The sequence below is a fragment of the Thamnophis sirtalis genome, unplaced genomic scaffold (assembly GCF_051295495.1).
Source record: "Thamnophis sirtalis isolate CommonGarterSnake01/CBP01778 unplaced genomic scaffold, rThaSir2_p1.2 scaffold_15, whole genome shotgun sequence".
Classification (NCBI taxonomy): Eukaryota; Metazoa; Chordata; class Lepidosauria; order Squamata; family Natricidae; genus Thamnophis; species Thamnophis sirtalis.
In genome coordinates, this window is record NW_028261395.1 from 5,635,457 (window position 1) to 5,779,635 (window position 144,179).

General features: G+C 42.1%; 2 protein-coding genes and 1 non-coding gene across 4 annotated transcripts in view; 2 read left to right on the top strand and 1 right to left on the bottom strand.

The window, feature by feature from the left end:
* SGMS1 (sphingomyelin synthase 1) overlaps nt 1–8,654 on the top strand; it is a 62,721-nt gene extending 54,067 nt beyond the window's left edge. The window contains exons 4-6 of the mRNA XM_087702545.1: nt 2,973–3,126; nt 5,230–5,396; nt 7,983–8,654. Of these exons, the coding sequence (XP_087558671.1) occupies nt 2,973–3,126; nt 5,230–5,396; nt 7,983–8,162 (501 nt within the window). The 3' untranslated portion in view covers nt 8,163–8,654. The remainder of the gene's footprint in view (nt 1–2,972; nt 3,127–5,229; nt 5,397–7,982) is intronic.
* A 31,030-nt stretch (nt 8,655–39,684) lies between these two features.
* Nucleotides 39,685–94,002, bottom strand: A1CF (APOBEC1 complementation factor). Of its 2 annotated transcripts, none has more exons than XM_087702631.1 (12): nt 93,889–94,002; nt 77,334–77,477; nt 74,892–75,026; nt 70,527–70,657; nt 67,492–67,730; nt 65,354–65,518; nt 60,397–60,494; nt 57,591–57,861; nt 53,301–53,485; nt 49,044–49,180; nt 46,306–46,439; nt 39,685–39,989 (listed from the first exon to the last, which is right to left on the bottom strand). In XM_087702631.1, the coding sequence occupies exons 2-12, from the start codon at nt 77,430–77,432 to the stop codon at nt 39,841–39,843; spliced, it is 1,743 nt and encodes a 580-aa protein (XP_087558757.1). In that variant the 5' UTR covers nt 77,433–77,477; nt 93,889–94,002; the 3' UTR covers nt 39,685–39,840. The 2 variants fall into 2 exon arrangements, with proteins under 2 accessions (XP_087558757.1, XP_087558756.1); XM_087702630.1 differs by having other exon boundaries at nt 53,301–53,509.
* LOC148042450 (U6 spliceosomal RNA) lies at nt 61,226–61,332 on the top strand. The gene has a single exon (XR_015695186.1). It is a non-coding gene; the product is annotated as a U6 spliceosomal RNA (small nuclear RNA).
* Nucleotides 94,003–144,179: the final 50,177 nt, after the last annotated feature.

Here is a 144,179-nt window from a genome sequence, read left to right on the forward strand (position 1 = left end):
GCCTGAGTACGGCATGTGAATTTCGAACGAATTTATAAACACTCCAATTACCATATTGGCACGTAGTGTGATAGAAATAACTAATCAATTAAGGGTAACAGCCTTAATATCGTTCCACAATTTATCATCCAGAAAAATTGCTTGATAGTTAGGAGAAGCACAAGACAGGTAGATACGTCCTTTGGACACATTGATGTAGAGCTAGACAGAGACATTTAATAATGGAGATATTTTACTAGGTATTATCCCAGAGAAATTCGAGGAAGAGGATACTTATTTGATTATACATGTAACTATAGCAGCAAGAATTGTATTTGCCCAAAATTGGAAATTAAATAAGCTTCCAACAGATGAAGAGATAATAAAAAAGATGTTAGATTGTGCCGAGATGAATAGGTTGACAATGAAAATAAAGGATAAAGAGGAATCTGAGTACTTCAAGACATGGGGAAGATTCTATGATTGGCTAGAGAAAGGAAACTAGAAAAGAAAGTAAGGAGAAGATATAGAACCCAGATGATGCACTGTTAAATGGAAAAGATGGGGAAGAAGGGGAAAACAGAAAAGAAAATATTAAATATATAAGTATATATCCAAGAGCGAGGCATAGAGGGGGAGGAAATATAGCTAGGATAGATTAGCGAAGGTAAGGAAATAAGAAATGATATGAAATTATACTTGGGTTTGCAAAAAAACCATCCCAAGAAAACATAAACTGAGATCTGACCTACAAGAATAGAAAAGAAAAGGAGAGAGGAAGGGAGAATGAAAGGAAGATGGGGGAAAGAAGAAAGAGGAGAGGAGAGGAGGATGGAATGGAGAGGAAGAGAAGGAGAGAGGGTAGGAAGGGGAAGAGGAAGAGTAGCAGTAGGAGAAAGGGAAGGGAAGAAGGAAGAGGAAGGATAGGAAGAAGGAAGAAAAGTAGAGAAGGGAGGGAGGGAGAAAAGAAAGGGAAAATAAGGTGGTGTTACAACAGGAGGAAGGGATGGTAAATAAACAACCCAAACTGTATATTATAACCTATTAAATGAAATAATAAATGTATAAGAATGATAACTGTAAAGAATAACAATTATGTGAATGTATACATAAAATGGTAGGTAAGAGAATAAAAAATAATTTTTTTTCCTTATAAATAATAATTTTGTTTGATAACAGTTATGTTAACAGTTTTATAAACACAAAGAATGCCATATTTATCCTGTTTCTCCTCCTTAATCCATATTTATAACCAGCAGGTTTAAGTTGCCATTTATGAGTTTGGGGAAATAAAGTTTATTTTCTTGTCAGCTCTCTTAAAAACATGGCAATTGGGTTCTTACAATGTATTGCACTTTTCTTGCGAACTTCCTAGAAAATATTGCAATATATTAGGAACTCTGTTGTTTTATAGCTGTTGTAAACATACGTGAGCAACTTCATTCAAGTTTTTCTTTCAGATGTCAGCTAAATGGCATTGTTGTTTAGAATTTTCAAAGAAACAAGATAAGTGAGTTAGTGGCAATATATATATAGCAATAGCAGTAGATTTATATACCGCTTCATAGGCCTTTCAGGCCTCTCTAAGCGGTTTACAGAGAGTCAGCATATTGCCCCCAACAATCTGGGTCCTCATTTTACCCACCTCGGAAGGATGGAAGGCTGAGTCAACCCTGAGCCGGTGAGATTTGAACCGCTGAACTGCTGATCTAGCAGTAGCCTGCAGTGCTGCATTTAACCACTGCGCCACCTCAATATTTAGATACCTGTATAGGACTTGTTTGGGTTTAAACCAATATTTTCTTGCATGGTCATTATAGTCTCTATTTTTCTTAATACCCTTCAGTGCCAATATATAGAAAAAGTACACATACAGATGAGGAATGAATCTATTAAACTTGGTCCTAGCTTTGTGAGATTGGATTCTGGATCTGTTTATTTCTATCCAAAAAGAGTAATATTCATTTCAACCATTTCTTGTTAATCCTTCTGCAAAGAAGATAGGTCAGTTCTCCCCAGCTAAACAATGATTCTGACTTCTTGTGTCATTTGACTGATTAGGTTCCACCACAAAAGCGCGTAGGACAAAATCGCGCTCGACAAAAGCGCGCTGTGACGTCATCACAGCGCGACGAAAAAGTTCGAAAAATGTAAAAATAAAGCGAAAACCTTACCCTAAGCCCCCCAAACCTAACCCTAAACCTAACCCTAAACCTAACTCTTAACCTAACCCTAAACCTAACCCTAAACCTAACCGTTAAAGTAACGAAAAACCTAACGCTAACCCTTAACCTAACCCTAACGCTAACGCTAACGCTCTAAAGCTAACCCTAACCCTTAACCTAACCCTAACCCTAAACCTAACCCTTACCTTTATGTGAATCGGCTTGCTTTAATTTAATTTTTATTAATTTTTATTTGAATTTTTCAATCTTTTTTGTCGCGCTGTGATGACGTCAAAGGCGCGATTTTGTCGATCGCGCTTTTGTCGTCCGCGCTTTTGACGGGTCACGGACTGATTATAGTAGAGAAAGAAAGAAAATGGTTTTGCTGAGCAAGTCGCTTCTCTGATATTTTAATCCATTTATGCTGAACAATGAAAGTGATATTAGGTTCCTATTTTGTGTTTTGAGGAAACAATCATGACTAGGGGGGGGGGGAACTGGAAAGTATGTGGTTATGCAAAAAGAAAAGTTTTCGTAAGGGGTATATGTCTTACAATTTTGAAACCTGTGAAGAAATTTGCGGTTCTGGGAAAAAGATTAGCAAACACATTCTTGTAAAAAGCTTTTTGTACAGTGAACGTACTTCAAGCTTATGCTATAATCCATGAGCCTTTGTGTTGGAACAAAAATTCTTTATTGCTATTTATCCCCTCTGCTTCTTTGATTCATTCAATGGCCTGGAAATTTAATTCCTTGCAGTACAATGTGTTGCAGTTAGGCACATTTGAACCTAACATGTTTGGTTTTATCCCTTCTTCCTTTCTGAAGCTTTTTGGCGACTGGGAATCACACATGAGAAGGATCATGAAGCTGCTTGCCGGGGGCGGGCTGTCAATCACAGGAGCCCATGACATGTGCGGTGACTACCTATACAGCGGCCATACGGTGATGTTAACTCTGACATACTTATTTATCAAAGAGTGTAAGTGCCGCCATTATACGATAGAACAATATATGTTATTCGATTAATTGGGATCACCCAGATTCACAAATTATTATATGTTTTTTTAAAGAAGTATCTTTTAGGGTATAACTCCCCCCAAAATAAAGCAACTTTATTAGTAGAAATTAGATTAATGTAACCACAAAGATCAAGCTGTGCTATAGATTAAACATTTATATTTAAATTACATTTAAATTACATAAATTAGCAATCCAATTATTGCTGCATCTATCTGACTTCCTAAAATGTCAGTCACGATAGCACTCTCTACAGCGTGAGCCGTGCTTGCATTTAAAATGAAATGCTTATAAGTTAAATATCTATTTTTAGGTGTAATTACATATTCATAATAAATGAACCATTAATGCTGAAAATATTCATTTCATCCTTACGATTTTTTTAATATCAAAAATTATATCAATTGGTAATAGCATTCCAGTAAGAGGGAATTTTAATATTTCTCGGGGGTAATAGGAATGAGGGATTAATCCTTTCTTTTACCCTTAGAAAGTCCATTTCATCCACCCAGTTTGATCCTGATACTGTTCCGAACTTTGCAAACTTCAATTTGAAATGCTATGGAGATTCAACTCTTGGAAAAGTTTTTTTTAGACAAAAATTATACTCTATTCTTTTCAACCTTTGTCAGTAACACAGCATGGCAGGGCCTTAGAAGCTATAGCCCTTGTTATGAAAACATCAATTGGCAGATTGTTGAATTTAAGTACAATGACAGTAAAGATTATACTTATGTGGTTATCAGTTGGCCAACTAGACTGAAACCTGTTCACTTTAAAAAAATGACTTTCTCCCCACTCTAGGATAAAATGCAAAATGGTGCTGATTTACAAATTAGTTGTATGTTAAAGTTATTCATATATCAGCCATCTCAACTAGGTTGGGGAAATATCTGGGTTATAATCTGAGCCGAGGTGGCGCAGTGCTTAGGGTGCAGTACTGCAGGCCACTTCAGCTGACTGTTATCTGCAGTTCAGCGGTTCAAATCTCACCGGCTCAAGGTTGACTCAGCCTTCCATCCTTCCGAGGTGGGTAAAATGAGGACCCAGACTGTGGGGGGCGATATGCTGACTCTGTAAACTGCTTAGAGAGGGCTGAAAGCCCTATGAAGCGGTATATAAGTCTAACTGCCATTGCTATTGGAAATAGAGAATTTGTAATCTAATGCTTGGATTATGAAAAAGCAAGATAACACCGCAATGGCATTAAAAAATACATATCTTCAGTTGAGATCTCATTTGAATGGTGACAGTTTTCTCCAAAACACTGCATGTTTCTCAAAGTGGATTTAGGATCATTTCAGGTTGTGGAAATCATAGAATCATGTGATTGGAAGATGTCCTTTTAGTCCAATCCTAGGCATATGGCAGGAATGTCATACTAGCTCCAATCAATGGCTCTCCAATTTTTGCTTAAAATACCTCCCACAGTGGAGCACTTATGGCTCCAGATGGCAAGTATTTTATTGCTTAATAAAGAGGTGGGGAACTTGTGGACTTCAACTCCCAGAATTCCTGAGCCAGAATGAGCCATAGTTCCCCACTCCTGGCTTAATAACTCCCACATTCAGCGAATTCTTCCTTCATTTGATTTTGAATTTCCCTCTACAAAGCAGCTAACCCATCGGAGCTACAAAGAATTAGTGCCGACCATCTCCCTTACGATAGCCCCCTCAAGTATATGAAGACTGCTGTTATGTCCCTTGCTTTTCTGCACATGACTTGCAATAAGCACTAAGACTTACATACCACTTCATAGTGCTTTACAGCCCTTTACAGAATCAGCATATTTCCCCCAACAATCTGGGTCCTCATTTTATCGACCTCGAAAGGATGGAAGGCTGAGTCAACCTTGAGCCAGTCAGGATCGAACTCCTGGCAGTGGAATGCAGCGTCAGCCTGCAATATTACATCTCTAACCACTGCGCCACCACGGCTCACCCAGTTCTACTTGGGAATGATCTTGTTTTTCAGAATAGCAGGCACTTTAATTTCTGGGCGTGAAGATATTTTGTGTTTGAAGAATTCACGAATTAAGGCCCCCTGTGTTTTTCCTTATTTTCAGATTCACCTCGGCGATTGTGGTGGTATCATTGGATTTGCTGGGCTCTCAGCATAGTCGGGATGTTCTGTATTCTTTTAGCTCATGATCACTACACTGTGGATGTGGTAGTGGCTTACTACATCACTACAAGACTTTTCTGGTGGTATCATACCATGGCCAATCAACAAGTGAGTTTCTTTTCTTTCCCCTGTAAAAATGCATTATCAGGGTCTAGTTCATTCATTTCATTTCATTTATTGAATTTCTATGCCGCCCAATCCTGAGGGAGTCCGGGCGGCTTACAGAAATGAAAAAAAATTAAAAAGAATTTTTAAAAACAATGGGACACAACAAAGTTAAAAAAGGAACTCAACAAACACCCAGTCGAAAGGGGGCTGGACCTCAATCAAGGGGTCAAGAGCCCCCAGGCCTGCTGGAAAAGCCAGGTTTTAATGGCTTTGCGAAAGGCTATGAGAGTGGGCGGGGCCCGGATCTCTGGGGGCAGCTCATTCCATAGGGCCAGAGCGGCAACAGAGAAGGCCCTACTCCTAGGTGTCGCCAGCCGGCATTGTCCCGCTGAAGGCACCCGGAGAAGGTCCATCCTGTGCGATCTTATTGGTCTAAGGGAGGTATGTGGCAGAAGACGGTCGCGCAGGTATCCGGGTCCAGTCCAGTATAATGATCATTTGAGCACAAGCTTATTTTATGGCTGGATCCCTCCTTCTTATAGTACCCCAGGTATAGTTTAATCTCTTACTTGAAGGATTAGGGTTTTTTTTAGGTTAATATTAAAATGCAGGTAGTCTTTGACTTACAACACTGTATTTAGTGAGTCCAAAATTACAATGGCATGGAAAGAGTGACTTATGACCCCTTTTCACACTTTATGACCGTTGCAGCATCCTCATAGTCATGTTCTCAAAATTCAGATGCTTTGCAATTGACTTATATTTAGGACTGTTGCAATGTCCGGCAAGTCCTGTGATTCGCTTTTGCAATTTTCTGACCACCAAAGTCAACGGAGAAGCGAGATTCACTTAACAACCATTTTACTAAATTAACAATTGTAGTGATTCACTTAACAGCAGGGGTGAAATTCAGCAGGTTCTGGAAAACTGGTAGTGGAAATTTTGAGTAGTTTGGAGAAACAGCAAATACCACCTCTGGCTGGCCCCAGAATGGGGTGGGAATGGAGATTTTGCAATATCCTTCCCCCAGAAGTGGAACTGGAGCCCTCTCTTCCCAAATTATTTGGGGGATTAATCCGCTGGATATTGGGTAACAGACCACTGTTTTCTCATTCTAAGGAAGCTGGTAGAAGAATAAACTGAAAGACACATTTGAGGAAGTTGGGAAGCCACAAGTTTTAACCCATCACACAGTTGATGACTGAAGGCCTGAGTCACCCAAAAACCCATTTCTGTAAGAATTGTGCAAAAAAGGGGGAAAGATTGTTCCTAAAGTAGAAAAGTGCTATGCTGTTAAATAAACCACACAAACCACACAAACAGTGAACCCATCTATTTTGTAACTTTGAGTTTTATAATTAGACTCGTTTTTTTTCATAGGAAAAAAACAATCTTAAGTAAGTGTTATATGTGTCATAAGACTAAGTACATTATTATTTCCTTGATAATAGTCTCTGAAGCAACAGATAATTTGGCAAGTCAGCTTTTGAGGCCAGTATCAACGTCTCGAATTTAGTCATAAGGCTAAATCCCATAATAACACGACGCAAGTGATAAAATAGGTCCTGAAGACTGTGCTTACTGAATAACTATTGATCTGCTCTCTGTTATAAATAGAGCCGAGGTGGCGCAGTGGTTAAATGTAGCACTGCAGGCTGACTGCAGTTCAGCAGTTCGGCTGTTCAAATCTCACCGGCTCAGGGTTGACTCAGCCTTCCATCCTTCCGAGGTGGGTAAAATGAGGACCCGGATTGTTGTTGGGGCAATATGCTGACTCTGTAAACTGCTTAGAGAGGGCTGAAAGCCCTATGAAGCGGTATATAAGTCTAACTGCTATTGCTATTGCTATTGTTACTTATGAAGTTATATACTTCAGTGTAATTTTAAAGGTAATCGAACTTCCTCAAGCTAAATTTCGAGATTCTTTCTATGTAACAGAAAAACTGGGAGGCAAAAGCTGAGATGATCTTCGACAAGACAGTTGAAGATCATCTTTCAGGGATTCTGATGTGTTGTCTGCAAGAAGGACCTCTTTTTGGAAGTAAACATGTTAGGTCATAGCGAATGCTGGCTGGGGAATTCTGGGAGTTGAAGTCCACACACCTTCAAGTTGACAAGGTTGAGAAACACTGTGTTAGGTAGACATAATATAGGAGCCCAGGAATGGTGTTTTTAGACTTATACACACTTCGCAATGCTTTCCAGCCCTCTAAGCGGTTTACAGAGTCAGCCTATTGCCCCCAACAATCTTGGGTCCTCATTTTATCGGCCTCGGAAGAATGGAAGGCCGATTCAACCTTGAGCTGGTCAGGATTGAACTGCTGGCAGTTGGCAGAGTTAGCCTGACGTACTGCATTCTAACCACCACGGCTCTTAAGGTTTGCAGTTACTCGTGTCTTAAGTAGCTCTTACAATATATGATCACAGGGCCTACTCCAAAATCAGTCTGAACCACGATTATGACGCTTTCACGCTTTCGTCGATCGCGCTTTTGTGGACCGCGGTTTTGACGGGTCACGGAATAAATTCACTATTCTGAGTGCTGTTAACTAAATAGCTTATTTATAATGTTTTTCCCCCTCCTAGGTGCTAAAAGAAGCTTCTCAGACTAATCTCCTTGCACGGGTGTGGTGGTACAGACCCTTCCAGTACTTTGAAAAGAATGTCCAAGGCATTGTACCACGTTCCTATCATTGGCCTTTTTCCTGGCAAGCTTTACACCTCGGACGGTCAGCAAAATACAGCAAACTGGTGAATGATACATAACAGATAAGAATAAGGAGCTGGCGAGAGAACTGTCTGAAAAGTGCTCGGAACTCCCCTAGATGTGACGCCATAGCAATTGAACTGGTCCCTTAATTCTACCTTTTAACCCTTACCTTGACTTTAATCTCTTACCTGGCAAGCACTGTGATAACTTTTTTTTTCTCCAAAGGATCTGCAATGGACAACAATAAAGTTATGGTAACTTATCATGCACTGTATACATTTCTTGTTAATAGATTATGGATTTGCATTGCTCATCACCCTGTTTCTTTGTATATGATGCAGCAGCATAACAACAGACAAAAAAAGCTTTTATATCATTAAGTTCTGGTCTTTCCAGTCAGATCTGGGAATGAAGCATATTATTTTCTTGGGAAAACATAATTTTCATATCTCTTGCCCCAAAGATTGGGCTGTAAGCCATTTTCTAGCAAATGTCTATATGAAGGTTTCTAAATACCTGACTTGGATAAATAAATAAATATACAGGAATCTTTCTTATCTGTTTCACTGAAGCTACAAAATGATAGACGCGGAAAGGTTTGGTAATCATTGATTTTGTAAATCTGCAGTGACAGTGTCAAAACGGTGCAAAAAAAAAAATACTATTCTGTTGTAAAGTGATTTTCTAAGTATTTCCTAACTTTATTTTTCAAAAGAATAATGCATTCAAATGAATTCTAAAAACGGTTTTTACACGACAGAGAAAAGAGTTTAAAACTTTAAAAAATAATGCTCCTTGGGAGAAAGATTTGTGTGTTCTTAGTGCCTTTCTTGTCTTGATAGTATGGTCAGTAGGCATTCTTTACAAACTTTTGTTTAAAATAAAAGTATTCCACAAAACCAAGGTTATACGTATTGTACACATTATCAAATTTTATATCTAAATTAAACTGGAAATCTGTTTGCAATATTCAGATGACTGAATTGGGCGGGCGGGGGCTGGGGGGAATCTAATATGATAATCATGTCTTCACACTTTGTGAGCAGGTTAGAACGAAATATACTATTTAAATTATTTTATTGTCTACTCCATACATGAATTTTTAACTATAGCAAGAAAACAGCCATGACTTCCTTATTATGAGTTTATTTTTCAAAGTATAAATAAAGTATAAACAAATAAAAATAAATTCAAATTATAAACAATGTCTGATCCCTGAATGAAAATATTGTTGGAAAACAATTGATTTATTTAAAAACAGGGTTTGTGCAGAAACTGCATGTAATTCTAAAATTTTAAATTCTGCCATACATACTTTGTTTGGGGGAAGTATTCTATCCTAAACTTGCCAATGTGCAGAGCAAAAATAGTTTTTTAAGAATGAAGAAGCATATGATATATATATATATATATATATATATATATATATATATATATATATATATATATATATATATATATATATATATATATATATATATATATATATATATATATATATATATATTCATTCATTCTGTATTTTACATGAAGCAGAATTATCTTCTGTAGGATTTTTGTGTGTTCAAAAAGGTGAAATTTGTATTGTACAACAATAACGGTGAAGGAAAATAAAAGGCTTTTAAAGAAGCAGTGTCCTTAGTTTGTCAAATGCAACAAGCAAAGAATTAAAGCAAAGTTCAGAAAAGCATATTAAAAAGAGCTATATATATTTTATAATATATATTATTATCGTCTACTTAACAATGGAAAAAATGGAGAAGGAACCATAGAAGGTATGTATCTATATGTGTATGCACCTATGCACTGTTAACTCTGACAACTATATGGACAAGACTCTGCAGTTTTCTTGGAAAGATTTCGGAAGTGAGTTGTCCTTGCCTCCTTCCTGTGGCTAAAAGAGAGAGCAGTGGTCACCCAGTTGGTGTTATGTCCAAGATGGAACTAGAACTCCCAGTTTTTAACCCTTTGCCTTAACCAGTTGCGTCCCTACCTGAACCGGGAGGCCCTCACAACAGTCACTCGTGCCCTTGTGACCTCTAGACTGGACTACTGCAACGTGCTCTACATGGGGCAGCCCTTGAAGAGCATTTGGAGACTTCAGCTTGTCCAGAATGCAGCCGCGCGAGCGATTGTGGGTGCACCTCGGTTCACCCACGTAACACCTATCCTCCGCGAGCTGCACTGGCTGCCTATTGGTCTCCGGATACGCTTCAAGGCGCTAGTCGTCACTTATAAAGCCCTTCATGGTATTGGACCTGGGTACTTGAGAGACCGCCTGCTGCCAATTACCTCCAATAGACCGATCAGATCCCACAGATTAGGCCTCCTCTGAATTCCATCCGCCGGCCAATGCCGGCTGGCGACTACCCAGAGGAGAGCCTTCTCTGTGGTTGCTCCGACCGTCTGGAACGAGCTCCCCATGGAGATTCGAACCCTCACCACCCTCCAGGCCTTCCGCAAAGCCCTTAAAACCTGGCTGTTCCGACAGGCCTGGGGCTAAAGAGTTTTTGCCCCCCTTCTTGAATGGTATGGTGGTTGTGTGTTTTTAAATTTTGTATTGTTATGTCTCGTCTTTTTATCCCCCTGTCTGTACCCCCTTCCCTGATTGAATTGTGAGCCGCCCTGAGTCCCCTTCGGGGAAAAGGGCGGCATATAAATGTAATAAATCCAATCCAACCACTACGGCCACCATAACCACTCAAAGAGCCACAAAGATCCTAACCAGAAGCTCCTCCCATTCAATTCTGGAGCCGACCAGAAGTTTCCCACCATAGAGTCTCAATGTCCTTTTTCCTCTACCTGTCCTAACCAAAGCCCTATCAATTAAGGAGCTGACCAGAAAACCTGCCCCTTGCCATAGAGTCTCTTCCGGGTGCGCCCTGCTCCCCCGCCCCCCAAACCGGAAACTCATCTCAAAATTGTAGTGCCAACCTGTGACGGAGCTGCAGCAGAGGGATGAAAGAGCCACATGTGGCTCCAGAGCCATGGGTTGCTGACCCCTGCACTACACCAAAGTGGCTCTCCTAGATGTTGCTACACATTGTTAACTTTCGGTGGCAATATTTTAAGCGATAAAAAGCTTGCCCAACTATAGAGAGGATGGCCAGTGCTCCCCCCCCCATTTTTGGCATGCTTTTTTCGCCCTCCCCAGGCTCCAGAGGCTCCGGCCCTTTGGAACGAGCTCCCCGCAGAGATTCGGACCCTCACCTCTCTCCAGGCCTTCTGAAAAGCCGTTAAAACTTGGCTGTGTCGGCAGGCCTGGGGTCGATGAATTCCCTCCCCCTCTCGATTTGTGTGGCTGTTGGTCGTTTTTTTAAAATGCCTGTATTTGTCGTTTTGTTGTGTTTCTCTTTCCCCTTTGGGTTTGTGCGCCGCCCTGAGTCCCACCGGGAATAGGGCGGCATATAAATAAAACGAAACCTAAACCTAAAAGAGCCTGGGGAGGGTGAAAACAGCCCCCCACCCCACCCCCGGAAGCCCTCTGGAGGTTTCAAGAGCTTCCCTTAAGCTTCCGGAATGCAAAAAACCAGCCGTACAGGCAAACCAGAAGTTCGGGAGTGGACTTCAGGTTTGCTCATAGGGCTGGTATTAGCCCTTTGGAGCCTTCAGGGGCCTTCAGGAGGGCGAAAAATGACCTCAAAACAGCACGTCCATGCGCGCTGGCCAGCTGACCGGACAATGCCTTGTGTGCCCTGACAAATGGCTCCACATGCCACCTGTGGCACACGTGCCAGAGGTCCGCCATCACGGGTATAGACTCTTAAGGAACATATAGTAGATTTCATCCATGACAATCTGTCCCTAACCCTGGTCCTTCAAGTCTCTCAACAGTGCACCCATTATTACCATTATAACTGAATCCATTCACCTTGCTACTTGTCTTACTCTTCTCCTTGCTTTCTTCACTTTTCCCAGCATTAAAGTCTTGTTTGTAATAGATATAGCTGAATAATAATTGATATTGATAGTAATGTATATAATGTGGAGTTGATATGATAAATAATAATTGGATATGAGAAGGGAAGGTTGGAAATATTTTTGGACCATATACAAAGGTTATTAATCACAATAATTGTTACTATTAAAAAATAAAATAAAATATATACAGTTAAATGTTAACTAATATGGGGGAAAATGTTACGATATACGATATAATTACATAAAGAAGGGAGAATGATAATAAACCACATCGCATGGAAGATGGAATTTTTGGTATTAAATATTATGGATGTTCAGCTAAAACAGGATATGAGGATTTGATGTTAATAGAGGATTTTACAAACAAGTAAATGAGATGTCAGCATGTGGTTATGGACTAAACCTTTGGCATAGTTAAGGATGAAGGATGTTTAAATAACTGTAGTCAACTAAAAGTGGAGGTATAATGATGTCAATATGGTAAACATATGAGTTAAGACATTTGAATTAATATGAATTATGATATGAATTAATTATAACATGAATTAATGGAAGAGATGCACCAAAACATGTTGTAACCAGCTGATATACTTTTTTTTTTTGAAAAGCAGGATAATTTGAGTCTGATCTCAGTGATGTGAGGAAGAGCTGGGTTCTCGGGAATTGAACCAAAAGTAATTTAAATAGCTTTACAATGCAGGCAAATAAGTAAGTAGGTGGTTCCCTCTAGCTACCAAACATCAAATTACGCCCTCATCAGAGCCTTCCCCAGGCTCCAGGACTGGCCCATGTTCCTCCCCAACCTCCTCATTGTCTGCATCTGCCACCAGCTTTGCTTGCCACCGGCAGGCCGCAACACTGCTCTTAGCAATAGCAATAGCAGTTAGACTTATATACCGCTTCATAGGGCTTTCAGCCCTCTCTAAGCGGTTTACAGAGTCAGCAAATCGCCCCCACAGTCTGGGTCCTCATTTCACCCACCTCGGAAGGAAGGAAGGCTGAGTCAACCCTGAGCCGGTGAGATTTGAACCGCCGAACTGCAGATAGCAGTCAGCTGAAGTGGCCTGCAGTACTGCACTCTAACCACTGGGCCACCGCTCTTAAGCTCATGTAGGTGCAAGAGACCCAGGGACTCAGTATGACTTTCTGGCTTTGGAACTGAAAAAAACCATCATTGTTAATGCAGAGTGAGCTTTCCCATCACAGTGGTCAATGTAAACTAATTTTAAAAACCCAAACAATACAACACTACATCAGAACAGTTTAAAAGTAGTTTTAAACACGATCGCAAAGTAAAAAGCAACAAGGAAGAAAACTCCAGTTTTGCCTTTTCTGGAAAGGACATTTTGTTGAAGGTTGTTGCCCACTGAAAGAGGTCTCTTGATAGACACTTCTTCCCTTCTGAAGACAGTTCTCAGACTTTGGCAAGATTGCTGGATTCAGAAGCTATGTAGATGCGAGACCAAAGGTGCATCACCATTCAGCCTACACACAAACAGGGAACTAACTAATGAGATTGTTTCTAGAAATTTGAGATTTCCATCGCATGATCCTGAACCATATTTCATCTGCTGCTTTCTGAATGCTGTAGTAAAATAGTGATAGCTTCTGTCTAGTAGTGGGTTTCAAAAATTGTTCGAACCTACTCTGTGGGTGTGGCCTCCTTTGTGGGAGTGGCTTGCCGCCCATGTGACCGGATGGGAGTGGCTTGCCGCCCATGTGACCGGATGGGAGTGGCTTGCCGCCCATGTGATCGAATGGGAGTGGCTTGCCACCCATGTGACCGGATATGAAGATGCCGACGACACTTGTCAGAACCACCTTAAATGACCTCCCACACAGCACTGGCATGCATAAGAATAGGATGTAAACTTGTTTTTTAAAAGGCATCTTTGGTTTGCGTTAAAACAACTTCAACACACGCAATGTTCTGATTGCACCACAAACGCAGGAGTCATCCTTACCTTTCACAGAGGCTCTGAGTTTTATAAATATGAGCATGATAGTGTAGAATAATCATATCCAAGGACCAGTGGTGGGTTTCCAAAAATTTTGGAGCCTCTTCTGTAGGTGTGGCCTGCTTTCCGGGTCCACTGGTGGAACCTCTTCTAACCGGTTCGGTAGATTTGACGAACCGGTTCTACCGAATAGGTGAGAGCTGGTAGGAACCCACCTCTGCTTCTGTTGTTTAATTTCTGTCTGGTTGTGTTTGTGTTTGAATTCCAAGCCTTGAAGTACCCAGGGCGAACAATTCCTTCTCGGTTTCCCCCCTGGGATATTAAGGCAACCTGACTGTGCAATCTTAAAAAAGAAAAACACTTATTTCTACAATTTATAGGCCGCCCAATCCCGGAGGATTCTGGGCGGCTTACAACGAAGAAAAAAAAAGTAATAAAAAATGAAAATAAAAACATGTTAAAACAGCACACATACATTTGTTATGATCGGGGCCGGACCTCAACAATGAGGTCAACAGCCCCAGGCCTGCCGGAACAGCCAGGTTTTCACAGCTTTTCTGAAGGCCATGAGAGTGGGTAAGGTCCGGATTTCTGGGGGTAGCTCATTCCAAAGGGTCGGAGCAGCCACAGAGAAGGCTCTCCTCCGGGGGCCTGCCAGCCGACACTGTCCGGCTGACGGCATCTGAAGGAGGCCCACCCTGTGGGATCTTACCGGCCGCTGGGAGGAATGTGGCAGTAGGCGGTCTCGCAGGTACGCTGGCCCTAAGCCATGTAGGGCTTTAAAGGTAATAACCAACACCTTGAATTGCGTCCGGAGACCAATAGGTAGTCAGTGCAGCTCACGGAGGATAGGTGTAACGTGGGTGTACCTAGGTACACCCAATATCGCTCGTGCGGCTGCATTCTGGACTAGTTGCAGTCTCCGAACACTTTTCAAGGGTAGCCCCATGTAGAGCACAGCTGGCCGGCGGCACTCCAGCTTGTTTGCACATGTACCCACACGTGCATTCTGGTTGGGGCACTCGGTGCTGAAAAGGTTTGCCATCACTGTCATAGGGTCTCCTGCTTGAGCAGGGGGTTGGACTAGAAGACCTCCAAGGCTCCTTCCAACTCTGTTATTCTCTTTTTAAAAGTCAACAATTTTGGGTCCCCGGAAAGAAAATTCCTACTGATGCTGGCAGTACAAAGACGTGGAAAAATTCTAGGAAAGTTCCAAATACCATCCTGATTTCGAAAGGGCAGGTATTTCAAGATTCAAAGCGACATTGAACCTGAATGGCCAGCAGATGTCGCTGGTCTTCTATGGAATGTCAAATCTCACCCAGCTGTAGACCAAGATTCCAGTTAATCAGCTTTTCAGTCTCCAAACCATTTGAACCCATTTTAAAATGTGTTCACATTTACTGAGGTTATGATGACTGTTTATTATATGTCTGTTCTTTCCATCCTACTCCCTCCCTCCTGCCCATTTTTCTTATGTCTGTACAAGCTCAGAAGAAGCAACAGGAGGCAAAATTTCCCAGCATTAACTAACTAGAGTTGAAAACTGTCTTTTTTTAGTCTTGTTTATTGATGATCATTTCAGAGAAATCTAACTATTTTGTCCATAGAACAGTGGTGGGTTTCAAAAAATTTTCGAACCTACTCTGTGGGTGTGGCCTCCTTTGTGGGAGTGGCTTGCCAGCCATGTGACCTGCTGGGAGTGGCTTGCCGGCCATGTGTTTTCTCTCCCCCCCCTCTTTCCTTTCTTTTTCCTTTTTTTCTTTCATCTCTCTCTCACTTTTTCTTTCTTTCTTTCTTTTTTTATTTCTTCCTTTCTTCCTTTCTTTCTCTTTCTCTGTGTGAGTCTGTGTGTGTGTGTGTGTGTGTGTGTCAGTGGAGGGTTTGAAAAATTTTTGGAACCTCTTCTGTAGGTGTGGCCTGCTTTCCGGGTCCACTGGTGGAACCTCTTCTAACCGGTTCGGTAGATTTGACAAACCAGTTTTACCGAATAGGTGCAAACGGGTAGGAACCCACCTCTGCCATAGAAGCAATAGAGCTATCCCAAGAGCTGGGACTTTTGACTGTCCGACAGCAGCCAATAGAATACATGTTCTTGCACAGGAACAGGAAGCTCAAATATAAAACCCACCCACTCTCTGACTCCATTTTGTCAGCTTCCGAGAATCACAGGTGGTTCTGCTTCATCAATAAAGTGTTCTTTCCAATTAGCCTCCATGTTTTTGCAAAAAACAGGCCGTTTTTTGCTCTCTCCCTCGAAGCACTCTGCAAGCCCCCCCCAAGGCTATTCATGCCTTTTATCTGAAAAAAATGGGCCCATTTTCGCAAAAAATGGACCATTTTGGGCACGTTTGCAGAGTGAAAAAAACTTTTCCCCCTCTTTCAGAAAGCTTTTTAGTTAGAGTGATTGATGAGCATTACATTGATCAAGTGTTGTGCCAGCAGAAACAAGTCTTAGGTTGTCAGTGATTTCCTTCTCCAGCACATGGATAAATACACCTAGAAACATCTACCTATCTACCTACCTACTCTCTCTCCCTCCCTACCTACCTACTGTATTTCTCTCTCTCTCTCTCTCTGTCCCTCTACCTAGCTACCTACCTACTCTCTACCTACCTACTGTATTTCTCTCTCTCTCTCCCTTCCTACCTACCTACTCTCTCTCTCTCACTATCTACCTACTGTATTTCTCTCCCTCTATTTATCTACCTACCTACCTACCTACCTACCTACTCTCTCTCTCACTACCTACCTACTGTATTTCTCTCCCTCTCTCCCTCTATTTACCTACCTACCTACCTACTCTCTCTCTCCCTCCCTCCCTCCCTACTGTATTTCTCTCTCTCTCTTCACCTTCCTACCTACCTACCTACCTACCTACCTACCTACCTACCTACCTACCTACCTACCTAATATCTCTCTTCCTAACTACCTACTGTATTTCTCTCTCTCTCCCTCTCTCTCCCTCTATCTACCTACCTACTTTTTTAAAAATGTGACTCTTCAAAACCTTGGTGCATCTTATACTATGGTGCGTCTTATACTCCAAAAAATATGGCATATATAGGCAGAATATAAGAAATTACAAAACAAATTATTCGCAAAGCAAAGTCACATATCCTGAGCTTTCCCATTAATTTTCTCAACCCTGAATGCATTTACTTAGACAATAATGTTAAAATACTGTAGATGGCCTTCTGGAAAAGCTTTTAGTGCAAGACTTATTACACTAAACAGAGACTATGCAAGACTATGGCTCCAGTTTAGTGTTGCTTTTAGACTGTCCCCCTGTAGTCTATATGCTAAAAGGGAAGAATGAAAATGTCTTTCCTTTCCTTTCTCCTCCTCTCCTCTCCCCCTCCCCTCTCCTCCTCTTTCCTTTCTTTTCTTTCAAAATATGGTAAACTGGCTGGTCATTCTGCTGAGTGGTATCTTAAGATTTCCTCCAATTGGATTGCCAAGTTTCAGTTTGGCAGAGCTCCACTGCCATCTTGACAAAGTTGGAAGGAACCTTGGAAATCTTGTAGTCCAGTGGTTCCCAAACTTGGCAACTTTAAGACTTGTGGACTTCAACTCCTAGAATTCATTCTGGGAGTTGAAGTCCACAAGTCTTAAAGTTGCCAAGTTTGGGAACCACTGTTCTAGTCCAACCCCCTGCTCAAGCAGAAAACCCTATATTAGTGATGGCAAATTTTTGGCCATCGCGTGCTAAAAATGGGGGGAGCACAGGGGGGTTGTGCGCAAGCGTGCCCATAGGTCTATGCATGTGATCCCCCCAGTGCATCGAGCGTGACCCCCCTACTGAAGCCTTCGTAGGGCGAAAAACGGTCCTATGGGCAACCCAGAAGTCTGTTCCTGAACTTCAGGTTTGCGTGTGGGGCCGTTTTTCACCCTCTGGAGGCTTCAGGAAGCTTTTCTGAAGCCTCCAGAGGGAGAAAAATGGTCCAACACACAAACCAGAAGTCCATTCCTAAACTTCCGGTTTGCATGTTGGGTTGTTGTTGTCATATAACTCCTTGTGTAGGTGTGGCGGTCACCCATGGCCCAGTGCATAACAAGGCATGGACAGCCACGCTGAACCACACAGGAAAAAACAAACTCCTAAAAAACATAACATCCTGATAGTTCACTCTAGATGTGCCTTACCCAACGATGCCCAGGATTTGACCATATGTAGACAGAAGTTCCCTGAGCAGTAGATTAGCAATTGTAGTTTGACAGGCTGTCTTAAATCACATGCTGATTGCTCCTCCTGCCTTCGTCCTATCTCAATAAAAGGGGCTCCCAGGTCCAATCTGGGTCGCCTCATCCCGAGAAAGCTCGTGTCCGTGTCTTTTCTCAACATTGGCCTCATGGGCGAACCACGGGTACTTCACAGGTTGTGGGCCCTTATATCCTTCCAGAGAAGTCGCTGTCCTCTTTCTTCTTAAACGCCTCCAGAGATGGAGCACCCACTACTTCTGAAGTAGTAGTTAATTGTTAATTGTCCTCACTGTCCCTCCTTAGTTCTAAATAGGTTCTTTCCATCATTAGTTTCCATCCATGGCTTCCATTCATTCTTCTCCCTTCGGGTTTGGAGAACAGGACGACCCCTTGTTCTTTGTGGCAGCCCCTCAAATACTGGAAGACTGCTGTGATGTCACCCCTACGCCTTTTCACAAACCACACAATCCAATTCCAACAACCATTCTTCATATGTTTTCAGCCTCCAGCCCTCTAATCATTTTTGTTGCTCTTTTCTGCACTATTTCCAGAGTTTCAACACCTTTTTAGCAATAGCAATAGCAGTTAGACTTATATACCGCTTCATAGGGCTTTCAGCCCTCTCTAAGCGGTTTACAGAGTCAGCATATCGCCCCCACAGTCTGGGTCCTCATTTCACCCACCTGGGAAGGATGGAAGGCTGAGTCAACCTTGAGCCGGTGAGATTAGAACCGCTGAACTGCAGATAGCAGTCAGCTGAAGTGGCCTGCAGTACTGCACCCTAACCACTGCGCCACCTCGGCTCTTCCCCGAGGAGCAAAACTGGATACAGTATTTGAAGAGTGGTCTAACTAAGGCTTTATGAAATGGTACTAGTACTTCACTGTGTGCCTATAGGTACATTTTAAATAAATAGACACATTTCAGACTGCCCATTGGAAAGAGTTGATCCTCGCTTGTTTTTCTCCCCAATTTTTCTGCCTTTCTAAAAATCCCCCAGTCAGAGAATTGGTAGACGTGACTGGAGTCTCCCTATTTGACAGAGAACAATATATCTACTATAAATAAAGAATACCTCATTAAGGAGGCAGTCCAAACCTACATTTTCGTGATCTATGTTTCTCCCTCTGGAGAGATAAAAGTGTAACGTGGGTCTCTGTAGGATTCGGAATTAAGGCAAGATGGGGAATTATAAATATTCAGGTAGCTTAGAATAATCTTTGTCCTATTTTCCTCAATTAGGGAGTAGCAGTGAAATTGCTGCATTAGGACACCTGCATGTTCAAAAGGGGCGCAAATTGGATTGTATTGATCACACCACGGGTGCTCTGTGCTTTATAAAAGGACAGAGAGAGCAGTAGAATTGGAAGTTGTTTTGTTGATTTCCCCAATGTGCATCTAAAATTACTCCCTGGGCCTTTTGTCCTCAATGGGAACAAAATGCACTAGAGTTCTGTTTTTTTCTGCAGAGTTCCTATCTGCATATTGTCCCATCAACTAAGTTCAGTTCAGTTCAGTTTCACTTCATTTGTATGCCGCCCTTTTCCCTGGGGGGACTCAGGGCGGCTCACAGTTCAAAGGAGGGGGAAGGACAAACAATTTACAACATACAGACACTACATCATTTAAGAACTCAACAGTCATACAATTCGAGTAGGGGTTAGAGTCTTTAACCCCAGGCCCACCGGGACAGCCAGGTTTTAAGGGCTTTGCGGAAGGCCTGGAGGGTGGTGAGGGTCCGGATCCCCACGGGGAGTTCGTTCCAGAGGGTCGGAGCAGCCACCGAGAAGGCTCTCCTCCGGGTAGTTGCCAGTCTACACTGGCTGGCTGATGGAATTTGGAGGAGGCCTAATCTATGCGATCTTATCGGTCTAGTGGAGGTGATTGGCAGTAGGCGGTCTCTCAAGTACCCAGATCCAATACCATGGAGGGCTTTGTAGGTGACAAGTAGCACCTTGAAGCGCACCCGAAGATCAACAGGCAGCCAGTGCAGCTCGCGGAGGATAGGTGTTACGTGGGTGAATCGAGGTACCCTAAATGGGCTTTCTTTACTAGCAATTTATCATGCTGAATGTCTTCCACATAACTTTTCTTGCTCTCCTGGGCATTCCCTTGCAAATCCTGTGCACAGCCGAGTTCTGTAATGAATAACATTATTTAGGATGAGGTTTAGAACCCCCATCAATTTGCTCCTTCAGCTTAGGGAGGAAAAGAGAAGGAGAGAGGGAAGGTGTGGAAAGAAGGGAGAGGAGATGGAGAGAGCAAGGGGAAGCAGAGAAGAGAGAGATGGCAGAGGGAGAAAAGAAGGAGAGAGGGAGAGGAGAAAGGTTGAAGATGAAACAGACTATAATATGGTGTATGGAAATAGCAGTAGCAATAGCAATAGCAATAGCAGTAGACTTATATACTGCTTCATAGGGCTTTCAGCCCTCTCTAAGCGGTTTACAGAGAGTCAGCATATTGCCCCCAACAATCTGGATCCTCATTTTACCCACCTCGGAAGGATGGAAGGCTGAGTCAACCCTGAGCCGGTGAGATTTGAACCGCTGACCTGCTGATCTAGCAGTAGCCTGCAGTGCTGCATTTAACCACTGCGCCACCTTGGAAAGCAGAAGAGCAAATGAAAGCTGATGTGGCTTGCTGGTAAGAGGAATTAATATAATATTGAATGTTAGATTTTAATGTAATATGATTGCACATGTATACTGTCTTCTTTTATTTATTTTTTAAACGAAGATATGTTAAGTATATTGATATGGAAGCATAAATACCATCAACATAGAATGGAGTTTGCTCAGAAGCGGAAATACACCAATGAGAGGAAGAGTGGGAAACAGAGGAGAGCAGAAAGATGGGAAGAGAGGGATAGGAGAGAGGGTAAAGGGGGGGAAGATGAGGAGGATAAGGTGGAGTGGAATGAAGAGAGAGGAGAAGGAGAAAGGAAGGGGAAGTAGAGTAGGAAAGGATGATGGAGGGAAGAAAGGATGTAGAAGAGTGGGAAACAGAGTAGAGAAGAAAGATAGGAAGAGAGGGATAGGAGAGAGGGTAAAGGGGGGGAAGATGAGGAGGATAAGGAGGAGTGGAATGTAGAGAGAGGAGAAGGAGAAAGGAAGGGGAAGTAGAGTAGGAAAGGATGATGGAGGGAAGAAAGGAGGTAGGAGAGAGGTAGAAGAAAGAGGTATATGGAGAGCAGAAGAGCCAATGATGGGTTTTTATCTTTCTGGGCATCCCCCCCTTACCCTCTCCTATCCCTCTCTTCCTATCTTTCTTCTCCCTTCTGTTTCCCACTCTTCCTCTCATTGGTGTATTTCCGCTTCTGAGCAAACTCCAATTGCTCTTGCAATTCTGAGTTTATGCTCTTCTTTGTTGCGATCATTGCAACGAATCTCTAAGAAGATTTCCCCAGTGCCTATCTATCACAACATGTTTTTGAAATGGACAGGGTATCTCTTCAATTATGAGTTGTTTCAGGATTTTCATGTAATTTTATCCTTTTTATTCACTATGCTAGCCCTATTTCTTCTTTTTTTTCTTTTTTAGGATGGTTTTGGTCCATAAATCAGTGTTTTTTCAACCACTGTGCCGTGGCACACTAGTGTGCCGTGACATAGTGTAAGGTGTGCCGTGGGAAAAACACTTTATATATAGTCAATATAGGCACAGAGTTAATTTTTTTTAACATTTTCTAATGGTGGTGTGCCTCGTGATTTTTTTCATGAAAAAAGTGTGCCTTTGCACAAAAAAGGTTGAAAAACACTGCCATAAATAAACAAATGCCGCTTAAATGAGTCCAGGATGACCACAAAAGTATTGAAGGGTCATTTGTCCGAATGCCAAGCTCTTTCACTTGCCAAGCTTCAAAACCAAATAAATTAGCTGGCGAAACACCCTATTTTTACATTTCAGCTATGCTAATTAAACCAAAAACTGGCTTTACTTTTTACCTCCATCCCTAAAATGGTGCCCATTAGCAGTTATCCCTGTTTTCCAAAGGCAATAAGGTGGATTCTGCTAATTACTACCTCCTAAAGCTCTTGGGTACAATAAGTGAATGATGTTTAGCATCTGTTTTAGAAACTTTGGGATGGGCTGGAGCAGAAGAGCTTTCTGGCTGAGAAACAAGAGGCCTTCAGAGTTGGACATTCTACCTTGGCCTGCTTTATAACATATGGTTGAAAATTGTAGAAATCCCTAATGAGTGTTATAGATAGCACTTATCCAATTTATCTAAAACATAGCTTTGATTGAAACTCCAGAGAAATCTTGTGTGAAATGCTCTAGGGTTCCTCATATAGGCAAACACCTGCACCTGTCCATATTGTCAGGGTTCCAAATAGCATCCGAAATTAAATCAGAGTCCAAGGCAAAGTATTGATCAAAGTTCCAATTTATTAAGAGAGCCATGTTGGCACATCTGGGAAAACTTGAATCTGAAAGCTTCCCAGTTTTCCCCACCCAATTGAAAGTTCAATATCTTGCCCCACACCAGAGGTGGGTTCCTACCAGTTCGCACCTATTTGGTAGAACCGGTTCATCAAATCTACCGAACTGGTTAGAAGAGGTTCTACCAGTGGACCCGTAAAGCAGGCCACACCTACAGAAGAGGTCCCCAATTTTTTTGAAACCCACCACTGGTCCTTGGATATGATTATTCTACACTATCATGCTCATATTTATAAAACTCAGTGCCTCTGTGAAAGGTAAGGATGACTACTGTGTTTGTGGTGCAATCAGAACATTGCGTGTGTTGAAGTTGTTTTAATGCAAACCAAAGATGCCTTTTAAAAAACAAGTTGACATCATATTCTTATGCAGGCCAGTGCTGTGTGTGAGGTAATTTAAGGTGGTTCTGACAAGTGTCGTCAACATCTTCATATCCGGTCACATGTGCGGCAAGCCACTCCCATCCAGTCACATGGGCAGCAAGCCACTCCCACAAAGGAGGCCACACCCACAGAGTAGGTTCAAACAATTTTTGAAACCCACCACTGCCCCACACTTACCAGCCCATCACATGGTCCAATCTTCCACTGCCATGCTGGCAGTTCCACCCATCCAGTTCTGGTCAGGTGCAGAGACAAAGGATGACCTTGGCTTTCTAGAAAGAATTTTGTTATAGCTACATAGCATTTACTCCATACAATCGTACTTCCTATTTTCCCACAATAGAAAAGACATAACAGAATAACAGAAAGTGTGGCAGGCCAAGGATTGAAGAAGAATATGGCTGCAGGCCTGAGACATAGGTATAAGATATATGCAAGCATTTTCCAGGTAAGATGCAACCCAATAGAATAATTTACAAATTGTACCAACAGAAAGGAAGTAGGCTGAGCTATTTATAATAGCAATAGCAATAGCAGTTTGACTTATATGCCGCTTCATAGGGCTTTCAGCCCTCTCTAAGCGGTTTACAGAGTCAGCATATCGCCCCCAACAATCTGGGTCCTCATTTTACCCACCTCGGAAGGATGGAAGGCTGAGTCAACCCTGAGCCGGTGAGATTAGAACCGCTGAACTGCAGATAACAGTCAGCTGAAGTGGCCTGCTGTACTGCACCCTAACCACTGCGCCACCTCGGCTCTGGTAGGTCTTTAGCTTTTCAACTTTTATTACATATGATTTGAACCAGTGGTGGGATTCATCCGGTTTGCCCCAGTTTGGGCAAGGTGCCTTACAAAGTAGTAAAAAGATACATATATAAAGTTAAAATTATTAAGACTGATAAGAATTAAAAACCAAAGGGTAAATGACACAGGGATGGCTCTTCTCTATTACGCTGATAACCTTCTCCACCAAAAAGCACCCCCATTGGAGACCCAATCTGGCCAGCAAAATCAGGTTTTAAGCCCCTTTGGGAAGGCCAATCCCCAAAAAGATGGGGGCATACCTCACCTCTGGTGGCATAATGTTCCAGATGATGGGGGCCACAGCAGAAAAAGCTCATCTCTTCAATCCTGCCAGGTGAAGTTCCTTGATAGGTAAGTCCTTAGCAAGCCTCATCCACTGGAATGAGTGAGGTGGACCAATCCCATTAAGGTGAGGCAGGTCCTCAGAACATCATTTACAGTTTACACTATGGAACAACTAGGAAAACTAACTTTTAAATCTGTCACCTTTGTTGCTTCTGCATATTCTGTTTTTGTTTTGCACCCCCCTTCCCATGTATTGTAAGCCGCCCTGAGTCCCCTCAGGGAAAAGGGCGGCCTATAAATCATAATAAACTACAAACTACAAACTATATTCAAATGACTGCAGTTACCCAATAGTGGGATGCTGCCGGTTTAACAACCGGTTCGGTGAGTGTGCGCTTTGCGCACATGTGTGCTTTATGTCCATGTGCAGCGCTGAAAATGAAGCGTTTAGAACAGTGGTGGAATTCAATTTTTTTTACTACAGATTCTGTGGGCATGGCTTGGTAGGCGTGGTAGGGGAAGGATACTGCAAAATCTCCATTCCCACCCCACTCTGGGGCCAGCCAGAAGTTAGCAATAGCAATAGCAATAGCAGTTAGACTTCTATACCGCTTCATAGGGCTTTCAGCCCTCTCTAAGCGGTTTACAGAGTCAGCATATCGCCCCCAACAACAATCCGGGTCCTCATTTTACCCACCTCGGAAGGATGGAAGGCTGAGTCAACCCTGAGCCGGTGAGATTTGAACAGCCGAACTGCCGAACTAGCAGTCAGCTGAAGTAGCCTGCAGTACTGCACTCTAACCACTGTGCCACCCTGGCAGTTGTATTTGCCGGTTCACCAAACTACTCAAAATTTCCTCTACCGGTTCTCCAGAACCTGTCGGAACCTGCTGAATTCCAGCCCTGGTTTAGAAGCTCAGCTGCTTACCTTACAAATTAGCAACAGTAAGTAAGTAAAACAGCTGGTGGGGGGAAAATCAGCTGTGCCGAGCAATTGAGATGAGCTAGAAAGCAGGAAATAAAGGACAGGATAGAGCAGGGGCAGGTGGGCAGGCCTAGCTGTTCATCAGAGCGAGCCGGTTCGCTTCCAGCTGATTGTCGCAGCTACTGCTTCACCTGAACCGGTTTGAATCCCACTCCTGCTGCTATCTTTCTAAACGTTTTGGCACCAAAACACCCTGATCCGTGAGAGAGCTTGCCTTCAAAGAGCCGAGGTGGCGCAGTGGTTAAATGCAGCACTGCAGGCTACTGCTAGATCAGCAGTTCAGCGGTTCAAATCTCACCGGCTCAGGGTTGACTCAGCCTTCCATCCTTCCGAGGTGGGTAAAATGAGGACCCGGATTGTTGGGGGCAATATGCTGACTCTCTGTAAACCGCTTAGAGAGGGCTGAAAGCCCTATGAAGCGGTATATAAGTCTACTGCTATATTCACCAAAGAGTACTCAAGTTTGAGAAATCTGCTAAGATCTGGGCAAGCTGGCTGCACCTGAAAAGAGCTTGGAGATACCAAAAATGCATTCTGCTTTTGGGGAAAAATATTTAGGTCAGCCCTTTAGAAGATTTTTTTACTTTTTGGAATATATTAGGCTACATGCTGTTCTTGAGAGGCTCAGCAAGAAACAGGCTTGGTTAGTACTTGGATAGAGAGCACCAGGAAATCCCTGGGAATGCCAAACCACCACCGCTGGCCTGCATAAACAAATCCATACAATCCCTAGGAGTTGAGGTCAGCTCAAAGGAGGCTTTTAAAGGCTCCATTGTTACTTTATTATTACTGAAATTCTTGTACTGAAGTTCGTTTTAATTTATTTCCCAGAAGGAAAACATAGTATTATAAAAAAAATAAATTAACATTCTAGACTGTCTGGAACCTTGAATGGAAGATTACGGTTAGAAGATGATAAATTTGTGAATATTTGGTTGCACCTTCTTGAGGTATCGTAACTTATTATTCATTCTTTGAGCCAAGGAAGGACCAGAATCAATAGGGAACTTTTCCAATTAATGTATCTTGAGTAGCGTGCTAGCAAAGAACTTTTTTTTAATAAGAGCTTTCTGCCAGTTAGCAGAGCCAGTGACGGATATGATAAATCAATGGGCTGATTGATTTAAAAAAAAAATAAACATAAAAAACCTATTTATCCGATTAAGAGTAGAAATATAATCACAAAACAGGTGGTGCACGCTTTTGCCTGCCGCCTCCCTATTGTTTATGGCCATTCTAGTCCTCTTTTATTTCTCGTCTGTGCCTTTCAGATGGTCTTTAAATGAGGATATTTTTTAAAGCACGTTGAAATAAGACTGACTGAATTTTTCCACAAGGAGTGGTCACATGCAGATAAAATTTTAAGTGGAATTCATGTGTATCAGGTATTAAAGAAATGATGCTCAGGTGTGTTCCAGGTGGTCCTCCACTTACGACAGTTCATTTAGTGACTGTGCAAAGTTACACAAAGTTGAAGAGCCGAGGCGGTGTAGTGGTTAGGGTGCAGTACTGCAGGCCACTTCAGCTGACTGTTATCTGCAGTTCAGCGGTTCTAATCTCACCGCCTCAAGGTTGACTCAGCCTTCCATCCTTCAGAGGTGGGTAAAATGAGGACCCAGACTTGGTGGGGGCGATATGCTGACTCTGTAAACCGCTTAGAGAGGGCTGAAAGCCCTATGAAGCGGTATATAAGTCTAACTGCTATTGCTATTGCTATACTGACGGGCTCCGAATCCAATGGCAATGTCCATTTTGCTCTGTGAATTAATGGAGAGCTAACCCTAAGTGGAATTTTCCCGAATGGGATTTTCCCATGTATTTTCCCAGGAAATGTACATAAGGCTGGCTCAAAAGGTGTGCCCCCTTCTTAACCATAACAATGGGCTCTGAATCCAATGGCGATGTCCGTTTTCCTCTGTGAATTCATGGAATGCTAACCCTAAGTGGAATTTTCTTGAATGGGATTTTCCCATGAATCTGGGAATTTAACATCTGGGATGTTAAATGAATCTGGCTTCCCTGTTAGATACTTGTTTCAACTACAGTGGTTTCCACCAAGATCCTCTGTTCCAGCGGGAACAGAGGTTTAATCCTATTGGTCGAAGGGTCTGACAGCTCCCTATAAAAGGGATGCTGTCAGACTCAACCTTGGCTGGATTGTTCTTACTTGTTGCACTTAATTAAGAGCTGTTGTTGCCTTTAGCCTTGTGTGCCTTTCCATTACCCGATCCAACACTCTCCATTGACTTTGCTTGTCATAATGTTGCAGAAGATGATCACATGACCTTGGGACACGGCAACGGTCATAAATATGAACGATTTGCCAAGCGTCTGAATTTCGATCACGTGACCATAAGTCACTTCTTCCCAGTACCATTGTAACTTGGAATGGTCACTAAATCAACTGTTCTAAGTCAACTCTACTAGAGAGAAGCTCAAAAAGAGCCGAGGTGGTGCAGTGGTTAAATGCAGCACTGCAGGCTACTTCAGCTGACTGCAGTTCAGCAGTTCAGCTGTTCAAATCTCACCAGCTCAAGGTTGACTCAGCCTTCCATCCTTCCGAGGTGGGTAAAATGAGGACCCGGATTGTTGGGGGCAATATGCTGACTCTGTAAACCACTTAGAGAGGGCTGAAAGCCCTATGAAGCGGTATATAAGTCTAACTATTGCTATAAAAACTATTGCTAAAAGCTTGGAAGACTCTGGTCTTGGTTACCGGCCCAGATTGGATCCTGTTGTAAGTCGAGCACTGCCTGTATATTATTGTAATGTACACACATCAGTGTGGAGCCTATGTCAATAAGCTTTCTGATGTTTGTTTTGAGTTGAAAGATGCAGTGCCTACTTTTTCAGTTTGAAAGCAGGGGTGAAATCCAGCAGGTTCTGACAGGTTCTGGAGAACCGGTAGTGGAAATGCTGAGTAGTTTGGAGAACCAGCAAATACCACCTCTGGCTGGCCCCAGAGTGGGGTGGGAATGGAGATTTTGCAAGTATCCTTCCCCTACCATGCCCACCAAACCATGCCCACAGAACCAGTAGTAAAATAATCCACGGGGAAGACCAAAATAACCAAAATACGATTATGCAATCACATGCACAATTCACATACGAAGGGGCAGCCTTTCAATCACACAGTTCTGACCATCATCTTGATGGTTTTAGGGTACTATGAAACATAGCTTGTGGAGGTTATGCGAGACTAATTTTCATCTCATCAACGTGACGAGAAAGGATCAAACACCACACCCAAACATTTGCCTTTATCTGGAGGGGAGGTTTTCTTGGTTTCATTCTCACTGCCCAGAAAAAATGTCATGATTCCAGTGAAAATGTTGCCATCTAGGATGGAAGAAGATGGGAATGATGCAGAAACACAATCTTTTTTTAGATTGGAGCGCAGCTGAGCACTCAAATTTTGGTGAAAGGAGCCCTAGTGGCACAGTGGTTACAGTGCAGTATTGCAGTCTAACTCTGCCCACAGCTTGGAGTTTGATCCTGATGGAGCTCAAGCCAGCTTCTCATCCTTCCAAGTTTAATAATATGAGGACCCAGATTGTTGGGTACAGTATGTAAATAATGCTGAAAACTGCCCAGAGAATGCTATAAATCCCTATGGGGTGGTATATAAGTCTAAATGCTATTGTTACTGCTAGGGATAATATTTACTATTGTGTGGCATGAATTATAGAGCTTCGGTGGCCCAGTGGTTAGAGTGCAGTATTGCAGGCCATTTCTGCTGACTATGGCTGCCTGCAATTTGGCAATTCAAATCCCACCAGGCTCAAGGTTGACTCAGCTTTCCATCCTTCCGAGGTGAGTAAAATGAGGACCCAGATTGTTGGGGGAAATATGCTGACTCTGTAAAACCGCTTAGAGAGGGATGTAACACACTGTGAAGTGGCGTATCAGTCTAAGTGCTATTGCTATTTTCCCCAGTCTAAAAGGGCAATTGTGTACATTCTTGGGAAAGGTTTAATTTGAAAAGCAATGTAGTCTTCTTATACAAATCAGTATGCAGTAGCCCTGAGAGATAAATGCCCATTGTCTTAGGTATTTCATCCTGAGGGATTTGCTTGTTTCCACTTTGTTCCCATATCTTCTCTAGAAGCTATATATTTATGCTTCTCATCCATCAGTGATAGATAGTGGGTGAATTCAGGCAGGAAAGCTTTGCAGAGAGTGGTGAGGACTGCAGAAAATGTGACTTGAAATTCATTTCCTTCTATCCAGGACACGGCATGTAAGCGATGCTTGACCAGGGTCTTCAGTATTGTCAGGGACACTACACATCCTCTCCAGGGACACTTTTCTTTGTTACCTTCTGGGAGGAAGCTCTGCAATAGCTGAAGCATAACTACTAGATTCTGCAATAGCTTTATACCACGTAGTATCAACCTTGTTAACTCTCAAGTCTCTTTTGTCTGTTGTGTATTCAAAATGGATTGCGATTAGTCCGTGTGTGTGTATGTGTGTGTGCCGAACTGGTAGTGGTTTGGCAGCCTGCCACGCCCCTGAACTGGTTCTCTGGGCAGCGCCATAGGTGCTGCCATCTTGTTTTTTGGTTCTGCGCATGCCCAGAACAATTTTAATTCCACTGCGCATGGACGTGAAGCACACACGAGTGAACCAGCAGTAGTGCCTACCAGAACCCACCCCTAGTATGTGTGTTTTCTTTTGAGAGTGGGCATCAGAATTTCATTTTTTAATCTCTGCCAGTGTGTTCACAGAAAAAAGGGACACTAAAGGTTATCTTATCTTAGTGTTAGTCTATTGTCTGAGTTAGACAAAGAAGGTTGGATGGCTGAGTTAGAAAGAGTTTTGCAAAAAAAAAAAAAAAAAAACCACCCTACAGTTAGGTTATTTGGTTGTTCATGAAAACCAAATAGTACATTAATAGCAGTTAGACTTATATACCGCTTCATAGGGCTTTCAGCCCTCTCTAAGTGGTTTACAGAGTCAGCATATTGCCCCCAACAACAATCCGGGTCCTCATTTTACCCACCTCGGAAGGATGGAAGGCTGAGTCAACCTTGAGCCAGTGAGATTTGAACAGCCGAACTGCAGAACTGCAGTCAGCTGAAGTAGCCTGCAGTGCTGCATTTAACCACTGCGCCATCTCGGCTCTTAAGAGAGGTTTCTTGTACTCCAACTTCATAAGAGGTCCGGGCTAGATAGATTTCGAAACACAATTTTCTCATGCTTTGAAGAAGCCTTGACTGTAAGCAGAGGCTGCTAAGATTGTTTTTATATTACAAAGTCTAGAGTGAATCATGTTCCTTGGCCTTTAAAGTCGAATGCAACATGAAGGAAATGTACAAATGTCAAAACCCAGCTAAATGGTAGCCTTTTAAAGAGGGCATTGACTTATTCTCCAGAGCACCAGAGGGCAAGACAAGTAGTTATGGGTGGAAGTTTGTCAGAGATCCAACGTAAAAGTAAGGATAATTTTTTTTGACAGTGAGAGCAATTTATCAACGGAATCGCTTGCCTCCGGAGGTTGTGGGTGTGCCATCACTGGATGTTTAAAAAAAAATACACTAGACAACGATTTGACTAGGATGGGATAAGGTTCCTGCCCTGAACAGGGGGTTGGACTCGATTTCATTGTGGGCCGCACCAGAGTTGTGTTTGAGCTCGGGGTGCTGGGGTGGATGTGGCCAGGTGTCAATGTCTAAAGCAGTGTTTCTCAACCTTGGCAACTTGAACATGTCCGGAATTCAACTCCCAGAATGCCCCAGCCAGCATTCGCTGGCTGGGGAATTCTGGGAGTTGAATTCCAGACATGTTCAAGTTGCCAAGGTTGAGAAACACTGGTCTAAAGCATTTCCATGACTACTATCAACTTGAGGAGGGGGGGGGGGGAAATGCCATGCATACTTTTGGCCAGAGTAAAAGTCTCATATTTCTGTACTGGAATGTGAATGCTCATGTCCAGAATCCTGCCATAACGTCCTGTTGGAGAATGTGATTAATGACCTCAACCAGAGGGGAGGGGACACGGGGTAAGGTTCAGACGCCATTAAGCCGTCCAAAAGGTGTGCTTCCTTTCTCTTTTTTTATAAGAGCCGAGGTGGCGCAGTGGTTAGGGTGCAGTACTGCAGGCCACTTCAGCTGACTGCTATCTGCAGTTCGGCGGTTCAAATCTCACCGGCTCAAGGTTGACTCAGCCTTCCATCCTTCCGGCGTGGGTAAAATGAGGACCCGGATTGTTGTTGGGGGCGATATGCTGACTCTGTAAACCGCTTAGAGAGGGCTGAAAGCCCTATGAAGCGGTATATAAGTCTAACTGCTATTGCAATTTTTTTATGTGTTTTAAAAGCCAAAATGGAATATACTATTGCAGGGATGACTAACCTTTTTGTAGCTGTGGGCCAAAAGTGCACTAATGCAATCCACATGTGACCCCCCCCCCACGTGCCCCACCTCCGCACATGTGTGCACATGTCCCGCATGAGCCCCACCCAGAGTGCATGCGCGGCAGAGACCCGAAAACCAGCTGGCTGGCGGGAGGTGCATATGCATGCACGACGGAGTTGAGCTGGGATGCTGGCTTGCGTGCCCGCAGAGAGGGCTCTGCATGCCACCTGTAGCACGCGTGCCAAAGGTTTGCCATCGAGGGACTACTGTAAAATAAATGAATTCAGCATAAAGTAGGCAGAATCTCTTTAGCAGTATGTAATAGTGGAGAAAGGACAAAGCTTAGCACTTGTCAGTGATCTAAGATCAGGGGTGGGTTTTAACCGGTTCGCGGCGGTCCCTGCGAACCGGTTGGTTGGCGAACCCGGAAGTAAGTAACTTCCGGGAACGGCGAAGGGCCCACCTGCCTGCCCGCGCTCCTTACCCGGTTTTGACGTGTTCTGCGCTTCCACGCATGCGCAGGACGCATACAGCACCTGCGCGATCCTCCAGGAGCAGCTGAAGCATCGCACAGACGCTAGTACGCATGCGTGCGCCGCGTGCGTGCATGAGGACGCCGCCGGCCCCGTTCCAATCGAACCGGTTGGAACGGGGCGAGAAACCCACCCCTGTCTAAGATGAGTACATTATTGATAAATAAGAGCTCCTGTTTTCCTCTGTGACATGTTAGCTGGCATGGTTTCAAGTCTCAGGAGAGAAAACCTAGTTTATATGCAGATGAACACTAGGACAAATGGTTTCCATGGAAGTAGAAGAGATAACGCTAAATGCTAAAGATTAATGCTAAAGATTAAATATGGCTGAGGTTAGAGAGGTGAAGGATTTGATTTAAACAAGCTAACACAATAATTATGGAATATGCAAATCAGAACTTCTTATTCTATAGTTTGCATCCTTTCCAAACCTTGCAGTCTAATGGACCTGTTGAAAACCGCATCAAAAGGTATAAATTAAGAAAATCTGTGAACGAATATGCACAAACTGGCAAAATGTGCGTACAGAAAAAAAGATAGATTATATAGTTTTGTGTTCTAAATGCATGAGCAGGGCCGGATTTTCCTATAGGCTAACTAGGCTTCAGCCTAGGGCCTCAAGATCAAGAGGGGCCTACATTCAAATTGTTAGCAAAATTAAAATTACACTATTCTAAAAACAGTGAACACTAAAACACTGAACCGAAAATAAGGAGAAATTCTACGCATAGGACTAATAAACAAACATAAAAATGTATTGGTTAAGATTGTTCCAGCGCCGCGGCAGTTGGGGAGCCCGCCCACGTTCCCGGCACCGGCGGTCGGGCGAGAGGCACGGCCGTTCCCAGTAGCCGCCCCGTCGACGCGGAGCCCACCAGCGGCCAGGCAGGTGAGGGTGAGGGGGCCGAGCCGGGCAGCTGAGCGCAGCAGGGGAGGCGGCTGGCCTCGCTGCCTTTGCCGCAGAGCAGAGCCGCCCTCCGTCGGGAGGCCAGCTATATATATTGATATATATTGATATATATCACAGTAATGATGTATTTTATTGTCTCTCATGTAATTTACAGACTTAAAAATGGGAGGTGAAAGGGCCTCATAAGTGGAATAGCTTAGGGCCTCTTTTCATCCAAATCCGGCCCTGTGCATGAGTTAAAGAAATGGGTATGTGTGAATGCATGGCTAGATTTAACAAATTAAACTGGAAAGGAAAAAATTGATGACAATGGAACAATACTTCATATACAAGAAATTGCCATGGACAATGTAGGTTGATTGATCCATCTCTAGGAAGAGCATCAAGGATGGTAACACTGAAATATCATTCTAACCACACAGTATAAAAGGGTCGAACACGTCTACATAATAATGTTTAATTATTTCTTAACATCCGTTTGATTAACAAAAAAAGTAATAGATTGTAATTTGACAAGTTTTTTCCTTAATTATTTACAGTTCAAGATGTGACTGGTAAACTCTGTTTTCAAAACAACTTATGTCAAATCAAAGTAATTATGTATGGTTTTACAGCGTTATAGTTCTATACAAAGATTGTAATACAAATATGAAAATATAAGTGCTTTTTACATGTACACTTTTAATACTGTTTCTGTGTTGTTGGTATCAGCTTTATCTTACTGTATATAAATAATGTGCATGGGGAAACTGACGAATAATATAGTTAACAGAAGTATGAAGCAATTTTAATTCCATAGACCTATTTTATGTTTACACATCAGACGTGAGAATTCAGTCATCCTTGGAAGCTTTGATAAGTGTATAATTAGTAAGACTGATGTAAAACAACTTTGAGACTGACCCACATTGTGTTTTGTCCACACAGTGAAGTGTTAAAAAAAAGCCGTGGTTCTTCAGACTGCCACAAATGCTCCATGCCACAAACACATGTGAAAACAAAATGGCAACCTACATGATGGGTTTACTCATGAATCATCAAACAAGTTAGACCACAGCTGTCAAACTCGTGGCCTGCAGGCTGGATGTGTCACAGGCTGGCCATGCCCACACCCGGTTTAGTGAAGTGGGGGAAAGTCGCGATACGTCACATGATGATTCCATCATGACACAAGTTTGATACCTCTGAGTTAGACAGTTTTGTCAGGCATTTGGATCATGATAGTTTTGTCAAGATCATAATGACTCATACCAATATAGGAAAGGTTAAGATCTGAAATAGATCACTGGTACTCTTCCTTTTTGGGGATAAAAGGTCTCTAAACCATGGACTGTTTTTTTTTAAAAAAAAGAATCTTCTTATCTGAGACCTAGATAAGTCATTGCCATTTGCATTGGCATGACTTCAGAGATTGACATGTGAAGAACTGATAACATTTAGCAATAACAATAGCACTTAGACTTATATACAGCTTCACAGAGCTTTACAGCCCTCTCTAAGTGGATTACAGAGTCAGCATATTTCCCCCAACAACAATCCGGGTTCTCATTTTACCCACCTCGGAAGGATGGAAGGCTGAGTCAACCTTGAGGCAGTTAGGACTGAACTCCTGGCAGTCAGCAGAATTAGCCTGCAGTACTACATTCTCACCGGTGCGCCATCGTGGCTCAAGGTTGCCTTGAGACCAAGATTAAAGCAATATAAAATATGCATACAATTGAAACCATTGGGCAACATTGGTGTCATACTAAACCGTCCTCTGTTGTCTGGCGCAAATTTAAAATCACAGAAATTTCCAAATCGGAACCAGGAACCAGAAAAGGAATGGACAATGCATTAAGTTTGATAAGTGCAGCTAAGCATCATCATGCACATAGAGTGAGCATATTTTTAAAGCGTGAACAAGGAACCAGTAAGCTGTAATTTTTACAGCCCTGGAATAACACTGATAATAGCAATAGCAATAGCAATAGCAATAGCAGTTAGACTTATATACCGCTTCATAGGGCTTTCAGCCCTCTCTAAGCAGTTTACAGAGTCGGCATATCGCCCCCACAGTCTGGGTCCTCATTTTACCCACCTCGGAAGGATGGAAGGCTGAGTCAACCCTGAGCCGGTGAGATTTGAACCGCTGAACTGCTGAACTAGCAGTCAGCTGAAGTGGTATGCAGTACTGCACTCTACCCACTGCGCCACCTCGGCTTCTAATACAACCTATGGCAGTCATATATTTGAGGCCGGTTTCTGCTTGCACCAAGAATACGTGTTGAGAGAGAGGTATCACATCACTTGCAAAAACTTCACCATTGCTTGCCTTTCGGTTCTAAAATAGATTTTTCTACTCTACACTGTACAATATTCCCTTTATTTCATTATGAATGAAACGCTTGCTTCTGAATACGATATTTATTGTGTTATTTTCTGTATCTAGGAGTTGCTGAAAGCCTGTCATTTATCTTCCACCCCCTTTTGTTTATATTTTGTGCTCTTGTATGCAATATCTAAAGGTTAGCTGTGCATAATTTTAAAAAAAAAGTCAATTGCAGTCAAGCTGAAAAGGGATCCGGATAAACTAGCCTGGAAAATTTGGGTATTATAATCTGGAGATATCTGGACAAGAGCAGATTAAAGATTATAGCAGGTGAGTGCAGCTAGTGAGTCCTCGATTTGCAACAGTTCATTCAGCGACCATTCAAAATTACAGCGGCACTGAGAAAAAATGACTTTTGACCATTTTTCACACTTAGGACAGCATCCCCAGGGCAGAGGTGGGTTCCTATCAGTTCGCACCTATTCGGTAGAACCGGTTCGTCAAATCTACCGAACCGGTTAGAAGAGGTTCCACCAGTGGACCCGGAAAGCAGGCCACACCTACAGAAGAGGTTCCCAAAAAATTTGAAACCCACCACTGCCACACACACAAACACACACACACACACACACACACACACACACACACACACAAAAAGAGAGAGACAGACAGACAGACAGACTGACAGAGAGAGAGAGAGAGAGAGAAAGAGAAAGAAAGGAAGAAAAAAAGAAAAAAGAAAGAAAAAGTGAGAGATGAAAGAAAAAAAGAAAAAAGGGACAGAGAGACAAAAGGAAGGGGAGAGGGAGAGAGAGAGAGAGAGAGAGAGAGAGAGAGAGAGAGCACATGGCCGGCAAGCCACTCCCACCAGGTCACATGGCCGGCAAGCCACTCCCACAAAGGAGGCCACACCCACAGAGTAGGCTCCAAAAATTTTTGAAACCCACCACTGCCCCAGGGTCACATGATCAAAATTCATATGCTTGCAAATGTCTCACATGTATGATGGTTGCAGTGTCCTGTGATTGGCTGTTGCCACCTTCTGGGGGGGCAAAGTCAATGGGGAAGCATTTAACAACTGGGTTACTAACTTAATAACTGCAACAATTCACTTAGCAACTGTTGCAAGAGAGGTTACAAAATGGGGCAAAGCTCACTTAACAAATGTTTCACTTAGCAGATTCAGTTATGGTTGTAACTCAAGGTAATGACTGAGCCTTGGATCAGTGGGGAGGAGACAAAAGAGGCTGACACAGAAACCTCCTGTGAGTTGTTTCGGGATGCACGCAGGAGAATGGCTGACCGGCGTAAGGAACAATTGAGGACTAAACTATATTTATGTATCAGTAGTTGTTTATGTTGACCTTTGATTTGAGAAGGTCAAGATACAAGTTTAGATTCCCCAATCAGCTGGATAATAGTGGTGAAATTCAGCAGGTTCAGACAGGTTCTGGAGAACTGGTAGTGGAAATTTTGAGTAGTTTGGAGAACTGGCAAATACCACCTCTGGCTGGCCCCAGAGTGGGGTGGGAATGGGGATTTTGCAGTATCCTTCCCCTGCCACACCTACCAAGCTCGCCCACAGAACCGGTAGCAAAAAAAAAATGAATTTCACCACTGGTTGTAATTCACGTATCTTGAAGGGAGAGAGAGAGAGAGACTCTTCAAACTCAATCATAAAGAAGAATCATTTACAAGAAGAGAGATTGAAATGAGCCAAGAACATGCCAAGTGGAATATGTGCCAAGCCAGCAATAAAGAGCATTGCTGGAGCTTTGATTAGAAAAAAAATCACTTTGACATGGCAGAGTTGCTAAGATCCCATCAAGTTGCTTCTCCTATTCTCATGATGATTTGCAATAACATGAGAAAGGAACAAACTTTTATAATTTGCGACTTTTCATGAATATATTTTAGGAACAGAAAAAAGAGCCAAATTAGGTATAAAATTTGGAAAAAATGTGGGTTGTGTGTATGAATCATGTTTGTTATAATTCACATCAAAATTCAATCACATCAAAATTCAAAATTTCATATGTATTGGCATTTTTTCAGTTCTGCTTTGGTTTTCACTGAGGGATACAGAAATTTTTACTTTCCTTGAAATCCATATGCAAATAAGCTACCGGCAGCTAAATGAGATTGAAAATAGAACTATTTTATATCAGATATGCAGTCTAGTTGATGAACTTTTTTCATCTGGTTTACTACAATATTAAAATGAAACGCATACTCCAAAATTCAACTAAAAGATAACTTGTAATGGCAGCCTAAATGGAAATTCGATATAATTCCTTTCTAGTAACTATAACTGAATACTTGGGATTTGCTTCAGAATAAAGATGCACTTGTGTGACCCCCTTGGATATTCAAACTATCATTCCAAAATATTTTTCATTTTAGTCCAAAAAATAATTATGAATTCTTAGAATTTATTTGTCTTCAGTTCGGTTGTCATATTTTAAGCTCAGGTTTTTTTTGTCTTAAGATAATGGCAGAAATATTATTTTTAGATTTAAAAAATGATCAGTTTCAAAACTCAGACAGAAAAATATTCTTTATAATGGCAGAGATTTCCACCACTTTTTAGAAACTGTTCATTTTTTAATATGTCTACTTAGAAGCAGGTCCCACTGAATTCACCTTAGCTTATTTTAGGTGAGAAGTTATAGTTTGTTAATCAACAGTGGTCCCAACCCAACTCTAAGTTAATTGCACTTAAAAACACAAATTTCAATGTGTTGATATTGAGAATAAGACTTTTTGGATGAATAGGATGTATACCTGCAAAGATATGTATGGGACTGTGCTCTGGATTTTGTTATTGGTTGTGACAAGGGAAGATGGCTACAACTTGAATTATCATTAAGTTAGGTTAACTGCTGAGTCAAACTTCAAGTGACTTAAAATATGTTTTTTTTGCACATAATATGCTTCTGTAAAAAGGCAAATGATAGAAGAGGGATAATTGCAGCATGTGAAAAAGGAAACTGAATCCATTATTTGCAAGGTGTGCTGTTTTAGGAAAAACAGACGACTCTTTTACTAATACATATGCATTATACTGAACAAGAAATAAGAGGAAAATGGCACTAGAAGAGGTAAAAATGGAAATAAACAATTAAAGAAGTAAGTATGTTTGTGTGTCCCTATCTTCACTACATGGGGGATCTTGCCAAATATCAGCCTAACATTGGGAACGACGTTGTAAATGCTTTGACATATTTTCTTCCCCAGTGGTTCCCAAACTTGGCAACTTTAAGACTTGTGGACTTCAACTCCCAGAATTCTCCAGTCAGCAGAGCAGAGTTGGCTGGAGAATTCTGGGAGTTGAAGTCCACAAGTCTAAAAGTTGCCAAGTTTGGGAACCACTGTTCTAACCCTATGCTCCTAGAATTGCGGCAATCCGGCTATTCCAATTTTGTAGCTGTACAAAACATTTTGCAACAAGAAAATCAGAAATGCAATAGCTTCACAACTTCAAAGATTTTTCCAGTCCTAAAAGTGTAAAGACTTTGAAGTTACGAAGCTATTACAAGCAATTACAAGCAATACTACTACTAAAAGTATTACTGACAGTGGTAATTGTTGAAAATTTCCATCAAGGATGCATATAAATACCGTACACACATAGAGACAGACACACCTCTGAGAAAGTTTTCTTTCCTTTCTAGTTATGGTTATTTTTCCTCACCTTAAAGGCTTTTTTTAAAAAAAGTACAGCACTGTCAACCAATATTTACCTTGCTAAACTAAAGCAAAGAATTCTTGCCATATCAAATTATGCCTTACCATCAATTGAGAATAATTAAGGGTGATTTATAATTAACCTGGAATAGCTCCTATTCCAGTCACAGCTTAAGAAATGAAAAAGAGATATTTAAATAAAGCTGGAGGTATGTACTGTATGCATGTATGTGTGTGTGTGTGTGTGTGTGTGTGTGTGTATGTCTGTGTATGTCTGTGTATGTGTGTGTGTGTGTGTGTGTGTGTTTTATTTGTGCTGATAAATAAATAAAGGGAGACTAGTATAGATCTATTTCAAGCTATTTAGCTCTCATCAGCTAGCCATACCCTTACTGGGAATGAGAGCTAAATAGCTTGAAATAGATCTATACGAGTCTCCCTTTATTTATTTATCGGCACAAATAAGAAACACATATATAACAAAGGCAACAGTAAAAATATTGGGTTTCTGTCATGATGGACTCTTGTGACGAGCCGATTGACAGATGATGGAAGCAGTTAGCTTCCTCCCATAATTGGGGCTTACCAGGGGTTGTGACACTAAATATATACCTTCTTCCCTGGCTTCAGCTGATAAGGAGGAGACCTGTGGCATAATGGCTAAGACGTTTGCCTAAGATGCAATACAGCACAGGTTCGAATCCCAGTAAGGGTATGGCTAGCTGATGAGAGCTAAATAGCTTGAAATAGATCTATATTAGTCTCCCTTTATTTATTTATCAGCTCAAATACAACACAAATATAACAAAGGCAACAGTAAAAATATTGGGTTTCTGTCGTGATGGACTCTTGTGACGAGCCGATTGACAGATGATGGAAGCAGTTAGCTTCCTCCCATAATTGGGGCTTACCAGGGGTTGTGACTCTAAATATATATATATATATAGTGTATATTTAAAAGGCTCCATAACCATCATTACAAGTAGCTACCGCAAAGGCTGGATAAGCTTCATAAGTTGTGTAGGTTGCCAAATCTTGTCCTAGATTCACTGCTTGCTTAAGCTGGGTAGCTGCGACAGTGGCAGCTGTGTTAGCAATATATCCTGGAGAAAAATTCAGAAAGAAAACTTTTTTTACCAGAACGGTAGAGATTGACACAATCCTTTATGCATAACTTTAGTCTACAATAATATTCACACCAAAACATTGTTTTCAAAGCATGCTTTTAAAACCCAATGCATGGATGTGGCTATTCCTGGCTAATCAGTAAGGGAATAAATCATTACAGTATCAGGCTGGGATGTAAACATTCAGATGCCCATTAGTTGGCAGCAAAGATCTTTTTTCCGGCCATCTAGTGGTCATCTGGATTTTTCCACCCTAGTTTCCACCTTTACCTACAACTCAGGCAAGAAATCCTCTTATCTTCGCTACCGGTTCTGTAGCGGGAGCGCATGCGCAGAAGGTCCTCGATGATGTCAGCGTGTGTGGGCGGAGCCTAACACCACTGCCACTACCAGTGGCGAACCGGTGCGAACCAGCAGAATACCATCTCTGCTGCAACTCCTACTTTATCCTCCGAATTCCATCATCCAGCCAGTGCAGACTGGCAACTACCCGGAGGAGAGCCTTCTCGGTGGCTGCTCCGACCCTCTGGAACGAACTCCCCGTGGAGATTCGGACCCTCACCACCCTCCAGTCCTTCCGCGCCGCTTTAAAGATCTGGCTGTCCCGGCTGGCCTGGGGTTAAGATTCTAACCCCACCCGAATTGTGTGACTGTTGTGTTTTCTTTTTAATATGTTGTACTGTCTTCATGTTGGAAAATTGTTTGTCCTTCCCCCACCCCCCTTTTTGAACTGTGAGCCGCCCTGAGTCCCCCCATGGAAAAGGGCGGCATACAAATAAAGGGAAAACTAAAACTAAACTTATCTACAGCAATGTGCAATATTGACTATGTTTGTTGACTAGTGATGTTCATCTGCAGTGATACACACAGTACTGTTATGCCTTTTCTTCAACAAATCCCGGCACTTTTACTCAGCAATGCCAATATAATCCAGTGCTATATGTGTTCAGGTAGCCCTCACTTACTGACTGCCTCATGTAGCAACTCAAACGGTATAGCGCAAGGGTGTCAAACTCAAGGCCCGTGGGCTGGATCTGACCTGTGGGGTGCTTACATCTGACCCATGGGGCTGCCCTGGAAACAGCAAAGGACCAGCCCGTGGTGGCTCTGCCAGCGAAAAAGGAGCTCAGGAGGGCCGCGTGTGGCCTTCTAAGCTCCATTTTCACTGGCAGACAGTTGCGGGAGGCTGTTGCAGTAAAAAAACGGAGCACAGGAGGGCTGCATGCGGCCCTTGCAAGCTCCATTTTCTCTAGCAGAGGGTTGCAGGAGATTGTTACAGCCCAAAATGGAGATCGGGAGCCCATTTTGATTGGGTCTCCACAGGCACCCCTAACATGAATGACATCAAGCTGGCCGTGCCCCCCCCCCAGTGCCGCTGAGGTCAAACACAACCCTAATGTATCCCGCAATGAAATCAAATTTGATACCCCTGGCATAGGGTTTCCTGCCAGAGCAGGGGGTTGGACTAGAAGATCCGCAAGGTCCCTTCCTTTTTCTGTTACTCTGTTACGTGCCTTTCCTTGCTGCAAATATATATTTATTTTGCCCAGACTCTCTCCTATTCAAGGGCAGCTGGAGAGAGTGAGGTAGTTCATAACGATGCATTTTATATCAGCTCTGATGAACCTAACCAATACCGTTTTTTATTGGACTATTAGGTTCACCTGAATTTGAAAGGATAAAATGTTTCAGAGCTCTCCAACTAAATGAACAAGGTCATTGTAATTAAGCAGTAAATGGTGCTGAGTTCAATAAAACATCAGTGTATCTTACATAATGCGGAAGCTGGAGCAGGCCTAGACAAATTGATTTTTCTTTGTGGCAGGAAACGGGATGGATTTTAAAATTTTTTAAAAAGCCCTGATGCTTCTGAATGATTCCTTGCAGGTATTAATCAAAAGGACTGACTGGTATGTATACTGTGTTTCCAGTAATGTAAAAGAGAGAGAGACAGAGAGACAGACAGAGAGACAGAGGCAGAGAGAGAGAAATTTAACGTGAAAGATATACTGTATACAAGTAGAATCCAGAATGTTTTGGTTCTCATTAAGTGCGTGCATATATTAAATAGTATAAATGGGTACAAAATAATAAGTATAAGGAATTTAGCAATTGGCTCTCTAACAGATTAAAAGAGTTGGAAGGAACCTTGTAGGTCATCTAGTCCAACCCCCTGCTCAAGCAGGAGACCCTACACCATTTCTGACAAATGGCAGATAGAATAGAATAGAATAGAATTTTATTATTTGTATGCCGCCCTTCTCCGGGAGGACTCAGAGCGGCGAACAATTCAAGGGGGAAAAAGGGGAACATAAAAAAACAAAATACAAATAATAAAAGTAAACAACAGTCGCACAACCATACATGTCGAGAGGGGAGGGAACTCATCACCCCCAGGCCTGCCGGCAAAGCCAGGTTTTGACGGCTTTTCGGAAGGCCTGGAGAGAGGTGAGGGTCCGAATCCCTGTGGGGAGTTCATTCCAGAGGGCCGGAGCTGCCACAGAGAAGGCCCTCCCCCGGGTAATAGCCAGGTGGCATTGGCTGGTAGATGGCACCCGGAGGAGGCCAACCCTGTGAGATCTAATGGGTCTGTGGGAGGTAATTGGCAGCAGGCGGTCTCTCAAGTACCCAGGTCCAATACCATGAAGGGCTTTATAAGTGACGACTAGCACCTTGAAGCGTATCCGGAGACCAATCGGTAACCAGTGCAGCTCGTGGAGGATAGGTGTAACGTGGGTGTACCGAGGTGCACCCACAATCGCTCGCACGGCTGCGTTCTGGACGAGTTGAAGTCTCCGAATGCTCTTCAAGGGCTGCCCCATGATGATGATCGGTGATGAAGCTCCCATAACTTCCGAAGGCAACTTCTGTTCCATTGGTTGATTGTTCTCACTGTCAGAAAGTTCCTCCTTATTTCTAGGTTGAATCTCTCCTTGGTCAGTTTCTATCCATTATTCCTTCTCTGGCCTTCGCGTGCTTTGGAAAATAGCTTGACCCCTTCTTCTCTGTGGCAGCCCCTCAAATATTGGAACAATCATCTTAGTTGTTCTTCTCTGCACTCTTTCTAGAGTCTCAACATCTTTTTTTATAGTGTGGTAACCAAAACTCTAGGTTGGTCTTACTAGGACTTTATGGAGAGATATTAGTACCTAACTTGATCTTGATTCTATCCCTCTGTTAATGCAATTTAGGATTGCATTGGCTTTATTTGGCTGCCGCCGTACACTGCTGGCTCATATTTATCTGGTTGGTAAGACTCCAAGATCCCACTCACAGTGACTGCTATTAAGCCTGGTTTCACCCAGTTTATATGTGTACTTTGGGTTTTTCTTATCTAAGTGTAGGACTTTACTTTTCTCTGCATTAAATTTCATTTCGTTAGATAGGGCCTAGTGTTCAAGTCTGTCAAGATCCATCTGGATCTTGAGGCTATCTTCTAGGGCCGTGATGGCACGCGTGCCACGGGTGGCACACAGAGCCCTCTCTGCAGGCACATGTACAGCAGTGGTGGGTTTCAAAATTTTTTTGGAACCTCTTCTGTAGGTGTGGCCTGCTTTCCGGGTCCACTGGTGGAACCTCTTCTAACCGGTTCGGTAGATTTGATGAACCGGTTCTACCGAATAGGTGCGAACTGGTAGGAATCCACCTCTGATGTACAGTCACCAGCTGGTCTCTGCAGGTGTCGGAGCACCAGAAAACAGCCTGAAAAAGAGGCCATTTTCTGGCTATTTTTTGGCTGTTTGGGGGGACCAAAAACGGCATGGAAAATGGCCTGAAAGCAGCTCCAAAATGGCCTGAAAACCAGCCAAAAATAGGCATGCACATGGGTTCCGGTTTGGGGACTCAGTGCCAAAAAGTTTTGCCATCACTGTTCTAGGGTGTAATATAACCCTATATTGCCTTGTTTTCTTTATCATAGTCAGCATAACTGCAAGGTAATTTTAACCCTACGGTAATTTTCTATGGATGCGTCTCCTCCATCAAATCCTTCCAGGTTTTTAGATGGTAACGTAAAGGATCAGATCCCAACATCTGGGACATCTGGGAGGGTTTAAAAAGTCACGATGGCAGCCTTGACGTTACAATGAGAGCTGTCATCTTGGCTTCCCTGCCTTCCCATACCACTGCTCAATAACTTTCTGAGGATTACAGGCAGTCCTCGACTTACGACGGTTCATTTAGTGACCGAAGTTACAACGGCACTGGAAAAAAACTGACATGACCATTTTTCACACTTATGACTTTTGCAGTATTTCCATGGTCATGGCGTCAAAATTTAGATGCTTGCCAACGGACTCATACTTATGACGGTTGCAGTGTACCACTTTACGACCTTCTGATGAGCAAAGTCAATGGGGAAGCCAGATTCGCTTCACAACCGTGTTACTATCTTAACCTTGACAGGGATTCACTTAACAACGGTGGCAAGGAAGGTCGTGGAGCAAAAGTCACTTAACAACTGTCTCGCTTAGCAACAGAAATGTTGGGGTTCAATTGTGGTTGTAACTCAAGGACTACCTGTAGTTATATATTAGCATTAGAAGAACTATCACTTTGTCCTGATTAATGCGTGTATGTATCAGTCGTGGGTTCCGGATCTTGTTCCAACCGACACGGTGGAAACGGGCCTGGCGTCGCCCACATGGACGTGTACGGCGTGCAGTGTGCACATGCATTGTAGCTGCAAATGATGCTTCCACAAGCCTTTGCAATGCTCCAGCTGCTCAGCGGAGCGTTGCATATGCACCATGAGTGTGCGTGGAATCGCCGAAAGCTTTAAAACACAGTAAGGAGCCCAGGCGGGCAGGTGGGCCCTCCGGAGCACCATACCGGAATGGTATCCGGTGCTCCAGGCAGGGTCCGGTATGCCCGTACTGGGGTGTACCGCCCGCAACCCACCACTGGTATGTATCTTTGTATATCTATGGCTGTAAGGCTGCAAGGGGTTGCTGTTCTGTGGCACTGGTCCACAACATGCCAGCAACCGAGCCACGCAAACAAGTGAAGCTGCATCCGTGGAAAGTAGGCAGCATACAACACCACACCCGCTCTGGTCTGCGGAAAACCCTTTCGCCATGTAACTAGTCCCTGGTGCCCAAAAGCTTGGTGGGCATTGCTGTTGGGGGCTTCTAGGTGTTTCCATACCTTGCATTCCCAAATAAGATTCCTCCCTCGCCCTAGCTAGCTTTCCAGTAATTGTGAGAAAATTGTAAATGACTCTTGTTCCTATGTTATATTTCTCAGGCTGTATTGAAATCTCTAAATTCACTAATTCACTCCGAAAAAATAGTTCCCCTAACACAGAAACCGCTGTTTGCATGTCGGCACTCATTCTTATTTGCGATGTGTAATTGTGGCTTGCAAAACTGGAGAATGAGTCAATTGATTTACACCCCTACCCCAAAACAAAACGAAAACACAAAAACCCACATCCATACTTTGTAGGTGTTATTGCCACTGGCTGCCAAAACTTAAAGAAAAGCAATAGCAATAGCAGTTAGACTTATATACCGCTTCATAGGGCTTTCAGCCCTCTCTAAGCGGTTTACAGAATCAGCATATCGCCCCCAACAACAATCCGGGTCCTCATTTTACCCACCTCGGAAGGATGGAAGGCTGAGTCAACCCTGAGCCGGTGAGATTTGAACAGCCGAACTGCAGAACTGCAGTCAGCTGAAGTAGCCTGCAGTGCTGCATTTAACCACTGCACCACCTCGGCTCTAAAAGATATGTGTATGATAGCAAAAGGGCCATTTACTAGAATAACCCCAAAGTGTTAATTCAAGCTCTGAATTTCAAATTAGTTGTCTACATTTCCCTCCTCAAGACTTATTTTGATTACGTGCAGTTACTTCTATTTGTAGTTGAGTACGTAGCAGCCCAGCTAAGCTGTGAATTGGAGAAAGAAAGAGTGATGTTTAAAAACGGAACTATCGTAAATGAGAAGTAGCTAAATTCTCGCAGAGGTGCAAGAATTCAACGTGACTGTGATTTTTGCTACCTTCAAATGCATATTCCGGCTGCAAACCTGTACCCATTCTTCTAAAAGCAGACTCCTTCAGAATTTTCTTACGAACAGACAATTTATAGGATCACATTTAGTTACCCTGAGGGGGAAATGTGTAGATTCCCCAAAAAGAAACTTTAGCATTCAATTCTTTTCCTCATGCCCCACCATGCTGTAATATCCAGGAGTTACCAGAGTTTCAGATGATTTTATGCAGAGGCTTCTTTGCTAAACTTTGCTAGTTTAATTTAAGTTAGTCCAATGCAAAATACAACTATTACATACCAGGAAATTGTACATTAGTGGTAGAGTTTTCTGCTCCTTCGGTGGGAATTCCCAATGTTTGAAGAGTATATTCTGCTGCATATGTTTTGGCTTCATCTACATATGCACTTAGCTTTGGTGGGGTGAAGGGATGCCTGTAAAATAATTTAATATCATCCTATATTAATCAATAATTTAATATCATCCTATATTAATCAATCGTGTCAGCCAAAGAAGCAATACAGATACCAGCTTGTAAATGATTTCACCATGAAATGTAAATGTTTTCTTTCATATTTTTATGTACACTTTTGGAATGTCACTAAGGAAGTGAGAGCCGAGGTGGCGAAGTGGTTAGAGTGCTGTACTGCAGGGACTTCAGCTGACTGTTATCTGCAGTTCAGCGGTTCAAATCTCACTGGCTCAGGGTTGACTCAGCCTTCCATCCTTCCGAGGTGGGTAAAATGAGGACCCGGATTGTTGTTGTTGGGGGCAATATGCTGACTCTGTAAAACCGCTTAGAGAGGGCTGAAAGTCCTATGAAGCGGTATATAAGTCTAACTGCTATTGCTATTGCTAAGGAAAGGAAATTTTTTTTTTCCTGAAATGCATTGGATTTTAGTCAACATTGGCACTTCTGGTAAGTGTTTCTCTTCTCAGTGTTGGCTGCTTTCAAAGCCCTTTTGTTGTGGGAAGAGTTAGTGGGAACGGAATATTATGTCAAAGCTTATTTTTCACCCACTGTGGCTTCTGCAGACCTCATTGTATGGTATTTTAATCATAAACGTAGCATTTAGTGGGATTAGGAATTCCACCGAACAGTAAAATTAGATACCAAATAAGATGGTGTGCCAGGATCCCAACCATGAGGAGAAAAATTCCCCGTTTAGGTAGGAGTCTTAAACTAAGCCATTATTTCTACATAAATAGCCGTGGAGAATCCATATGGCTCAGCTTATCAGGCTACAAGGCATAGATACCAAACTATGCAGAATTAGTTTAGCATTGTAGGATTCTTGGCACACTGAGAAGCCATTTGGCTGTGTAGTTTTTAGATTTTATGGGGAACATATGGACCGCCAGATATTAGTGAAATGTAAGGTCCAAAATCCTTCATCTTTGGCCATGTTGGGCTATTAAAAGGCACATCCTCAAAGAAAGAGAAAATAAGGTGAGATGTGGAGGAGAGGTAGGGGAAGAAGAAAGAGGTAGTGAAAGGTGGGTGGGAGGGAGAGAAAGAGAAGGAGAGGAGGGAGGAAGAGAGAAAAGAGAGGATAGGAAGGAGAAGACAGAGGGTAGGAGTAGGGGAGAAGTAAGGAAAGGAAGAAGGGGAAGGAGAGAGGGTAGGGAGGAGAAGAAAGAGGGTAGGAGTAGGGGAGAAGTAAGGGAAGGAAGAAGGGGAAGGAGAGAGGGTAGGAAGGAGAAGAAAGAGGGTAGGAGTAGGGGAGAAGTAAGGAAAGGAAGAAGGGGAAGGAGAAGAGGAAGGGAGGAAGTAGAGAAGGAAGGGAGGGAGAAAAGAAAAGAAAGAGAAAATAAGGTGGTGTCATAGCAGGTGTGAAGGATGGTAAACAATACATTCCAAATTATACCTTATAACCTTTTAAATGGAATAATAATAATATAAGAATGGCAAAGAAAAAGAATAACTATGTGAATGTATATCTATAACTGTATGTAAGAGAATGAATGACAGTAAAAATATAAAACACAATATAGGTAAATAATACTTGATCATAAGTAGCTAAGTATAAATAAATAAAGAAATGTATATAAAAATGGATAACGAATAACGAGATTACGAACGCAAGATAGAAATGTATAGAAGGGAAAACACTAACTGCAAAGAAACCGATTCGGAACTGCTGTGTGATATACGATGGAACTTATTGTTCCTATGTTGTTTTTAAGTTATGTGGTTATTCTTGTTAATGGGTTTATGTGTTCTGTTGATGTGTTTATGTGTATAAAATTTAAAAAAAAGGCGGGTGAAGTACTGCAGGCCACTTCAGCTGACTGTTATCTGCAGTTCAGCGGTTCAAATCTCACCGGCTCAAGGTTGACTCAGCCTTCCATCCTTCCGAGGTGGGTGAAATGAAGATCCAGACTGTGGGGGGCGATATGCTGATTCTGTAAACCGCTTAGAGAGGGCTGAAAGCCCTATGAAGCGATATATAAGTCTAACTGCTATTGCTATTGCTATTGCTGTTTAAATGTCATTTATATTCTTGTCCAGTCTTCCAAGCCTATATGTACCATGTTTCCCCGAAAATAAGACAGGCTCTTATTTTCTTTTCACCCCAAAATAAGCACTTGGCCTTATTCTCGGGGAGGTCTTATTATTTTTGAGGTGCAGGAAGCAGCGAGCGTGGTCACCTTATGGCTGTTGCTATGTTGCAATATTTTTGGGTAGGGCTTATTTTTTTGGGAGGGCTTATTTTAGTGCATGCCCTCAAATGCCCAATGGGGCTCATTATCCGAGGAGGTCTTATTTTCAGGGAAACAGGGTATGTATGTACACACACATTGTAGATACATGTATGTGCATCAATGTACCAAAATTCATTTTTATTTATTTTGAAACCTAAACGTCAACAAGCTTTGGTCTTTTTCATGGAATTTCAATATAGAGGCTACTGCAACCGCTTTCCCACAGCCTTCTCATTCTTCTGCAATTTCAACAATAAGTATTGTTATGGCTTAGTTTAGTTACAAAGCCCCATAACTCCAGTTAAGCCCTTCTGGCTGTATTAGCTACTTACATGGTAGGATTTTGAGTGACGAGGGCAGGTATAGTGATTTTATACAAGAAGAGTTGTCTTTGGTTCTGTCCAACAGCAGAATAAAGTTGGTAAACAGGTTGTCCCCAGTTATTCTTCTGGCAGATTTCTTCTAATATCTATAATGATCAAATGAAAGTAATGATATTTCCATACGTGTATAAGCATCTCTTACGGAGTGACAGTATGCAAATCACAGAACTAGTGAGCAATAGTGTTAGGAATATAATCTAACGGTTGGGTTGGCAATATATAAATCATGTAACAATGTTGTACCTGTTTTTCTTTAAATCATACTGTAAAATGTGATTGGTTGCTGTTTTCCTCAATCGGCCATAAGAGGGAGCCAGAATGACTGTTAGCTCTCTTGTTTGTCAGATGCTGGGCTGATCTGATCTGAGTGTTTTTGGAAGCTGGCTGTTAGAAAGTGCCATGAGCTATTGTAAGTTTTGCAATGCTAGCAAACTTTGAGTTCTGAACTGATTATATGATACTGGACTATGTTATTTGGATTATCCCTTAACTGAAAGACATTGATGACTGACTGTCTTATCCGTGTATGACTTGGACTGTTTGATGGACTCTGATACCTCTATTTCCACGAAAGTAAAAGCCTATTTAAACTGCAGCGTCTCTGTATGCTGGTTTGTGTGTTCTCCAACACAACTCTCACAACGCTTCTCTGAATGCACTCGCTCTCCCAACGGGGAGCTTACCTAACAAACAGACATTCCAGGCAGGAGATAATGGTAAAGGTAAAGATCTCCTTTGTCCAGTTGTATCTGACGTATCTCCATTTCTTAGCTGAGGGACCCAGCATTGTCCAAGGACCTTGCCATGGTCCAATAGGGCCAGCATGACTATGTGTTGAGGCGTACTGAAGAGGTACCTATTTATCAAATCGCATTTGAATGCTTTCAGAGAATGGTGCAGTGGCCTAGAGGTGGAGCTCTTGCTTCATAATCAGGAGTCTGTGCGTTCAAGCCTAGCTTGAGGGAGATATTTTTCTCTCTGGCCACAATGAGAATATATCTGCTGAACAAAGGCTCACATTGGCAACAGGAAGGGCATCCGGCCATGAAATGCTCTGCTAGCTCCATTCTGTTTTCCAGACTCCCACCCCGCAAGGAATTATGGGGTTGCTAAAAGATGAGGATTCAAACAGGGAGGTGGGTAGGAGCTGGGGCAAATAACCAGAGCTCGTTGATGCCTCAGGTTTTGAACTGGGCTGTCAGCTTTTCAGCTGACGAGGTCAGCATCATTAACCACTGTGCATCTTTAATCATTGTACTCCCTGTATATAAAATTATGGAGAAGTGTACTTGACACTATATTCTCCCATACTTTTCTATTTGGGCAAGCTATTCTTCTTCCAGGTCATCCATACATTGATTCATACCATGACCCGACAAAAGCGCGAACGTCATAAGCGCGCCGACAAAACCGCGGCGCTAAAACCGCGATGTCAAAAGCGCGCCGACAACAGCGCGCCGACAGAAGCGCGATTTAAGTTAAGGTAAGGTTTAGGGTTAGGTTTAGGGTTAGGTTTAGGGTTAGGTTTAGGGTTAGGTTTAGGGTTAGGGTTAGGGTTAGGTTTAGGGTTAGGTTTAGGGTTAGGGTTAGGGTTAGGTTTAGGGTTAGGGTTAGGGTTAGGTTTAGGGTTAGGTTTAGGGTTAGGTTTAGGGTTAGGGTTAGGTTTAGGGTTAGGTTTAGGTTTAGGGTTAGGGTTAGGGTTAGGTTTAGGTTTAGGTTTAGGGTTAGGTTTAGGGTTAGGTTTAGGGTTAGGGTTAGGGTTAGGTTTAGGGTTAGGTTTAGGGTTAGGTTTAGGGTTAGGGTTAGGGTTAGGGTTAGGGTTAGGTTTAGGGTTAGGTTTAGGGTTAGGGTTAGGTTTAGGTTTAGGGTTAGGGTTAGGGTTAGGGTTAGGTTTAGGTTTAGGGTTAGGTTTAGGGTTAGGTTTAGGGTTACGTTACAGCGCGCTTCTGTCGGCGCGCTTTTGTCGGCGCGCTTCAGGGCTCATTCGTCGCTCATTCGTCGCGCGGTTTAGTCAGGCGCGCTTTTGTTGTTCGCGCATTTGTGGTGGAACCCGTTCATACATTGCTTTCCAGCTCTAATCAATTCTGATTCCTTCACATATTTGCTTGGAAATTCAAGCATCAATCATTTTCTGGTCCAAACTATTTTAACCTGCTTCTCTTGTATTGATTATTCTGTTCTGTATTCCATGTACTTTCATTTAGGCCATATTCCTTCATTTTGTTTTATCACATATGTTTGCTAAGACCCTCACGCCCATCTCATTTCTCCTGATACACCCAAGATTCACTTCCATATAACAAAGGGGTTAGAGGCAAGCATTTATTCCTAGCCGTGTAAGCATTCACAGAAGTCTACATACTGTCTGCAGCCTATCAACCTTCTTTAAGATTTCTTCACCCATGTTCTCATCTTTAATCAATATTCTGTCAAGATAAACAACTTCGCCTATTTTATTTAAGATAGCTTATTTATGTAGCTTATTCATCTCACAGTGAAGTGACTTTAGGTGGCTTACAATAAAACCAATGAAAACATTTTAAAAATACAATTAAAAGACATCACTTGCTTTAAAGACACTTGCTTAATTTTAAGAGCTAGACCGGTGTGGTTAAGATGCTGGATTAGGAGGGGGTGGGTCTTAAAAATCGCAGGAATGGGTTCGCTGCCGTTACTGGGTGGGTGTGGTCATGGTGGTCATGGCCTAGTTGGCCTCCTGCACCATGGCAGGAGGGGGGTTTCACTCTCCCCATACTCCGGAGGGTTTCCTCGAGATTCTGGAAGGGTGAAAACTGTTTACCCTGGGCTCTGGAGGCCCTCTGGAGGCTGGAAACACACCCGCTTCTGGACTTCTGGAAATCTCCAGTAGGCTCATTTCCCGCCCTCCGTGAGCCTCTGCACGGGCCCTGAACTTATCTGGCATGATGAACGGGCCATGTGGAGACTCCTGGGAGAGGCTGGGTGGGGTGGATGGGTTGGGCGTGGCCAGCCAGCGGTAGCATTTGGGAGTTTGCTGAACTGTGCAGAATCCTAGGTAGAGGATCGCCCAATCAAGTGCGAACTCCAAGCAGCCCACCCCTGGGAAGACTTCAGTTCCAATGTTTCTATAGGCATGGAAACCAACAGTATGACCTGGGCAGGGGTGGGTTCCAGCTGCTGCCACTGCTGGCTCGCTCAGGGGCGCGCCCCATGCATGCTTGATGTGTGCTACACATGCATGTGCAGTACTGGAAAAAAAAAACCAAGATGGCACCGCCGATAGAACCAGTTCAGGGGCGTGGAAGGCCAAGTTACTACCTACTTGGGCGAACTGGTAGGAACCCACCTCTGGACCTGGCCCAGTCTGTCCATTTCAACACTAAACTGGGAAACCCGAAAACATCTTGGAAAAAGGCAATGCAGTAGCAAGATCACTGCAATCTTGTCTAGAAAACTGCACGGACTGTTCGATAAATTCATTTGGACTCAGAATTGACCCAATGAACAAAATGAAACAAAAACCTTGTAAACATTTGCTCCATATTCTCTGCCAAGCACAAATACCTTGACCTTCGGCAAAGAGCTTTCAGATCTGTGCAAACTATCCTTTCCTGCACAAGCTATTTGGGTTCTTAGCTCATAGCATGGCATTGTGTGCACCAGGGCTGGGTTTCTCACCCCGTTCCAACCGGTTCGGTTGGAACGGGGCCGGCGGCATCCTCATGCACGCGTGCAGTGCACGCATGCGTACTAGCGTCTCTGCTCCTGGAGGATCGCGCAGGCGCTGTATGCGTCCTGCGCATGCGTGGAAGCACAGAACTCGTCAAAACTGGGTAAGGGGCGCGGGCGGGCGGGTGCGCCCTTCGCCGTTCCCGGAAGTTACTTACTTCTGGGTTCGCCGACCAACCGGTTCGCGGGGACCGCCGCGAACCGGTTGAAACCCACCCCTGGTGTGCACAGAAAACAGTGCATTTTCACAGATGACTTCCTATAATCCGACAGTAAGTCCAGCATAATCTCATTGTGCCACAAGTTCATGAAGGCAGCTGTGAAAAAATATTACTAATAAAAATATTACTAATGTAGGAATGCTGTTTTGTGTCAAAACTCCACATAGTGAAATCAAACAGAATAAACAACAACAACAAAAAAACAACAACAATGCCCAGTCTGCAAAGATTTCTTATAGAAATGGGGTAGGCAGTAAACAAGATCTGTTCTACCCACCTGTGGAGCAAGTTTAATTCCTTGTGGCTTTAAACTGACGTGGTTCATTGGCGTGAGCTCCATTCCCGGCAAAAGATCATAGAGTTTGTCCTCCCCTCTTTTTTCTCCTTTAAGCTGGTATCCGCGACCCAGGGCAGGGTTAGCCAAGTAGCCTCGACCGCCTACTCCTCTAATTCCAGCAGCCCCTACAGGTACATTCATGTAAATTTCTAGGAATGTAAGAAGGCATTGAACTGAATCAAATCACAGGGAAATCTTCCCGATTCTTACAGTATGGGAAGGCTTGATTGCGCACGCAGGCTTAACATGGAGTTTTGCGTCACCCGTCAAAACCGCGTTCCACAAAAGCGCGGTCGACGAAAGCGCGTATGTGACGTCATCACAGCGCGATGAAAAAGATCGAAAAATTGAAATAAAAATTAAATTACAGCAAGCCGATTCACATAAAGGTAAGGGTTAGGTTTAGGGTTAGGGTTAGGGTTAGGTTAAGGGTTAGGGTTAGGTTTAGAGCGTTAGCGTTACGTTTAGCGTTAGGTTAAGGGTTAGCGTTAGGTTTTTTGTTAGGTTAAGGGTTAGGTTTAGGGTTAGGTTTAGGGTTAGGTTTAGGGTTAGGTTTAGGGTTAGGTTAAGGGTTAGCGTTAGGTTTTTTGTTAGGTTAAGGGTTAGGTTTAGGATTAGGTTTAGGGTTAGGTTAAGGGTTAGGTTTAGGGTTAGGTTTAGGGTTAGGTTTAGGGTTAGGTTTAGGGTTAGGTTTAGGTTTAGGGTTAGGTTAAGGGTTAGGTTAAGGGTTAGGTTTAGGGTTAGGTTTAGGGTTAGGTTAAGGGTTAGGTTAAGGGTTAGGTTTAGGGTTAGGTTAAGGGTTAGGTTAAGGGTTAGGTTAAGGGTTAGGTTAAGGGTTAGGTTTAGGGTTAGGTTAAGGGTTAGGTTTAGGGTTAGGTTTAGGGTTAGGTTAAGGGTTAGGTTTAGGGTTAGGTTTAGGGTTAGGTTTGGGGGAGTTAGTGTAAGGTTTTCGCTTTATTTTTACATTTTTCGATCTTTTTCGTCGCACTGTGATGACGTCACATACGCGCTTTCGTCTACCACGCTTTTGTCTACCGCGGTTTTGTGGTGGAACTGAGTTTTGATGCGAGAATGAAAAGTCACCTTTTGCTGAGTCTCAAAGAGGCCAGGAGAAGAACCAAGAATCTGCAGCATCAGGCAGCAGTTCTATAAACTATTTAGACCAGTGTCTATGGAGAGTCTCAGTCATCCAAGTCCTGGTTGTCCCAAAGGCATTTTTTTCAAGAGCCAACTGGACTTTTTCTGGTTTTTCTTTGAAGATATTTAGCTTCTCATCCAAGAAGGTTCTTCAGCTCTTTAGAACAGTGTTTATTTAGACCAGTGTTTCTCTTATCATGCCAACTTTAACATGTGTGGATTTCAAGTACCCAGAATTCTCCAAGGGAATGATGGGAGTTGAAATCTATCTATCTTAAAGGTGACACCACTGAGATACAATCTGATGCATATTTCAAGAGAGCAAAATTCTGCAGAACACAGCAGAGTTTTAGTTACAAACCATTTGTGTGTGTGTGTGTGTGTGTGTGTGTGTGTTTTGTGTGTGTGTTTTCCAGCATAACTCTGGAACACCTCAAGCAATTTCAACCAAAGTTGGTACACACAGATGACTTACTCTCTGGAAACAAGTACTGGGGGTTGGGGGTGGGAAGACATCCCTAACACCCCTCGGTATGTGTGTGTCTATGTGTGTGTGTCTATGTGTGTGCATGTTCCAGCATAACTCTGGAATGCCTGGGCCACTGAAATGGAAAGCAATGAATTATATCTGTAATATCACATCACAGTACTTTTGACAATGATAGTGTGCATTTTGGATTCAAGTTCTGTTAAGATACAGCCTGTTGTGCCTTAAAATGGCTTCTACTGTACAGCACAGTGGCGTTGCCATGGTAATGGCTTCACAGTACTCCACAAGGGGTTATTCATCCATTCATCTCTAGTAAGGGTGGTTGGTTCTTAAATAAACAAAAAGCAAGGGGGCTACTTCTGATAAGGGGGATTTGTTCCGGGCAACACCGGCTTATCAGCTAGTCTACTATAACACTGAGAGGTTCAGCTCCTGACATTAACATTTCCTTAGCTATGTTAATAGAAAATACTTCATTAAGAAATAGCAGTACACAAAGAACAAACTATTGCCTTTGAAATGAAGAGTCTTAATTCACAGCAATGTGCACAGCTATCAATAGGGTTTTATTGTGAACCGGGACCGGGAGGAATCCTGTGGGCATCTAAAATTTTTTAGTATTTGGAAATTCACCTCACAGATGTTGGGTTTCCTAAGTTTTCTAGGAAACCTAGAAAACCACTAACAAAAAAAGACACTGAACTGAGAATTGCAAACCTTTGCAAGGATCAATCACAATATAATTTTATACATTGTACTCGTTCTGCACTGCATTCTAATTATGTCACTATTCATGTAACACGGGCCTTCCCATTTTCCATTTCATTAAATGCCCGAAGAAGACTCAAGTGACTGAATATCTTGGACTAATTCTAAATCACTTTCTTATCTTCCTTCTGTTCCTCTGCAGTTATTATTTTCAATTCTAATTCAATTCTAGAAGCCAATTCTAAGAGGATTATCATTTATAGGTAGGGTTTCCAAAGCCACAATTGCGATAGAGAGAGGAATTTATTTTTTTTAAAAGAGGTTTTAAGGTTAAGCTTTTCCGTTTTAATGTATAATTTTGACACTGTAGTTTTACCAACCTCATCCCAATCACACGTCAGAATCAATTCATTTCTGTGGGCATTTTGGGATGGTTCGCCCATCCATGTATATCACTTTTGATATTTCCTTGCTGATTTTATTAGTCTACAGAAAGAAAAACTACCAAAAGGAGGCTCAGACAATCTCATTGTACACATGTTGTACTCTGACAATAAAAATTTGAATTGATTTGAATGCTGCACTTGTGAAGCCAATTATAGGCATCGAGGAGGATGGAAGGGAGAGGAAGAGAAGGAGAGAGGGTAGGGAGGGGAAGAGGAAGAGTAGGAGAAAGGTGTAAGGGAAGAAGGAAGGGGAAGGAGAGGAGGAAGGAAGAAAGTAGAGAAAGGAGGGAGGGAGAAAAGAAAGAGAAAATAAGGTGGTGTTACAACAGGAGGAAGGGATGGTAAATAAAGTAACCCAAACTGTATATTATAACCTATTAAATGAAATAATAAATGTATAAGAATGACAAATGTAAAGAATAATAATAATTATGTGAATGTATACTTAAAATGGTATGTAAGAGAATAAAAATTAAAAAACTCTAGAATAAAACCGTATACTTTGAATGTTGACTGAAATAAGCTTCTTAAATCAAATTTCATCCACATATTTTAGCCTTCTCTCTATAATTTGTGCCTTTGTGCCTTCCAAATATACTGAACTACAACCCTTATTGATTGGAAATTTGGGAGCTATACTCTAACATAGTTTAAATATACCAGATTGGAGAAAAGTGATAATCCCATCACCTAAGATTCTTTTGGCCATATATTTCATTCACATACATGACAATTAGTTGGGCTAATTTTATTTTGAAGAGCAATGCAGGTTTCATTAAAGATCTTTAATTAAAATGGGCAAGAGAACATGGCTATTTATTAAAGTGACCCATTCCATATCAGAAGAGACCTGTCCAAAAGAAAAATAATGTACCAAGTCAAAGCAAGTAAGAACAAGTAAGAACATCGACATATCCCACATTGCTCAATAGAATTACTGTTAGGAATCTAATCTAACGGTTGGGTTGGCAATATATAAATCATGTAACAATGTTGTACCTGTTTCTTTAAATCATACTGTAAAATGTGATTGCTTGCTGTTTTCCTCAATCGGCCATAAGAGGGAGCCAGAATGACTGTTAGCTCTCTGTTTGTTAGATGCTGGGCTGATCTGATCTGAGTGTTTTCGGAAGCTGGCTGTTAGAAAGTGCCGTGAGCTATTGTAAGTTTTGCAACTGTTAGCAAACTTTTGAGTACTGAACTGATTATATGATACTGGACTATGTTATTTGGATTATCCCTTAACTGAAAGACATTGATGACTGACTGTCTTATCCGTGTATGACTTGGACTGTTTGATGGACTCTGATACCTCTATTTCCACGAAAGTAAAAGCCTATTTAAACTGCAGTGTCTCTGTAGGCTGGTTTGTGTGTTCTCCAACACAACTCTCACAACGCTTCTCTGAACGTACTCGCTCTCCCAACGGGGAGCTTACTTAACAATTACCTCTAATGGTTGAAGGTCTAATGATGCCTCTGTTGATGAGATGGCCTTTAGCAGCAGGGAAATGGAAGCCAGGAATGGCAGCATAGGCTTGTGGCGCATAGAAAACTGGAGCTCCTAGGTAAGCTGTGGCAGGATCGTAGACATGGCCAAAGGTGTAGGTAAATTCTGGCAACGCTGCAGCTCGACCTCCTGTACCTCTGGTGTATCTAACATAGCTGTCTTTGTCAACCGGCTTTGCTAAGGTGACTTCAATGGGAGAGCCATCCAACACCTTGAAGACGGAAGAGAACACATGGAAGATATATGAGATACCATCTCTTCTTCTTCATCCTCATCCTAGCCATTGTTTATCCACTGCAGGGTGAAGGCCTCTTCTGCAGGTTTCCAACCAATACTTCTTGAGCTATATCTCATCCTATATATGAGATATAGGATGAGAAAAATAAATAATTTATAAAATACTAACTAACCCACGAGCCACCGCGTCCTCTTAATGCCGAGCTTGTCGATCAGAAAGGTCAGCAGTTTAGCGGTTTGAATCCCTAGCGTCGCATAATGGAGTGAGCTCCTGTTACCTGTCCCAGCTTCTGCCAACCTAGCAGTTCTAAAGCACGTAAAAATGCAAGTAGAAAAATAGGAACCACCTTTGGTGGGAAGGTAACAGAGTTCCGTGTGCCTTCGGTGTTTAGTCACACCGGTCACATGACCACGGAGATGTCTTCAGACAGCGCTGGCTCATCAGCTTTGAAACGGAGATGAGCACCGCCCCCTAGAGTCAGAAACGACTAGCAGATATGTGCGAGGGGAACCTTTACCTTTAACTAACGCATACATGCACATCTATACCAATGTGTCGTGGGAATTAAAGGAATGCCTCTTTTGGCGCAAGGCTTATTTGCAATTTCTGAAAATCTTTCCTTGTCAGTCCTTGACTGATGACCTCAACTGAGCCCAAGATTTTTGTGGCTAAGTGAGGTATTTGCTAATGTCTCATTAGCAACCTTTTTTGCCACCGTTGTGAAGTGTATTGCAATTGTTACATTAGTAACATGGTTGTTAAGTGAATTTGGCTCCCCCATTGACTTTGCTTGTCGGATCACGTGACTCTGGGACACCGTCATAAATATGAGTCAACTGCCAAGTGAATTTGGATCACATGACCATGGGGATGCCGCAATAGTTAAGTGTGAAAATGGTCATAAGTCACTTTTTTTGTGTCACTGTAACTTCAAATAGTCACTAAACAAATGGTTATAAGTCAAGGATTACCTGTATTGTAAATCTGGATTTACTGGCATAGAATTTTGGTATCCCTGTATGAAAATTGTCTACACGAGTGGGGCAAAACATGCAGGGATGTTTTTTTAAAAAAATATATTTTATTTTCATTTTCATACGCTCACATGTATACACCATACAGTATTAAACAATAATTGCATCAATTCCTCTTGTTGACAATGCCCCAGAAAATGAAAGCCCAATATACCTCTTCCATTCTCCATACACCTCTTTCTTCCACCACCCTCCAACTTTCTATCTTCCCCCCATCATCCCCCTCTACCCTACTTCCCCTCTCCCTCTACCACTCCTCTCTCCAGATCTGCTCCCCACTTCCTTTTCGCCCCCCCACCCTCTCTCCCATCTCTCTCTACCCATCTTTCTTCTTTCCTACTCCTCCTCGTGACCCGTCAAAAGCGCGAACGTCATAAGCGCGCCGACAACACCGCGGCGCTGAAACCACGATTTCAAAAGCGCGCCGACAACAGCGTGCCGACAACAGCGCGCCGACAACAGCGCGCCGACCGAAGCGCGATTTCATTTAAGGTAAGATTTACAGTTAGGTTTAGGGTTAGGTTTAGGGTTAGGTTTAGGGTTAGGTTTAGGGTTAGGTTTAGGGTTAGGTTTAGGGTTAGGTTTAGGGTTAGGTTTAGGGTTAGGTTTAGGGTTAGGTTTAGGGTTAGGTTGAGGGTTAGGTTGAGGGTTAGGTTTAGGGTTAGGTTTAGGGTTAGGTTTAGGGTTAGGTTTAAGGTTAGGTTTAGGGTTAGGTTGAGGGTTACGTTACAGCGCGCTTCTGTCGGCGCGCTTTTGTCGGCGCGCTTTAGGGCTAATTAGTCGCTAATTCATCGCACGGTTTTGTCACCGCGCTTTAGACACCGCGGTTTAGTCAGGCGCGCTTTTGTTGTGCGCGCATTTGTGGTGGAACCCTCCTCCTCCCCTTGGTGTATTTCCACTATATGTTAATGTATTTGGCTTATCCTATTTTTAAAGAAAAATTAGAGAAAAACAGTATACATGTGCAGGGATGTTTGAAGACCAGCAGGAGAGGTGCATCAAAACACACACACACACACACACACACACAAACACACACACACACACACACACAAACACACACACACACACACCCCACTTGGTACTTTTGAAAGCAAATTGCGCACCATTAAAACTGACTAGTTTAGACTGGTATTTTGCTAGTTGAACATTTATGGGATTATAAATAATGCAGATGCTTTTGGTTGACTCTGATGATTTATCCGGCTGTTCAAAATCCAAACAACAATGAACCACATATTTCATAGCAGAAAAACTGCTGGAGTGCAAAATGAAGCCATTCCCTTTAAACTCTCTGCCGGGGCTGTTATAGGGCACATTATTTGGTACACACATGCCCCCACCCTATCCTGATAGCAGCATTGCACCGATAGAGCATTGCAGGTACTAGAAGCAACATTACGAATCATATTATGCAACATGCATGCAACTCTTGGTCTGCCTTCCAGCAACTGCAGAACTAATCCGTCATTACCTTCCCATTTAAGATTTTCATGGCCTCCACCGCATCCTCTCGATTATTAAAGTGCACAAACGCATAGTCTCTAATTTTCTTCACCCGTTCCACTGAACCTGCAGAAGAGATACGGAGGGTAAAAGTTTCTCATGTGCATATTTGTATAATAAAAGGCATAGCTTTATGCTTGGCTTTTTAGATCTCACACTTTAATTTTAAATTACGGTTTCTCTGCTGGATTAAATCCTAGCAATATAAAAACCCTATGTCAGGCCTGCAGTCATATTCCTTTTAGCATCTTTGGCCTGCCACACTTTCAGAGGTGGGTTCCTACCAGTTCGCACCTATTTGGTAGAACCGGTTCGTCAAATCTACCGAACCGGTTAGAAGAGGTTCCACCAGTGGACCCGGAAAGCAGGCCACACCTACAGAAGAGGTTCCAAAAATTTTTGAAACCCACCACTGCACACTTTCTATTATTTTTACTATGCTGTTTCATTAGTGGCTGCTCCCAGAGTAGGACAGGAATGGAGATTTTGCAGTATCCTTTCCCTGCCATGCCCACAGAACCAGGAGTAAAAAAATTTGAATTTCACCACTGGGGTAAATATCTTAGTTAAATAAACGAATGCACTAAAACAAAATAAAAAATGACAGGGATGGCAATCTCTTTTTTTCCCATTAAGGAACAATGCTAAAACCTAATACAGGTACTCCTCAACTTACAACAATTTTTAGTGACCATTCAAAGTTACAACAGCACTAAAAAAAAGTGATTTAGGACCGTTTTTTCAGGCTTACAACCATCGCAGCATCCTCATAGTCATGTGATTAAAATTCAAACACTGTGCTCGCTTCGGCAGCACATATACTAAAATTGGAACGATACAGAGAAGATTAGCATGGCCCCTGCGCAAGGATGACATGCAAATTCGTGAAGCATTCCATATTTTTTAAATAAAAATAGAAAAAAAAAATTCAAACACTTGGCAACTGACTCATATCTATGACGGTTGCAGTATCCTGGGGTTCTTTTGCAACCTTCTGACAAGCAAAATGAAGGGGAAGCCAGATTCATTTAACAACCATGTTACTAACTTAACAACTGCAATGATTCATTTAATAACTGTGGCAAATGGGGCAAAACTCACTTGAGACTTACTTAGCAACGTAATTTGGGGGCTCAGTGTTGGTCATAACTTGAGAAATACCTGTGCTGCCCCAATGTTACCAGGCTGTGTTGTGCCTGTTAGGGTAGGCAATTGTTTTGCATCATTGACACAATATTAGGAGCCCATAAACAGTATTGCATTTGGAAATTTTTTCATCACTTTTGGCGTACTTTTTATTTCCAGAAAAACATCTAATGAAGGTGGAAAGAAGGACTCCTGTAGTTACACATGGCAGCTTTCTGATAACTCTAGAAGCCCTTTATTTGAAAGAAACATGAGTAGTAGCAAAAGCTTTATTGATTTCTGACTTCGGTGGTTTGGAAATGTCAGAGCTTTCCTGGCAAGTGATGGACAGGAGAGGTTAGAACTTGATGCAATCCATATATTGATAGCAATGAAGTTTAAATCTGGATCTGAGAATCTTTCAGCCATTCTTGTAGATGTCAAACAGCACAGTGGGCATAGATCTGAACTCTATATAACAATAGTCCAAGGGACGAGCAAAAATCACCCAACGTAACTACCTTATAATTGCTGGCTTATTCTGTTGCTTTTTCTTTTCACCTTTTGAGTAACAACCAATTTCCAGGCAATTTATGCTTACCAGCTAAAATTGGCACTTCCCCCATATCTCCCTCGCTTGCCTACTTTTATTCAAAAGGACTCTGGTGCCAGACATTCATTAAGAAGGGCTTGAAAAGTTTTGGCATCAATTAAAAATGATTTAAAAATTATATCAATATCTCTTGGATTATACAATGGCAGAAGAGCAGGTGAAGGAAACCATGTTGACTCAGCCTTCCATCCTTCCAAGGTGGGTGAAATGAGGACCCGGATTGTTGTTGGGGGCGATATGCTGACACTGTAAACCGCTTAGAGAGGGCTGAAAACCCTATGAAGCGGTATATAAGTCTAACTGCTATTGCTATGTTAGCATGGAGTAGGAACTTCGGTTACAGCATAGATTTGGACAATTGGCAAGACTATGGGAAAGAAATAGAAAGTTAACTTTAGCCACCTTGTATAAGGAAAATACAAGATAGTAATAGCAATAGCAATAGCAGTTAGACTTATATACCGCTTCATAGGACTTTCAGCCCTCTCTAAGCGGTTTACAGAGTCAGCATATCGCCCCCACAGTCTGGGTCCTCATTTCACCCACCTCGGAAGGATGGAAGGCTGAGTCAACCTTGAGCCGGTGTGATTTGAACCGCTGAACTGCAGATAACAGTCAGCTGAAGTGGCCTGCAGTACTGCACTCTACCCACTGCGCCACCTCGGCTCAGTGTAAGATGTTCTATAGGTGGCACATCCCACCCACAAGATTAGCTAAAATTAATAAAAACTTATCGCCACGATGTTGGAAATGTAATGCTGCACTAGGGACCTTCTACCATATGTGGTGGGAGTGCAGGAAAGCTAAGGGCTTTTTGGCACCAAACAAGAAAGTATTTGGAAGAGATGCTGAATCAAAGGATGGAGTTGAGACCAGAATTATTTTTATTAGGGATCACATTATTAGGGAAGGAAGGAGAGAAGAAAGAGAAGAAAGGGGGGTAGGAAGGAGGGAAGGAGGGAGGGAAGCAAGGAGGGAAGGAAGGAGGGAAGGAAGGAGAGAAGGAGAGAAGAAATGAGGGAAGGAAGGAGGGAAGGAAGAAGAGAAGGAGAGAAGGAAGGGGGGAAGGAAGGAGGAAAGGAAGGGGGAAAGGAAGGAGAGAAGGAGAAAAGAAAGGAGGGAAGGAAGGAGGGAAGGAAGGAGGGAAGGAGAGAAGGAGGGAAGGGGAAGGAGGGAGGGAAGGAAGGGGAGTAGGAGAGAAGAAACGAGGGAAGGAAAGAGGGAGGGAGGGAAGAAGAAGTAGGACCGTTGTAAGATAAGATGGATCTATGGGATGTTAAAAAAGCAATCTTCAAGTATATTGTTAACAGTAGGGAAAAATTGTTATAAATACATATTATTAATAACAGTTATGAGATCATATAATTGTGAATGTATATATGAAATTAATAAAATAAAATTTCATTTAAAAAAAACAAAAAAACAAAAGAAAAATATGGCCAAGGTGGACTATAGTTAATGCTGTATATTTTAACAGCAGCAAGACTGTTTTTTTGCACAAAAATGGAAAAATAAAGAGACTCCTCGGAACAAGAAATAATAAATAAGATACTGACGTGCGCAGAAATGGACAGACTTGAGTCTAGAGCTCAAAGATAAGGGTGAGATGGAATATCACGAAATCTGGGACAAATGGTACCGATGGTTAGAAATGAGGGGAAAAGGCAAGGAAAAAAAAACACAGACAAGTTAAGAATTGGAAAATATGGTATTAAGAAGGTAGGAATTGGATATGTATTTGTATGGTTAGTAATTATATAAAAGAAAGGATCAACAGGTCATCTGTCTGACTACACATATCTATGTAATGGATATAAAATGTAATCGTTATAAGATCTAATCACTATATGGAAACATTTATGCCTGAAATGTCACACTATGTCCAATGTTTTTAATGTTTATCTAATTAAAAACTTTTTTTTTAAAAAAAGAAAAGTATTGGCATTGGGTCTTAAAAGTTTCCAATACTCTTAACTGTTGAAAATTTGTGGATATTCTTTAAATGTGTGAACATAAGGACATTCTTTACTTGATGCTTTTGAATTCACAACATTATATGACGGTGTGGGCAGAACACTTTCGTGTTTCCAAACTCTGTGAATGCAGGTCTCAGAATTAAGTTGCTATGTAGACAGAAGTTATTACGGGGAACCAGGTTGAAATTTAAATGCAGATACATTGAACATAGAATAACAGAGTTGAAAGAGGACTTGGAGGTCATCTAGTCCAGTGTTTTTCAACCACTGTGCCGTGGCACACTAGTGTGCCGTGACATAGTGTAAGGTGTGCCGTGGGAAAAACACTTTATATATAGTCAATATAGGCACAGAGTTAAAAATTTTTAACATTTTCTAATGGTGGTGTGCCTCGTGATTTTTTTCATGAAAAAAGTGTGCCTTTGCACAAAAAAGGTTGAAAAACACTGATCTAGTCCAACCCCCAGCTTGAGCAGGAGATTCTATATCATTTCAGACAAATGGCTGTCCAGTCTCTTCTTAAATCCTCCAGTGAGGGGGCACCCACAATTTCTGAAGACAAGCCATTCCACTGCTTGATTGTTTTCACTGTTAAAATAGTCCCCCCCTCTTTGTGACAGTCCCTCAAATATTGAGACATCTTGTCTATCTTGTCTCCCCTAGTCCTTCTCACTAGAGTAGACACATCCAATTTCTGCAATCATTCTTCATATGTTTTAGCTTCCAGGCCCCTAATCATCTTTCTTGCTCTTCTCTGCACTCTTTCCAGAGTTTCAACATTTTTTGTATATCATGGTGAGCAGCATTGGATTCAGTATTCCATGTGTGGTCTTACTAAGGCTTTGTAAAGTGGTACTAATACTTCATGTGATCTTGATTCTATCCATCAATGAAGCCTCTAGCAAAAGTGTTGGCTTTTTTGGCTGCTGCTGCACATTGTTGGCTCCTATTTAATCCAAGTGGAGAAAAAATGCTAAAAGAAAGACATTCTTCCAAGGAAATGGAAGGTGTAACTGAAGGTGTAATTTATTTCAACCCAAATATTGTTTGTGGACAATAAATTGGTTTTTTCTTACTTTTAGTTTTTTTTTGACATTCGTATAAATTAAAAATATTTCAATTGGAATTAGTGTTTTTTTAAAAAAGATAAATGATGGATTAGTTTATTAAACCGTTGAGTTTACCAAAATATTGACATATTTTTTTTTTACCTGGCTTAATGTGGTTGAATTCTTTTTCAATTGTTTCTTCAGCAGTAGTTAACATAAGATTTCTCACGTAGAGGATTTTAACAGATGACATTGTATCTTCATCCACCTCAACTTCTGGTTCTGCCCAATCTACAGCAATCGGATGCCCCCATAATTGTATCCGTCCTGCAATGTAATTGGAATGAAGATAAATGTAAAAAGTGATGGCATCTTTATGGAAGGAAGGAAGAACGTTTTTGCTGAAGAGATGCATTGGTAAACTGGATTTATGGTATTGTAAAAGATACTGTTGATTTTTAAAAACCTTTCCTTATAGTTTATAGTTTAACCATCAATCTGAATCTTCCAGGAGTCCATTCAGGACTTACAACCGTTTATTTCAAAATTATAAGGCTGAGCACCAAAGAACGGAGGCCTTTGAACTATGGTGCTGGAGAAGATTCCTGTGAGTCCCTCAGACTGCAAGGTGATCAAACCGGTCAGTCCTAGAGGATATCAATCCCGACTGCTCTTTAGAAGGCCAGATCCTGAAGATGAAACTCAAATACTTTGGCCACCTAATGAGAAGGAAGGACTCCCTGGAGAAGAGCTTAATGCTGGGAAACATTGAGGGCAAAAGAAGAACGGGATGACAGAGAATGAAGTGGTTGGATGGAGACACTGAAGCAGTCGGTGTGAGCTTAAATGGACTCCAGGGGTGGTATAGGACAGGAAAGCCTGAAGGAACATTGTCCATGGGGTCATGATGGGTCAGACATGACTTCACAACTAGCAACAACAACAACCATTTTAATAATGCTTAGTATCTATTCTGGTCAACTTCTCAGCTCTCTTAAAACCCACACAGACTTTACACCCTTCGTCAGAGGCACTCAAAGATGCAAAAGAGCTAGCAAACTGCCAGGCCATACTGGAAAGAGGGAAGGAGGGTCAGAGGCTTTCCACTGTTGAAAGTGGGGGATTCTTTTTTCCTGCCTCAGGTGGCAAAATAATTTGATCAGTGGGGAGAGTTCTGCACACTGAGAAGGAAGGTAAGGGGAATAAGGATAACTTTGTGACCCCTGTCTCATGTTTCTTGCATGAAAAGCTTGACAGAAGCATTAAGAACGATACTACTGAACTGGAGATCAATCTTTGGGTTTTTTATTTTTATTTTATTTTATTTTTAAAATACCATATTTTTTGGAGTATAAGATGCACCCTCTCCCCCTAAAAGAGTGTGGAAATGTTGGTGCGTCTTATACACTGAATAAAGCCGTTTTTGGCCTCCTGAAGCCCCTCCTCTGCATTGTGAAAAATGGCTATTTTTGCCTTCCCCCACCCCTCCAGAGCCGAGGTGGCGCAGTGGTTAGATGCAGTACTGCAGCCACTTCAGCTGACTGCCAAGCTGCGGTTCGGCGGTTCAAATCTCACCGGCTCAGGGTTGACTCAGCCTTCCATCCTTCCGAGGTGGGTAAAATGAGGACCCAGACTGTGGGGGCAATATGCTGACTCTGTAAACCGCTTAGAGAGGGCTGAAAGCCCTATGAAGCAGTATATAAGTCTAACTGCTATTGCTATTCTGCAGGCTTCAGCAGGGCTGGGGGGAAGGGAAAATTGCCTTCTCCCAGTCCTACTGAAGCCTGCAGAGTGTTCCTGGGGGCCCGGGAGGACAAAAACCTTTTTTCCTGACTTACCTCTTTGAAATCTGTGTGCATCTTATACACCGGTGTATTTTATAGTCCAAAAAATACGGTAACTACTGGTATTGGGGATAAGCCCACAGACCCCTTAGTCAAATCAATAAGTAACTTGTAATTTGCTGCTTTTTCATTATAGCAGTTAGACTTATATACCGCTTCATAGGGCTTTCAGCCCTCTCTAAGCGGTTTTACAGAGTCAGCATATTGCCCCCAACAACAATCCGGGTCCTCATTTCACCCACCTCGGAAGGATGGAAGGCTGAGTCAACCCTGAGCCGGTGAGATTTGAACAGCCGAACTGCTGAACTGCAGTCAGCTGAAGTAGCCTGCAGTGCTGCATTTAACCACTGCGCCACCTCGGCTCTTACCCTCTCCCTCCCAATTACCCTCTCCCTCCCAATTGCAGCTTGAGGTTGGTTTGGCTACATGTTGGTTTGGAATTTTTTTGGGCCCTACCTGGGAGCAGTTTCCGTCTTGCCATGGCTGCTGCTCGATGGCTTCCATATTCCACAAATGCAAATCCCCGGTTTTTTGCTTTATCGGCTGCACTGGGGTACACAATGACATCGATCACACCTTCCGTCACTTTCCGCATTTCGGCTAAAATTTCTTCCCTCTTCTTGGCTTTTGGGATTCCTCCCACGAATAAGCGGCAGTTGTCCACACTGGCACAAACGCCGAGTAACCGACCATCCCTGTGTGAAAAGAGAATTTCATTGAGTGGAGTGAAACTCCCTGGAAAATTTTGGCTGGGAACATGATGTAGAACCTGTGTTGTTTTGCGAATGGTGTGAGTAACACAAATAATCAAATGACCAGTAAATGTCTATGGAGATTCTCAGTGTTTTTTTTCCCAAAAAGTAACTGGACTTTGGTTTTTTTTCTTTGAAAATGTTTCACTTCTCATCCAAGAAGCTTCTTCAGTTCTGAACTGAACTTCAATTTCTAGAACTGAAGAAGCTTCTGGGATGAGAAGTGAAATGTTTTCAAGGGAAAAAAAACACAAAAGAAAATCCAGTTGTCCTTTGGAAAAAACACTGGGACAAGGGATCAATAGTTTACCAAATGCTGGACTTGTCAAAAGGTTAAGGCATTTTGGATAAAAATGTGGTGGATCATTCAAAATATCTTTAAAAGAAGGATAAAGTTTACTCCTCAGTTATTCTTACTAGGTATATGTACTGACTTTACAGTGGTAGAGACTAACTTGATTCTGCACCTAATAACGGCAGCAAGACTGTTGGTGGCGCAATACTGGAAGAAGGAAGACTTGCCTACAACTCAAGAATGGACATTGAAAGTTACAAACTTAGCCGAGATGGCTAAAATATCGGCATATCTTAAAGATCACTCAAGTGAGAGATATAAACGAGACTGGAAAAAATGGATTGACTATATACAAAATAAATACGGGACCAAGAAATTCCAGTTAGCCTATGCTTAAGATCAGAAATGATTTAAATTGTTTAAAGTTAGCTCAGCAAGAAGAAGCTAAGGTCAATGTAGAATGTCATTAATTTCTTTATTTTTTTTCTCAATAGATTTTAGACTGTGTTTGTTAGAAATCCATACCGTGTACGGGTTCTGGGAAGTCGGGGGGGGGGAGGAGGAGAGGGGTTGGGGGGGAGGGGGGAGGGAGGGAGGAAGGGGTATATATTAGGCTAGACAAGAATTTGGTGGTAAACTAGAATTATATTGACATACAAAAAATTGTACTTCGATGTCTTACTGATTGAGGAATGATTAAATGTTTGTCTTAAAACAAATAAAACTTTTGAACTTAAAAAAACAATAGTTTACCAAATGCTTCATTAACAATACAATGCAGCTTTTGTGGGAGGAATGACTATTTTCACACATATGGATAAATGACAAGAGAGAGTTTTACACAGATGCTTATTTTATTTCTCCTTTGTTAAATTAAAGGAATTTCTAGATTGATGGTTCATAGTGCTATCAGTAGGAGACATCTAGGAGCAAAATTCCAACATCCTCTCTTTAAATATATATTTTTTGTGTACATTTTAAAAAGGTGGAATTAATGGTAGGTAACATAAGAAGGTTGAAAAGATAAGTTTTACCCTCTTCAGGCAAGCAATTGCACAGGAAAACCAGAGCTGGTTTTGATTCTTCAGTACCAAAATGGTGTATCCAATAAAGTGTTACTTTTGGGAATTCGAAGCACCCGAGAGTGTTTCCTTTTTTTTTGGATTCACTAGTTGGCCAGTTGACAATCGTTCTCTGTCTAAAATTATTAAAATTAGGTAGGCAACAAAATGTTAAATTCTAGAGTATGAAAAAAGTCTTTGAGGTCAATCTCTACCTTGGCTTCTCAAAATCTCTTCCTCACAAATATTAGTTCCTCCCAGCCACGTGCAGATTGTTTTCAGGACTTGATCTGGAGATTTTAATTTATTGATCCTTGCTGTAAATTTGTTCATTTGTATGTTGTTTTAGAAATGAAGATAGCAATAGCAATAGCAGTTAGACTTATATACCGCTTCATACGGCTTTCAGCCCTCTCTAAGCGGTTTACAGAGTCAGCGTATCGTCCCCAACAATCCGGGTCCTCACATGATGTGGCTTTGCTAATACTGACTTCAATATAAGTTGCATGCTTCTCGCAAAAAAGTTAATATAACAGAAATGTGGTACAAGAGAAATTGTTCAAAAGTGTGGTTTCAGCTGAGGGGTGTGCAATCAACTCTTACTTTTTTTGTGAGAAAAGAACAAATTACTGAGAGGAAAATGAGGAAAGACATGCAAAGTGAATACTAACTCCAACTGTTGTTTATATATTTGGAATTCTGTAAAATATTTGGAATTTTACCTCATATTTGGTAAATATTGCCTGATATTTGGAATTCTGTAAAATATTTGGAATTTTACCTCATATTTGGTAAATATTGCCTAATATTTGGAATTCTTTTTTTCTTTTTTTAATAGTTTATTTTATTTTATCAATTTCATATATACATTCACAATTATATGATCTCATAACTGTTATTAATAATATGTATTTATAACAATTTTTCCCTACTGTTGACAATATACTTGAAGATTGCTTTTTTATCATCCCATAGATCCATCTTATCTTACAACGGTCCTACTTCTTCTTTCCTCCCTCCCTCTTTCCTTCCCTCGTTTCTTCTCTCCTACTCCCCTTCCTTCCTTCCCTCCCTCCTTCCCCTTCCCTCCTTCTCTCCTTCCCTCCTTCCTTCCCTCCCTCCTTCCTTCCCTCCTTTCTTTTCTGTAAAAGTCTTATATTTTATCATTCTCAGCAGCAAGTTGTAGGAAGGCATCAGACTTACAAAGTCCTATTTGAAGAAAAATATGGTCTTGTTTCATCCATCCATTTTTTTTTTACAGATGTTGCTTTATTTTGTGTTGCCTTGTTTCCAGGCACTGAAGTTTATACCATTTGTTAAATTTTATGGCCTTTGAAGGCAAAATACCAACCCGTTAAATAAAAATTAGCCAAGTCAGCTTACCGAATTTCATAATTGTTCAGTTGCTTGATTGCGTTCTTTGCCTCTTGCTTGTTACAGAATGTTACAAAGGCATATCCTCTGTTATTTCCACTGAAATCCATCATCATCCTCATCTCATAGATTTTACCAATCTGGAAAATTGAAGCACAAAGTTCCATAGGTTTTTTGGTTCTTTTTAAAGAAAAGGAATTGTTACCTGCATAACAGTTTATCAAGGTCTGTTGTCCTCACAATTCTGAGTGCATACCTGTTTCATTTTAGGACAATAGACCAGTGTTTCTCAACCTTGGCCACTTGAAGATGTCCGGACTTCAACTACCAGAATTCCCCAGCCAGAACTCCCAGAATTCCCCATGCTGGCTGGGGAATTCTGGGAGTTGAAGTCCGGACATCTTCAAGTGACCAAGGTTGAGAAACACTGCAATAGACTTTATTTGAGATCTGTTTTCTGACTCACATATACATTTGAAACAAACAAACAACAATCAATCAATCAATCAATCAAACAAACAAACAAACCAATCCAAGAGGCATATGCTGAAGCTCCAGGAAATTAGTAAAGATCTTTATTAACAAATTCCAATTATAATAGACTTGTTTCAGGAAACCTCTGTGTTTCTTAAACATTTTTCCCTTTCAAGTCTCTTTCCTACTTTTAAAAATTATGAATGACCCCAAAATAACTTTTGTTTGTGTGAGTTGGGTTATTTGACATTTATTATATTAAAAATTAATATTAACACTTTTTTTTTGCTGCTACTACTTATCATGGTTGGTAGGATTTTAATATGGTGTTATTTTTCTATGTAGGCTGGCAAATGATTTTGATTTTTGAGGGCTCCTGAAAGAATGGAGAACCCCCCTTAAGAAACCATAGAAACACTGATTCAAATCTACCCCGTTTCCCTAAAAATAAGACCTCCCCGGATAATAAGCCCAATCGGGCTTTAAAGCGCATGCACTAAAATAATCCCTCGCTTGAAAATAAGCCCTCCCCGAAAATGTTGCAACACAGCAGCCGCCATGAGGTGACCACACTCGCTGTTTCTTGCACCTCAGAAATAATAAGACCTCCCTGAAAATAAGGCCAAGCGCTTATTTCGGGAGTCAAAAGAAAATAAGACCCTGTCTTATTTTCGGGGAAACATGGTAAGAAACACTGATTTAAATTTAAGTCATATTATCTTGAATGAATATGTTTCTTCTTGGTTTTTAATTTAAGTTGTAATAATAAATTAATGAAATCAATACTAAATTTTCATTATGAATATACTATAAAATGTACGGTAATATTATTACAGTGAATTGTATGCATTGAGAAAAATACTTCAGGGCAAATATGGCAGAAAAATAGCTCCCTAATCAAGGCAGTACAAGTAAAAGGGTTTTTATTTATTTAGACATTTAGACTTAAAATAACTTTATTGTCATTATGAATGTACACTAATTGGCATACATTAAAATGAAATTTCGTTGCATATGAATGTGGGAAAATATTACTATTATTCTTCTCTTCCTTAGTAGCATCTATCTCTTCCAACTTATTACTTTAACCATGTTGCTTGTATCTTTCAATTTATATTGTTTTTATTTGTTTCTTAATACGATTTGATAGCTTATTAGTAACCTTGACTATCACTAAGTGTTGTATCTTTTTATTCTTGATGAATATATTTTATTCTCATTAGGTATACTGAGAGCATATACACTAAAGACAAATTCCTTGTGTGTCCAATCACATTTGACCAATAAAGAATTCCATTCTATTCTACAAGCTGAGGATAGCCATTTAAAGTTGGTTATAGCAGTTAGACTTATATACCGCTTCATAGGGCTTTCAGCCCTCTCTAAGCGGTTTACAGAGTCAGCATATCGCCCCCCACAGTCTGGGTCCTCATTTCACCCACCTCGGAAGGATGGAAGGCTGAGTCAACCTTGAGCCGGTGAGATTTGAACCGCTGAACTGCAGATAACAGTCAGCTGAAGTGGCCTGCAGTACTGCACCCTAACCACTGCGCCACCTCGGCTCGGTTATGAATGAAGTGACGTATAAGCCTAAGGAAAATAAATAGACAGGTGGCTGCGTTTGTATACTTAGCCCTCACTGAGACATTGAGTATACTCTGAAGAATAATTTTCTATCTTCCAATTGCTATCTTCCAAATGTGTTTGATTTCAATTCCCGTAGACCCTAGCCAGCAGTGGCCAATGGCCATGGTGGTTAAAATTATTGGGGTGGAAGTTCAATACGGACCAGTTACAATGACACTGAAAAAACTGACTTATGACCGTTTTTTCACATTTATGACTGTTGCGGCATCCCTGTGGTCACATGATCAAAATTCGGATGCCTGGAAACGGGCACATATTTATGATGATTGCAGTGTCCCAGGGTCATGGTATCATTATACTTATTACAAAGCAGGGGTGGGTTTCTTGCCCCGTTCCAACCAGTTCGTTTGGAATGGGGCCGGCGGCATCCTCGTGCACGTATGCGGCGCATGCACGCACGAGCGCGGTGCACGCATGCATATTAGCATCTGTGCAATGCTCCAGCTGCTCCTGGAGGATCGCGCAGGCGCTGTATGCGTCCTGCGCATGCGTGGAAGTGCAGAACTTGTCAAAACCGGGTAAGGAGCGCGGGCGCATGGGTGGGCCCTTCGCCGTTCCCGGAAGTTACTTACTTCTGGGTTCGCCGACCAACCGGTTCGCAGGGACCACCGCGAACCGGTTGAAACCCACCCCTGTTACAAAGGATCCCAAAATTATAGATTTTTAGTTATTTCTGAAATGTTTCCTTAGTTGGATCTCCATTGATGAGCACCATTTTAGTTAGAAATTAACAATTTCTAAATGAATGTGGATTAGTCAATGTAATACTTTAACCACTTCAAGAGTTTCTAAAAGGCTCTGGGAGTAATATAGGGAGGAATATACAGAATAGTAGACATATTTGTCTAAGAACAGCAATAATCTACTACTCACAATAGAATCCCTTATGCCACCAGACTCGAAATTTTGGGCTTGGACAATCTGGAAACTGCTACGCCTGTGGTATGATCTAAGCACAGTACACAAAATTGTCTGCTACAACATCTTACCTGTCAACAACTTTTTCAGCTTCAACCTCAATAATATACGGGCAAACAATCAATACAAGCTCAAGGTAAACCGCTCCGAACTCGATTGCAGAAAAATGCAACTTCAGCAACAGAGTGGTCAACGCCTGGAATGTTCTACCTGACTCCGTTGTTAGATCCTCAAACCCGCAAAACTTTAACCTTTAACTGTCTACCGTGGACCTCACCCCATTCCTAAGAGGTCCATAAGGGGCGTGCGTAAGCGTGCCAGCGTGCCTACCGTCCCTGTTCTACTATCCCCATTTATTGGTATTCATTTCCTTTGTTCGTGTCCATGTTCATATTTATACCTGCTATCTTGTACATGTTTGACTAAATAAATAAATAAATAAATAAATAAATAAACAAACAAACAAACAAATAAATAAATAAATAAAAGCCTGTGTCATCTTGAAGATTATTGTGTCTCCAGAACGATACTTAGTGGATAACGGGTCATGCAGAGCCACGCTGAACCACACAGGAGAAAACAAACTCCTAAAACTCCATAACATCCTGATAGTTCATAACATAACATCCTGAGATGTGCCCTACCAATGACGCTCAGGATTTGACCATATATAGACAGAACTTCCCTGAGCAGTAGATTAGAAATTGTACTTTTACAGGTTGTTTTTAACCACATGCTATTGCTCCTCCTGCCTTTGTCCTATCTTAATAAAAGGGGCTCTCCGACCCCCAATCTGGGTCGCTCCATCCCGAGAAAGATTGTGTCCTGTCTTTTCTCCACATTGGCCTCATGGACGAACCACGGGAACGTTACACTTAACTGGGAATTGCAAATTGGCTACCTCCAGTCAATATTTAAAAGTGGGTTATTTGTTGTGCAATTATTAAAAGTGAATGAAACGGAGACAGAGCAGTGCTGTGCTGTGTGGACCATGGATACATTGAAGGATAAGGTTTACACCTGGCAACCCACTTCTCTGGAGAGCCCAACAAGGTTTTGACTATGACCTATGAGATGTTAGAAAATGTAACATCTGAGCTGCTCTGGTAGAGCCTCTGTCTAACATGTGGTGCTGTTCTAGAGAAAAAAATATCCAAAGAAATGTGTTGCATCCACAAAAATACACTCAGATCTCCAATTTCTCCTGAGAAATCCAGATACCGGGACCGCAGAGAAACGTTCATTTAATTTCACTTGCTTTAGGTACAAGTCCTGCCAATAACTTCATTCCTTTGAATATTGAAGAAAAGAAAACCTACTAAATTATATTATTACTTTTTCACATAATGGAATAAGTTCATCTTCAAAGAGATCTCGGGGAAGTTTTCCAACGAAAATCTCACAACCTCGTTCTGGGGGTGGTCCATTCCAGTCTGGTGGTGGCCCTCCATATTTTCGTTGACCATTTTCCTTAATGAAAGAAAAACAAAATTTTTGAATTGTATAGAATTTCAACATTGCTTATATCCCTAGTCATTTCACTGAATTGTCTTCCTATAGTTATATCTTTTTCACTTAAACCTTCTCCTCCTTTTATTATTTGCTTCTGGTTCTGTCCTGACTCCATTAGATTTGTTTTAGAATCTCTGTTTACCTCTCAAGTGAATAAGGAACTTACCGAGTCATGAGGAAAGACCATATAAAGATGGCTGGAATTGTGCAAGAATGAAGACAAACTTGGTTCATTTTGTATTTCATTGTCTCATTCAAATTGCAAATATATACTTCCTGAATCATTATGGTAAATTAAATGTGTGTGTCAGTAGTGGGATTCAAATTTTTCTACTACCAGTTCTGTGAGCGTGGCTTGGTGGACATGGTGTGGCTTGGTGGGCATGGCAGGGGAAGGATACTGCAAAATCTCCATTCCCTCCCCACTCCAGGGGAAGGATACTGCAAAATCCTAATTTCCTCCTGATCAGCTGGGACTTGGGAGGCAGAGAATAGAGGGAGGTGGGACCAGTCAGAGGTGGCATTTACCGTTTCTCCAAACTATTCAAAATTCCCACTAGCGGTTCTCCAGAACTGGTCAGAAAGAGCCGAGGTGGCGCAGTGGTTAGGGTGCAGTACTGCAGGCCACTTCAGCTGACTGTTATCTGCAGTTCAGCGGTTCTAATCTCACCGGCTCAAGGTTGACTCAGCCTTCCATCCTTCCGAGGTGGGTGAAATGAGGACCCGGATTGTTGTTGGGGGCAATATGCTGACTCTGTAAACCGCTTAGAGAGGGCTGAAAGCCCTATGAAGCGGTATATAAGTCTAACTGCTATTGCTATTGCTATTGCTAATAAGCACCCAGCCAATGCTGGCCTTTCTTGAAAAAGCTGACGGAGTTGGATTTGGTTAGCGCTTGGATGGGAGGCTATTAGAAATTCCACAGCTATAGACTAGACTGGAAAGTCAACAAGGCCATCCCTTAAGAAAACAGTGGCGAACCTCTTCCATGTTGATACCAAGAAAACAACATGGTCACGTCCATGAAGTCACCAGCTCAACTCCAGAGAGTCTACATATTAACTTCATTGACTTTTCTCAGGAAAGTCTAACTGCTATTGCTATTGCTAATACCACCTCTGGTGTGTGTGAGAGAGAGTGCATGTTTGTGTCTCTCTGTGTGTATATTGGTACCTCATTATGTTAGGTTGCAATGCATTACTAGAGGAAGCTGTATAGAAAGCTATGTATATTATGTAAAAAGCAAACACATTAGCTCATGCATACAGTATACTTAGGAGAAATGTGCATGAGAACACATTCAATTTGTCTCTCTGTGTGTGTGTAGTTTAAGGCCATAAACCTGCATGGGAGGTAAGAGAATGAACAACTGATTGGAAAAAAAAACTAAGACCAATCATCAGTGACCTAATTGTCCCTCTGCCGAATCCTCAGTTCACATTGATATGTCAAACGCAGGGCTACAAGGTGGCGCAGTGGTTAAATGCAGCACTGCAGGCTACTGCTAGATCAGCAGGTCAGCGGTTCAAATCTCACCGGCTCAGGGTTGACTCAGCCTTCCATCCTTCCGAGGTGGGTAAAATGAGGACCCAGATTGTTGGGGGCAATATGCTGACTCTCTGTAAACCGCTTAGAGAGGCCTGAAAGGCCTATGAAGCGGTATATAAGTCCACTGCTATTGCTATTGCTATTACAATGTGAATTGGCAGTTCACAGAAACATCCCTGGTAGCAAGGTTATCAGAACGGAAGTCTCTGGCACTGGAAAACTTCTGTATCATTAGATCCTAATGCCAGTGTCGACTGGCGACTACCCGGAGGAGGGCCTTCTCTGTGGCTGCTCCGACCCTCTGGAGCGAACTCCCCGTGGAGATTCGTACCCTCACCACCCTCCAGGCCTTCCGCATAGCCCTTAAGACCTGGCTGTTCCGACAGGCCTGGGGCTAAAGATTTGCAGCCCCACCTCGAATGGTATGATTGTTGTGCTTTTTTAACTGTGTATGGTCTTTATGTTTTGTAACTTTGTCTGTTTTTCCCCTCCCTTGAGTTGTGAGCCGCCCTGAGTCCCTTCAGGGAAAAGGGCGGCATACAAATAAAGTAAAATGAAATGAAATGAAATGAAATCCTCATTAAAAAACAAAAGATATTACTTAGGGGAGAACTTCTGGTGAGAGCCATTGGGAAGCGTACTAGACATCAATCTCCTTGTTTTACTTTCAAATTAGCAACCTAAAAGTTATATTTAGGGGGACAGGGAATTTCCTACCTGAATCAAACTATATCCTGTGCGCTGAATTAAAGTGCGTAGGGCAGCTTCTTTCTGTGTGCCGGTCAATCCATCCCCGGATTTTTTATTTGATTCCATTGTGTGTGATTACCACCAAAAAATCAGGTTAATTAGGAGTACTCACTGCAATCAAATTTAAGATAAATTAAGCAAATTAAAATAGTTCTGTAAAGGAAATTTCCATCACAGCAATGAGGAAGGTCTGTATTAGGAATCACTCAGAGTAATTAGAAAACAGAACTGGAAATCCAACACCTTTAGAAAGGACAGAGAATCAGGCTGAGAATCTTCTTATTTCAGAAGATTTGTGAGGACTTTGAGGCATGAAATTGTTCAGATGGTCCACTCCAGTGGTGGGTTTCAAAAATTGTTTGAACCTACTCCGTGGGCGTGGCCTCCTTTGTGGGAGTGGCTTGCCACCCATGTGACCAGATGGGAGTGGCTTGCCGCCCATGTGACCGGATATGAAGATGCCGACGACACTTGTCAGAACCATCTTAAATGACCTCACACACAGCACTGGCATGCATAAGAATAGGATGTAAACTTGTTTTTTAAAAGGCATCTTTGGTTTGCGTTAAAACAACTTCAACACACGCAATGTCCTGATTGCACCACAAACGCAGTAGTCATCCTTACCTTTCACAGAGGCACTGAGTTTTATATATAGGAGCATGATAGTGTAGAATAATCATATCCAAGGACCAGTGGTGGGTTTCAAAAATTTTTGGAACCTCTTCTGTAGGTGTGGCCTGCTTTCCGGGTCCACTGGTGGAACTTCTTCTAACCGGTTCGGTAGATTTGACGAACCGGTTCTACCGAATAGGTGCGAACTGGTAGGAACCCACCTCTGGTCCACTCCAAAATAATGTATACAGCAGCGGCTTCCAACCTTTATTATTTATTTTTATTAAATATATTTATAGGCCGCCCAATCCCAAAGGACTCCAGGCGGCTTACAAAAATAAGAAAAAAAGGGGGGAAAAAACACATAACAAGAAAAGAAACAGTTTAAAACAGCAACACCCTCATACATTCATTCTAATCGGGGCTGGACCTCAACAGTGAGGTCAACAGCCCCAGGCCTACCGGAACAGCCAGGTTTTTACAGCTTTCCTGAAGGCCATGAGAGTGGGTATGGTCCAGATCTCCGGGGGGTAGCTGATTCCAGAGAGTCGGAGCAGCCACAGAGAAGGCTCTCCTCTGGGGGCCCGCCAGCCGACACTGTCTGGCTGACGGCATCTGAAGGAGGCCCAATCGGTGGGATCTTACTGGCCGCTGGGAGGTATGTGTCAGCAGGCGGTCTTGAACCTTTTGGAACATCAGGGACTAGTTCTTTGGAGAGAGGCTTTTCTGCAGACCAGAGGGAATGTGGTTTTACATATTGCCTACCTCCTGAAGATGGGGCTTCACTTGTTTGCACAGCCCAGTCTCTGGCATGCCGCATTCCAGTGCTGCTCCATGGACTGAGAGGTGGGGATCCTTGGTATAAAGCTTTTATATGAAGCAATGCCTGGCTTTAGCTTGTGTTGTTTGAAATGTCCTCTATTCCTTTAAATCAGGGTGTCAAACTCAAAGCCTGGGGCCAGATATGGCCCGCGAGTTGTTTAAATCTGGCCTGTGGGGTAGCCTTGGAAAAGGTAAACGACCTGCTTGCAGCCCTCACAAGCTCCATTTTCATTGGCAGAGGGCTGCAGGAGGCCATTGCAGCCAAAAATGGAGCTTGCAAAGGCTGCAGATGATCCTCCTGAGCTCCGTTTTTGCTGGCAGAGGGTTGCAGGAAACCGTTGCAGCCGAAAATGGAGCTTGGCAGCCCATTTTGGCTGGCAGAGCACTCGGGCCACCACAAGTGCCCCTGAGACCAATGACATCAAGCTGGCCATGCCCACCTCACCAGGTCAAATACAACCCTAATGCGGGCCTCTATGAAATTGAGTTTGACACCCCTGCTTTAAATGATTTTCAAACATCCCTGAGTGAATCTCATCACTCTTTTGTGGCCAATGTTTCTTACCCACTTCAACATTATGGATCATTATACCTAACCAGACCCTGTTTGTCCTTGTCCTGGTATTGGACCTGGGTACTTGAGAGACCGCTTGCTGCCAATTACCTCCAATAGACCGATTAGATCCCACAGATTAGGCCTCCTCCGAATTCCATCCGCCGGCCAATGTCGACTGGCGACTACCAGGAGGAGAGCCTTCTCTGTGGCTGCTCCGACCCTCTGGAACGAGCTCCCCGTGGAGATTCGAACCCTCACCACCCTCCAGGCCTTCCGCAAAGCCCTTAAAACCTGGCTGTTCCGACAGGCCTGGGGCTAAAGAGCTTTTGCCCCCCTCCTCGAATGGTATGGCTGTTGTGTGCTTTTAAATTGAGTATTGTTATGTTCGTCTTTTTTATCCCCTGTCTGTACCCCCTTCCCTGACTTGAATTGTGAGCCGCCCTGAGTCCCCTTCGGGGAAAAGGGCAGCATATAAATGTAATAAATCCAAATCCAATCCAATCCAAATTCAAGGCAGTTTAGACAAGAAGCCCCAACCATGAGTACTATCTTTATTGTAAAATTACAGTAACAGAATCTTGCAAGACTGAAAGCACTTCTCCCCCTCCCTTTACTTCACTCTCCAAAATACTAGGAAGAGTTTCTTCTGATGTTCTTCCCATGCCTCTTTTTCTTTTGTAGGCTATGATACCTTTTGTGGTATCCTGGGAAATCATCAAAACCATAAAAAAAGCAAAAGTTTGAATATTTTGGACATGGGATGCGACACCCAGGAAAATACAGCATCCTTCACTTAATCCTTCAAGAAGAGATTGAAGGCAAATGAGGTCCAGGCAGAAGAAGAACATTATGGCTTCAAAATCTAAGGGACTGGTTTGGACAAAACCCAGTAGCACTTTTTCATGTGGCTGTTGATAAAAATAGGATTGCCAACATGATCGCCAACATCCGATGACAGATATGGCCGAAGAAGAAGAAGAAGAAGAAGAAGAAGAAGAAGAAGAAGAAGAGGAGGAGGAGGAGGAGGAGGAGGAGGAGGAGGAGGAGGAGGAGGAGAAGGAGAAGGAGAAGGAGAAGGAGAAGGAGAAGGAGAAGGAGAAGGAGAAGGAGAAGGAGAAGGAGAAGGAGAAGGAGAAGGAGAAGGAGAAGGAGAAGGAGAAGGAGAAGAAGAAGAAGAAGAAGAAGAAGAAGAATTTGAAGAATTTCAAAAAGCCAAGGAACCCAATGTATTATTGGTTTTTTGTGTGACAATCAAGAGAAGTGAAAGTTGGTCTTTGAAGAAACAAGCTAAGAAAGTAAATGGAAACTTTTGAACTTTGGTATTGAAGAAGACTCCTGAGAATACCACAGACAGCCAAGAAAACAAACGAACAGATACATTCAATAAATTAATCCAGATGACTTACAAAGGACCAGAATCAAATTATCATACTTTAGATAATCTAAATCAGATATTATGAGATGACCCAGCTCTCTAAAGCAGTGGTTCCCAAACTTGGCAACTTTAAGACTTGTGGACTTCAACTCCCTTCAGCTCTGCTGGCTGGAGAATTCTGGGAGTTGAAGTCCACAAGTCTTAAAGTTGCCAAGTTTGGGAACCACTGCTCTAAAGAAAGCAATAAGGCTGGGAATGATGAAAGAAAGAGAAGAAAGGAATAACCAGTTGTTGGACCTCAAGGATCATCTTCAAGATGTTTCTGTGGGGTTGATAAGAGTTGATGCTGCCTTTACGGCTCATCATCATCATCACCATCATCCATCACCATCATCATCAATCATCACCATCCAAATACTTATTTAGTACTTGAACATTTTGGCTACTCCATGCCAGGTTATAAAAATAGTTCCTAGCACAAAATTATTGGTCCAAAATGCTCTTTAGCAAAAATCTTCAAGTAGTAAATATTTCATATCAGCCAAAGAGACGTTCCTAGCTCAAATCAAGAGATTGATATTATGTACAAAAAGAGTCTTTTTGTACATAATATTATTAAAAAGTTTAAACAAAATAAAAACTAAAACAAACTGATATAAAGTAAGAAAAAGAAAAAAAATCAAAGAAAAAACAAAAAGTGCAAAAAAAAGTTGAAGGAAAAAGTAGAAAGGAAAGATAAAATATAAAAGAAGTAGCTTCTGATATTCTTTGCAGCAATTATAAGTATAAATTATCTTTTAACTTCTCTCTCTCTCTCTCTCTCTCACTCTCTCTCTCACTCTCTCTCTCTCTCTTGTTACAATATATTTCTAATTATGAATAAGAGATTGATATTTGTCTTAATAGCTGATAGTTTGAACTTTATCAGATTTCCCACTTCCTTTTATTCTTCTTCATTCCATTCAATATGAAATATTTATAAATAGAAGAATTGGCACTAGGCACCCGGCAGCAATGTTGAAAAATCCTAGTTATTCAACACGTATGCAAAGCCAGAAATTTAGAAGGGATTTCTTATTGAAGATGACTTTCAGAATTCTGTCCAAGGCTAAATTATCAAGCATACAGTATCATATTATGAGTGGGAAGATCAAAGGATTCAGCCACTGATGAATGGATTCAAAAGCATTCCTTTCTTAATATTTTCCATTCTTTATCTAATATTATCTAATATTCCTAATAATCCGTATTCCTTAATAATCTCCCACAGCACGCCGGTGGATTTTGAATGTTTAACAAACATTAAATAAAAGCTAATGGATATTTTCTGAATAATACTGAAAGAAATCATCACGAATGGAGAGGGGGGGAAATCAAATCATTGTTGGATAAACCACTTCTGTAATAATTCATACTGCTGAAGAAAAATACTGAAATCTCGTCCTGCATAAAAAAAGCGTGGTACTATAAACCCAAAGGGAAAGCAGAAGCTACTCAGAGCACTGAATATATCACTAGGGAATGAGATTTGATCAAGCCACTTGAAAGCATAGAGTGTCTTTATTTGCCCCATTGCTGTAATATATATAAAAAATCTCTTTCCTCAGCTTGAAAACTCTCGTGAGGACCTCTCCCTTCATCTATTTCCAAACAGAAAGGCAATATTTTTATTGCAAAATTGAATTTGGATCAGTTACCAGGACCAGAAATGTACTCTTCCAAGCTTTCAGACTGGAGTCCATCCTCAGGGAATTTCTCTACTGGAATACGTGATTTGGGCTGTTCTGTGAGTCGTGTTTATGTGGTGCCTTCCTATTGGCTGATGGGTGTGTTGATGGCTGGTGATTGGCTGTTGTTTCCTCGTGTGGCCAACCACTGGCTCCAAAGTATTTGATAAACTGGTGGTAATTCAGCACTCCTGTTAATTGACAAAGGGTCCGTTTCTTGGACTTCAATCACATCCCTGGCTATCTTTGTGCCTGCAATACTACAACGCTATTTCGTAGTGCTTTACAACCCCTCTCTAAGTGGTTTACAGAGTCAGCATACCGGTACTTCCCCCTAACAATCGGGACCCTCATTTTACTGACCTCCGAAGGATCAGAGGCTGAGTCAACCTTGAGCTGGTGAGAGTGGAGCTGCTGGCAGTCGGCAGAATTAGCCTGCAATACTGCATTCTAACTGCTGCGCCACCATGGTTCTTGATAGTATGGACTAAATCTTCTTTTTATTGAGGTCTTGACTTTTCAGTGATCAACAAAACAGTATCTTTCCCACAGAAGTTGATTCATGCTTTATGAATAACAGAACAACAGAGTTGGAAGGGACCTTGGAACTCTTCTAGTCCACGGGTCCTCAACCTGCAATCTGTGGACCGGTCCACGGCATGCCAGAAACCAGTCCACTCAAACAACCGAAGCTCCATCCATCAGATTCAGGCAGCACACAAAACCACATCACCTCTGGTCTGTGGAAAAACATCTCTCCATGGAACTGGTCCCTGGTGCCCAAGAAGTTGAGGAGTGCTGTCTAAACTCCTGTTCAAGCAGGAGACAAAAACCTTTTTGTCGTTGCGTGCTAAAAGTGCACGCACGCACGAACAATAGCACACACGTGCACCCTCATCAGAGGTGGGTTCCTATCAGTTCGCACCTATTCGGTAGAACCGGTTCGTCAAATCTACCGAACCGGTTAGAAGAGGTTCCACCAGTGGACCCGGAAAGCAGGCCACACCTACAGAAGAGGTTCCAAAATTTTTTGAAACCCACCACTGGCAAGGATCTTGTAACTTGACAGCTTTAAGACTTGCATGCTTCAATGCCAGAGTTTCTGAATAGCTACTTGGACCGACCTAAGTGCTAATTCATAATTTCATATCCGGTCACATGGGCGGCAAGCCACTCCCACAAAGGAGGCCACACCCACAGAGTAGGTTCCAACAATTTTTGAAACCCACCACTGACCCTCATCCATAATGCGATGCGTGTGCGAGAACCCCCCATGCCCCACCCCCCTGCGTATGCATGCATGAGCCCCCCCATGCTCTCCCCACCCCTGCGCACATGACCCACCACACCCCATTTGGGGCACAACACCCCCATCCTCCCCCTGCCTCTGCACATTTGTGAGCATCTCCTACACGCGCCCTGTCCCTGCGCATGCACTGCAGAGATCCAAAAATTAGCTGGACAATGGAAGGTGCGCACGCATGCACAGAGGGGCTGAGCTGGGGTGACAGCTTGTGTGCCTGCAGAGAGGACTCTGTGTGCCATCTGTGGGATGGGTGCCATAGGTTCGCCATCATGGCACGATTCCATCCTGGGCAAATGGCTGCCTAATCCCTTCTTAAACATCTGTTTCTTTTTCCAGTTGTATTGCAAAATATTTCCTAGCATGCGCACGATAGTAATTTCAAGTCTACAGAGTCTAATGTAGGCTTTACACAATGCTGCCCATAGCTTGTGCTGTCCCTTCCCTGGCATCAACCTGACAGTTGACTTTTCAGATGTGATGCAACTTTTACCTGCTTTTGCAATGAGAATTGCGACTTCTGAATGTAGTTTTCACCCCTTCTCCAACCTTGGCCATAAAAGCTATTGTTTTCCAACTTAGCTCTTATTCAGAAAGCGGGGGTGGGGGCGGGGAGGAGGAAGCCTCTTTTGATTTATTGATTAGTACACTGGTTTGAAAATGCTGCAAAAGGGCATGGTGGCATTTCTCTAAGCATAGAATGTGTAGAAGGTACTATAAGCAGTGAATGGAAGAAGCTGAGATCAATGTAGAGATATTCTAGACTGTGATTGTCAAAAAGTTATACCATGTATGGTCTCTGGGAAGTTGGGGGGGAGGGAAGGGAGGTGGGGATCTAGGGGGAGGGGGGAGGGGGGAAACATAATATGTGTTAAACTTTAAGGTACATGATTGCACTTGTATACTGTGGCTTTTTAATGTTAGTCTTAAAACAGAACAAACCGAATATATTGGAAGGTAATAGAAGTATACCGAAGGGAGGAGCTGAGTGAAAGAAGAAGGAGGGTGGAGAGAGTGAGAGAGAGGAGGAGGAGAAGGAAGGGAGGGAATGGATTAAGAGAGGGAGTGATAGGGTTAGGGTTAGATAGAGGGGGAGGGGAAGTAGGTGTAGAGGGGTATGTGAGAAGGAAGAATGAAAGTTGGAGGGGGTTGAAAGAGGGTATATGGTGGGTCAAGGTGGTATATTCGGTTTGTATTGTAGGGGACACTTTCTATATAAGTGAGGGTTGTGGTTATTACTCAATGTTATATGCCCTGGTTATGCACAGTAAACATGTGATTGTATAGAATGAAACGGAAATAAAAATATTATGCCAAAAAAAAAAAAAAAAGCAGAGAATGGGTTTCCAACCTGACGAACCCCTGTTTTTAAATATTCAGCGTTGTATTTACTTTGGAAAGTGTTCGTGAAAGAGCATATTTGGCCTCACCATTGATCATTGCATTTCGCACCTGTTCACTATTGCGTTCAGCCTCACCTGAGCAGAACACCTGTCTGCCATTCATTAAAGGAAACCACACAACCACTGATTTTTATTTTTAGGTTTCTGGTCTAAAAGGATATTATGATGTCCATCCCTTTCCTCTAAATTGCCAAGTGGAGAAAGAAGGAGAAATGAACAACTGTCCTGATACTATTTGTCTCAAAATTCTCAAGTTATTTTTCTGAGGCCATCTTCTTAATCATTTTTAATCTGTATGCCATTTTTATAACCACTGTCCACTAAAATAGACACATTTATCTTTAAACACCTGAAACCTAGATTTTTATTCTTTCACAAGTCCGTCCTGCTTTGATTAATTTGAATCAATAGATGAGGTGCTTACAAATTTTATCTACTCATGCTGTAAGGTAGGTTTCAGTAATTCCTTTAAAGGGGACAAATGTTTAATTTAAAAAAAAAATAGACCAGAACCACTGTGCTTATTTATTTCATCATTGGCAGGATTAATAATTGGCTATCTGCACACATTTTAAAAATAGGCATGTATCTGCTTCCACGTATTCCAAATTGAGATATACAAGGTGCTGGTTATCACCTTTAAAGCCCTACATGGCCTAGGACCCGGATATCTGCGAGACCGTCTTCTGCCGCATACCTCCCAACGGCCGATAAGATCACACAGGGTGGGCATTCTCCAAGTGCCGTCAACCAGATAATGTCGGCTGGCGGCTCCTCGGGGGAGGTCTTTCTCTGTAGCTGCTCCGACACTATGGAATGAACTACCCCCAGGGATCCGGATCCTTCCCACTCTCATGGCCTTCCGAAAGGCTACCAAAACCTGGCTTTTCCGGCAGGCCTGGGGCTGTTGACCTCATGAATGAGGTCCAGCCCTGCCTAGACTGAGTGCATGAAGTGATCTTTTTAATCTGTTTTTCTCTGTTTTTTTAATTCTATATTTTTTTTTAAAAAAAATGTATTTCTGTAAGCCGCCCGGAGTCCTTCGGGATTGGGCGGCCTATAAATTTATTAAATACTTAAATACGTTCACTAGAAAACTTGCTCTTCCTAGTCAAGGTGAATTCAGTCAGTTTCCAAATTGCTGACTTGATTCCTGAACCAAATTAGATAGTTGAGGCTCATGTTTGATAATGAGTGATCAATGAACTTTGCTTTCTGCTCCATGGTGGGTTTTTTCTGCACCTTCCTCCCCCACAAAACTAAGCAAGGCAGAGCTGAGAGAACCGAGCCGAGGTGGCGCAGTGGTTAGGGCTTCTGAACATTGCAAGGAATGGAATGGCAGTCCCACAAAATCTACACATTTTTGGAGACAAACTAATAGGCTGTAGGATTATATCCTTACTGTCAGATTGTAGAAGACTGTAGGGAAAAGGTATCTTTGCTTCTAACATGTGGAGAGGGATCTCAGTTCATTATCCGCTATCAGAATACCGCAAAGATCTTATTTCTCAATTCTATTCTGGCACGAAACTATCAGTACCATTTCAAAAAGAAAATAACTATATTTAAGTTTGCATCTTATTTCCATTCCCAATCAAAAAGCGGTGTCAAAGCGTAGGCTTTCAATACTAAGTCCTTTGATCTAGTCTTTTAAATCTTCCTTTCAAATATAGTTTTGATGTAGACATAAACACTTTATAGAAAACAAGATTTTTTAAAAAAAGAAGTAGAATAGAAAGAGTCTCTGGGAAGCCATTCAATTTCGTTTGCTAAAAAATGACTATGTTTTAAACAGCAGTGGGAAATCAGATAATCTTGAGCAATAAGTCTGAATGACATTGCAAATTTAGCATTTTTTGGATCAGCAAGAGAAAGAGGCGCCTTATAGACTCTCTTCAATCCTCTGAAGAATAATATTCCCTAAATCCGATAGCGGGAGCCTTTTTTAATGAACAAACAACAACTCAACATCTTATAAAAACTGTCTTTTCAAACAGAGTAGTATTTCCCCATTTCGACAGATTTAAGATGTGTGAGCGCCAACTCTGGGGATTTGCTGTTTGGGGAATTCTGGGAGTTGAAGTCCACATATCTTAAAGCTGCCTAGGCTGAGAAATACTGAAATAGAGAGAAAGGCTAATTTTTCATGCTGTATATTTCTATGTAGGACTCCGATCTTGGCTCGCTTTGAACGGCTCCAATCTTGGCACGCTACTTGAAGGAAATAAACCCTTCAAAGGTCTATATTGCCAGATTTAATTAGTTTTTTCTATATACATTATTTTAATATATATATTTGAGAGCCAGTTTGGTGTATTGGTTAAGGCACCAGGCTGGAAAAATACTGCAAATGCCAGTCTCAGCTTAGCCATGCCAGCAGCTGGCTCAGGAACTCACCCCACAGGATTGTTGCTGTGCAGAAAATAGGAGGGAGATGTGTTGGATATGTTCATCACCCTGAGTTCTTTGGAAAAATAATAGAAGGTGAAGTACAGATTAATAGGACGCGGTGGCTCAGTGGCTAAGATGCTGAGCTTGTCGATCAGAAAGGTCGGCGGTTCAGCTGTTCGAATCCCTAGTGCCGCGTAACGGAGTGAGCTCCTGTTACTTGTCCCAGCTTCTGCCAACCTAGCTGTTCGAAAGCACGTAAAAATGCAAGTAGAAAAATATGTGGCATGACAAAACCGCGGTCCACTAAAGCGCGCCCGATTAAAGCGCGTCGCTGACGTCATCAGCAGCGTGACAACAGCGACCGCGGAGAAAAAAGGGCACTTTAAAAAGCGCTTTGAAAGCAAGCCGATTCACGTTAAGGTAAGGGTTAGGTTTAGGGTTAGGGTTAGGTTAAGGGTTAGGGTTAGGTTTAGGGTTAGGTTAAGCGTTAGGGTTAGGTTTAGGGTTAGGTTAAGGGTTAGCGTTAGGTTTAGCGTTAGGTTAAGGGTTAGGTTTAGGGTTAGGTTTAGGGTTGGGTTAAGGGTTAGGTTTAGGGGTTAATTTTAGCTTTAGCGCTCACAGCGTGCTTTTTTCGTTGCGCTGTGATGACGTCAGGTACGCGGTTTTGTCGAGCGCGCTTTAGTCGACCGCGGTTTTGTGGTGGTACCGAAAAATAGGGGCCACCTTTGGTGGGAAGGTAATAGCGTTCTGTGCACTTTCGGTGTTTAGTCATGCCAGCCACATGGAGACATCTTCAGAGAGCACTGGTTCTCCGGCTTTGAAACGGAGATGCGCACCGCCCCCTAGAGCCAGAAACGACTAGCACGCATGTGCGGGAGAGCCTTTACCTTTACCTTACAGATTAATTATTTAAATATTAAGTGCTATTTAATGTACGGCTTTCACAACATGATATGTTCTTTTGTGGAGGACTGTTTCACGCAGTTCTTCAATTCTTGACTTAAAGAGAATGGGGTATAGTTGTTTATGTGGCTTATTTGCTTATTTTTATCTTGCCCTTTCTCTATGAAGCTTAGATATCTTCTCCCTTCCATATAAAGTCTAAAGTAAATTTCAAGACTGCAAGCAGACTGGCCCTTTTTGATCTATAACCACCCCTCTGTTGAGCACAGTGTTATGTACCAATATGAAACACTGTCCAAAATAAAAAATTGAAAATGATGCCTCTTAAATTCTGCGTTATTTAGATATTCAATTAGTTCTGAACTTACGTTTTGTTGCTTGGAAACCACTTGAAGTTACAATGGAGCCCCAAAGGTACTTATGACCTGGTTCCAAAGTTTAGATAGCTGTTCCCTATGGTCACTTGACTGCATTTTGGGTGCTCAGCAATTTAGCAATAGCAATAGCAATAGCAGTTAGACTTATATACCGCTTCATAGGGCTTTCAGCCCTCTATAAGCGGTTTACAGAGTCAGCATATCGCCCCCAACAATCCAGGTCCTCATTTTACCCACCTCGGAAGGATGGAAGGCTGAGTCAACCTTGAGCCGGTGAGATTTGAACAGCCGAACTGCAGAACTAGCAGTCAGCTGAAGTAGCCTGAAGTACTGCACTCTAACCACTGCGCCACCTCGGCTCTAGGTGTTTAATTTACAACATTTTAAGCACTAAAACTAGTGCTTACTTTTGGTTTTTGGCAAAAAAAGGCCTCATAGTGAACAATGGGGCTTGTTTAATGGCCACCACAAAAAGAAATAATTGTCAACTCGCATCTGTCGGAACCTTGACAATAATAATATCAGGTTGGCCATGTAATAACCTGTTTTACGACCATCATGGCTTATGACTGTCATCAATGGGCTCCATTTTGGTTACAAGTTGAAAACTACCAGTAGTTCCTTCTAATGGGCAGTGGGTAGATTTTCTTGACAGTAACAGGAAGAAGTTTTTTTAAGGACATTGTTGAAGTAATTGTGGACATAACAGAGTTTTCTTATTGTTCTTTTCTTGTAAAATAATTATGCTGCGATAATTAGAGCCGAGGTGGCACAGTGGTTAGGGTGCAGCACTGCAGGCTACTTCAGCTGACTGTTATCTGCAGTTCGGCGGTTCAAATCTCCCCGGCTCAAGGTTGACTCAGCCTTCCATCCTTCCGAGGATGGGTGAAATGAAGGACCCAGACTGTGGGGGGCGATTTGCTGACTCAATTTGCTAAAAATCTGTAAACCGCTTAGAGAGGGCTGAAAGCCCTATGAAGCGGTATATAGGTCTAATAAATAAATAAATAAATAAATAAATAAATAAATAAACAAATAAACAAATAAACAAATAAACAAATAAACAAATAAATAAATAAATAAATAAATATTGTGCAATAATAGGACCCATATGCCAAATAAATCAATAAATCAATAAATCAATAAATCAATAAATAAATAAAGAGCCGAGATGGCGCAGTGGTTAGGGTGCAGTACTGCAGGCCACTTCAGCTGACTGTTATCTGCAGTTCAGTGGTTCTAATCTCACCGGCTCAAGGTTGACTCAGCCTTCCATCCTTCCGAGGTGGGTGAAATGAGGACTCAGACTGTGGGGGCGATATGCTGACTCTGTAAACCGCTTAGAGAGGGCTGAAAGCCCTATGAAGCGGTATATAGGTCTAATAAATAAATAAATAAATAAATAAATAAATAAATAAATAAATAAATAAATAAATAAATAAATAAATAAATAAATAAATAAATAAATAAATAAATAAATAAATAAATATTGTGCAATAATAGGACCCATATGCCAAATAAATAAATAAATAAATAAATAAATAAATAAATAAATAAATAAATAAATAAATAAAGAGCCGAGGTGGCGCAGTGGTTAGGGTGCAGTACTGCAGGCCACTTCAGCTGACTGTTATCTGCAGTTCAGTGGTTCTAATCTCACCGGCTCAAGGTTGACTCAGCCTTCCATCCTTCCGAGGTGGGTGAAATGAGGACTCAGACTGTGGGGGCGATAGGCTGACTCTGTAAACTGCTTAGAGAGGGCTGAAAGCCCTAGGAAGCGGTATATAAGTCTAACTGCTATTGCTATTGCTATTGCTATTGCTATTGCTATTGCTAAATAAATAAATAAATAAATAAATAAATAAATAAATACAATAATAGGAAATATTTAAATATATATTTTATTTACTCTAACATCCTGATCCCTGAAATTCTTACCTAGGAGCATTTAACTGAGGAGCCGAGGTGGCGCAGTGGTTAAATGCAGCACTGCAGGCTACTTCAGCTGACTGCAGTTCTGCAGTTTGGCTGTTCAAATCTCACCGGCTCAGGGTTGACTCAGCCTTCCATCCTTCCGAGGTGGGTAAAATGAGGACCCGGATTGTTGTTGGGGGCAATATGCTGACTCTGTAAACCGCTTAGAGAGGGCTGAAAGCCCTAGGAAGCGGTATATAAGTCTAACTGCTAACTGCTAACTGGTGAACAACGCATTCTAATTCTGATTGCTACTTCTAGCTTTCCACCACTTTGTTGAGAGTGTTTACAATATTCACTTTCATACACTAAGTAAGTCTATCTTCACCCCCTTCCCCCCCCCTGACATCCCACTGCCATCTTCGCCGGCACATTTGTCTTCCTCTTCATTGCAAAGAAGAAGAAAAAACCTGGAATTCCTTAATCTGATGGAAAGGCAGCTTGCCACTGGATTACTTTCCCACCATCTGTGCCTTGCCTTCTGGGGTTAGCAGCCCTCTCTTGAAGCTTAGTTACTGTTTACATGAAGATAAGAAAAAAAATGATGTTTGTCTTTTGTGGATCAATAGAGCAACTCACTGGAAAATACTGCGTTACCAGAGACACCTAAAACAAAGCCATATTTCAACGGTAAGCCCTGTATTTGAAAACAACACGGAATTACGGAATGAAGAGCAAAGAATACTACAGTTTACAGTTCCAGGCACGTTGAGTTTCATGCAACGTTCTTTTCAAAAGGGCCAAAATATCAATTTTTTAAAAAATGAACTCAAAGCAGCAACCAACAGCTGTTTTTTTAAAGGGCTAAGCTTGACATGGTAAATGAGTTTGATGGTAATATTATAATACCCGGAGGAGAGCCTTCTCGGTGGCTGCTCCGACCCTCTGGAACGAACTCCCCGTGGAGATTCGAACCCTCACCACCCTCCAGACCTTCCCCGTAGCCCTTAAGTCCTGGCTGTCCCGACAGGCCTGGGGCTAAAGACTTCAACCCCACTCGAATAGTATGACTGTTGTGCTTTTTAATGATGTATTGTCTTCATGTTTGTAAACTGTTTGTCCTTCCCTCCCCCTGAATTGTGAGCCGCCCTGAGTCCCCTCAGGGAAAAGGGCGGCATACAAATAAAGTATCTATCTATCTATCTATCTATCTATCTATCTATCTATCTATCTATCTATCTATCTATCTATCTATCTATCTATCTATCCAAGGTGGCGCAGTGGTTAAATGCAGCACTGCAGGCTACTGCTAGATCAGCAGTTCAGCGGTTCAAATCTCACCGGCTCAGGGTTGACTCAGCCTTCCATCCTTCCGAGGTGGATAAAATGAGGACCCAGATTGTTGGGGGCAATATGCTGACTCTGTAAACTGCTTAGAGAGGGCTGAAAGCCCTATGAAGCGGTATATAAGTCTAGCTGCTATTGCTATTGCTATCTATCTATCTATCTATCTATCTATCATCTATCTATCTATCTATCATGAAATGTAGATGAGCTGAGACAAGAAACAATCCATAGTATATAAAGCAACGTTAATACAAAATATATGAATTCTTTCACCACATTCTCACATACAAATATATAGCAAGTACATCAGAGGTGGGTTGCACCCAATTCGGCCTGGATCGGGAGAACCGGTAGTAGTGGCGGTGGGAGGCTCCACCCACCCTCCCCAATGCTTCTGCGCGTGCACAGAAGCATTGTGCGCAAGAGCGCCCAAGCGCACCCAAATAGGTAGTAAAAAATTTGGTAACCCACCACTGAAGTACATGCAATTATTATTGCAATGGTTCTGCCAAATTGTGTAAATATTTTATTGCCTCTTAATCCTTACCCTCAAACACAAACAGGATAATACCAATGTTAAAAAGTGACTTTTTCTCATTTGGTAGAAAATTATAATTTATTTAAAATGGTTTTGGTTGAACAATGACATGAATTTATGGTTCATTTCCATGATCTGCCTGCTATAATTCTCCCAGGAATATGAAGCATTCGTATTTTGGAAGAGTGTTATCTTACATAGAAACAACACACTACGAATAGGCTATCTCAGTTTGGGTGTAAGTGTGCACAGTGTAAACTCTGCTATTGTGCCACTGAGAACCCTGGAAAGTTGGGTTGTACAGTATATTGGGTGGAGAAGCTCCATGAATAGAGAAAAGTTCTATGTGGACAGTGTTAAGAACAAGGATAAGGAGGGAATCTACAAAGTTTACTGTCTTCCATTTTCTCACATACAAAATTTCATATTTTAAAAATGAAGGAGGAGAACACCAGTACAGATACATTGGTTGCTATTGATCTACTTTACATTAAATACCGACATGTAGATTATTTAATGTGCACCCTTTTTATCTCATTGTTATTACCGTTCAGTGACACTTGGCTAAGTATTTCAAAATCTCTGTTGATCCCCTCCTTCAAAAAAATCTATCTGTGCAAAACGATCTAAACCCAAACTTCTATTTGAAAACATATATGTACTGAAATGAAAAGCTGTTTTGTAAAGGAAAAATGAAGACGTGTATAATGATTAGCCACAGCAAGTTGTGCTTCAGCAAATCTAAAATTAATTGTCAGAAGGGGAACAACTAGAACGTTTCTTTTTAAAAGCCTGCTTTAAATAAATGAAAGCAATATATTGTTTCATTTCTGTTTGCATAAACCTGTCATAAATGTTTCGTTCTGCTGATAGAAAGGTAGAAATGCAACAAGCCAACTAGTTAAATAGCAAAAAAGGTAGCTATCTACTAACTGAATCCCATGACTCTCTCAGCAACTACCCTCCTTGAAAACAAGATTGAATTGCCTGTGATACTAACTTTACGGAACAATACATGGGGAAATTCCCATTTCAGTTGTGGCTGATAATAACCTTAGGAGCTACAGACTCCAAAAGTTGGATTTTGACGTTTGAAAGCTTTCTAGCTCAGAAAACACTAATATTAAAATCTTCTTTACAGATTCTAGTAACAGACAGAACAACCCATTGATCAACTCAAATGCTATATACCTATTACTGACCTTCCCCCCCCCCACCGCAGTCTATGGTGGAAAATTGCATAGATCATACCTGAGCAATTTCAGAGCACCACCACCTGGAAAAGTTCTCCTTGATTATGGCAAACTTGCAACGTGTCACTCTGGTTATTCTCTAATCATTATATCAAGCTCCAAAGGTTGGTTTACAGTTCTGTAAGTTAAACTTTAACTGGCCTATCTCTCTTCTCTGTGCAGCCCTTTGACCAGATAGCTAGGTCACTGCTGCTCATTCTCTACAAAATCTGTTTACAAAACCCGCAAGTCACAAGTCAATAGTGGAGCTAAATAAATGTCTATGACAGTGTTTCTCAACCTTGGCTACTTGAAGATGTCTGGACTTCAACTCCCAGAATTCCCCAGCCAGCGAATGCTGGCTGGGGAATTCTGGGAGTTGAAGTCCAGACATCTTCAAGTGGCCAAGGTTGAGAAACACTGGTCTACGAGGTGAGAAGAATATTATTTTAAAATTAATCAGCTGGATTACCTGGGAAAATGTTCAGGTACAGAAATTTACTCCAACCTAATTTCATCTTATCAGTAGAATAGCTCCCTGCGGACTGTCTTCAGAGCTTCAGGAAAACCCCTACGGGTTAGATCTTTATAATAGCAATAGCAATAGCAGTAGACTTATATACCACTTCATAGGGCTTTCAGCCCTCTCTAAGCGGTTTACAGAGAGTCAGCATATTGCCCCCAACAATCTGGGTCCTCATTTTACCCACCTCGGAAGGATGGAAGGCTGAGTCAACCCTGAGCCGGTGAGATTTGAACCGCTGAACTGCTGATCTAGCAGTAGCCTGCAGTGCTGCATTTAACCACTGCGCCACCTCGGCTCTTATAATGTCTACTTTGTAAACTCAATTTTATCCTAGGCAACAATTTGGAGTAAGGCACATATTGGCATATGGTGAGAAGGCGTTTGCCATTGTTGGCAGATAAGGAACTGAAACATAAACAGAAGTACATCATTTCAAAAGAAAAATTAATCTAGTTATCACCAAAAATATTTTTGCACCGGTATAAAAAGTTTTCATTGTAAGTTCTGTACTCTAGACACAGCCTAGCGAATCAACTTTTGCAGAAGACAAAAAAATCCAGCAATTCTCCAATGATTAGTAGATCATTGGAATAGTAGTACATCATTAGTAGAACTATGCAAAATCTTTAAAAGAAACACTTCATAACACATGGGCCGTTTCCCAGAGGAATTCACATAGAACTACAGATACGCTACTGAAGCAGCTATCTAGCTCTGGATTGAGATAGAGATGGAGCTGCTTTAATGAGTTTTCCAAGAGAGACGCATTATACACACTCCCAAACATTATGAAGCACTTCTTCCAAAAGATTTGTGGAGCCTTGATAATTATTATTGCCAAAATCAAGATTCCTTCCTTCTCATGCTATTTCTCCCATGAGAAGTAGACTACTTCTCTTTCTGTCTGTCTGTCTGTCTGTCTGTCTGTCTGTCTGTCTGTCTGTCTCTCTCATATCTATCTATCTGTCTAGAACTGGGGCTAGAACTCCCCGGCCAGCAATGGTCCACGAGTCTTAAAGTTGCCAAGATTGGACACTCCCGATTTAGAGTGTGAGCAAAGCAATATTTTCTTCTTTGACTCGTTCTTAATATGCTGTCCCTCTTCTTTTAAAGCTGTTTTTGTCTTACCTTGCTTAAAGGCTTGGCGAGATGGTTGATCTCTTTGGAACAGAACAGAGTGGGTGGAACTTCCAATTTTTCAATTGCAGCCACCGCCATCTTGATTTCTTTTTACTACCTCCATCTTGGATAGTCCTGCTGCCTTCTTAACCTTTCCTCCTCGGCCGAGCCGAGGTGGCGCAGTGGTTAGGGTGCAGTACTGCAGGCCACTTCAGCTGACTGTTATCTGCAGTTCAGCGGTTCTAATCTCACCGGCTCAAGGTTGACTCAGCTTTCCATCCTTCCGAGGTGGGTGAAATGAGGACCCAGACTGTGGGGGGCGATATGCTGACTCTGTAAACCGCTTAGAGAAGGCTGAAAGCCCTATGAAGCAGTATATAAGTCTAACTGCTATTGCTATTGCTATTTTCTGCATAAGGGATATCTCAAAATACCCAAAGTCATAGTATCATTTTTTTATTTTCTAACAAAAGTTTGGGGATCAATTTAGGCTCAGGGGCATTTTTTGAAATAAAAGTAACAACAAAGGCTGCTCTGTTGGTACATGCCAGCATCCCCCACTTTAAAAAAATATATATATATATATACGGCTTTTTAAAATGTTAAATTTTAGGTTGGAGGAAATGCCTGGTAGTTGCCATTGGGAAATTTAGTAATCAGTAGAAGTATCGTGGAATAAAGACTTATCATCTAGTTTCTATTTCAGCTGTTTCAGAGAAATAGGCTATTTCTGTAGGGATATTAGATAATGGAAACTCCAAGAGCACAGCATCTATTTTTGTTCTCAGACAGGAATCTAATTTCTTTTGTTCGTGTCTCATATTATGCTTTCTAAACAGGACACAGTCTTAATTAGTTATCAGGACACAGGGTTCCTAAATTCTTCCTTAGAGCAAGAGGATTTAAAATGAGAGATTCTCAGACTTTTCAAGAAGGATGAACATCAACACCAATATTGACATGGGGTTCATAATATAGCAATAGCAGTTAGACTTATATACCGCTTCATAGGGCTTTCAGCCCTCTCTAAGCGGTTTACAGAGTCAGCATATTGCCCCCAACAACAATCCGGGTCCTCGTTTTACCCACCTCGGAAGGATGGAAGGCTGAGTCAACCCTGAGCCGGTGAGATTTGAACAGCCGAACTGCAGAACTGCAGTCAGCTGAAGTAGCCTGCAGTGCTGCATTTAACCACTGCGCCACCTCGGCTCTTAAGCATAACCATAGACACAAATCATGTGCCGGTGATTGCAGAGGTGCTGAGATGGCCAGGACTTCAAGGACTAGTTCAGCACTACTGTAACTTTAAATGTTCATTAACTGAGGATCCTCTGTATTTAAAAGATACTAGCCGATAACCCGGTGTTGCCCGGGTATTTATTTATAGGGGAAAAATCAAAGGTGGTTGCTGCCGGTTTGGCCCGGATCAGGCAAACCGGTAGTAGCGGTGGCGGGAGGCAATGCCCCCCCTTCTGGACACTTCTGCACATGCACAGAAGCGGCGCCCGAACCAGTAGTAAAAAGATTAGCAACCCACTTCTGGGGAATATGTCTGGACCAAATATAATTTCTAATGTTGGATTAAGAGAGGGCGCAGCCTTATGGAGTACTGTGAAGCAGTTACCATGGCAACTTCACTGCACTGTACAGTAGAAACCAGTACAGCAGTACGGCACAACAGACTGTACCTTAACAGAACACACACACTGCGGGGTGTGTTATCCCCACAGTATTTTTCTCCAGAGAGTAAGTCATCTGTGTACCAAGTTTGGTTGAAATTGCTCAAGGCATTCCAGAGTTATGCTGGAACACACACACACACACACACACACACACACACACACACACACACACACACACACACGGATTCACTTATTAACTGGACTGAATTTGGACTGAAGCCTGGAAACCCTCTGACTGATTTTGTGTAATTAACTAAAATGTATGTGAGAAAGAACATCTGGAACTTTGCAAATATTTTTTATTTATTTATTTATTTATTTATTTATTTATTTATTTATTTATTTATTTATTTGTGTTTTATTCATGTATTCCCGGGAGGCAGGGGCTGTCTGGCATCTTAAACAGATGCTATTTGTTTCATTGGCTCATTTTATTTTTGCAATCATATAAAAGACAGATAATAATAGGTAAATTAATATTTTGGGCCTATAGCCACTAGGTTTTTGTATAAGCCTAGTCAGATGACCGTGAAGATAAAATGTTATGGATTACAGGTAGTCTTTCACTTAGGACCACAACTGAGCCCACGATTTCTGTGCTAAGCAAAACATTGGTTAAGTGAGCTTTGCCCATTTTACGACCTTTCTTGACACAGTTAAGTGAATCACTGCAGTTGTTAAATTAGTAACATGGTTGTTAAATGAATCTGGCTTCCCCATTTATTTATTTATTAATTCATTAGACTTATATACCACTTCATAGGGCTTTCAGCCCTCTCTAAGTGGTTTACAAATTTATTTTTTTAGCAAATTGAGTCAGCAACTTGCCCCCACAGTCTGGGTCCTCATTTCACCCACCTCGGAAGGATAGAAGGCTGAGTCGACCTTTAGCCGATGAGATTTGAACCGCTGAACTGCAGATCACAGTCAGCTAAAGTGGCCTGCAGTACTGCACCCTAACCACTGCGCCACCTCGGCTCATTGACTTCCGCATTGACTTTGCTTGTCAGGAAGTCACAAAAGGTGATCACATGACCCCGGGACACTGCAACCATCCTAAATATGAGTCAGCTGCCAAGCATCTGAATTTTGATCACATGACCATGGGGATGCTGCAATGGTTGTGAGTGTGAAAAACAGTCATAAGTCACTTTTTCCAATGACATTGTAAGTCTGAGCATTCGCAGTAAATGAACTTGTAAATTCAGGACTACCTATACAAGATTATAGTTCTTGTATGGTCTTACATTGTGGGTAACAAATTCAGGCAGTGAATTTTGAAATACACTCTGGAATAAGAGGGACCTACAATTAAAAATCTGCATATCAAGGAGAAATACAGGTAGTTCTCGACTTACCAAGGTGAGCCAAGAGCCAAGGTGGCGCAGTGGTTAGGGTGCAGTACTGCAGGCCACTTCAGCTGACTGTTATCTGCAGTTCAGCGGTTCTAATCTCACTGGCTCAAGGTTGACTCAGCCTTCCATTCTTCCGAGGTGGGTGAAATGAGGACCCAGACTGTGGGGGCGATATGCTGACTCTGTAAACCGCTTAGAGAGGGCTGAAAGCCCTATGAAGCGGTATATAAATCTAACTGCTATTGCTATTGCTGCTACCACAGTTTGCTTAGAACAGGAGTCAGCAACCCACAGCTCTGGAGCCGCATGTGGCTCTTTCATCCCTCTGCTGCACCTTCCTGTCACCAGTCAGTTCCACAACTGATTGGACTTTTGGTTAGGACAGGTAGAGGAAAAAGGGACACCGTGCTAGGAGGAGATTCTATGGTTGGGGAACCCGACTTCCTGTCAGCAGAGGAAAAAGGACACCGTGCTAGGAGGTGACTCTATGGTGGGGGAACCCAGTCGACTCCAGAATTGAATGGGGGGGCTTCCGGTTAGGACCTTTGTGACTCTTTGATTGTTTAAGGTTGCTGACCCCTGGCTTAGAAAGAACAAAAAGAACTGTGATAAAATAAGTCTAGAGTCTCTTCCCCAAAGGTGCTTTTTCAAGAGGCAACTTGACATTTTGCTTCTCATCTAAGAAGCTTCTTCAGCTCTTCTTGGATGAGAAGTGAAACATCTTCAAAGAAAAACCAGAAAGTCCAGTTGCCTCTTGGAAAAGCACCTTTAGGACAATCATGATCTGGATGACTGAGAATCTCCATAGACATCTAGAGTCACTTAGATTTGTTGTATGACAACAAATCGGATCTCCTTCACTTCTTTTTGTGAGGAGCAAGTCAACTTTAATGACTAGCCAGGAAGAGTCATGACAGCAATACGACCTGTAAATCCACTTGTTCTCTTGGAGCCTGGCCATTGTTGAAGGATATCTCTTTGCTGTGCTGGACAGCTTATTTGAATATATTTATCTTTGACCCACATGGCTCCCCCTAATAATCTAATCTTCTTGGATGAAGAAGCAGGAAACAGGACAGAAAAAGGAAAGAAAAAAGAGAAGATTGGCGGCAAGAAATGTCAAATTCATGATTCCATTTTGAAGCTTAATCTTCAGGCCCTTCCTTCTGAATTTGGGCTACGTGTCCAAGCATTCATTACATAAGTGGAATTTACATAGGATTTTGACTATTATTAACATTTTCACTTACAACAATCTGATTATTGGACTAATGTTGGTAGAACTGTCACCAAACTGATTCTTGTTATCAAAAGGAAAGGAAGGAAGGAAGAAAAGAAGGAAGGGAGGGAAAGGGAAGGAAAGGAAGAAAGAATCAGCTCAGGCTACTCTTGAAAAGTGTTTGGAGACTGCAACTAGTCCAGAATGCGGCCGCGCGAGCGATATTGGGCGTACCTACCTGTACACCCACGTTACACCTGTCCTCCGTGAGCTGCACTGGCTACCTATTGGTCTCCGGACGCAATTCAAGGTGTTGGTTATTACCTTTAAAGCCCTACATGGCTTAGGGCCAGCGTACCTGCGAGACCGCCTACTGCCACATACCTCCCAACGGCCGGTGAGATCCCACAAGGTGGGCCTCCTTCAGATGCCGTCAGCCAGACAGTGTCGGCTGGCGGCGCCCCGGAGGAGAGCCTTCTCTGTGGCTGCTCCGACCCTTTGGAATGAGCTACCCCCAGAAATCCGGACCTTACCCACTCTCATGGCCTTCAGAAAAGCTGTTAAAACCTGGCTGTTCTGGCAGGCCTGGGGCTGTTGACCTCATTGTTGAGGTCCAGCCCCGATCATAACGAATGTATGTGTGTTGATTTTAACCTGTTTTTATTTTCATTTTTTATTACTTTTTTTTCTTCGTTGTAAGCCGCCCGGAGTCCTCCAGGATTGGGCAGCCTATAAATCGTAGAAATAACTAAATAACTAAATAACTAAATAACTAAATAACTAAATAACTAAATAACTAAATAACTAAATAACTAAATAACTAAATAACTAAATAACTAAATAACTAAATAACTAAATAACTAAATAACTAAATAACTAAATAACTAAATAACTAAATAACTAAATAACTAAATAACTAAATAAATAAATAAATAAATAAATAAATAAATAAATAAATAAATAAATAAATAAATAAATAAATAAATAAATAAATATGCAGTGCTCCTATTTAAACATCCAGTCAGATTTCAAGATAAATATTCATCCTTCAGTAACCATCTAGCATTCTATGACTACCCACGATAACAAATTCTCATAAGTTAATTTTGAGAGGAGCATTTGTGAAGTTTCCTTCCAGTTTCCTGCAAGAGTGCTTATTATTCCAGCTCCTCGGAGGGGAAAAATGCTATTTGGGCACAGGATGAAGAAGGCTTGTATTTTGCAGTTTGGTTAAGATCCTCCTTGATTAATACCATTTGTTTAGGCTTATCGACTTGTCATTAGTGATGCAGTGGAGTATGAAAACAAGGCAATCTTTCTCGCTAAATTCAGTGGAACCAACTTCGGAACAAACGTACAATGCCAGATGTGCATTGCACAGTTAGGAACAAACATGTGATTATTCTCTCCCTCGACTATTACACGCAAAATTTGATAATTATTGTATGACTTGTAGAGGAAAATATTATGATGAAAGCAAAATAAAATTGTTTACTTTTTCATCAGTTTCAGTAGTATAGGCCAGGGATGTAAAACTCAATTTCAATGAGAGCTGCATCAGGGTTGTGTTTGACCTTGGGGGGGCCAGGGTGGGTGTGGCCAGGGTCATCACTTATGTTGGGGCACCTATGGCGGCGTTCCCAGGTGGCTTACCACTATACGTCCCTCCCGAGCTCCATTTTCAGCTGTGGTGGCCTCCTATAACCCTCTAAAAATGGAGCTCGGGAGGGCCGTATAGTGGTAAGCCACATGGGAAAGCCAAGGGAAACCATCAAAACCATTAAAAAGAAAAAAGTTAAAATTGTGGACATGTGATGTGACACTTGGAAAAAATATATCATACTTCACTTAATTCTCCAGAGAAAGATGGAAGACAAAGAGGTTCAGGCAGAAGAAGAACATTATGGCTTCAAAAATCTAAGGGACGGGTTGGGACAAAACCCAGTAGCACTTTTTCATGTGACTGTTGATAAAAATAGGATTGCCAACATGATCGCCAACATCCGATGACAGATATGGCAGAAGAAGAAGAAGGAGAAGGAGAAGGAGAAGGAGAAGGAGAAGGAGAAGGAGAAGGAGAAGGAGAAGGAGAAGGAGAAGGAGAAGGAGAAGAAGAAGAAGAAATGTTTATGATTGATTTAAGTTGCAATTTCTTGAGGATATTTCTGGAAAAATAAAATACAGATTCTTGAGTTATGCAAAGTGTTATCTGTTCAATTTTATCCATTGCTTTTAATAATCTGCTTATTGTAGGATTAAAAGTTATTCATTTTTATCGTATTGAACCAAATATTATTGTACAGACCATCTGGAAGTCTTGGTCTTTTGATAGAAGCAAGCCATCCATAAGGTGATGTGATCCGAAATTGTCTATGATCCAGGTTCAACAACTGGTTCAGGAGAATGACTGATTTGTTATTTTGGATTTAGCTTCATTGTAAAAAAAAGAAATGTCTTTGAGGCAAAAGTAGTGATAATTATTTTTAAACATGTTCTTGTGTTGTTAGTATAGCAATTATTTGAGATAATACATGCCAAGGAATGGAGCAGTTCACGTCTTGTGTGGCCACGATGGTACTATTTTAATACTTTCAATTCAACCTCAATATTTGCTTTAAATTTTTCCATCAATTTAGGTGACACTGAAATACTATTGAATCTTCATAACATCAAGAGCTTGTTCTATCCTCTTAATGCAAATTCTAGAATTATTGGTATTTTGCTTCCACTGCCACGGTATAAGCCTAAGGATGCCTGGAAAATGCTACTATTTTGAAATGTTGACTCGTGAAGCAAAATCATTTAAAAAGGAGCCAAACTTACATCTTCAAACTTTCCTTGTTTTTTTTAAAAATGTTACTTTAAAAAAACAAGCCATATCTATATTTTTTCCAATCCTTTCCTCAACGTCTTAAAAATAGTGATAATTCAAACATTGTTCATTCAAAATCTCATTTCCTATAAAATCTATCTAGAAAATAGGATCTAGGATTTAGGAACCTGGTTCTGAAAGATATTTTAGAATTTGATAGGCAAAACCATTGAGCAATGATTTTTGTTTCCCCCACTAATTAAATGTTTAATTATAGCCAAGAAATGCATATGTATGTGTACATCCATAGACACTACATTTGAATTTATTTTTCTTTAACGTTTATTTATTATTAAAATAATGGCGACTCAAGACAGCTTACAGAATATCAAAACCACATCTAAAAACTGTAAAACTAATTAAAAAATCAAATAAATTAATGTAATAAAATCATCCCCACCTCCCTCCCCAGTGATAGCCGATCACATGAGCCATTTAATGGGCTCGACCCTGCTCTGGGTTCCCCAGGCCGGCTGGCAGAACCAGGTCTTCAGTGCCTTCCTGAAGAGAATTAGAGAGGGGGCCATTCTAATCTCTGGGGGGAATGATGTTCCAGAGGGAGGGAGCCACCACAGAGAAGGCCCTTCTTCTGGGTACCACCGGATGTATCTCCCTCGGAGATGGGACCAGCAACATTCCCTGTAGATCCCCTGAATTTGAATTTGAATTTGAATTTATTAAAATTTATAGGCCGCCCTTTTCCCTGAGGGGACTCAGGGCGGCTTACAATCACAAGGGAGGGAAGTGCAACATCAAAAACAAAACAAAATGTGAACAAAAAACTCCAGATGGGTCAACAAAGCATGGTTAAAAAATGGCAGGTCAAGATGGCAGGTGTGGACAAGGTAATTGAAATTCCACATGTTTATGTGTTTTTCAAATGTGATACATATAGGGATTGGTAAAACTTTGATCCAACCATCTCAGCTTCCATTCTGACTTCTTTGAACATACCTTGAGCACTTTCCTTTACAGAAAAATTAAGATGGTAATTGCAACTCTAAAAATGGTGAGTCAAAATTTACATTTCCTAAAGAGTCCGACAGCCCGTTCTTGAATGCAGTTGACCTAAATCATTGTGATTAAAATAAAATAAACTACTGTATTTTTCGGAGTATAAGACACACCGGAGTATAAGATGCACCAAGGTTTTGAAGAGGCAAATTAAAAAGAAAAGTTTCTGCACTCTGCAGACCTCCCCAAAACGGCCCATTTTTCACAAAAACGGACCCATTTTTTTAAAAAAAGGGGCATGAATAGCCTTTAGGAGGCTTGTAGAGTGCTCCTGGGGGGTGAGTTCTCCAAATCCAAATTTTGTATAAGAAGTGAGAGTTGTCCACTTTGCTTTTCCCCTTCAGTTATTGATGACAAGAGTAAAACCTACCCAAGAGTTGATTGCCCATTGCTAGTGAGGAAACATAAATGGCATTTATGCATTTTGGGGATTAAATTTGTGGCTTCTTCTTCCCGTCTTTCTGAATTTATTAAGATACTTTGTACATGAGCTGGTGGTCCTGAAACTCTTCATTTACATAATGGACATCTCTGAGATTGGAATCACCAGTTTGTACCTCAAACCTCACAGTGCTTGTCACTGGCAGAAGGTTTTGGTTCTGGCTAGTAATGTTGAGAAAGTGTGGGTTTTAAAGATTGAGTGAAAGGAACGCAGGAGCCATGGATCATGAGAGTAATGATGTTTATTAGTACCAGATGACAAGATGACAAGCGATTCAGAAATCCGTTACAACTGTCCGGTATTTATACCCTCAGGTCACCAACTGTCATTAGAACTTCCAATCACAGGCTGTGCTTCGCCCGACCAATTAGAACGCAGCACAGGCTGTTGCTGGGCTATAACAGTTCTGGCTAGTAATGTTGAGAAAGTGTGGAAGGTCATCCTTTCCTCCATGGGAAATGAAAATTTTCATTTCCAGATGCCCATGAGAACTGAGGAATTTGGGATTATCACTGGGGACAGACAATACGTATACATAGAAACAGAGGTGGGTTGCTAATGCTTTTACTACAAGTTCAGAAGCCCTCCGTTGCTTGCTCCCTTGTGATGCATGCACAGAAGCGTTTGGGCAGGTGGACGGAGCCTCCCGCTGCTGCTACTAAGGGTTCAGCCAATCCTGGCTAAACTGGCAGCAACCTACCTCTGCATATAAACATGTACATTTGTATTTGTATTTTATTATTTGTATGCCGCCCTTCTCCGGGAGGACTCAGGGCGGCGAACAATTCAAGGGGGGGAAAAGGGGGAACATAAAAAGACAAAATACAAATAATAAAAGTAGACAACAGTCGCACAACCATACATGTCGAGAGGGGAGGGAACTCATCACCCCCCAGGCCTGCCGGCAAAGCCAGGTTTTGACGGCTTTTCGGAAGGCCAGGAGAGAGGTGAGGGTCCGAATCCCTGCGGGGAGTTCATTCCAGAGGGCCGGAGCTGCTACAGAGAAGGCCCTCCCCCGGGTAGTAGCCAGATGGCATTGGCTGGTAGACGGAACCCGGAGGAGGCCAACCCTGTGAGATTTAATGGGTCTGTGGGAGGTAATTGGCAGCAGGCGGTCTCTCAAGTACCCAAATGCAATACATAAATACCTATACATACTTTATATATTTATATAAATTCCCTAAGCAAGGGAAGAGAAACTACAACATGATTGATGATGGTAATGATGATGATGATGATGATGATGATGATGATGATGATGAAGAAGAAGAAGAAGAAGAAGAAGAAGAAGAAGAAGAAGAAGAAGAAGAAGAAGAAGAAGAAGAAGAAATAATTTTGTTATGATCACTCTCTCCGGTAGATTTGTCAGAGCTTACAAAATTTAAAAAAAAAAACACACAATAAAAACAATTCTAAACAAGGAAGAAAACAGACACACTGGAATGAAAACAGTCCTAACAATAGAAAGACAACAAGGCCCCCCACAAACAAATTAACCTCAGCTCTGGGAACCAAGCCAGGTCTTAAGAGCTTTCTGAACCCCAGGAGAGTGAGTGACATTCTGATGCTTCCATGATTAAAAACTAAAAATTGCTCATATCTCAGAAAACGTCCGTGCCCATTATTTTTGAAACCTTAATCGTCGTTTTTGATCGTGGGAGATACTTAAGCTATGGACTTTGTGATTTCCATAAGGATAATTTAACACAAAATTAACTCTTTTTTTTTGTTGTTGTCAAAGATTCTTTTATTACATTTTCATTTTCCTTTATACAATCACTTAAATACTGTGCAGTTAAAAAAGAAGAAGCAATAAACAACTCATAACACTTCTATCCTACATACACCCTTCCTTCTACCCCTCCAACTTTCATTTCCCCCTTCCAACAACCCCCTCTTCTACTTCCCCTCCCCCTCAGCCATTCCTTTCTCCCCTTCCCACCATCTCGCCCTCCTTACATTCCCTTCTCACTCCCTCTTAATTCCCCCCTCTTCTTTCCCTCTACACCTCGCTTCGGTGTATTTCTAGTATTCATTGGTCTATTTGTTTTGTACTAAAACAAAAGGAAAATAAAAGGAAAAGAACGAAGAAAAGAAAAAAAAAAGGAAAAAAAAGCAACAGTATCCAAGTGCATTCATTGTTCTGAAAATTGAGTCTATATTTCCACCCTCCCCCCCCACCCACCCCCTGAACCCCCCTCCCTGACCCCCTTCCGACTTCCCAGGTCCCATTCCCGGCATCGTTCTTTATCAAGCAAAGTCTGGAGTATATTGAAACCAAATAGATTAGAAGTTACAAAATAAAAAAAAATAAAAAAAATAAAGAACAAAAAAGAAAAGAATAATAAAAAGAAAAAAAAGGGGGGGGGAAACCCCCCCCAAGAAAGAGAAATCAATATACTCTCTAACATTAACCTCAGCTTCTCATTATTTTTAAAATCTTGAACAATATCTTTACCTGCTTCCGCATATAAATTCTATACCTCCCATCCTGCCTTTACCTGTTTACCTGCCTTTGCTGTAAATTAACTCTTACAGCATTTCGCCTTAAGCTTCGCTACCCTTTTCATAGCGGGCCTAGTGCCACTTCTGTGCTTAATTCCACAACAAGGGGCTCATCAAAGGGGTGGGCTCCTGCCGGCATTAGTTTGAGTTTCATTTTATTTATATGCCGCCCTATTCCCTGCGGGACTCAGGGCGGCGCACAAACCCAAGGAGGGGAAGGGAAAGACACAAAAACTACAAAATACAGGGCATTTAAAAACAACCAACAGCCACACGATTCGAGAGGGGAAGGGAACTCATCGACTCCAGGCCTGCCGACACAGCCAGGTTTTAACGGCTTTTTGGAAGGCCTGGAGAGAGGTGAGGGTCCGAATCTCTGTGGCGAGTTTGTTCCAAAGGGCCGAAGCCACCACAGAGAAGGCCCTCCCCCGGGTAGTGGCCAGATGACATTGGCTGGTAGACGGAACCCGGAGGAGGCCTGCTCTGTGTGATCTAATGGGTCTTTGGGAGGTAATTGGCAGCAGGCGGTCTCTCAAGTACTACCGGTTCAGTGCTCTGTGCGCATTTCCACTTAAAAAGGTCTGCGCATGCGCACACCATTAAAAGAAGGGGGAAATTACATTTTTTCAATGAAGATTGTTCTGTGCATGTGCAGAACAGAAAATAAAGATGGCGGCACCCAGGATACGCACCCAGTACGGTCACGTGTCCGGCTGAGTTACTACTATTTGGGCAAACCAGTCCAAACTGGCAGGAACCTACCTCTGGTTCACCAATAAGACACCTAAGCTTTTCTAGTTCAGCTATGGAAAAACTTAAACAACAAAACGTGATGTAGGGAAACCTTTGTTTGTTTGTTTGTTTGTTTGTTTGTTTATTTATTTATTTATTTATTTATTTATTTATTTGTCTTGTATGGCGCCCACTCCTGAAGGACTCCGGGCGGCTCACAATAAACAAGGGGAGGGGGATAAATAGACAAAACAACACTTTAAAAATACGCAACATTCACAGTTTCCGTGGGGCTGGATATTTCACAAGCCCCCCGGCCTGCTGGAGCAGCCAGGACTTGATGGCTTTGCGGAAGGCCGGGAGGGTAGTAAGGGTCCAGATCTCCACGGGGAGGTCGTTCCAAAGGGCCGGAGCTGCAACAGAGAAGGCTCTCCCCCGGGGAGTCGCCAGCCGACATTGGCTGGCAGATGGAATCCGGAGGAGACCTAACCTGTGAGATCTGATCTGTCTACGGGAGGTAATCGGCAGGAGGCGGTCTCTCAGGTACCCAGGTCTGATGCCATGTAGGGCTTTATAGGTAACGACCAGCACTTACTTCAGCTGTGACTCCATTATAGATTACAGGGAATTTTTTCTAGGTGGTACCACTTGTTACTGTGTTCCCATGAAAATAAGACAGGGTCTTATTTTCTTTTGACCCCGGAAATTAGTGCTTGGCTTTATTTTTGGGGAGGTCTTATTATTTTTGAGGTGCAGGAGGCGGTGAGCGTGGTCACCTCATGGCTGCTGTTGTGTTGCAATATTTTTGGGGAGGGCTTATTTTCAGGGGAAGCCTTATTTTACTGCATGCACTCTAAAGCCCGATTGGGCTTATTATCCGGGGTGGTCTTGTTGAGGTTCACCGACAAAACCGCGAAGGCCTTATCCGCGCCGACATAAGTGTGGAGGGCAAATCCGCACCGTCCGAAGTGCTAAGGGAAAAGGCGACCCTAGCGCGACGACATAACCGCGGAGGGCAAATCCGCGCCTTCCGAAGCACTCAGCACCCTAACCCTAACCCTAACCCTAACCCTAACCCTAACCCTAAACCTAAACCTAAACCTAACCCTAAACCTAACCCTAACCCTAACCTAACCCTAAACCTAACCCTAAACCTAACCCTAACCTAACCCTAAACCTAACCGTAAACCTAACCGTAAACCAAACCCCTAAACCTAATCCTAACCATTACCTTAATTTAAATCGGCTTTCTGTCGCCGCACTGTTTTAAAGCGCCCTTCTGTCGCTGCGCTGTTGTCGCTGCGGTGATGACGTCACGGTGATGACGTCGCGGCTTTAGCGACGCGGTTTTGGCGCCGCTATTTTGACGAGCGCGGTTTTGTCGGGCCACACTTATTTTCAATATGGTAAAACAAAAGATGAAGGTCCAGGAAAGGATCACCAGCCATGATTGATTTCTGGTCAGCTATCAGGAGAACATAGCGGTTCATTCCAAGCAAATTTACAACAGCTATGAGCAAGGAGAACACAAACAAGAATCTGAGAATGTTTCGGAGGTGGTGAAGTTGGCTATGTATGAATCCATTTCCATTAGCATGAATATTTAAACTTTTGTTCTTTCTGATTGGATGGTGACCATTCTATACAAAGATGAATGGCATTTTAAAAAGTAGTCATTCATATTATTCAACCCATCTTAGCATTTGGCAACATATGATCCACTTGTCTATGGAGAGTTTCAGTCATCCAGATCATGGTTGTTCCAAAGATGTTCTTCCAAAATCCAGTTCTCTTTGGAAAAGCATCTTTGAGATATGAACCACTTTGTCTGGGGCTTGGAAGCTGAAGAGCATTAGAACTGATTGACACTTGAATGGGAGATCATTGGAGGATATCAGGGCTTTTGGCTGAAGTTGGAGGCTGGAAAACACACTGAAAGAATTCAATGTCAAACCTCTTTCATAAACTTGTAAGAAAATTGCAAAATTGCTTCCCTTTATAGTCAAAAATCAATTACCGTGCCACGTTCACTCCATAGAAATGCTAAGCTTGCATTTTCTTCTTCTTGTAGACATAGGGAAGTCCCCATGAGGTTGTGGAAGGAAAGAAGGAAGGAAGGAAGGAAGGAAGGAAGGAAGGAAGGAAGGAAGGAAGGAAAGAAGGAGAACTGAATTATCATGGAACTGATGGGAAGAAGCTAAGCCAGCGAAGAGAAGAGAGCTACATACAAGCAAATATTATTTTTCTTTATTAGAAATAATGGTCAAAAAATAATAGAATTAGTATTGAAATTGGAATTGGAATGGAAAGATGTATAGTTTTAACAAACCTGCTGAAATTAACTATGACTAGAGTTTTAGAGTTTAGAGTTTTATTTCATTTGTATGCTGCCCTTTTCCCTAAGGGGACTCAGGGCGGCTCACAACTCAAAGAAGGGAAGGGGGGATACAGACAGTTTAACAACAACACAAAACAATACATAGTTAAAAAGCGCAACAATCATACCATTCGAGATAGGGGCAGCGAATCTTTAGCCCCAGGCCTGTCGGAACAGCCAGGTTTTAAGGGCTTTGCGGAAGGCCTGGAGGGTGGTGAGGGTTCGAATCTCCACGGGGAGTTCGTTCCAGAGGGTCGGAGCAGCCACAGAGAAGGCTCTCCTCCGGGTAGTCGCCAGTCGACACTGGCCGGCGGATGGAATTCGGAGGAGGCCTAATCTGTGGGATCTAATTGGTCTAGTGGAGGTAATTGGCAGCAGACTAACTCCAGGACTCCAAGTTTCATTGATTTGATTGAGTCTGCTCTAAGTTTAACCAAATCTGGATCTAACCCATTATATAAAGCAAGCTGTCATCGTCTTTCCGCTATTTTTGAAGTCTACATGTATTTAATTTGTGGTTATGCCTTATTCCTCTGATCTACTCTCAAAGGGCATTTCTGACTCATAGGTTGATTTTATAATTAAAAAACAAGCTTTATACTTATATTCTGATTTTAACCACCTTTACCATAGCTACCGTATGCTTAAAGGGAATAAGACCTGAAGAGAGAGTTTTCCAACTCTATTTTTCAATTCTTTCACTTGATTGCAAAATGAAAACAAGAGAAGCTTTGACGACAGAAAGATACACTTGTCAATGGTTTTCTTATGGACAATTGTTTAATTGGTTGGGTGTTTTGAATAAAGTAAGATTGAGTTTGAAATAGAATTATGTACTAATGACAAACATATTATTGCTAAAGAATAAACATTTGCTGAAATAATGAGACTGAAAAACATCCAGTGGATGAAAGAAAGTATGATCAAATGGGCTAAATCTTTTGGCTATAATATACAAATGGATCAACGGGAAAATATGTTGTTGAAAGGACTGAAATTTATATTATGTTCTAGCTTCAAAGAGATTTTTTTATAAAATGATGTATAATTGATATTTCCCACCAGAGAAATTGTCTACAATGTATAAAGCTATTTTGAGACATTCTTGGAAATGTGAACAACATGTTTGGGGAACATGTAAGAAAGCCCCCCCCCCAAAAAAAGATGATAAAAATATATTAATTTATTCAGAAGATATTAAAGGTTAAGATAGAACTAAACCAGAGACTGTTCTTTTGGGACTAATGGATAAACAATTGGAAAGAATTCATAGAACTTTTTTGTTTCATGTATGACAGCTGCAGTGAGAGTATTATAGGCTCAAAAAGAATACCAACAATGGCTAAACAATAATGGAAGGTCCCGAGATGGCTTAATTCATACCTTTGAATCAAAGAAAAAAGATAATAGTTCCATTTCTGGCTGATTAGAATCCCCTGATAGATTTTGAGTAGCATGAAACAGAAACAAATGCACTTTTGACTTATAGTTTTGATGATTAAATTTTTTGGAGATCATAGACAAAAGTGAGGGGTGGGGCTTTTTTGTGTAATCATGGAATAAGTGAGAAATTTATGATCATAGTTATATTTGCTCCAAGGGAAATTGGAAGATATGGTCCTTTTCTTAAATCTTTCATTATCTACTCAGATTTTAGGCATTTGTATCACTCTCAGGATTTGGAAGTAAATTGTACCAAAGATAGCAATAACAGTTAGACTTATATACCGCTTCATAGGGCTTTCAGCCCTCTCTAAGCGGTTTACAGAGTCAGCATATCGCCCCCACAGTCTGGGTCCTCATTTCACCCACCTCGGAAGGATGGAAGGCTGAGTCAACCTTGAGCCGGTGAGATTAGAACTGCCAAACTAGCAGTCAACTGAAGTAGCCTGCAGTACTACACTCTAACCACTGTGCCACCTCGGCTCTTCTATTCATTATTTAGATGCTTGATGTCCATTCAAGCACACTTCCCAGCAGTATTTTCATTCTACATTTCAATAGCAATAGCAGTTAGCCTTATATACCGCTTCCTAGGGCTTTCAGCCCTCTCTAAGCCGTTTACAGAGTCAGCATATCACCCCCACAGTCTGGGTCCTCATTTCACCCACCTCGGAAGGATGGAAGGCTGAGTCAACCTTGAGCCGGTGAGATTTGAACCGCTGAACTGCAGATAACAGTCAGCTGAAGTGGCCTGCAGTACTGCACCCTAACCACTGCGCCACCTCGATGCTATTTGGATTAATCCATTTTACTGCGTTTGTGGCATTAACCAGCTTTGCCACTTTTGTGAAGTTTGAAGAAGCATAAAGCATTTGAAATATATAAATATTTAATACGGTGACACCGAATGCAGCCGTAACTCTTTGTATTTGATCAGTGCGTTGTGCAGCCTGGATGCCCAACATCGAAAGATTTATATTAGTTTCTGTTTTCACACGAAGCTGCTCATTTTCCAGAATTGCTTCATCTTCATTTTTAAAGGCTGCCAGCGTAAATACAATGCAAGCATTGAAAAGTTAAATTCTTGCACTCTATCACGTCTAAGAATATCCTTTTCAACATTCACCATGCACTAAGAAAAGGTGACTGGATACTCTGAGAAGATCATATAAGTGTAGGATTTCCCCCCTTACTGCCTGCTAGTTTTGCTTTCTTTGAACTGAGAACTCGCCTGAAATATATCTAAAACTCAGCGGCGTTTTTGTACTTATTTGATTTTTGAACTCCAGCTGAGTTTTGACAGATGAGTGCTCCCTGATTCTACTTCTATAAAGTTTGAATTGGAAAGGTTCCACACAGATACCCTTACAAATTCTTCCCATCACCTAGTTATAACAAGAATATCTATTCTAAATCTAGACAACAGAAATTATGAAATAATACAGCTTTGGTATAATTTTAACAGCCTCCTCTCCTTATCAACAACCTGGTGTTTCATTTTATTTTAAAAAATTTTTTTTGCAGCAAAGCAATTCATTGAAAAACAACGTATAGGTAGGAACAGAGTTTAGCAGTTAGCAGTTAGACTTATATACCACTTCATAGGGCTTTCAGCCCTCTCTAAGCGGTTTACAGAGTCAGCATATCACCCCCAACAATCCGGGTCCTCATTTCACCCACCTCGGAAGGATGGAAGGCTGAGTCAACCTTGAGCCAGTGAGATTAGAACCGCAGAACTGCAGATAACAGTCAGCTGAAGTGGCCTGCAGTACTGCACCCTAACCACTGAGCCACCTCGGCTCTCGGTTTGTCCTTCACTGTCAGCATGGTAGCTTGTATTGTGCATTTATTCTAGGATTTACAGAAACAAGGAAATAATCAAAGACTGCACTCCTTACAGAGAATATGCCCTATATTATTTTTTAAACTCTACACACCAATGTTCCACTGAAAACTTTCTGAGAATGAGCAATGCCACCAGAATAGATCTGAAGAGTATATATTTCCTGGCTCAAGTGAGCAGAGGTTAACAGCCTGAGCAGAAGACTGTGTTGACCAGGCAAAACCTGGTCAAAAAAATATTAACAAAATTGCCTATTGGCAAGGTCCATTTACTTTACCAAGTAAAGTAAAATAAATAGTAAAGTGCACTATTTTCCTCCAAATCTGAAAGCTGAAAGCTGGAAGTTACAAACGCGGAATGTGTCACGATTTCCTAATTTCTAACTCAAAGAACATCAGTTATAAATGGAAAGACGATAGAAGTCCATCATTTGGATGAGCAGATGTGTAATCAATGGTGGATGTGGGAGTGACATAAAAAAACAGATTCCAGCTAAACAAAAGTGCAAGTTTCTGGTGAAGCAGAGAATGGCATCTTCTCTTTCACTACAGAAGATTTAAGCTTAGGTTGAACATCCATCCGGGATGAAGTAGCAAGACCCTCTATTGCATATCTTGAATGTAATGGTTCCACCACAAAACCGTGTTCGACTAAAGCGCGCTCGACGAAACCGCGTAGCTGATGTCATCACAGCACGACAAAAAAAGCACGCTGTAAACGCTAAAGCTAAAATTAACCCCTAAACCTAAACCTAACCCCCTAAACCTAATCCTAAACCTAACCCTAAACCTAACCTTTAACCTAACCCTAAACCTAATGCTAAACCTAATCCTAACCCTTAACCTAACCCTAACCCTAACCCTAACCCTAACCCTAAACCTAACCCTAACCCTTAACCTAACCCTAAACCTAACCCTAAACCTAACCCTTATCTTAACTTGAATCGGCTTGCTTTCAAAGCGCTATTTAAAGCACCCTTTTTTTTCTGGGGTTGCTGTTGTCGCCCTGCTGATGACGTCAGCGACGCGGTTTAATCAGGCGCGCTTTAGTGGAGCGCAGTTTTGTCATGCCATGGAATGTAATAGGCTTAAGCAGGTGTGACATCTTCTTGTTGAGTTGGAAGTACAATTCTCCAGCTTCATAGGAGTTCCCAACCCAAGTGGAAGAAGACTATTTGGAAAAGTCTAGACTACATTATATGATCACCAAGGCTCTTTGCAAAGTTCCCCTATCTCCACAGTAATAATCCATATTTTCCTCCATGGCTTTTTGCCAAATGGACATGATGATTGAAAAATAATCCCCCAAAATAAAAAAAACCCAAAAACTAGAAAGAAGAAAGAAATTGGCCCTTACCCAAGTATTATATTGTTGTGTATATCTGTCTGTCTGTGTATTTTTCAAGCTATTTAGCTCTCATCAGCTAGCCATACCCTTACTGGATTTCGAACTTGGGCTGCTTATACATGTTAGGCAGTTATATTTATATCTATTAATATAAAATATGGGAGGGAGCACACTGCTTCCTTTTTGCCAGTATGGAGGAAGCAGTATGCTCCCTCCCATATTTGGCCATACCAGGTGCTTTGACAAAACGCTTCATCATTCCCTCGGCTCAGCTGATAAGGGAGGAGAGCTTGTGGCTTAGAGGCTAATATAACTGCATAACATGTAAAAACCGTCCAAGTTCAAATCTCAATAAGGTTATGGCTAGCTGATGAGAGCTAAATAGCTTGAAATAGATCTATACTAGCCTCCTTTTATTTATTTATCAGCAAAAATGCAACACACACACACACAAAGAGGTATATAAAGAAAAGAATCACTTCTTCCATGTCATTTAGCCCAAAACAATTCATTTTAAAACCTGGGAACTTGGTTTTAATGGGCACTATGATGGCATGAAATGTTTGTGAAAACAAAAACAAATGTTAAATGAAACATTGTCCATTGGTCATGTTTCCCATTTTCTAACCCGGATATCCCAAATAACATCATTCTTAGGAATGCCCAAACATTCACTTGATTTGAAGCTTCTTAGCCAGGTTTCCATTCCTCTAAAGCAGACTTCAATTTGCAACATGCCAGCTATTGAATTCCATTGAAGGAGCTCGTGGTGGAGCTTGGACAAGCACCTTGGTTTAAAAATGTCTGTTTTCATAAGTAACTCTTTCATGAAGCGCAGTTCACCAATGCTTGCTAAAATTACTGTGAGACTTACACAGAGGCCCTTGTACCTACAGGTGTTATTTGGGGAGGAAAGGGAGAGGGTTAGACCAGCCTTATTAAGTAGAATATGATTAAAGGCACTTGGAATCTTCATGGTTGGTGCAAATCTTTATTTTGTCAGTGAAAAGAATGTCCAAGAAATGCCATACATAGAACACTGGTTATTAAAAGCAGTTTTATTCAGAGTTATTATTATTATTCCAATACAAAAGGGCTTGTTGCTTGGTGCTCAGTACGCCTTTTGTGAGCCAAATACTTTAAAAAATATTTCTGAGGTAGCCAGGTTCATTATTAAAACCATATTGTCCAATTCCTACTCCCCCCTTTTTTTCTGCCTACGTATAATGTCCTCAAGGTCAATCACCCTGATCCTTATTAAAGGCCATCTACGTTGCTTTCTGTATAAGCTGCCTTTTAAAGGTAAAGATAAAGCTTCCCCTTGCACATATGTGCTAGTCGTTCCCGACTCTAGGGGGTGGTGCTCATCTCCATTTCAAAGCCGAAGACCCAGCTCTGTCTGAAGAAGGCACACGGAACACTGTTACCATCGGTTCACCCACAAAACCGCACTCGACTAAACCGCGCCCGACTAAACCGTGTCACTGATGTCATCAACAGGGCAACAACAGCGTGGAGACAGAAGCACACTGTAAACCCTAAACCTAAAATTAACCTCTAAACCTAAACCTAACCCCCCCTAAACCTAATCCTAAACCTAACCCTAAACCTCACCTTTAACCTAACCCTAAATCTAACCCTAAATCTAACCCTTAACCTGACCCTAAACCTAACCCTAACCCTTAACCTAACCCTAACCCTAACCCTAACCCTAACCCTAACCCTAACCCTAACCCTAACCCTAACCCTAACCCTAACCCTAACCCTAACCCTAACCCTAACCCTAACCCTAACCCTAACCCTAACCCTAACCCTAACCCTAACCCTAACCCTAACCCTAACCCTAACCCTAACCCTAACCCTAACCCTAACCCTAACCCTTAACCTAACCCTAAACCTAACCCTTACCCTTAACCTAACCCTAACCCTAACCCTAACCCTAACCCTAACCCTAACCCTAACCCTAACCCTAACCCTAACCCTAACCCTAACCCTAACCCTAAACCTAAACCTAAACCTAAACCTAAACCTAACCCTAACCCTAACCCTTAACCTAACCCTAACCCTAACCCTAAACCTAACCCTTACCTTAAATTGAATCGGCTTGCTTTCAAAGCGCTATTTAAAGCGCCCTTCTTTCTCCGTGCTGGCTGTTGTCGCCCTGTTGATGACGTCAGCGACGCGGTTTAATCGGGCGCGGTTTAGTCGAGCGCGGTTTTGACGGGTCACGGTTACCTTCCTACTAAAGGTGGTCCCTATTTTTCTACTTGCACTTTTATATGCTTTCAAACTGCTAGGTTGGCAGAAGCTGGGATAAGTAACGGGAGCTCATTCCATTAAACAGCGCTAGGGATTCAAACTGCCAAACTGTCAACCTTTCTGATCAACAATCTCAGCATTTCAGCCACGGAGCCCCCGCGTCCCTTAAGCTGTCTTTTAGTGGCAGCCAAATCTTGGTACCTGTCACTTGAGGGATGCTGTAAGTTGAAAGTCTAGATATTTTGAGTGACCAATCAACTTGTCTTCTGAGAAATAAGAAGAAATCAAAGGACCACTTCTACCCTCTCTGGCCTCAACATGGCATCACAATCCAGGAGAGTCGGTCTTCTGTTTTGTACAATCACACACAACAATTGCATCATTTGGTTTGCATTGGCCCTCAAAATTGGCCCTCAGAGAGGGTATACTTTCCTGTTCTGATCCCCACCTAACCCGTTCAGAAACTACAGCCACACACAGCTTGCAAAGGAATGTTTTTATCAGTCCTGGCTCTTGCTGGCTGTGAGCCCAAAATAAACATAGATAAATTCTCTGGCAAAAGTAAACTACAGCAAAACAGGTTTATATAAAGCAAATCACTTATCCAAGTGCTTCTTCTTGATGATTGCAAACAAACAGAGAAAGGCACGGAACGAACGGAACATTGACTTCTGCCTCTCGGGCGTGGCACCATCAGTCATTTTTATCCGCAGGAGGAGAGATCCTAATGAGCCACAGCTGCTCGTTAACATCTCCTGTGAGCATCCCGAAACAACTCACAGGAGGTTTCTGCTGAGTCACAAGACTTTCCTTACTGTATTTTATACAGGAAATGTTCTAAGCCACTTTCCCCCCGCCCCCAACTCAAATTAATTCAAAGGTTTAAATTCAATTAGTTCGGCGATTCGCCATTGTAGAATTGGTGAATAGCAAATGGGTTTCTAAAGAAGAAAGTGGATTTCAAGAGGTCAAGTTGGCCTCTTTGGTGCCATAGGTGTCATGAGGTTGCTTTGAAATTTCAGCTAAAAATGCCTCATCGAGAGCCTCCAAAGTCATTGAGTGACTAATGCTAGACGAGGACAAGGTTCATCTTTTTTTAATTCTGCATTTTGCATTACCAGACTCTTCTGAGGTTTTGTTTGAGTTGGCAGAAACTCAACCTGCCAGGTTAGCTTGTTGCTACTTTGTGGACCTATATCTCAGTTTTGGAATGTTTTTCCTTTGCTATCACATTCGAAGTGCCTTTAGCTTTGTGTGAAATTTGGGACTTGGCTCTTCAAACTAAATCGGGATTATATATACATGTAAAATGCCCCCACATTTACTTCTTGCTCACCTTAGCTCTTTCATTTCTCTTCCCTCCTTTCCCTTTTTCAACTGTACGGTATCTCCTTCCTTCTGATTTTTTCCAGTTGCACAAACTTTTTGAGATGCAGGTTGTAGCGTATGCTCTTGCAGGAGAATCATAACCAAGTCTGAAATGCTGGAAAACATTCTAGTCCATCAGTGGTGGGTTCCGGATCCCTTTGCAACCGGTATGGTGCAACGGAGCCGGGCGTCTACCACATGCACATGCACAGCATGTGTGCATGCATACTTACAGCCCGTGATGCTCCAGCTGCTCGGCAGAGCATCATGCAGATGCTGTACACTGTTCCAGTACGGTGCTCCAGGGGGCCCGCCTACCTGTCCCCCTTACCTGTATTTGAGCCGATCGGGGCTTCCGCGTACGCGGAAGTTAGGATTTAGGGTTAGGGTTAGGGTTAGGGTAACAGTTAGGGTTAGGGTTAGGGTTAGGGTTAGGGTTGGGTTAGGGTTAGGGTTAGGGTTAGGGTTAGGGTTGGGTTAGGGTTAGGGTTAGGGTTAGGGTTAGGGTTAGGGTTAGGGTTAGGGTTAGGGTTAGGGTTAGGGTTAGGGTTAGGGTTAGGGTTAGGGTTAGGGTTAGGGTTAGGGTTAGGGTTAGGGTTAGGGTTAGGGTTAGGGTTAGGGTCGGCTCAAATACAGGTAAGGGGGACAGGTGGGTGGGCCCTCTGGAGCACCATACTGGAACAGTACCTGGTGCTCCCAGCAGGCACTGGTACACCTGTACTGGGGCATATTGGTCATATCCCACCACTGTAGTCCATGTAAACCTATTTGCAGTTCCTTAGATGTTTAATTTGGACCTGTTCTGACCGAGGCTTTCCAACAGCATGAAGCAAACTCCTTTTTATTAATTTACTGTGAATTCTTCTCATTCACATACAGCAAAGTCTTTCAAGGGAGGATTTACAGTCACAGACCTTATCCGGCTTGGAGAGCTGCCAGGCCGATATCTGCGAAACTTGGCAAGGAGTCTCAGAGAGTCACGAAGCAATGAAGGGAACGAATGGTCTCCTGCAAACTCCACTCCCCTTTTGCTCCTCTTTTATTTCCTCTTCATTGTCCACCTGTGGCCTTACTCACGAGTTAACCCCTGTTCTTTAGCTGTTCCCTTCATCTGGCAACTCTGCGCATGCGCACACTGGGAACAGGCTCCAGCTGTTCGTCTGTTTCACCGATGTCTGACTCTGAAGGCAGCTGATAAGTGGCATAAGGCCGTGGCTCCCTATCTGTCTCCGACACAGAGCCCTCACCAGAGCCTTCCCCAGGCTCCAGGACTGGCCCATGTTCCTCCCCAACCTCCTCGCTGTCCGAATCTGCTGCCAGTTCTGCTGGCCGCTGGCTGGCCACAACAGGACCCTGCCAGATGGTTGTATTGATGGATGCGTGACAGTCCTTGCCTGTGCATTATGTTTTTTGGTTTAAAATTTGGTTTTATTTTGGGTTTATAGGGGTTATTGAGGTTTTTTTTTTCCTGTTGATCGTTGCATTTTGTTTATTGGTTACGTTGTTTCATTGTTTTTGATGAAGCACACCATCCAGAGTCACAAAGGTGAAATGAGCGGGTATACGAATTGAACAAATCGATAAATAAATATGAAAAACAAACAAACAAACAAACAAACAAATAAATAGAAGCCTGATTCAAGGTTCGAGGTTCATTTTATTTATATGCCGCCCTATTCCCGGCGGGACTCAGGGCGGCGCACAAACCCAAAGGAGGGGAAGGGAAACACAAGAACTACAACAAAAAGTACAGGGCATTTAAAACAACCAACAGGCACACGATTCGAGAGGGGAAGGGAACTCATCGACCCCAGGCCTGCCGACACAGCCAGGTTTTAAGGGCTTTTTGGAAGGCCTGGAGAGAAGTGAGGGTCCGAATCTCTGCGGGGAGTTCGTTCCAAAGAGCCGGAGCCACCACAGAGAAGGCCCTCCCCCAGGTAGTGGCCAGATGACATTGGCTAGTAGACGGAACCCCGAGGAGGCCTAATCTGTGTGATCTAATGGGTCTTTGGGAGGTAATTGGCAGCAGGCGGTCTCTCAAGTACCCAGGTCCAATACCATGAAGGGCTTTATAAGTGACGACTAGCACCTTGAAGCCTATCCGGAGACCAATCGGTAACCAGTGCAGCTCGCGGAGGATAGGTGTAACGTGGGTGTACCGAGGTGCACCCACAATCGCTCGCGCGGCTGCATTCTGGACGAGCTGGAGTCTCCGAATGCTCTTCAAGGGCTGCCCCATGTAGAGCGCATTGCAGTAGTCCAGTCTTGAGGTCACGAGGGCATGAGTGACTATTGCGATTCAGAATGGGATTTGTATATTTCTGTTTTGTGCCCATTGACGGGGCGGCCTAAATTAAACACGATCAAAACAGATGGATTTTTCAAGTCACACAATAGTTAAATGCCAACTAGGCATCAAAGCATTTCCAGAATCCCTGGAGACAGTTTTACGAAAGGTTTATGATATTTTCCAAGACTTTGAGGCAGCGGCCCAATCCCGGGAGAAGAAACGGTTGCTTTAAATTGCAGGCAGATATTCTGTTCCTCGCCTCCTTCCAATCCAAGTTCTGCCCAGGCTTAAGAAGACCACGCCGTTTGCGTGGCACAGTTAGCAGAAATAGTAAGTATTTTGGGACATGGGAGATAATTTCAAGGAAATAGAATCCTCTGTGGACCAGTTCATTGATTCCAGCCCACCACACCTTACCCTGCCTGAAGTATTTTGAACGTTCAGCTAAAGCTAAGAGAAAAGATTTCCTGGCAGGAGGTTCATAAATGGATAACTGCCGCCACAGCGTGAGTAATGTCTGAATGCTTCTGTCTTGTAAAGTGATCTCTCCCAATTTTTTTTTTTTTCAGAGGGAATTTTGAATGGGAAAGGCTCCATTTCTTCCGGCAAGCCTTTGATTTCTCTTCTCTGCAATCTCAGCAGAGGTGGGTTCCTACCAGTTTGCACCTATTCGGTAGAACCGGTTCGTCAAATCTACCGAACCGGTTAGAAGAGGTTCCACCAGTGGACCCGGAAAGCAGGCCACACCTACAGAAGAGGTTCCAAAAATTTTTTTAACCCACCACTGGTCCTTGGATATGATTATTCTACACTATCATGCTCCTATGTATAAAACTCAGTGCCTCTGTGAAAGGTAAGGATGACTACTGCGTTTGTGGTGCAATCAGAACATTGCGTGTGTTGAAGTTGTTTTAACGCAAACCAAAGATGCCTTTTAAAAAACAAGTTTACATCCTATTCTTATGCATGCCAGTGCTGTGTGTGAGGTAATTTAAGGTGGTTCTGACAAGTGTCGTCGGCATCTTCATATCCGGTCACATGGGCGGCAAGCCACTCCCATCCGGTCACATGGGTGGCAAGCCACTCCCACAAAGGAGGCCACACCCACAGAGTAGGTTCAAACAATTTTTGAAACCCACCACTGAATCTCAGGTAGTGATGGACAGATAGGCTATCAGTCCTCTCTCATATGCACTGAGAAGATACCCCAGTGCTCTTGGCTCTGTAACTCTCCATAATCACCGTAGGAGCCACAGACATGGGACTTCTAAGCATAGCCTGTGTGCAGCTTCTCTGAAAATACATTGTATGCCCGAGGCTATTTCTATGATCAGTAGGAAGAATAAAGGCGAATGACAGAATGGAGCAGAGTTGGCTTCTGTTTCCCTTTTCATGCGGACTTACCTAATTTGCACATATTGCTGTTGAAGTATCCAGCCCCTTTTCAATTGTGCATGTTGTTTATTTTAAATTGTTGTATTGTCGTGTATTGTTTTATTTATCCCCTTTCCCTGTTTTATTGTAAGCCGCCAGGAGTCCTTCGGGAATGGGCGGCATACAAAACTAATAAACTAAACTAAACTAAACTAATATTCAGCCCATAATGTAAAGGTAAAGGTTCCCCTCGCACATATGTGCTAGTTGTTCCCGACTCTAGGGGCCGGTGCTCATCTCTGTTTCAAAGCTAAAGAGCCAGCGCTGTCCAAAGACGTCTCCGTGGTCATGTGGACGGCATGACTAAATGCCAAAAGCACACAAACCGCCGTTACCTTCCCACCAAAGGTGGTTCCTATTTTTCTACTCGCATTTTCACCTGCTTTTGAACTGCTAGGTTGGCAGAAGCTGGGACAAGTAAACCCAATTCCAGCAATCGTTCTTCATATGTTTTAGCCTCCAGTCCCCTAATCATCTTTGTTGCTCTTCTCTGCACTCTTTCTAGAATCTCAACATCTTTTTTATCTGTGGCAACCAAAACTGGATGAAATATTTCAAGTGATATCAGCACTTCATGTGATCTGAATTTTATAGCAATAGCAATTAGACTTATATACCGCTTCATCGGGCTTTCAGCCCTCTCTAAGCAGTTTACAGAGTCAGCATATTGCCCCCAACAACAATCCGGGTCCTCATTTTACCCACCTCGGAAGGATGGAAGGCTGAGTCAACCTTGAGCCGGTGAGATTTGAACAGCCGAACTGCAGAACTGCAGTCAGCTGAAGTAGCCTGCAGTGCTGCATTTAACCACTGCGCCACCTTGGCTCTTTCTTTGGAACAAGGAATGTTCTTACTGTTTGCAAGTGAAACATTGAACGTGCAACTTCTGAAGATTGAAACAAAAAGCTTCCAAGACTTTAGGAATATGAGTAGGATAAGGACATGAAGGAAAGTACTGTATCTTAAGCATCCTTTGTATATCTCCAGAGTTTGCTTTTAAAAAGAGCCTGCAAGAGATTAAAATTCAGGGACCCAAATGCATATGGTTGATCTTAGCTTGGTAGAGATATTGAAATAGTGAAACGTAAGAGTATATATGCATTTAACTCAGTACTTAGTACAAGAGCAAGATTCTATTTGAATGTAGTTTATGTAGAAGCCCTGTTCTCAACACTTCCAATATACCAAGTATACAAAACTTAGGAAGAAATACAACTCAAATAAGTATGTATTTCACCTGTGTGTTTTGATTTTGAAATGTCACAAGATTTAAAAGTAGGAGGAGAGAAGAAGGAGAAGAAAGGGGGGAAGGAAGGAGGGAAGGAAGGAGGGAGGGAAGGAAGGAGGGAAGGAGGGAGGGAAGGAAAGAGAGAAGGAGAGAGGAAAGGAGGGAAGGAAGGAGGGAATGAAGGAGAGAAAGAAGGGGGGAAGGAAGGAGGGAAGGAAGGAGGGAAGGAAGGAGAGAAGGAGAGAAGAAAGGAGGGAAGGAAGGGGGAAGGAGGGAGGGAAGGAAGGAAGGAGTGAAGGAAAGAGAGAAGGAGAGAAGAAAGGAGGGAAGGAAGGAGGGAAGGAAGGAAGGAAGAAGAAGTAGGATTGTTGTAAAATAAGATGGGTTTATGGGATGGTAAGAAAGCAATTTCAAGTATATTGTCAACTGTAGGGGAGAAAAATTGTTACAAATACATATTATTAATAACAGTTATGAGATCATATAATTGTGAATGTATATATGAGAAATAAAAATTTAATAAGAAAAAAAACCAATGCCTTATTATGGGATTAACTGCAGGATTCCAGTCACTTGAGATATTGTGAATTTTAATTAGAACTGTCGGTCATAATGCTTCTTCATGTAGTACAGATTACATAAAGAGCTGGTCAAAAATTTTTTAAAAAAAGATTTAAAAGTAGGGGGAGAAAGGATTTGAATTTGCTCTTCAATTACCTGGAATTGTTTATAGAATGTAGACAACTCTGATTTTTTTTAACCTATTGGTAATGTATTAACCAGCTAGGAACTTGATAGGATATTTTTTGAATGGTTTCAAATAAGAAACAAATTAAAGATTTTATGAACATAACAAGATTTATGTATTTACCTAAAAAGATTTTATTTTTCTTTAAAATAGGATGGCTATCTTATATTCTTAAGAATATAGTAATGACAATGGATAAATAAGGTAAAAGTTCTCCTCGCACATATGGGCTATTCGTTCCTGACTCTAGGGGGTGGTGCTCATCTCCGTTTCAAAGCTGAAGAGCCAGCGCTGTCCCAAGATGTCTCCGTGGCTGGCATGACTAAACACCGAGGACGCATGGAACACTGTTACTTTCCCACCAAAGGTGGTTCCTATTTTTCTACTTGCATTTTTTACGTGCTTTCGAACTGCTAGGTTGGCAGAAGCTGGGACAAGTAACGGGAGCTCACTCTGTTACACGGCGCTAGGGATTCGAACAGCTGAACTGCCGACCTTTCGATCGACAAGCTCAGCATCTTAGCCACTGAGCCACCGCATCTCCAATGGATAAGTAGTATCTGTCTAACCGTTTGTGGGAGAAGCACTATTCTTAAATTAGAAGACAATTTTGGTGTACTGTTTAAAGGTAACCGGCTAGTAATCAGGTGACTGTGAGTTCTGGTTCCATCTCAGCACAAAGACATCTGGGTGATATTATGCCAGTCATTGTCTGTCAGCCCAAGGAAGGAAGGAATGGCAAATTATTAGTTGCCAAGAAAATAGCAGGAACTAGTCCAGGAGTCAACACTAGCTTGAAAGCACAAATCTATCATAATCTGTTCTATTTTATCCTATTATTTATTTTATTTTATTTATTTTTTATTTTATTTACCGGAAATATCTTTTATGACAGCTCAGGGGATATGAATATTTTTCTGGTATGTTATCTTGCATTCATAAATCTATCAAGACTACTGAATGATACGCCACACAAGAAAGTTTATCCTAGGAAAGTATTTGGCATAAACTATCCTGGCATTGAGGGACGCGGTGGCTCAGCGGCTAAGATGCTGAACTTGTCAATCAGAAAGGTCGGCAATTCAGCAGTTCGAATCCCCAGCGCCACGTAATGGAGTGAGCTCCCGTTACTTGTCCAAGGTTTGCCAACCTAGCAGCTCGAAAGCATGTAAAAATGGGAACCACCTTTGGTGGGAAGGCCACATGACCATGGAGAAGAGCCGAGGTGGCGCAGTGGTTAGGGTGCAGTACTGCAGGCCACTTTAGCTGACTGTGATCTGCAGCTCAGCGGTTCAAATCTCACTGGCTCAAGGTCGACTCAGGCTTCCATCCTTCCGAGGTGGGTGAAATGAGGACTCGGACTGTGGGGGCAAGTTGCTGACTCAATTTGCTAAAAAAAAAATTGTAAACCGCTTAGAGAGGGCTGAAAGCCCTATGAAGCAGTATATAAGTCTAATAAATAGATAGATAAATAAATAAATAAATAAATAAATAAATAAATAAATAAATAAATAAATAGAGATATCTTTGGACAATGTAAAATTGTCCTCCCTCCACCCGGGGGAGGGCCTTCTCTGTAGCAGCTCCGGCCCTTTGGAATGAACTCCCCGCGGAGATTCAGACCCTCACCTCTCTCCAGGCCTTCCGGAAAGCCGTCAAAACCTGGCTGTGCCGGCAGGCCTGGGGTTGATGAGTTCCCCTCCCCTCTCGACTTGTATGGCTGTGTGACTCTTGTGTATTTTAATTACGTGTATTGTGTTTGTATCCCCTTTTCCCCTTTTGAGTTGTTCGCCACCCTGAGTCCCTCCCGGAGAAGGGCGGCATACAAATAAACTAAATCTTAATCTTAATCTAATCTAATCTTAATGCTGGCTCTTTGGCTTTGAAATGGAGATGAGCACCACCCCCTAGAGTCGGGAACGACTAGCACATATGTGCGAGGGTAACCTTGACCTTTTATCCTGGTATCATCCTCTTCATCTCAATGCCTCTTAAATGCAGGCAAATTTAGCTCTAGCAATAAGATGTGTCTATGTGCTTACCTCAATGCACACTCACACATACAGTACAAACCACAGCAAATTCCACTCAATTTTAAAATCTATGAAAGTGCCTTGACTGTTTACTAGTCACATTTTTAATGCAATAAATAATAGGTTTTTGTTTTACTTTTTGTTAGAGAGAGAGAGAGGGAGGAAGAGAAAGAAAGTGAGACTAAGGAACATTATGTCTAGGTGTTCATTTGCTCGGGATAAAACCTGCATTCAATTCTTCCTGAGTGACATTTTAAATCACTCTATTTATACGAGATTAGACTTTTAAAAGTCATCGCAGAGATAGACAAATAGGAACAAAGATGACAAATATAAATAGCAGATGGTGTTGGACTTTGTTTTGTTTTTAGAAAGCTGTTATCAAGACTGTGGAAAGCCGGTCTGGTATAATGATTAAGGACAGGAAGTTGGAAACTGGGAGTCTGTGAGTTCTAGTTCTGCTTTAAGCAAAAAGCCAGTTGAGGGACCTGGGGCCACTCACGCTTTCTCGGACCTAGGAAGAAAGCAAGCGCAAGCCGCTTATGAAAATGTTCTCAAGAAAACTGAAGGGTCTAGTCTGGACAGTTGCCAGGGTTCACCGACAAAGGGGCGACCGACAAAAGCGCGCCCGACTAAACCGCGGTGACAAAACCGCGAGATCTGAACCGCGCTGACGAATGAGCGCTGAAGCGCGCTGACAACAGCGTGCCGACAGAAGCGTGCTGTAAACCTAACCCTAACCCTATAGCAATATAGCAATAGCAGTAGACTTATATACCGCTTCATAGGCCTTTCAGGCCTCTCTAAGCGGTTTACAGAGAGTCAGCATATTGCCCCCAACAATATGGGTCCTCATTTTACCCACCTCGGAAGGATGGAAGGCTGAGTCAACCCTGAGCCGGTGAGATTTGAACCGCTGACCTGCTGATCTAGCAGTAGCCTGCAGTGCTGCATTTAACCACTGCACCACCTTGGCTCTAACCTAACCCTAACCCTAACCCTAACCCTAACCCTAACCCTAACCCTAACCCTAACCCTAACCCTAACCCTAACCCTAACCCTAACCCTAACCCTAACCCTAACCCTAACTCTAAACCAGTGTTTCTCAACCTTGGCAACTTGAAGATGTCTGGACTTCAAGTCCCAGAATTCCCCAGCCAGCGAATGCTTCCGGCTCTATTCTGATTCTGAATCAGGACTCCCCATTGAATTTGCTTGTCAGAAGGACACTAAAGTTGCTTGCATGACCCCATAAATATGAACCACTTGCCAAGCATCTGAATTTTGATCACGTGCCCATGGGGGATGCTGTAATGTCTTTAAGTGTGAAAAACAGTCACTAGTTCCCTTTTTTTAGTGCTGTCCTAACTTTGAATGGCCACTAAATGAACTGTTGTATGCCGAGGACTGCTTGTAGGAAACATCTTGCCTTTCCATTCTCTTTCTCCTTTCTCTCCAGTTCGTTCTACTGTAAATCGTTACTTTCTCTGGAAACATCCATTAAAATAACAGGTTGGCCTATAAGCTAAGAAGCCAGGCCAAGCATGACTTTTAATGGTTACCCTTGCCAAAAAGCTTTCATCAAGGTTCATTTTAGTTTTCTGTCCTGGGAAGCTGGATAGGTTTCTACGGGATGATAAGGAAGAGCTTTCGCCCGCCAGAGGGTGCTGCTTTCCTTGTATTTGTTTTTCTTCCACAAAATTTAACACAAAGCACAACATTTCTCCCTCTTTGGGGTCGCTTTCTCGTCACCTCTCTAGTTTGGGAGAGGAGGGGTGAGTGGAGGCCGAACTGGCTTCCAGCACCAAAATAGTTCATTATTTTATGTTCAACATTTCCTGGAGGAGGCCCAAGAAATCTCAGAGCTGAGTTTTAAAATATTTTGACTGGAGAGTTTTAAAACATTCAGCACGCAGGGAAATGATTTTCTATATGGGTAGGTAAACTTTAAAAAAATAATAATAATTAAAAATGCTTCCTACCCATCGCTGAAGGACAGATTCTGTTTTTCCCAGGATATTTCATTTTCTTTTAAAATAACCCTTCTTTAAATAGCCCACTGAATGTTCTTTAAATATGCTTCCTTGCCCCCTTCTCCATTTGTTTTTGGCAAATGCTTAAGGGCTGCTGTTCTCAAATGACTTTCTTCGTTGCCTCCCTCCCTGAAGGATGGGCCCAACACATGCGCATGTTGCCAGACACACATTTATTGGGAGAATGCAAGTTAGAGGGTGTGTGTGTGTGTGAAACATTTGCTGGAGAGGGTTAACTATTGCTCAACTCCACTATCATTTTCCAAGATCCGTCTGGCTGGGATAAGAAAAAGTGCTTGAAAACAATCCAGGGAGATTTCCTGGGAAAAACTGTGAGATAGATATGGTGAATGAAGTTTTGTGTCATTCTACCTAAGGGGAGCTTCTGCAATTCATTTCCATTGTTATATTTTGAAATAGACTAGACTAGAACAGAACAGAATAGAATAACAGAGTTGGAAGGGACCTTGGAGGTCTTCTAGTCCAACCCCCTGCTTAAGGGAAGATGAGAAGAATAATTGTAATACAGCCTTATTAAATAGTTTGACAGTGATGTGGGAATTAGTTGTTTAGCAGAGCGATGGCTTTCGGGGGAAAACTGTCCTTGTCTCTATAGCATTGCTTTGCCGGTAGAAGTTGAAAAAAATGATGTCCAGGATGTTAGGGGTCTGTAGATATTTTCACAGCCCTCTTTTTGTGGTGTAAATGTGTTTTTATTTTCCATTTTCATTTTCGTACAGTCACATATATACTGTGCAGAACCGGGGCCATATAACATTAAACAATAAACACAGCCATTCCTCTTGTCAATAATACCCCCCATAATAGAAACCCAATGTACCTCTTCGACCCTCCATACACCCTTTCTTTCGCCCCCCCTCCAACTTTCAGTCTTCCCACCATCATTCCCCTCTACCCTACTTCCCCTCCCCCTCTACCAAACCTCTCTCCCAATACACTCCCTCCCTTCCTTCTCACCCTCCCTCCAATCCTCTCTCCCACCCTCTCTACCCCTCTTTCTTCTATCCCTCTACTCCTCCCTTCGGTGTATTTCTACTATCTATTAATATATTCAGCTTGTCCTATTTTAACACTGGAATTAAAGAGCAACAGTATACAAGTGCAGTCGCGTTACTATAAAATCTAACACATACTATATATCCCCCCTCCCCCCTAAGACCCCACCTCCCTTCCCCCCCCGACTTCCCAGAGCCCGTACACGGTGTAGATTTTTAACAAACACAATCTAAAATATATTAAGACAAAGGAAATAAAAAAAAGAAAGCCAATAACATCTCTGCGTTGAACTCAGCTTCTTCCTGTTGCACAAACTTTGAACAGTTTAGATTATTCCTAATCTTAAGCATAGGCTATCTGTAATTTCTTAGTCCCATATTTGTTTTGTGTATAGTCAATCCATTTTTTTCCAGCCCTCTTTTTGACTCGTGCAATATGCAGGCCATCGGTGGAAGGCAAGTTGGTAGCAATTGTTTTTTACAGCAGTTCTAATTATCCATTGAAGTCTGTGTTTTGTCTTGATCGGTTGCAGAACCAAACCAGGCACTTATAGAGGTTCAGAGGACAGACTCAATGATTCCTCTGTAGAAATGAATCAGCAGTTCCTTGGACAGTTTTGAGTTTTCTGAGTTGGAAGAACATTCTTTGTTGTGCTTGTTTGATGATGTTTTTGATTTAGTTTTCCTTGATGAACCAAGGTTTCCAAAGAAAGTTTTAACTAGGCAGATGACAGGGGAAAAATTCCACCCACCTAAGTGTTGTAACAAAAGCATTTTGGGTGAGCATATTAGATTCCTATCTCCATACAGTATCTTTCTTTCTTTAGCTCAGTCCTAATCAGCAAGGCTAATGGCAGGAGCTAGAGTGCAACATCTTCAAGACCACAATTTGCCCAACCTTGCCATAGGGCCTCAAGAACTCTTCCAAGTATACAAGTAGTCCTTGACTTACAGTAGTCCAGTTAGCGACCGTTCGAAGCAACAATAACACTGGAAAAAAAAGGGGGTTATGATCATTTTTCATACAACATTTGCAGCGTCCCCATGGTCACTGGGAAACTAATTCATATTTGCAACAGGCTGCCAGGATTATTTAATTTCCTTTTGTGACCTTCTGACAAGCCAGATTCACTTAAGTGTTACTAACTCAACCACTGCAGTGATTCTATTTAACAGCTTTGCCAGGAAAGGTCTTAAATGGAGCACAACTCACTTAACAACTGTCTTACTTATCAATAGAAAATTTGGGTGCGATTGTGGTCGTAAATCGAGGACGGTTAAGACCGCCTACTGCCATACACCTCCCAACTGCGAGACCGCCTACTGCCATACACCTCCCAACGGCCGATAAGATCCCACAGGGTGGGCCTCCTTCGGATACCGTCAGCCGGTCAGTGTCGGCTGGCGGGCCCCCGGAGGAGAGCCTTCTCTGTGGCTACTCTGACCCTGTGGAATCAGCTACCCCCAGAAGTCCGGACCTTACCCACTCTCATGGCCTTCAGGAAGGTTCCACCACAAAACCGCGTTCGACTAAAGGGCGCTCGATGAAACCGCGTAGCTGACGTCATCACAGCGCGACAACAGCGCGGAGAAAAAAGCACGCTGTAAACGCTAAACCTAAAATTAACCCCTAAACCTAAACCTAACCCCCCCTAAACCTAACCCTAAACCTAACCCTTAACCTAACGCTAAACCTAATCCTAACCCTTAACTTAACCCTAAACCTAACCCTAACCCTTAACCTAACCCTAAACCTAAACCTAACCCTTAACCTAACCCTAAACCTAACCCTAAACCTAACCCTAAAGCTAACCCTAACCCTAACCCTTACCTTAAGTTGAATCGGCTTGCTTTCAAAGCGCTATTTAAAGCGCCCTTCTTTCTCCGCGCTCGCTGTTGTCTCCCTGTTGATGACGTCAGCGACGCGGTTTAATCGGGCGCGGCTTAGTCGAGCGCGGTTTTGTCATGCCACTGTTGACCTTAGTGTTAAGGTCCAGCCCCTATTAGAACGTATGCGTGTTGTGTATTTTAAACTATTTTTTTTTACTTATTTTGCTTTTCTTTTTTTCTTCTTTCGTTGTAAGCCGCCCGGAATCCTCCGGGATTGGGCGGCCTATAAATTTAATAAATGAAATGAAATAAATGAAATGAAATGACTACCTGTAGTGCATAAATATAGAAGGATTAGGTTCTGAAGTAGCCTTCAGCCTCCTTAACAGTTTTAAATATTGGTAAGGAAAAATCACTGTAATAATATCCCTGAATGTTAGCCCCTGCAGTCTGCACCATAAACTAAATCTGAAACGTTGGGGGAAGCAGCCTTCTTATAATAAGCAGTTTTATAATCTTTATTTCAAATTAAAATCCTTTTCTCCCCTCTTCCTAACTCTCCTTTGATGTGCATATTTATTTATATTCTTTCTTGTTTCCTCCAAACAACTAAATGCAAGGATTCCTTTCTTTCCTTGATTTATTAACCTGTTTTCCAAAGTAGCAGAGGGCAAAAAAAAAACAAGAAACAATGGATGGAGATTAATCAAGGAGAGAAGCAAACTACAACTCAGGAGAAATTTCCTAACAGTGAGAGCAATTAACAAATGAACCGGCTCGCCTTCAGAAGTTGTGGGAGCTTCACCACTGGAGGCTTTTAAAAAGAGACGGGACAACAGTGGTGGGTAACCTTTTTGTTATCGTGCGCTGAAAGTGCATCCATGTCAGTGGTGAGTTTCAAAATTTTTTGGAACCTCTTCTGTAGGTGTGGCCTGCTTTCCGGGTCCACTGGTGGAACCTCTTCTAACCGGTTTGGTAGATTTGACGCACCGGTTCTACCGAATAGGTGCGAACTGGTAGGAACCCACCTCTGATCCATGTGCACAGCAGTGTGTGCATGCCCACATTTATAATACAATGCGCACCCCCCCCACATACACACATGCATGTGCTGTTTTTGGCCTAAAATGGGCCGCTGGGGGACGCACTGAAACCCCAGCTTCCCCCCCTCCCCCGTGCTCCCCTGCATATGTGTGTGACACCCACACATGTGTGTATCTTCTACATCCACTCCATGCCCATGCATGAACAGCAGAGACCCAAAGATCAGCTGGCTGGTGGGAGGTGCGCGCAAAGAGCCGAGGTGACGCAGTGGTTAGGGTGCGGTACTGCAGGCCACTTTAGTTGACTGTGATCTGCAGTTCAGCGGTTCTAATCTCACCAGGCTCAAGGTCGACTCAGCCTTCCATCCTTCCGAGGTGGGTGAAATGAGGACCCGGATTGTTGGAGGCAAGTTGCTGACTCAATTTGCTAAAAAATTTGTAAACCGCTTAGAGAGGGCTGAAAGCCCTATGAAGCGGTATATAAGTCAAATAAATAAATAGATAGATAGATAGATAGATAGATAGATAGATAGATGATAGATAGATAGATTGATAGATAGATAGATAGATGATAGATAGATGATAGATAGATAGATAGATAGATAGATAGATAGATAGATAGATAGATAGATAGATAGATAGATAGATAGATAAATAAAGGTGGAGCTGAGCGGACGCTACAACTCGCATGCCCACAGAAAGGACTCCATGTGCCACCTGTGGCACATGTGCCATAGGTTCGACACCACAGATATAGAGTCTCCTTCTTGAGCAGAGGGTTAAACTAGAAGACCTCCAAGGTCCCTTTCAATTCTACTAATCTGTTACTTTGAGACTGTGCAGTGACCAGGATGAAAATTAGTGATAAACTTGAAAGATTTTTGTTATTGTATCTGGGTTTGATCACCTCCCTTCTTCTGGGTGGACTGCATCAAACTGGGGCTTCAATTTGCATCCCAAAGAGAAAAAGAAAGTACTTAGAAAACTCTGACTACTCCTAAGCTTTCCTCCTGGGACTCTGAGCTATTTTGACTTCATGGTGTCTCTGCTCTTTAAAATGAAAATTGACATATGTCCTCAAAGCAACACAAACCCAGGGAAAAATACCCCCCCTCTCATACTGTATATAATTAACCAAAACTCAAAAGAGTTGCTTGATATAATAAAAATAGGAAATATGTATGCAGAGAGAATAAGGTTTTCTCAGTAGTGGCTCCATAACTGGGGAATTTCCTTCCTATGGATTTCATCTTGGATTCTTTCAAATTCTCTTTTAAGAAGGGCTTCCTGCGTATCTTCATTGCTGCTTTTTCCAAAAGGTGTACCTGGAACATATGAGTCAAAGATGTTTTCTCTTAATACAGGTAGCTCTCGGCTTACTACACTTTACAAGTTACAGTGGCACCAGTGGTGGGTTTCAAAAATCGTTCGAACCTACTCTGTGGGTGTGGCCTCCTTTGTGGGAGTGGCTTGCTGCCCATGTGACCGGATGGGAGTGGCTTGCCGCCCATGTGACCGGATATGAAGATGCCGACGACACTTGTCAGAACCACCTTAAATTACCTCACACACACAGCACTGGCCTGCATAAGAATAGGATGTCAACTTGTTTTGTAAAAGGCATCTTTGGTTTGCGTTAAAACAACTTCAACACACGCAATGTTCTGATTGCACCACAAACGCAGTAGTCATCCTTACCTTTCACAGAGGCACTGCGTTTTATAAATATGAGCATGATAGTGTAGAATAATCCTATCCAAGGACCAGTGGTGGGTTTCAAACAAATTTTGGAGCCTCTTCTATAGGTGTGGCCTGCTTTCCGGGTCCACTGGTGGAACCTCTTCTAACCGGTTGGGTAGATTTGACGAACCGGTTCTACCGAATAGGTGCGAACTGGTAGGAACCCATCTCTTATTTGTACGTAAGCTGGAACAGTATCATTATATAACACAGTATATTCCTATCTTCCCATCTTTTAGTTCTAACCTTTACTTTTATTATGATTTTATATTTAAAATTTTATATTTAACGCAAACCAAAGATGCCTTTTAAAAAACAAGTTTACATCCTATTCTTATGCATGCCAGTGCTGTGTGTGAGGTAATTTAAGGTGGTTCTGACAAGTGTCGTCGGCATCTTCATATCCGGTCACATGGGCGGCAAGCCACTCTCATCCGATCACATGAGCAGCAAGCCACTCCCATCAGGTCACATGGGTGGCAAGCCACTCCCACAAAGGAGGCCACACCCACAGAGTAGGTTCGAACAATTTTTGAAACCCACCATAGATACAAATACAAACTGGCAGCTAACTGCATATATTTATAAAATTTATTGGACGCCCATCTTACCATAAGGTAACTCTGGGCAGCTTACAGTCATAAAAATATATATCTACATTAAGCCATAAATAGATTAAAACTAAAGATTAAAATCAAGGGCACGTGGGGAGGGCAGGGGCAGAACCCCCCCTCTTACACAGACACACCAGGTGAGTGAAATGAAAGGATCAGTGACAGAGTGACTCAACCCTCATGCTGGCTCTGATAGAGGCATAGTGTTACCAGTTTCTCTTTGCTTAATCAACCTAATTGGATTCATTTGAAGCGGTGTTAAATGCTTAATCAACTTAATTGCTCTGTGGATGTTGCTTGAATTTTTCAGTTACTGATTTCTGAATAGGAGACCAATTATTTCTTGTCGAGATTGTTTTTAGTTTTAGTTTTAGTTTTCCCTTTATTTGTATGCCGCCCTTTTCCCTGGGGGGACTCAGGGCGGCTCACAGTTCAAAAAGGGGTGGGGGAAGGACAAACAATTTTCCAACATGAAGACAGTACAACATATTAAAAAGAAAACACAACAGTCACACAATTCGGGTGGGGTTAGAATCTTAACCCCAGGCCTGTCGGGACAGCCAGGTTTTAAGGGCTTTGCGGAAGGTCCGGAGGGTGGTGAGGGTCCGAATCTCCACGGGGAGTTCGTTCCAGAGGGTCGGAGCAGCCACCGAGAAGGCTCTCCTCCGGGTAGTTGCCAGTCTGCACTGGCTGGAAGATGGAATTCGGAGGAGGCCTAATCGATGCGATCGATCGATTGTGCCTTGACTTGGCAACTAGAATAAAAGGGGACAACTTAGTGTGGATTCTAATTGACTTGAGGTGAGATGGAGAGAGATCTTATGTTCCAAAATAGATGATTTTCTTTAAAAAAAAATGTTTTCTGCTATTTGCTAGCAAGCTAACATATATTTGACAACTGACAGATGTGTCGCCATACCAAAGTTGACCTGCAGACAAACATCAGTTGTTCCAATCACACCTTGAACATGCAATATCGTGTAATCAAATTCCTGAAAAATTCCTTAGAATAAAATTCCTTATTCACTTATTCTCATAATCTGTCTTTAAATTTGGAAATATGTTTTGTGAGTATTTTATTTCTTTGTAACGCCTCCTTAAAAAAAAAACCTTGGTCCAGATGGCCCGGCTGTTAGCACCTCGTAAGGGCCCTTTTCCAGGGTTACAGGAGAAGATGGTCAACGGTTTTGAAGGCAGAAGAGGGCTCTTTGCCCCAACGGCAGATAAAGCAGCAGAACCGTCTTCTAGGAGAAGGGAGACTCTTATTACAAACCTCCATTGCTTGTGGCTATTGAGTCAACCTCAAGGCAAAATCCGGAGCAGTTCGTGACTGTGTACATCCACGTTCTGGTAACTCCTGAGACACTGCTGGAGCCAATCATATCAGCTCTGCCGTTCCATTGGACTATTTCAGCGATGTGGAGAGGGGGAATCTGTTTCTTGGGTAACAGTCTATCCTCCTTATTATTCTACCCAGGTCTAAGAGCCGAGGTGGCGCAGTGGGTAGAGTGCAGTACTGCAGGCCACTTCAGCTGACTGCTAGTTCTGCAGTTCGGCTATTCAAATCTCACCGGCTCAAGGTTGACTCAGCCTTCCATCCTTCCGAGGTGGGTAAAATGAGGACCCGGATTGTTGTTGGGGGCAATATGCTGACTCTGTAAACCACTTAGAGAGGGCTGAAAGCCCTATGAAGCGGTATATAAGTCTAACTGCTATTGCTATTGCTAATATGGAGAGGGGGGATCTGCTGCTTGGGTAACAGTCTATCCTCCTTATTATTCTACCCAGATCTTGTGGTGGAGAGGACACTCCAGTTTTGACCTCTTTCCAGAGCACGATACCATAGTCTTTTGAAACTGAAGGATGCCAATGCAATGTATTTCTTCTTATTTTATTTTATTTTCCTGACATAATAACTATAAAACTTCCTAACTATAACTGGATGGTTTGGCTCTGCAACCAAACAAGACAGACACAGACTTCAAAGTATAATTAGAATTGCAGAAAAGAAAATTGCTACCAACCTGCCTTCCATTGAGGACCTGTATACTGCATGAGTCAAAAAGAGGGCTGTGGAAATATTTAGACCTCTCATATCTTGGGCATAAATTGTTTCAACTTCTGCCCTCAAAATGACGCTATAGGACATTGCACACCAGAACAGCGAGGCACGAGGACACTTCCCATCACTCTGCTAAACAACTAATTCCCGCAACACTGTCAAACTCTTCAGTAAGGCTGTATTACGATTATTCTTCTCCTCTTTCCTATTACCTATATCCTTTTCTACTTATGACTATAACTTTGTTGCTTAGGTAAAGGTAAAAGTTCCCCTTGCATATATGTGCTAGTTGTTCCCGACTCTAGGGAGCGGTGCTCATCTCCGTTTCAAAGCTGAAGAGCCAGCGCTGTCCGAAGACGTCTCCATTGGCATGTGGCCATCATGACTAAACACCGAAGGCTAACGGAACTCTGTTATCTTCCCACCAAAGGTGGTTCCTATTTTTCTACTTGCGTTTTTACATGTTTTCAAACTGTTTGGCAGATGCTGGGACAAGTAACTGGGACACCCTATTACGTGGCGCTGGGGATTCAAACCACTGAACTGCCGACCTTTCTGATCGACAAGCTCAGCGTCTTAGCCACTGAGCCACTGTTTCCCTTTAACATTGTTGCTTACAACTTTACAATTTATATTGTTTGCTTTAGGTTCTTATTTAGTATCCTATGACTATCACTAAGAGTTGTGTCATGATTTATGCTGAATGTATTTTTATGATGATCATGATTGATCATTTAGAGCTTTTATGTACACTAAGAGCTTATGGACTGAAGACAAAATCCTTGTGTGTCCAATCACACTTGGCCAATAAAGAATTCTACTTATCTACTTATCTACTTATAGAGCCGAGGTGGCGCAGTGGTTAGGGTGCAGTACTGCAGGCCACTTCAGCTGACTGTTATCTGCAGTTCAGCGGTTCTAATCTCACCTGCTCAAGGTTGACTCAGCCTTCCATCCTTCCGAGGTGGGTAAAATGAGGACCCGGATTGTTGTTGGGGGCGATATGCTGACTCCGTAAACCACTTAGAGAGGGCTGAAAGCCCTATGAAGCGGTATATAAGTCTAACTGCTATTATCTAGTCTATCTTATCTATTCTTATGGGGAAATGAGTGTATTATTCTCTTCACATCTCCTCAGCCCCTACCCCTGCCTTATACTCAGCTCCACCACATTTTTAAAAAAACACATTTATTCCTTGCAGCAACTTATTCTCTTTGCATCGGAAAAAAAATTCAAAAAACCCTTTTTCTAGAAATGGCTAGTTTATATTATTATGTAAAAGTAAAAAGTTGAGGTTTGAAGCTATTCTTTTATTCTGCTGCACCAAAAGGAGTTGGAAATCAATGCCTTTTCTTTCTTTTTTCCCTTTGCCCTACACTTTTCCCTTCCTATAACCTCCCTTATTTTCTTACTATTTTCTTTTGTATTTTTTTTTAATTTTTAAACAAACAAAAAGAAACAAAGACATAAATCACATACAACCTTCTTCCATTTCATATAGAAGATTTTGTACGTCCTTTCCATGGTCACCACTTACCATTATGTATCGAATCACAAATTATTCATTTGGAAAAATGAGAAAATATAAGTACATTATTATCATTATATATCAATTATTCAACTGTAATTATTATCCCTTAATTTTAAATGAGTTCTAAGTATTGAATTCATATATACAACATCATTTTGCATCAACGGTTCATCTCCAGTTAGTATTTCTACATTTTAAACAGAATATTCTATATATTGAGATCATACAACATCATTCCATTACATCGTTCTAATCTGTTTAACAATGCTAAACCCTTAAAGTATTGCATATACCATTCTTAAAATATAAAAAGTTCTCCAACATTTTCCATTACCATGATTTTTTTTATCTAACCATTGATAGAACAAGTCCCAAACCTTGTAAAATTTTTCATCTTCTTGTTCTCTAATTTCAAATGTCAATTTACTCATTTCTGCACATTCCATTATTTTTTGAATAGTTTCCTCCTGCATTGGTATTTTCTCATTTTTCCAACTTTTTGCAAATACAATTCTAGCTGCTGTTAAAACATTTACAATCAAATATTTCAAATCTCTATTATATATTTCTAGTATAATTCCCAATGAAAAAATATCTGGCTTTAAGTCTATATGTTTTTGTGTCATTTTCTCCAACCAAGTGTGAATCTTAGTCCAATATCTTTTAGCTTCTGCGCAAGTCCACCACATATGGTAATATGAACCTGGTGTCTGATGACATTACCAACACTTTTCTGATTTATTCTTGAACATTCTTGCTATTCTCGTCGGGGGTAGATGCCACCTGTAAAACATCTTATACAAATTTTCTTTATATGCTGTTGACATTGTCATTTTATAATTTTAGGACCACAATTTCTGCCACTTCTCTAATTCAATCCCATGCCCCAAATTCCCCCCACAAGCTATCATAGATCCTTTAACTTGTTCTTCTTCTAACTTAACTTCTAATAAGTGTCCATAAAGTTTTAAAATTACTTTTTCATCAGTACCCGTCAAAATTTTATCTAGCTGAACCATTTTATCATAAAAACCTTCCTCTTTACGATCTTTCTCATACCTAGATTGCACATAAGAAAACCACTTCATCTTTATTCCTTCTTGTTCCAACTCTTGCATAGATTTAAGTTCACCCTCTGCATTCAATATTTCACCATATCTAACTGTTTGTTCCTTTTTGTATATTATTGAATATGAAAAAGCTTCAATGGTTGATAGCCAGACTGGAATTTTTAGATAGTATTGTCTTTTAATCTTCTCCCAATTTAGTAGCAAAGCCTCCAGTAGATAATGTCTTCTAAAATACCCCTGTGATTTGATTCCCTTGTACCATAAAAAGGCATGCCATCCCTGCAATAGATCATGTCCTTCACCAGTCAATAATCTAATGTTCCTTAATGTTATCCATTCTTTAACCCACATCAAACTTGCTCCTATTTTCTTTCGTATTTTTGTATTTTATATTATGAAATAATAAATAAACAAACCAGTTAACAGGAAGAAAAATCCAAATCCCTTTTCTCCAATTTGCAACTCATATTTTATTATTGTCATGTTCACCAGAAATTTCATTACATTCTGTCTCAAAACCAAATATACTTAAATACACTCACAAGTGAAAATTGCATAATTTTAAAATTGCATACTGATTTTGATGATAAATAGGCATAATTTATTCCTTAATTTTGGTTTTCTTTTCTTGGAATCTTTGAGAGCATGGGGGGGGGGGGAACTACAGCCACTTTTAAAAAACAGATTTTAAAGACATATAGCCATTTCTATTAAATTTGAACTGTTTCCTCCATATATATGATTCTAGCACAGTGTTTTTCAACCTTGGCAACTTGAAAATGTCCGGACTTCAACTCCCAGAATTCCCCAGCCAGCAATTCACCAGAATTCTGGGAGTTGAAGTCCGGACATCTTCAAGTTGCCAAGGTTGAGAAACACTGTTCTAGCATCTGTGAAAATTGCATCTTTATTTTTTTTAAAGGTTAGAATTATTTAATAACAGGTTGTCTGCAAAATACAACCATTACATTCATGTTTCTTAAACAAGGAAGAGCAACTTGATACAATTGCAAAATCAGATATAAAACGCCACATCATGCCAAAGTAAACTATATCATTTAGCGCAGTGTGTGGATGAAATCAGATTCATCTTCATTTGTGATTGGGAATCGGTTGTAAGATATAGAACTGTTTTAAATAGACAAACACTCAAAACTGAACAGGCATGGATCAGTGTTGATTTAAATTTGCTTCAACACCCTTCTGTGACATTTAAAGGATCCAGGTTATTCCTGTAAAAATTCCAGCTTAGAGAAATGCTGCATTTAAACCCAGTTATTTTGAATGGAGCCTATAAGTTGGTGTAACTTATTTCTAGGTTAAATGTATTTATAAACCAGGCAGATTGCCAACGTTAGGGTAGCTATATAACTGCTAACACTCTCATTGTCATAACTTTTAACTGGACGAAATGGTGCATCATACGGCAATAATTTTTGACCCAAAGTACCTCAAATGAACTAACTCTTAAGAATGTGTACAAAATCCGAGATCCATGAGGAATTAAATTTGGGAACGTTATGGCTGCTTAAATTCAACTGGCTGCTGCAGTCACATGATCTTCTTTTTCAACATTCCATGACCCTGGAAACCCCATGCATTTTTCTTGGCCTGCATATCCTTCATTTCATTTCATTTATTAAATGTATAGGCCGCCCAATCCCGGAGGACTCCGTGCGGCTTACAATGAAAGAAGAAAAAAATAAAAGCAGAATAAGTAAAAAAAAATAGTTTAAAATACACAACACACATACGTTCTAATCGGGGCTGGACCTTAACGGCATACAAATAAAGTATATTCTATTCTATTCTATTCTATTCTATTCTATTCTATTCTATTCTATTCTATTCTATTAACACTAAGGTCAACAGCCCCAGGCCTGCTGGAACAGCCAGGTTTTAACGGCTTTCCTGAAGGCCATGATAGTGGGTAAGGTCCGGACCTCTGGGGGTAGCTGATTCCACAGGGTCGGAGCAGCCACAGAGAAGGCTCTCCTCCGGGGGCCCGACAGCCGACACTGTCCAGCTGATGGTATCCGAAGGAGGCCCAACCTGTGGGATCTTATCGGCCGTTGGGAGGTGTATGACAGTAGGCGGTCTCGCAGATAGGCTGGTCCTAAGCCATGTAGGGCTTTAAAGGTAATAACCAATACCTTGAATTGCGTCCGGAGACCAATTGGCAGCCAGTGCAGCTCACGGAGGACAGGTGTAATATGGGTGTATCTCGGTACACGCAATATCGCTCACGCGGCTGCATTCTGGACTAGCTGTAGTCTCCGAACGCTTTTCAAGGGTAGCCCCATGTAGAGTGCATTGCAATAATCGAGGCTTGAGGTGACAAGGGCCTGAGTGACCCTCTGAAGTGCTCCCCTGTCCAAGTAGGGCCGCAATTGGTGTACCAGGCGAACCTGGGGAAAGGCCCCCCTGGTCACAGCTGACAGATGGTGTTCAAGTGTCAGCTGCGAATCCAGGAGGACCCCCAAATTGAGAGCCTTCTCTGAGGGGTGTAAATTTTCACCCCCCAGGATCAAGGACGGACTGTCTGAACTGTCCCTTGGGGGCAACATCCAAAGCCTTGTCGCGATTGAGTACCAATTTGTTCATCCCCATCCAGATCCTGACAGCTTCCAAGCATCGGCACATCATGTCCGCCGCTACACTGAGCTGGCACGGGGCAGATAAATACAATTGAGTATCATCTGCATATTGATGGTACTTTATCCCGTGCTGTCGTATAATCTCACCCAGCGGCTTCATGTAGATGTTAAATATCCCCCCTGTGCTCCTTACCTGACCTACGTGGCACATATTGCACAACCCTGTGACTTCCATACACCTTTCTTGATCTGTGCCACCCCCACCCGTCACCCTACCTGACTCTTATAGCACCACTTGTGCAAACATAGGGACTCTTCCTGCTCTACCTATCCATCAGTGGTGGGATATGACTGGGGCATACCACGACTGATGGGTAGGTGCCTACTGGGTGCACCAGGTACCATTCTGTTCCGGTACTCCAGAGGGCCCACCCGCACACATGCCCTCACCTGTATTTGAGCCGATCAAGGCTTCCGCGCACGCACACGGAATGTATGTTGCCTGCGTGACGCTCCGCTGAACAGCTGGAGCATTGCAGGCAGTAAGTACGCATGTCCCATGTGGTGGACGCCCGTCCCCGTTACACCGTACCAGTTGCAATGGGATCCGGAACCCACCACTGTTACCCACGTACATTCCCCAACCCACACAATTCCTTATTTGCCCTCCTATGACTCCCTGGCTTCTCCTCCACTTGGAAGCAGGTCTTGGATTTGCAACTTCTAGATGGCTTGATGTTTGATGTTGATGTTTAATAAATTTATAGGCTGCCCAATCCCGAAGGACTCCGGGCGGCTTACAACAATACATTTAAAAATAGAAGTTAAAAGCACAAAAACATAGATTAAAAAGACCACAACATACACCCAGTCTAATCGGGGCTGGAACTCAATCGTGAGTTCAACAGCCCGGGGCCTGCCGGAATAGCCAGGTCTTAATAGTCTTTCAGAAGGCCATGAGAGTGGGTAGGGTCCGGATCTCTGGGGACAGTTTATTCCAGAGGGTCGGAGCAGCTACAGAGAAGGCCCTCCCCCGGGTAGTTGCCAGCCGACATTGTCTGGCTGACGGCACCCGGAGAAGGCCCTCCCTGTGCGATCTTATCTGTCGTTGGGAAGTATGTGGCAGAAGACGGTCTCGCAGATCCCCATTGATTTCTCTCTGCAAGCTTCCCACAAGCAAAATAAAGGTAGAAGCTTTTAGGGAGGGAGGGAAAAAAAGGAAGGAAAATAATCACAGAAAGAAAGGGAGAGAGAGAGAGGGAATAAAGGACAGGGAAGGGAGGGAAAGAGGAAAAGAGGGATGGAAGCAGGAAAGGAAGGAAGGAGACAGAGGGCAAGAAGAAAGGGAGGGAGAGAGGGAGGGAGGAAGGAAAACAGATAGGGGGGTAAAAGAAAGGAAGAGTGGAATGAGAGGGAGAAAGGAAGGAGGAACAGTAAGGAAGGGAGGGAGGAAGAGAGAAGAAAAGGAGAAGGGAAGGAGCTAAAGATGGAAGGAGAGGGGAGAAGAAAGAATAGAAGGGTGAAAGGGAGAGTGGAAGGGAGGAAGGGGAGAAGAGAGACAAACAGCAAAGAAGGGAGGGAGGGAAAGAAGAAAGTAGGAAGGAAGTGAGGAAGTAAGGAAAGGAGAGGGAGTGAGAGAAGGTGAGCGGGCAGGCAGGCAGGCATGAGGGAAGATTTCTGACGCACCCTGCCAGCTTCCCACAAGGGAACTCAATGGGGAAGCTGGCAGGAAGTCGGAAGGCGCTCCCGCCCCCATTGTTATTTCTGGCCACCCAAGATTATTCTGCTTCTCCATTTAGGAAATATCTCCAGAACCATGACCCAGTGGGGTATTGACCATCTAATTGGATTTAAAAGAGACAAAACACTTCAGAATTACATAAGTGGAGTTATTGTGCATTTCAGCATTTTTATTGTGACTACTCTTTCCTGGACAATTGGAAATCATACAATCTGTATATCCTTATACGTTCATAACTATAGAGATTACAGACTTAAACATCTTTTTGGGGAGGAAAAGAGGCTTCATTTTGAATATTCTGAATGGAGATAGAAATCCTTTGTGGCGATGATCTAGTCAGGATTACTAATTTTGCAAATGTGCTTGGGAATTAGTCCTCTTTTAACACACTGGACTTTTCTTCTGAATAAATATATCTCAGATGGAGTATTAAATTCATTATGGGTCCATGCTGCAGATGCCTGCTTGTTTATCTACCCCACTTGGTAAGCATACTATTAATTAACATACATCAGAAACAGAATTCTCCTTACTTAATGACTATTATGAAGCCAAATACATGAACACTCTCAATAGAACACGTGCTACTTGGTTCACCGACAAAAGGGCGAATGACAAAACCGCGCCCGACTAAACCACGGTGACAAAACCGCGTGTTCTAAAGCGCTCCGACGAATGAGTGCTGAATCGCGCCGACAACAGCGCGGCGACAGAAGTGCGCTGTAAAACTAAACCTAACCCTAACCCTAACCCTAACCCTAACCCTAAAAATAACGCTAACCCTAACCCTAACCCTAACCCTAACCCTAACGCTAAACCTAACCCTAACCCTAACCCTAACCCTAACCCTAACCCTAACCCTAACCCTAAACCTAACCCTAAACCTAACCCTAAATCTAACCCTAAACCTAACCCGAAACCTAACCCTAACCCTAACCCTAACCCTAACCCTAAAAATAACGCTAACCCTAACCCTAAACATAACGCTAACCCTAACCCTAACCCTAAACATAACGCTAAACCTAACGCTAAACCTAACCCTAAACCTAACCCTAACCCTAAATCTAACCCGAAACCTAACCCGAAACCTAACCTAACCCGAAACCTAACCCAAAACCTAACCTGAAACCTAATCCTTACCTTGTTAAATCGGCTTTCTGTCGACGCGCTGTTGTAAAGCACCCTTTTGTCTCCGC

Excerpts from the sequence above, each read along its gene's own strand:
- A1CF (XM_087702630.1), bottom strand. The coding sequence starts at position 77,432 with ATGGAATCAAATAAAAAATCCGGGGATGGATTGACCGGCACACAGAAA. Across the intron at positions 70,658-74,891 it reads TTATTCCATTATGTGAAAAA|ATTGGTAAAATCTATGAGAT; the intron begins GTAATAATATAA and ends TCAATTTTCCAG. Across the intron at positions 65,519-67,491 it reads AAGACGGAAACTGCTCCCAG|GACGGATACAATTATGGGGG; the intron begins GTAGGGCCCAAA and ends ATTACATTGCAG.